The sequence below is a fragment of the Rhipicephalus microplus genome, chromosome X, assembly GCF_043290135.1.
Source record: "Rhipicephalus microplus isolate Deutch F79 chromosome X, USDA_Rmic, whole genome shotgun sequence".
NCBI lineage: Eukaryota > Metazoa > Arthropoda > Arachnida > Ixodida > Ixodidae > Rhipicephalus > Rhipicephalus microplus.
The window spans coordinates 453,289,562-453,433,740 of record NC_134710.1 but is presented as its reverse complement, the minus strand read 5'-3'; the positions used below and the strand labels follow the sequence as shown (position 1 = coordinate 453,433,740).

General features: G+C 43.3%; 1 protein-coding gene across 1 annotated transcript; it reads left to right on the top strand.

Moving 5' to 3' along the window:
• Nucleotides 1–34,754: 34,754 nt before the first annotated feature.
• LOC142775518 (high-affinity choline transporter 1-like) lies at nt 34,755–108,265 on the top strand. Its single transcript, XM_075876960.1, has 5 exons — nt 34,755–34,767; nt 39,489–39,596; nt 55,610–55,765; nt 105,896–106,044; nt 108,182–108,265. The coding sequence occupies exons 1-5, from the start codon at nt 34,755–34,757 to the stop codon at nt 108,263–108,265; spliced, it is 510 nt and encodes a 169-aa protein (XP_075733075.1).
• Nucleotides 108,266–144,179: the final 35,914 nt, after the last annotated feature.

The window sequence follows — 144,179 nt, the reverse complement described above, 5'->3', positions numbered from 1 at the left end:
GTGACATTGATATTTCAGAAGATTTCTTCACATCAACTCGCCAGGCTTGTAAAAAGCTGACAGAGTACGGCGTTGGTTTAAAAGTGCCTTTCAAGTTGCGGTACGAAAGACTATATGCAAACAAAAAGTGCTACGTGTTTGATGATCACACCAATTCCGTTTGTGAGGCACCTTCCCCACCAGTCGCCATTGCTGCTACACCAAGGGCGACACGATCAGGCTGCCCTTATTCTGCCACTAGCTAGGACAGTGCGAGGGGTGGTGGCTCACCATCAGTGCTCTCAACACTTTATGGCAATGTGCGCAGAAAGAGACAGCCCAAGTGCTATAAATAATGACACGGATGCGGATATAACTCTGTTGACTGAAACCTGGCTATCCGACAAAATGGCATCGTGTGAGTCTTTTCAGGGCCAGAAAACATTTACCATACATCGTTATGATCGCTCTGAGAGAACAGGTGGCGGTGTGCTCATTGCCGTGAACGAATGTTTTCAATGTTCACTCTTGAAAATTTTATGCAACTTAGAAATAGTGTGGTGCTGCGTAACCATTTGTGTACGGAAGATGGTTTTTTGGCATTTGCTACCACCCGCCTAATTACATCCGCTCTTTCTGCGACGAAATTGATGATTGCCTAAGCTATATCTCGGCACTGTTTACCGGTATTACAGTTTTCCTCCTAGGTGATTTTAATTTTTTTCAATCCAGTGGTTTCATCCATGCCCGTTTGCGGAGCCTGCTTCAGCTGAAACTAGTTGCTTTCTAACCACGTGCTTGGATTTCAATCTATCACAACTAGTCAGTCTTCCTACGCGTGTTACTTCCACTACATCATCCTTACTAGACTTGATACTGACGTCATCACCTGATATTACATATAAAATAACTCATTTGCCCGGACTCAGTGACCAGATGTACTGCATTTTTCAATCTTTGTACCGACGACTAAAGAGAGCAAGTGCTTTAAACCTATAAATATCTATAATAAGGCTATATTCGACACTATAAACAATGAGCTTTCTACATTCCTCGACAGCTTTTGTCCTTCGTACACTGACGCTTCAGTTGCAGATTTATGGGTGTGTTTTAAAAACAAAGTGTTGCATCTAATAAAAATACATATCCCTCGGTCATCTTACGTATCAGTCATCTAACGCGCCGTGGTACACAAGACACCTGAATCGGCTATCTAACAAAAAAGGTAGGCTCTTTCGTGCTGCGAAGAAATCGGCATATGCTGATAAGCAGTCCGCTTATGCCGCTGCAGCAAAAGCGTACTGCAGTGGTTTGAGAGAAATGAAGTTTAATTTCTATAACACCACACTTTCATCACTACTCAAAACCAACCCAACACAACTTAGGAATGTTGCAAAAACCCGCGATGATCGAACTATAACACTTACTGATGAATCAGGTGAGGCAATCCCAAGCAGCCAGTGTGATTCTGTACTTAACAACCCTTTTTTCTATTCATTTTGCCCCACTCAGTCTGGAATCTCCGCCCTTCACTGCACCTAGCTACCTACCAAAGGAACCCATTTTACTCGACTCTTCTGGTATCAGCTCAATTATTAAAACTTAAAACAATCATCCCCGTGCGGCATCGATTGTGTCATGTCGAAATTTCTACAGGCGAATGCCGAATATAGTTCCAATATACTGCACCTAATTTTCACGAAATCTCTCAACAACAGCTCCTTACCCAGAGACTGAAAGATAGGCAAAGTGGTTCCACTTCACAGGACCGGTGACACTCACAACCCTCATAACTATAGACCTATTTCCTTAACATCAATACCCTGTAAAATCTTTAAACACGTCATTTTTTCACATCTAGTGAATTTTTAGAATAAAAAAAGTTCTTTCATAGCAGTCAACATGGGTTCCGCATGTCCTCACGCGAAACGCAATTACTAACATTTTGCAATGATCTTCACGCATTTTTAGACGCCGGCTTTAGGTAGACTTTACATTTTTAGATTTTGCAAAGGCTTTTGACAAAGTTAACCACCACTTACTCTTACTAAAGCTCGGCCAACTAAATTTCTTGGTTTGTAATTGAATTCAAAACTTTCTTTCTAACTGAACGCAATATGTGAGCACTAACGATACTGACTCTCTTGAAGTACCGGTGAGTTCAGGCGTACCCCAAGGCTTTGTTTTAGCACCCCTACTTTTTTTAATTTACATCAATGACCTTCCTAACCGAATTGCAAGTACTATTTGTCTGTTCACCGATGATTGCGTCATATATTGCGTAATTGTAAGCTCTAACGATAGGTTAACACTCCAACATGATCTAAATAACACTTCAACATGGTGTAAGCTCTGGCTAATGGAACTTAACACGTCTAAATGCAAAGCTATGAGAATTTCACGTAATCAGTTGGCCTGCAATACTTATTTACTTAACAACACTCCCCTTCATAAATTACTGTGCTATAAATACCTCGGTGACCATATTACTAACAATCTTTCTTGGAAAAAACACTTCGAACACATAACGTCAAAAGCTAACCACATGCTTGGTTATCCGAAACGAAATTTTTCTGTAACTCCACCGAAACTAAAACAACTTTACATCTCCTATGTTAGATGTAACTTTGAATATGCCTGTTCGACATGGGACTCTGGCCATGCTTCTCTGAAAAACTTAACCCAAAATGTGCAAAATCGAGCAGCCCGTTTCATCCTTAACAATTACCATAAGTCTGTTAGCGTCACTAATATTAAACTAATAATTGGCCTTCCTCTCCATTCTTCTCGTAAAAAGTTAGCTCGTCTTTACCTCTTTCACATGATCTACTCTCATAACCATGAGCTCAAGTCCCGATACATTACTTCAGCATCTCATATCTCCCCACGTGTAATCATCCTTGCAAAGTTCATGTGCCTTCACAGCGCACAGCCTCTTACTCATATTCATCCTCGCCAAAAACATGTCACAAGTAGAATCGCCTGCCTGCGTCGCTTGTCGCCATCAGAGACACAGGTCGTTTCCGTAAAGCACTAACAAACGCGTTATAAGCCTTTACCAAGCTGCTCCCTTACTCATGTTGCGATTTATTCTTTGATTGCCACTTACTTTTTACACGTCTTTTTTATTGTTTTGTCGTTAGTATTTAGGTGTGTTTTGCTTTTATTTATTTACATATACTGCCAATCCCAATTAGGAATTATTGCAGGAAGGGCACATACATTGTGAAAGGGCAAGATTTATACAGAGGGCACTTACTGAATTATTATAATAACGAGTGAGACAAAGCCGACAGAAATACATTTGATGACTACATCTGTACCACTAAAATACATTCAGTAGCATAGGACATCAATTCCAACTAGTACTGAAAAAAAAGAGAAAAGTGAGCACTTCAAACAGTGGACAAGAAAAAAACAGAGTTCGTCAGTTCTGAAGACAATAAATAACACTCGAGCAGAGATGAAAAAGTTTCCTATGATTGACTGTTTGTTATACTGATTTGCAAGTTATTCCACTCGCGCATTGCTAGTGGAAAAAAAGAATATTTCAGATAGTCCGTCCGGCACTGATATTCATTCAGTGTCTGAGAAGGCTTTTGTCGTGTTGGCCTTGTTTCTTTAAATGACATGTACTTTGAACTGTCTATGTTTAGCTGTTGGTGAACTAACTGATATAGGAATTTCTGACGTGCCAGTTTAGCGCGGGTTTTTATTGTTAAGAGACCTGCTTTTTTTAAATGTTCTGTGGGTGAGTCAGTTATTCTGTACTTGTTATAGACAAATCTTATCGCTTTTCGTTGTATTCGTTCTAGGGCATTTATGAGATTGTTTGTAAAGGGAAATCACGCGACGTTTGCATATTCTAAAACAGGTCTGACGAAAGCTTTGTAGGCTAGAAGTTTCGTTTCAGGTGGCGCGGAAGTGAGACTTCTACGAAGGAAAAACAGCCGTTTTAATGCAGCTGATGTGACATGACTAACGTGGATATCCCATCTAAAATATTGCGTTAAAGTTAAACCTAGATATTTGTGTTCAGTCACTGCCGGAAGTGGAGAGTTATTAAACAAATTTAGATACTTGCTTTTTTCTTGTTATTCTCAAGAGAGCAGATTTTTTAACATTCAGGGTCATTTGCCAAAGAGCACATCACTTAGATATGAACTGCAAGGCATTGTTCAGTTTTACATGATCTTCTGGGGCGCTTATTTTCTGGTAAAGTATACAATCATCGGCAAAAAGCCTCACATTAACACAAATACCAGCAGGTAAATCAATAATGAAGATCAAAAATAAAATGGGGACCAAAACACTGCCCTGCGGTACACCTGACGTAACGTTGGCTATGGTAGAACTTTCGCGATTGACTTGCACATACTGTGTTCGGTTACTCAGATAATTGTCGATCCAGTCAGTAAGTGGGCCTGCGCCTATCGTTGCTTCTAATTTTTTTATAAGTCTTTTGTGTGGCACCCGATCAAACGCCTTTGAGAAATCTAATAGAATTAAATCAGTTTGTTTTGTACAGTCAACATTGAAGGAGATGTCGTGAATTAGTTCAACCAGTTGGGTAACTGTAGATAGTCCTCTGCGAAAACCATGTTGTAGTGGCGATAAGATGTGATTCTGGTCAAGGTACAGCGTTAGATGTTTAAGAATAATGTGTTCCAGTAGTTTGCAAGTTGTGCTGGTTAGTGAAATGGGTCTGAAATTTGAAGGGTCAGCTTCGCTACCAAATTTATGAACAGCAGCTACTTTTGCGATTTTCCATTTTTGGGGGAGGGAGCAGGTTGATAGGGACTTATTGAAAAGTATACACAAGTATTTGGCTACCCATTCAGCATATCGCCTAAGAAATTCATTTGGCAAGTTATCGGGACCGGCACCTTTCTTAGTATCTAATTTTAACAAGAACTTAAGCACTCCGGACTCTGTCACAACAAGTGGTTCAATATGTCGGGTGTCGCAAATGTCAATATCAGGCACATTTCTATCATCAATCGTGAAAACAGATTGGAAATAGTTATTTAGCGAGTTTGCTTTACCTTTGCTTTTTTCCGGGGCCGCGGGCCTAATACGGTTTTTGGGATTAAGGTAGTTCCAGAACTTCTGGGGAGACATTTTCAAAAAGTTGGGTAGCGTACTTGTAAAATAGTTTGCTTTGGACATTTTTATTTGGGATTTCATCTTAGTAATTGCTTGACTCAACTTGTTCCGAATTTGTGGAGTAGGTTTTGCCTTCAAAGTTTTTCTGAGGCGCTTTACGTATGCTTGCAATGAATAATTTCACGCGTTATCCAGGGATTATGTTTTCGTGTTTTCTTTGTTTTAGATGGCACATAGTTAAGAACGCAATTTGTTACGACTGATTTGAAGCTTGCCCATAGTATTTCCACAATTGTGTTTGAATCATTCTCAAGTAGTTCAAATGAAGTGAGTTCATGGAAAAGATGATCAAGTATACTGGTGTCATCGGCATGGTTAAAGTCAAGATAGGCAGAAAAGGAGTTGGACAGTATAGAGATGACAACTATAGAAACGGAGCCCTGAATAACTTCGTGGTCTGATATGCCCTCAAGAATTTCAACCTGTGCATTAACTGCAGGAAAATGATCGCTTAAGAACACCAAGTCGAGTATATTAGAACAGCACCCTTGAATACGGGTAGGCTGTTTTACGATTTGGGACAGATTAAATGTCAACATGATGTCAATGAGCGCATCCGTGCATGCGCTGTTGTGTTGAATTGTTCGCCAGTTTATATCAGGTAAGTTAAAGTCACCGAGCCAAATTAGCCTGGCTCCGAGAACATGCCGATGCATATACGTGTGCAATGCCTGCAAGCTATCCTTGTCTAAAGATGGGCTGCGATAAACGCAGCCAACAAATACTGGGCGAGAAGTGAAGCGAAGCTTGCGAAATAGTGCCTTGACTCCGATAAACTCAGGAAGCATTTCAAAGGAAAGCTCTTTTTTAAGTAGGATGGCCACACCTCCCCCGCGTGTCTGCCTATCTTTACGAATGATGACGTAGTTGGGGGGTGTTACCTCAAAATCCTTTATCTCATTTCTCAGCCATGTTTCTGTCAAAGCTACGAAGCCAGGTTCAGTTCCAAGAAGTAAGGATTCAAGCGGTACTAATTTTTGAAGCATGCTGCGGGTGTTTATGGTAAGAAATGTTATTTCTTTCGTTGGCTGCGGCGTTGTGGCTCGCCTGATGCTTCCGCTTCGTCGTTTTTTTCATGGTTAATGGTGTGACAGCCAGCACTTACGAGCACAATATCATTTGTATTGTCATCCCATTGGTATAGATCTTCATTCACTTTTAGCTTGTCATAGACCAGAAATACTTTGTGTCCGGCTTCTTTTTTAGTTTTTGCAATTTGCCAAAGCATTTTTCTGATGTATCTTACTCTATTTGAGAAATCCTCTCCAACACAGAAAGTGGTGCTCTTTAGTTTCGTGCAGCTTCTAAGAATGGTTACTTTGTCTCGGAAGTCAAGGAGTTTCAGCATCACTGGTCTAGATTTTTGAGCGTTTTGTTTTCCTATCCTGTGGATTCTTTCTATTAAAACGGGTTTGATCTTTAGTATGTTCTTAAGTATCTGCTCACTTATGGTTTGTTCGAGGGTTTCGGGGTGTTCGTCTGCCTCCTCCGGTACGCCATACACAAGCAAGTTTGACCTTCTAGACCGGTTTTCTAAGTCGTCTATTTTTAACTTCAAGTATTGAACGGTTTTTTGAAGATTGGTTACTTGGGAGACACAGGACGTGATCTTGTTTTCCAGTAACGTTACTTGTTCAAGTTTTGCTTCAATAGATTTCAAACGTTCTTCTTTTATTGCTTTTATGTCATCTGCAATTACTTGAAGCTGTTTCATGATTTTATTCATATCGGGTCCCGGGTTTTTTTTCAATGTCGCCACTGAGCAACAGTAATTTCTTGATACAGGTACACATGTCACTCCATAGGGCACAAATCTGCCTAGGGCACGGCAGCACTATTAGGCATAGGTAATTTGAACGAATACATTTGTCATAACGCCTGCTCACCTGCGGTAGATAAACAAACGGGTTGAGGTGTTGCATCCCGGCAGTGCCGCCGTGTCCTATGGCTTGAGTTAAGGGGTGTCCAGTCTTTATACCACTCCAGTCTGCCAGCAGCGCCGTCTTCACGTTATGGCGATCAGCGTCGGCGCATGAAGTCACCGAGGCAGGCCTGTTTCTAGGCAAATCGTCGAGCGTAGATTCCAAGTGCGCGATGCGCACATGATGCGCTTGATGGCTTGGAAATGGTGCGCCGTCGTATCCAGGTAGCAGAGCCGGTTCTTCGCCTCCTGCTTGTGCGAGCAGCAGGACGCCAAATATCTGCGGTAGATAAACAAACGGGTTGAGGTGTTCCATCCTGGCAGTGCCGCCGTGGCCTAACTTTGTTACTTGTTACTTTGTTACTTTGTGTGCATTTTTTTCATTCTAGTAATCCGGTATATTTTCGTTCCTCTTCCTGCATCACTACTTTTGTATCTATTTATGATCATAAGTACATAATTCAAATTCCTGTGTTATATTGTCAACTGCCATCTTCTTTTTATCACTGCTCTATTATGTTGGGTCATACCAGCAGATGTATAAATATACTTTTATATGTTACTATTTGTGCTCATTTACCTACACTTTTATATATATTTTTCTTCCGTTACTAAATTGTTTTTTTTGCTTTCTATTTCATTGTACTATACATATTTGTTTTCGCATTTATCGATGTACCTTAGCCCCTCCCCTCTATAATGCTTCTTCTAAGCCCTGAGGGTATCAATAAATAAATAACTAAACAAACAAATAAATACGTATATAGACAACCACAACAGGGCTGATTGCAGTGCAGTACCAATATTTTTGTTTAAAGGCATCACTCACGCCAGATATTTTTTCAAAAGCTTTTGGTGAAAAAGTTCACAAGGTAAGTGGTGGGAATGCATTCATGGCTCACAATAGAAATACTTAAGTTGCATGCTAGTAAAGGGCAGTATGTGTGAGCAGAAGCAAGTATAAATGTGAGCGGACATGAGGCTGACCCTAATGCCGAGGAAGAGTTGATAGGACCATAGGTCCGCAAAAAAAAATGAGCTCGCTCAGGCTCATGAATGAAATATATTTTGCCGAGTGGGCGCACTTGAACTCTGGTTCACCAAAATTTTCGTCAACTGGGCTGACTCAGGCTCTCGACTGTATGGTCAAATTCAGGTTTGTAAAAAATTGAACCTGAATGGTACACACGATATGTGAACACAGAAAAGCACATGTTTGTAGCAGGTACTAATGCAACAGGAAGTGATATTACAAAGTGTTGCTGAAAACCATGAAGTTAGAGCACTGTAAAATTATTCGTCAATACGCAATATTCACAAAATTGTAAATGGCAGACAGCAAGAGATCGGGAAACATTGACAAAAGAAAAAAAATTAGCAATATATATGAAGGAAGATCAATAACAAGAGAGAAGGCATAGAGGTTAACGAGACAAATGCCCGGTTTGCTACCCTATGCAAGGGAAATCGAAAGGAGGACTATAAGACTTTATATATATATATATATATATATATATATATATATATATATATATATATATATATATATCTACATGCGTTGCAATAAAAGTGGGAGTAATTACAGCGAAAGTGTGAAATTCATTCTCCACATATATATTACCAAAGCATTTTTGGAACCATGCATTTTGCGGAACTATGTTTGAGGCGATCTAGTAACACTCCACCAAATAGTCAAAAATAGTCAATACTTACATTTCACTTTAATTCAACGAAGCTTTCTTGCGTAATGCTCAGTCTTGCTTAGCAGCTGTTAAGATTTTCAGCGCATATACAAGTCAGACAACAGAAAATTCCAACACGAATACTCTCATCATCTGACAAAAACGTCTTTGACGCGTTCACTTTCCCCTTGTGTTCCGCAACTTTGTTGGGCTCCATGTCCATGCATTCACACAACATGTCATTATATAGCTGGATTACCCAATAAATAATCTGGGCATTGTGCAAGAACACAAGACAACTGCTCGGCGAAAAAACCCACCAAAAATGCCACACATTAGGAAGCCTTCGCTGCAAAGAAAGGGTTACCACATACATCGATACAGCACGACAGAGATAGCAAATATACAGTTAAACCAGCAAAAAAGCAGTGTTTGGTAGCGCCTTCTATTTTTGGCCAGCCCACCTGTTTGTTCCATTGGCCTGTACCATTGTGAAAATGAACACATCACCTTGCTCAATACCCAACACTGCTATTCAAAGCTAGCCCTATAAAATCCAGTCTGTCAGCGCGTATATAAATACAGAAGAAGTACTTAAACAGTATTTAGAACAGGTAGTGATAGAAACAATCTATTGTATACATAGTATTTCTTAGACTTCTTAAATAAAGTTCCCGACGGCATGATTTGCAAAGAATCAGGGCTAGCATCACAAACTGAGGTACAACAAACTGTACATTAATGGTCAGTGCTATGGCTACAGTGCAGCTCATGATCATGTTTTTAAGGAAAATAATTTTCGGGGACAGACATCGCGCCACGATATCGATGATTCTAGTATCTTTGAGTTATCACATACTGAACATAGTGACACCTCTGCTCGTCCACTAATCCAGAGTCAGCAGTTAACCCGTGATGTCACTGTTCTACCGCACCCTCCGCTGTAGGGTTGCGCGAGGGGCAGTGGTTGAGCGCCTAATATTGCAAATTCTGTCTCTTTTCTCTTTACAAATATTAAAAGTTTAGTACCAAAGCGTGATGAACCTGACTTTATAATCGATTCTTGTGATGCCGATGTTGTTTTGTTGAATGAAGCATGGCTTTATTCTAAGCTAACGAGTATGAAATTGTTTGATTCCAAAAAGAAGTTTGTCGTTTTGCGCTTCGACAGAGGCCGAAGATGTCACGGTGGTGTTTTGATAGCTGTTGCAGATAATTTTGTTGCGTCGCCCATTGATTCCCCAAGTAACCTGGAACTAGTCTGGGTTGAGCTTTGCGTAGCTTTAAAGAATTTGATCTTGGGCATATGTTACCGTCCCCCGTCTTCATGTCCTACTTTTATTGATGAATTGCATGACGCGCTTAACATGATCACGGTGCATTTTCCCAACACTCCAATCTTTTGACTAGGGATTTCAACCATCCCTCGATTGTGTGGAATAATGCATCGCCTTATCTTAGCCCTTTTTCGACTGAGTGTAATAAGTTTTTGATGAATTGTGTGGACTTCAACCTGTCACAACTTGTCTCTGAATCTACTCGCACTACTTCAGCCACATCCAGCATTTTAGATCTCGTTCTAACTAACTTACCGCATCTTATCTCTTCACTCGTGTATCTACCTGGCCTCAGTGATCATTCGTTACTCCATTTTGATCTTGAAACTCCTGTCTGTAACCACATCAATCAGACAAAATACATTAGAAAATATAAACGCGCTGACTAGAACGCAATAAATTGTGAGGTAGCTTTTTTCCTCGATGATAACTTGTAGGAGCTTTCACTGCGTTCTGTGGACACTAACTGGGAATTGTTTAAGGGCATTGTTGAGCACCTTATTGACGCTTTTGTGCCGCTTAAATCCTTGAGGGGTGAGAGGAAATCACCTTGGTTTATTAAGCATTTGAAAAGACTGTCCAATAAAAAGAAATGTTTGTTCCACTCTGCGAAGGTGATGAATTCCAAGGTGCGATGGGAATCCTATTTGTGGCTGCTGAGTAAAAAGCCGCATTAAGGAGCGCCAAGGACACGTTCAACAACCACACTTTGCCTGCTATGTTAATTAACCACCCTAAAGAATTTTGGAATGTAATCAACAAGAAATACACCACCACATTGTTACTTACATCTACTGATGGTGTTGAAGTCCCGCCACACGAATGTGCTTCCGCTATGAACAATGTTTTTGCCGTGGCTTTTTCTAACGATGTTTCTTGCGATAATTTTAACTACCCTGTTTTTGAAGTTCCTCCTATGGACCCAGTTATATTTGACGTATCCAGCATTCAGAAGATTATAGAAAATGTTAAAATTTCTTCTTCTTGTGGCATTGACAACATAAATTCCAAATTCTTCAATAATACAAAGTTGTATTGTTCCATAATTCCTAATAAACTGTTTGAGCAATCTCTTGAAACAAGTTGTATTCCCATTTATTGGAAAGATGGGAGGGTGATTCCTCTGCACATGTCTGGAAATAAAACTTGCCCTGACAACTTTCGTCTCATTTCTCTCGCTAATATACCTTGTAAAATCATGGAGCACGTCATATACTCTCATCTTGTCTCTTTCTTAAAATGGAATTCTTTTTCACTACAGCCCAGCACGGATTCCGTAAGTCATTTTCATGTGAAACCCAACTCCTATGTTTCACGCATGAACTTTATTGCATCCTCGATCACGGATCTCAGGCAGACTGAATATATTCAGATTTTTCGAAAGCTCTTGACAAAGTCTGACATGAACTTCTATTTCTTAAACTACGTAATCTCAACATTGACCCTAATATGCTTGCAATGTTGATCTGTTTTCTTTCAAACCGCTCACAATTCGTAACAGCAAACAACTTTGACTCACATCCTTTACCTGTCCGTACTGGTGTACCTCAGGGGTCCGTTCTCGGGCCCCCTCTGTTTCTAATCTATATAAATGACTTACCGACTAATATTTCTTCTTCAATGAATGTTTTTGGAGATGATTGCGTTATTTATCGCGAAATTAACGACAATAACGATGTCTCTTGCCTTCAATCCGACATTAACAATGTCATGGACTGGTGCAAAGCTTGGAACATGAAACTAAACATTAATAAGTGTAAGCACATGCACATTTCTCGAAATTCTAGCCCAGCTTCCACTTACCACATTAACAATGCATTTCTTGAAACTGTGCTCTCGTATAAGTACCTAAGTGTTCACATTTCTTCTAACCTGTCTTGGAAAACTGATATTCATTATATCATTCATAACGCCGACCACATGCTCGGGTATATTCTCGGGAACTTCTCTCATTCATCTAGTTCAATAAAACTATAACTTTATGAAACACTTGTTCACTCAAAATGAGAGTATTGTTAATCTGTCTCGAGCCCTGGCATTGAATCACTCATTTCCGATTTGGAAGCTGCGCAGAACCCTGCCTGCCGTTTCATACTCTCCAACTATCACCAAACAAGCAGCGTAACCACCATAAAATTAAGTTTGTCCCTCCCTCCTCTTTCTCATCGCAGTTCAGTAGCTTCATTATGTATTTTTCACAAACTTAATGAAAACAGCTATCTGAAACAGAAATTATTAACAAGGCCATCATACATATCAGCTCGCATTGATCACCGCAATAAAGTTGGAGTTCTATCATGTCACACCAAATGTTTTGATGACTCTTCATACCCAGAACTTTTGTCAGTTGGAATGATCTGCCTCATGATATCGCTTATATAAGTGATAATAATAGGTTTTGTAAAACCATCGATCTTCTTTAAATGATTGTGTATATAAATATATGTCCGTATATATGTATACTTATATGTGTATATATAAGCTGATTATGGCTTGTATACCTTTTTCCTTATTGAATTGTTGTCATTTATGCCTACTTTAATTCACTTACTTATCTGCTGTGAGTTTTTTCTTGCTGTTTTACATTGTTTCCGTTATGTATATCCCCACTCTCCTCTGTAATGCCCTCAAGCCCTGAGCGTACAATAAATAAATAAATAAATAAAATATGCGCCAAGAGAATGGCAGTTTCTCTAGTGGGATAACAGTTCAATTTCAGCAGTTTGGCTGTATCCTTACAGTTCAGGTCGTAAGAAAACAAATTACTGTGCGCGTAACATTAGACGTTTCAAACTATGCTGAATTTCCTACAGCACGTAGAAAGGTGCTTCAGGATGATGACGATGAATATGACCATATTGGCCTAAATGCATGGCTCACACTCACTCTGGGGGATCAGCCAAAAAACTAAAAGGTAAACAGAGAGGATCGTAATCTATTTGCAAATATAGTGAACCATAAAAGGGTTCGACGAAACTAAATTTTGCTGAGCGATAAACATGCGATCACAACCATTCCGTTGATTTGATTAAGCATATTTCCATAGCCGAACACATATCCCGTTTACAATGACGTAATAAGGAAGCTCTCAAGAAGACAATATTAGGAATACTGAAATCCTATTTATTTAGAATAAAAAGAGCTTTTGGAAGGTTTTTCCTCAGTAACTTGAAGCGACAACATGATCCAAATTTTTGCTCGATTGTGTGATTCTTGTTACACAATGAGGAAAGAGGGGGAGAAGCCAGACCAGCTTTATACACGTAATAATTTAGTTTTGGGACTCTAGAGCATAATTTCGTTAAAAGAACTTCCTATTTGTGGGCTGACCAGAACTTCCCACGCCAAGAGAACAAGAGGTGTCGATATTCGTTTAGGTGAGTGGTTAATATTTTACCAGAGTCTCAAATTATGGTGCGCCTTCGAAATCTCTCTCGTATTATGAGGCGCTTTATGCACCACAATTCTTCCTTCTGCTCTTGTGTGCATGAGCGCAGAGCCCACTACGTGTCCATCAAGCAATACACGAGCCAAACACTGTTTTTTGCTATGTTGGCGCGTTTTCCTATGATAACGATTTAATACTTCTAAGCACTTTGTAGTGGGTGGGCCTTTGCTACACCCTGTAGTTGCACAATACACACGTTTTCGCACCTGGCATAGTTCTGCGGTATGCCTTGATTTAGCCTTGTCATATGCCTTGATTTAGCCAAGGCATATGACACTGTTGAACATGCTATTCTTATCAATGTCCTAAAAGAGCTTACGTTCCCGCAGTACATAACAAATTGGATATACGAATTTTTAAAAGACAGAAAATTTTATTGCTTCCAACGAGGTATTTCCACGCCGAAGTATAGCCAAACGAGAGGTGTTCCTCAAGGCTCTGTTCTATCGCCTGTGCTATTTAACATTTTGTTAAGTTCAATACCACAGAATAATAAGGTACACGTATATGTATATGCAGATGATATCGCGTTCTTTGCATCTGACAACGATATTCATTCACTACATTCGACTTCACAGTGTTATTTGGCAACATTGGAAACCTGGTTTCAGAAAATTCATATGAACCTGAACGTAACTAAAAGTGCTATAATAGTTTTTCCGTTGGACGCACCAGTTACTATTTCTCTTCAGTACCATCAAAAAATAATACCCCAGGTTAATTGTATTAAATATCTGGGTGTACTGTACGATCAAAAACTGAGCTGGCGTGACCACATTGAATGTATTAAAATTAAGGCTACACGCGCTGTTGGAATGATAAGTAGGCTTGGCCGCCTCCGTTCCGGTCTTCGCAGAGATACGATGATCATGATTTATCGCATGTACGTTCGTCCGATTCTTGAATTCGGATGTGTACTATTCTCTGGTGGACCAGCATACAAAATAAACCCCCTCATTCTCTTAGAGCGGGAAGCCCTACGTAGTTGTTTAGGTGTGCTAAAATTCACAGCTAACAATGTTTTGTATCAAGAAGCTCGGATACCCACCCTTGCTTGCAGATTTCGTATTTTAACAGTAAACACCTATTTAAATTTTTCTGAATCCACTTTAAGAAGGCGACAATTTGTATTCTTTGCCGAGCCTGGTGTCTTTTTCAATGAGCATTGGTCCCGTGTATATAAACCCCGAGTGCTATTTGTTCAAACACTTCTAGATGCTTTAAATGTTAATATATTCGAGATCACACCATCTGTCAAACCAATCGGCCAAGTGCAAATAGAATTAGACGATATCTTCCCCATGAACGCTAAACACTTGCCCTCTAAATATTTGATTGGTTTATTAGAACAACACCTGTCTCAATTAGGTACTAATACAGTAATTGCAACAGATGCATCTATGAGTGGCGAGAAGGCAGGTGTGGGTATTTTTTCTTTCTCATTATTCTGGTCATTTTCATTACGCCTCCCAGATTATACACCAATATTTGAAGCGGAATTAACGGCCGTTATACTAGCTATTCGTAAACTTCCTGCGACTCATTCGACAGCTGTGATAGTGACTGACTCGTATTCCGTGTGTTCATTCTTATCATCGTCGTTGACATCAGCAGTACTAGAGACTTTTAAATCATTAATCCCAGCAAACATTCGTCTAGTACGAATGATATGGGTGCCAGGCCATCGTAGTATATTTATAAACGAGATGGCTGACAAACTTGCGCGAACATCTCTTGATCTTCCGATTGTGCCAATCATGCCTCCTACAGCTTATGTAACAGCAGCGAGGTTTAGAAAACTTTCCCTTCTTGAAGACTCATCAAAAACCATGATACCGAATCCAGATTTCTCGCACCTGCAATTCACATGGAATAATAAATGATGTCCCACGCGTAAATTATAAGTCTTGGTAACAAAATTACGTTGCCGTGTACCACCTCTTAATTTCTACTTAAACAGGTCTGGTCTGGTGCCATCCCCTCTGTGCTCAAGCTGTAACGAACCTGAACATATCGACCATTTTCTTATCACATGTCACCAATTCAAAAATCAAATAAAAAACTGCTTCGAAATTTTATTCAGAAAATTAAGAGTATCACTTAATACTCCCAATATTTTGTCTTTTGGGGCCATTTCATTGGGACATAGCGACAGGAACATCTGCGGCGCTCTCTGCGAATTCATATATAACACAAGAAGATTACCTTGCTGAGTCAGCCATCAGCTCTCGAATTCTACTAGTCACACTACCACTTATTATTTAACTGATACACTGCAATGATTCAACTTTCAGGAGAATTTCATATAATGATTCCACCACAGATACTCAACAAATTTTATTATTTCCCCCCCCCCTTTTTTCTTTCTCTTTTTTTACATTGCGCCAAATTAATTTCACAGTCAAAACACAGTAATTATATTCCCCTAGTCTAGAAAACCTAAAGGTATTGACTTGCATTAACCACTGGCTTCTTGGCCAATCCCCCTTAGTGGGTGAGAGCCACAAAAGAAAGGAACAAGCAAGCAAGCAAGTTCTGCGGTTTTGCCTCACGTTATAGCACGTGTTAAGACTCCTCCCGTTACATGTCATTCATATAGTGGTTTTTACATTAACAGCTTCAAGCAATAAGATGGCTCTTATACCGAGCCCTTTCAAGCGACGCATACTGCGTGCGTCATTTCTCTATAGAACCGGATAAATATCTTTCACTTTTGCGGTCACGGACACATTGTTTTTTCTAATACGACGTTTGCCGACCCGGACGCCAACACTCTTTTTTGCTATATTTTTGCGTTTAGATATAGTGTGTCATAAATAACTCTTCGCTCATTTCAAAATGACTGCCGCCCGATCGCGGTGGTCTAGAGGTTAAGGTACTCGAATGCTGACCCGCAGGTCGCGGGATATGATCCCGGCTGCGGCGGCTGCCTTTTCAGTGAAGGCGGAAATGTTGTATGCCCGTGTGTTTAGATTTGGGTGCACGTTAAAGAACCCTAGGTGGTCGAAATTTCCGGAGCCCCTCACTAGGGCATCTCTCATAATCATTAGTGGTTTCGGGACGTCGAACCCGACATATCAATCAATCAAAATGACTGCCTTTAGAAATATCACAGTTTTCACGAGTACCACGGCTCAACCTTCATCTGCAAAGTGTTTTCGCATAGATGTGTGCCTGCTTAAGTGTCACTTACGAAAGTGAATGTACGTGGTGTAAACAATACCACCAGCCTAGCAATTCATCGCCATTGCGTTGGGGTCAGAATAGATTTTATTGGCTGTGAAATTTGATGTCGCCCACTGTCGGGCGCATATCTTGAAGTGGAGAATTTATTCTGCAATAAAGTAAATGTAACGCTAGCATATCTAAGAACACTTCTGAGTATATATGAAGTGTTGAAATATACCTACTCGTTTCGCCCTGCAAAAAATACAAAACGACATTCTCTATATTGTTTCACTGCACTTAAAGAGACGTTATTGATTGAAGGCGCATTGAGCAGGAATAGGTTTAGCACCTACCCCGATGGAACACCGGCCATGATCATTCAGGGCTCACTAACTTATTCAGTTATTTATTTGCATTTATTTATTCGCATATTTATTTATTTGTACATACTAATACAAACCTTCAGGTCCATCGATGTGGACAGTTTGAAAGGGTGTGGTTATTACAGGAAGTGACATAAATTATTTGGGTTAGGTGGGCTATACAATCATAGGTAACAGAAAAGCTACAAGAAGAGCTATATTTCACGGCGTCTTTGCAAATAACGGGAGGGATGAATAAAAAAAGGAACTTCCTATGGATAATATATTATGTTACACGATTGTTCCAAAATAAATACATCAATAAAAATCAGACAACACATTCATTCTCACTATATGAACAGTTCAAAAAAAGTTGCGAAACCGGGAATCGTGAGACTATCCTAATTTACTGTGGAAGGAGAGATGCATGTGAATAGCAGTCGGTAGTTAGAGAATGCCTGTGAAACACGCACCCAAAAAGGAAGGCCACACTGTTGCTCAGAGAAATAGTTGAAATGGGCAGCAATGCACTTCAAGCTTACCTAAGCCACTATCTCCGTCAATTTGCAGGCGAACGATGCGAAGGAGGCTGGCCTGAACGAGGAAAGTTCTGTGCTAGTCTCTTATCGCTACTGGTGCTACAACAGCCATTAGCCAGCTGTGACAGAGGGCACCACAACTTGAAGTTCCAATGAGACCCTCGAGAAAGCTTTTGCGCTCCCTTTCAGCCAGGTTACACAACACCTGCAGTCAGATTCCATCGGATCCTGCAGCACGTTTGCCCCCATGAGCCCTAGCGTAGCATTCCGTTCATGAATACGAATTCGCTCTCTGTACTGTTGCAGTGTCTCTGCCGCTACGCAGCTTGTTTGGAATGGGGCAGATGGTTATTGTCGGAAGAAAGTCGGTGAACGCGGAACCTAGAGCTAAGTCTGGACGTACTTAATAAAGAAAGTGAACTGGCGTTCCGCTATAGCTTAGCATGCCTACTTTGTGCAGAGCAGTCCGTAACAACGCCAAACTAAAACACTCCTACACGTCACTGTTGGTTATTTGCCCGAAGAAAATACTGATAAATTAATTTAGGCTGATGGTGTGTTTGTGTGTGTCTTTTTTGTTTTTTCTGTCCTTCTCCAAGGACATCTTCTCCTGCACAGCGTCTGTGGTATGCTTGTTCATCCAAAGAGAACTTTCGAATGTCTATGAGAAAGTTTTTCCATATGGTATTCACTTGGGAATTTTCTTGTCCAATACTATTTATTGCAATTAACTTTCTCTGATTGAATATTGTTGTTTGTAACCACGCAATGGGTATGATCCATCATAGAAGAAAAGTGAAGGTATTGAATCAGAACAGATGGCTCTCAACACTTTTGCAGCGCTTTGCGTCATGATGTACTACGTCGGTATAACGTCGTTAGGCGTCTGGTCGGCCCGCAAGTTACACTCGTTTCAACGTTCCAGCCGCCGTTCCAGCCGTTTGTCTTCTCGTGCGCAGGACGAAGCAGAGAGCTTCTTGGTACGCTACTTCTTGTGCGGTCGGCACATGCCGCTTCTGCTTGGATTTACATCTATGACCGGTAAGTATTATCGACAATTCTGACCTCCGTTTTGAGCCGCGCGTGATATAAGGCAATCACAATGAGAAGTGGAGGACATGTACCCATTGTTAAAACGATGTGGTTTCGGAAACTTATACTTCAAACACACGCACATGTTGCCCTAAAATAGCGCAGTGATTTTTCTTTGAAGTAGTTGTTAGGAGGAGAGTGGGGGGCGGTGGTTGCTACATATTGGTTTTCACGAAAAATGTGTGCAGAAGGTGCACGAGGTAGCAATAGCAATAGCTTCAAGATATGTTGTTGCCCTAAATGACGATGTGACGAAATGCATGCATGCTGTTGAATGTAGCATGGACTGTCCCACTACTTTTGGGGGCCTGGTTTTAAGCCTAATTACACAAGGTTGTCTAACTAACTTCCAAAGAAAAGAACCCGCGCAAAAATTTTCAGTTAGAAACATCCGGAACGATTTGCGAAACGGCCGATTAGACAGTTTCTAGCTTTCTATTTCTACTGATGTCAGCGAAATGCAAAACCACATGAACGTGACCTCTATGCTTCTGCGTGGCAACTGAAGGGCTGCCTAACGTTCTCCACACAAACAAAACACTTCTCTCGCAGCAGTTCACGACAATAATAAGCAGACGCAGTGGTCATTGCTTGCAGGGCATAGCCAGACATTTTTTATGGCTTGTGTTAAGGTTCAACTAGATTTTCTCTACTTTCGTGCGTGCCTTTGTATGTGTGCGAGGGCGTATATACATCAGCGAAATTTGTAAATTTAGGAGTGCTTGAAGTATTTACTCGCCACTTTGACGTTCAAGTTATTATTATTTTCTGCTAACCACAATACCACACTGATTTTCTTATAATGTTAACAATAATAAACGTGTTGAAAACTTTGCATACATTATTTAGCGGTTTTACCAACTACAGCAAAAAAATCTTTGCGATTTCTGGGGTTATCGCTACGTAACATGTCACCGATAGACCTTATGGAAAATCGCTCTCATATGTCGCATGGTTGATGAAGCTACTAATTTGGTGCCATAGCGGAGAATTGTGTCCGAGTAGTATTCGCGGCTTCAAGTGAGCACTCACCCCCCCCCCCCCCCTAGCATCCGCGCCTAAAAACGGTGCTAACTAGGTCAACCTTGACACGAGATATGTCACCAGTCTTAACGAGCTTATGGTGCGAAAAAAACACAAGAGGAGAAGCGCTTGTACTTCTGTCGTGTTTTTTTTTCGCGCCATAAGCTCGCTAAAATTCAACCAACTAACCCAACAAGTCCCTCTACTAAACATATCACCAGGTTGCGCACGTTGAGAAGAGGCCACATAGCTCCTTTGTTTTCACCATGCTGCACGCGTGAGCTCGTAAAAGAAGAGAGCGACGTCCAGAAGCCATTGCAGAGCACCGCAGTGCGTGCACAGCAGTAAAAAGATAGCAACTATTATTGTTCTATTACTTCCCAAATTAGGGAGACGCTGCGTACCGGAGAAGAGCTTAAATTGGAAATTTGCGCATAGGGAAAATAAAGGGCACTGTGGTAGTTTCTTTCTAGTGATTCCGCTGACGAGGACCTATTTCTCTTCAGTGAGTGCACCAATATTTAGCGTGTGTGTGCAAAGTAATCAATATGTGGGCTTTTCTAAGCACGGAGTGTACTTTAAATTATATAAGCTAATGCTCTAGGAAATTAGTTGCGTTACGTGGGCGAGTATAATTTTCGCATAGGTTTCTTTTCTGCCCAAGTCGTAGTGCTACCTGTTCTAAAAATAGGCAGCTGTAATTCCTCCTCCCCCCGAATTTTTTTAAATTTCTATGTGTGTATATACACACACAAACGCGCTCGCGAAGCTAAAGAGTATATGTATATATATATATATATATATGTATAATATATATATATATATATATATATATATATATATATATATATATATATATATATATATATATATATATATATATATATATATATATATATATATATATATATATATATATATATTATTGGGTACTTAAGGGCTCGTTTTTTCCGTGTTTTACACATTCTTTATAGGATGTAACAGACACTGATACCAAGGAAAGTCTAGGGGAAGTTCTTACACCGAGTTGTAATGTCCCTGTGAAGAAAGAAAAGTGGGTGAAAAGATAACTTGTCATGGGCAGGAGCCGTCTGGTGGACCAGCCGAAACGTCAGAAACTATACCGTGCAAAACCGACGGGCGTCGTACTCTATTTTCTCTTATTCTACCGGGACCAGCATTACTTTCTTGCTGCACCATATATATATATATATATATATATATATATATATATATATATGTGTGTGGACGTACACGGACGGTTGCTTTCGTTCTCAGTGTTGACAGTGGGTCTTCCTCTTTTTTACTTTCTTTTTTCTTTTTCGTCTTTTTTCTTTCCCGTTTTTATTTTTCATTTCCTTTTTTAGTTCCCTCTCACTCTCGCAAACATCTTTCAAGGCGAGAGGGACGCGGCAGCAGCGAAGTTTGGAAGCTTATGTCAGTAGAACTCATCCCCTGATGAAGGGAGGACCCCTCCCGAAACTGTTGGGAAATAAATATATTTATCCTTGTTGACAACGCTCCCGTTGTGCCATATCCCATACCTTTACGAAGACTAACTGGTCCATTGATTTATTACTCCCACCATATATATATATATATATATATATATATATATATATATATATATATATATATATATATATATATATATATATATATATATATCATTACCATGTATTGCTAGCGTGTGTAGTGCACGTGATATATCTGCTCTCAACGTCAACTACTGCAACCACGAGAGGGAAGTGTTCGGAAATTGATGACCTTATTCATTAGAAACTTAATAATATGTATCGATGAGTGAAAATAATGGAGGACTACTATTGCGATCAAAACTAATATTTCATTTATTTAAAGTCACACTGGCCCAAGCATAGCTCGCCCTTAATCAAGTGAACAGCATGCATAATCAGCTTTTGACGGGACAAGGGAACTCAACAGGACGCATGCAATCGGCAGCGCGAGTAGCAGCATAGTTACGTCGGAAACTGTTAAGGGTTTGCTTGTAGCATTGTAGAAACAAAGCGCGAAAGTGCTAGCCCATTTCAGAGAGGTCCGCTACGCATGAGCATTCGTCTCCTTCAACCTCGCGATCACTAGACAGGTTCCTCAATTTGAAGCAAATCTGCAGGATGTGGTTCGCCGATGCGGTCCGATTATTGCGCGTGCAGCGCAACTACTGCCGTTGTTCCGCCTGTGAAATACTTTATACCGATGAGAATGAGGGTGTCCGTGGCCAGCAACCTTTCTGTCTGCGGCAAAGCAACGTGATCCAAGCTATAATCAAGAAGCGAAAGTGCCGCGTTGACTCTGTTAAGCGGAGCCGTCTTTGTTACTTTACCAGTGTTGCCAGCACACAGAGCGTTTTCTGCAGTTCCGAATAGCTGTTGTCCTCAATTTAAGCTGAACCCTCTTTGTAAGTCTCCAGGTTTCTGCTCCGTAGCTAGGTACCGGCAAGATACAGCTGTCATATACCTTCCTCTTGAGATAGTGGCAATCTACCTGTCATAATTTGAGAGTGCTTGCCGAATGTACTCCACCCCATTCTTATTCTTCTAGTTACTTCACTCTCGTGTTTAGGCTCTGCGGTTATTACCTGCCCTAAGTAGACATAGTCTTTTACAACTTCAAGTGCACTATTACCTATCTCGAAGCGCTGTTCCTTTCCGAGGTTGTTGTACATTACTTTCGTTTTCTGCAGATTAATTTTAAGACCCACCTTTCTGCTCTCCTTGTCTAACTCCGTAATCATGAGTTGCAATTCGTCCCCTGAGTTACTCAGCAATGCAATATCATTGGCGAAGCGCAGGTTACTAAGGTATTGTCCATTAACTCTTATCCCTAAATGTTCCCATTCTAGGTTTCTGAAAACCTCCTGTAAGCACGCGGTAAATAGCATTGGGGAGATTGTGTCCCTCTGCCTGACACCCTTCTTGATTGGTATTCTGTTGCTTTCTTTATGAAGCACTATAGTAGCAGTTGATCCCCTGTAGATTTCTTCCAGAATGTTTATATATACTTCATCTACGCCCTGATTCCGCAGTGTCTGCATGACGGCTGATATTTCTGCTGAATCAAACGCTTTCTCGTAATCTATGAAGGCTATGTATAGTGGTTGGTTATACTCTGAGCATTTCTCAATTATCTGATTGATAGTAAGAATGTGGTCAATTGTTGAGTAGCCTGTTCGAAATCCTGCTTGTTCCTTTGGTTGATTGAATTCTAATGTTTTCTTTACTCTGTTAGCAATTACCTTTGTAAATAGCTTGTATACTACAGAGAGCAAGCTGATCGGCCTGTAATTCTTCAAGTCCTTGTCATCTCCTTTCTTATGTATTAAGATGATGTTAGCGTTCTTCCAAGACTCTGGTACCCTTCCCGTCAGGAGACACCTCGTAAACAGGGTGGCTAGTTTTTCTAACACAATCTGTCCTCCATCTTTGAGCAGATCTGATGTTACCTGATTCTCACCAGCAGCTTTACCTCTTTGCATGCTCTTCAAAGCTTTTCTGACTTCTTCTATCATTACTGGTGGGGTGTCATCTGGGTTACTGCTAGTTCTTATAGTATTAAGGTCGTGGTTGTCTCGGCTATTGTACAGATCTCTGTAAAACGCCTCCGCTATTTTAACTATCCTATCCATATTGGTAGTTATTTTGCCTCCTTTGTCCCTAAGTGCATACATCCGACTTTTGCCTATCCCAAGTTTCCTCTTCACTGCTTTGACGCTTCCTCCGTTTTTCAGAGCGTGCTCAATTCTCTCCATGTTATACCTTCTTACATCGCATACTTTACGCCTATTAATCAACTTTGAAAGCTCTGCCAGTTCCATTTTGTCTGTTGTACTTGACACTTTCATGCTCTGACGCTTCCTAATTAGGTTCTTAGTTTCCTGGGAAAACTTGCCAGTCTCCTGTCTAACTACCCTGCCTCCAACTTCCACTGCACACCCCGTAATGATACTCGTTAGATTATCATTCATTGTATCTACGCTAACGTTGGTTTCCTCACTAAGAGCCGAGTACCTGTTCTGCAGCGACACTCTGAATTCCTGTACTTTCCTTCTCAGTGATAGCTCATTGATTGGCTTCTTGCGTATCAGTTTCTATCGTTCCTTCTTCAAGTCTAGGCGAATTCGAGACCGTACCATTCTATGGTCACTGCATGGTACCTTGCCAACTACTTCCACATCCTGCACGATTCCTGGGTGTGCATTCATTATAAAGTCTATTTCGTTCTTATTTTCGCCATTAGGGCTCCTCCATGTCCATTTGCGGTTTTCTCGTTTTCGGAAATTATTCAAAATCCGCAAATTATTGCGTTCTGCGAATTCTACTAGTAGCTCTCCTCTGGCGTTTCTAGTGCCGATGCTATAATCTCCTCCTGCCTGGTCTCAAGCTTGCTTCTTCCCTACCTTTGCATTAAAGTCGCCCATCACTATAGTATACTGTGTTTTTACCTTACTCATTGCCGATTCCACGTATTCATAGAAGCTTTCAACTGAAGCGTCATCATGGCTGGATGTAGGCGCGTAAGCCTGTACTACCTTCATCTTGTATCTTTTATTCAGTTTAATTACAATACCTACCACCCTTTCATTATTGCTATAGTATTCCTCTATGTTGCCAGCTATGTTTCTGTGAATTAGAAACCCCACTCCCAGTTCTCTTCTGTCTGCCAAGCCCCGATAGCAAAGGACGTGCTCGTTCTGCAGAACAGTATAGGCCTCATCTGTCCTCCTAACCTCACTGGGCCCTATTATATCCCATTTAACACCCTCTAGCTCCTCGTATAGTACAGCTAGACTTCCCTCACTAGATAAGGTTCTAGCGTTAAACGTTGCCAAGTTCAGGTTCCTAAGGCGGCCTGTAGTCCCGAGATTCTTAGCACCCTCAGCTGCGTTGCAGATCTGACCGCCGCCATGTTCAGTTGCTTCGCAGCTGCTGGGAACTGAGGGCCGTGAGTTATTTGACGTATGCATGTGCGAGGTAGTGGCCAGATACTGCGCCAGGGTGTCCAATCCTTCTATGGTGAGGGAGTGCGTTCCCGGTGGTTGTTACCGGTGAGGCCGCACCCCAGGCCTCTTAATGCAGTTCCATCAACACGCGGATTTTTTTTCCCCGGTTGGGAACTGCGCGGCACCGGGATTTGAACCACTTACCTCTTGCATGCAAAGCGGATGCTCTAACCACTACGCCATCGCCGCACCCGGATTGTTATGTTCTAAATGTAGGTTTCAGCGGTGTATCAGTCAAGTTTATGGTTATTTTTATAAAATGTTTTATTGAAATGAGATTTCTGCTGATTACCCCCTTAATTAAGGATCTAGAGAGTACGGAGTTGGGCCTCCGATTAGCCTATGGGTTGCTGTTTATTGATATATTAAGTGGACAAAATTTAAATTCGTTTGTGAGGTGATGTTACCAAATTATTCTTTTTAGTGATTAGGATTAATTTTGGTCACGAAATAGTTCCGGTACTATTACTCCTGTCCTGATGAAACCTAAGCGGCGACAAGTCTACCATTAGGGCTTTGCACTGTATGAGTTAGAAGTTTCCCGGTAGGTTATTTGCAAAGTTAAAAGCGATCGTAAGGGAAAAAAAACTTGTGGTTCAGGACTTTGATCTGACGGGCGTACCTTTCTCCCGAGCAGTGAGCCACCCTCCTCCTCTGAGCGAGGGAAGACGCGGGTGCCACACGTTTATTAGCGGTTTTCGTTATATTCTTTCTAACTCTGTATCTTCCGGTTAACTTAAGCTATCAAAATTATTTTTACACGGAAAAACCGGACTCTTGTGTTCTAAAAGATGATATTAGCTATTTTTCGGTGGCGTTTGTAGCTCCTTTTGAAAATTTGTTTTAATGAAAGGAGCTTTTTGCTCAATACCAGCTTAATTAAGAGCCTAGAGTGTACGGAATTGGGCCTTCTGGTAGCCGATGGGGTGCGGTTTATTATTATATTAAGCGGACAAAATTTAAATGGGTTTGCAAGGTGATATTACCAATTTATTCTTTTTAGTGATTAGGCTTGAAATTGATTGCGGAATAACTCTGGAACTATTAAACCTAGCCTGATCAAACTTCAGTAGCATCAGATCTACCCCAAGGACTTTCAACTTTATAAGTAAGAAGTTTCCCGGTAGAATATTAACGAAGCTACAAGCGATCGTAAAAAAAACACGTGGTCTGACTGTTGTTGTTTTCACAGATTCACACTGTTTTCCGCTCCTAAAATTTAAAATTTTCGTTTGTAATAGCAGTATTTGTAGCGGTTGAATTCCTTGTATCTTCACAAACAAATAGACACCACTCTGACCCTCCTAGAACCAAAATTGCTAAAGGTATAGGCAGATAGGTGCAGAGATCACTTACACGTGCTGCTGGCGCGGCCGTTCCCGTGGCTCCCGTTTGATATAAAAGACTATCTCACAATAAAAAGAAAGATTCACATGTAGGAGTACCTAGACGTCACCAACTGACATGTAGGTCTGTCATTGCTGATAATGCTCAGATTATAAATGTTATTTTTCTCTTTTCACTGCAGCGAATAAAGTGTTCTTAGCTATCTGGATCTCCTATACGAGTAGTGTGAAATTGTATGGAAAAGTAGTTAGCGCTGGACACGTCAAGATCCAGCGATGAAGGTAAGTGAGAAATTGCTCTCGACAAATTTAATCGCATACTTCATGAGGGGCAGCCGGCGACATCGTGTATCGTTCATCTACTTGTAAATAAAAAAAATCTTTCTTTATTAAATAATTTGCTGGTCTCGCTATCTCTGTATATCACTATGAAAGCACCAAGTTTGAAGAACGTAAATAATATACATGTAAAATGTTAACTTGAAAAGTTCTAGTTCACCCGAAGTTTCAGTTTCAGTTTATTTCAGCTATTAGTACAGAAAAAGGAACTGTATACAAAGTATATATACAGGAGGAGGTCCGAAAGCACAAGGCTGCAGGGCGCCTCCTGTTCAAAATGGGATTACAAAATTTACTCAATTAGCAGTAACAGTGGAAACAGAGAGATGAGTAAATTGATAAAACCAACACTAACTAAGAAACAAGTAAAAAGAAGAGTGGAATAAACAATATAACAAGATAAAAACATCTAGTAGTTTATCAAGTACGAACACAATTGTTTTTTAAATGTGCCAATAGTCGAGCATTGCTTGATGTGAGATGGCAATGAATTCCATAATAATAATGCTGAGAAATATGTAGTGTGGCGACCAAAATTAGTGCGGATAGTAGGTAGTAGTAAATTTCCATTTGAAGCGAATCTAGTACGGTTTAAGTTAGACAAAGCATTAGGATAAAAGACGCTTGATGGGACAAGATGGTGCAATGACTTAAACAGCATGATAATGAGGTGATATTCAAATAAACTAACAGTAGAAAGTATTTCGAAGTTACGAAGTAATGGTGATGCACTAGAACGATATGAACTGAAAGTCATTAGTCTGATGGCTTGGTTTTGAATGTGCTGAATGGGAGATAAGTGGGTGAGGTATGTAGTTCCCCAAGTGGTGACGCAATAATTAATATGGCTGTGAATGGAAGCATAACATAACTTGATTAGAGTTGAAATGTGGAAGTAGTAACGTGCTCTGATTAGAATCCTGACACCGAATGCTAGTTTTTTGCGCAAATGAATAAAATGATTAGAGTAATTTAGGTTGCTGTTGAGAACGATTCCTAAGAAAGATCATTCATTGTCAGAGTTAATGAGTGAGCCATTTAGTTTAATAGAAATTTGGGAGGGAAGAACTTTGTTAGCTGAGTGGAATATCAAAAACTTAGTTTTCTTAGGGTTAGTACTGAGGGAATTCGTGAGACACCAGCTCAAGATGTTATTTAGATCTTTTTGTAATTTTAGCGTTAAAGAGTCAATTGATTTACCAGTGGCTAGTATTGTAGTGTCATCGGCATAAAGAAAAGGGGGAAGGTCATTCATGTAAATTAAAAATAAAAGCGGGCCAAGAATGGACCCTTGAGGAACACCCTGATTAGTAGTAAGAAAATCTGATAAAGTAGAGCGAATATAGAAAGCCTGCTGTCTATTATAGTGGTAACTTTTAATGAGTGTAAGGGCAGGTCCAACAATACCAATGGCCGTGAGTTTGGTTTCCAGGATGCTGTGATTAAGTGAGTCGAAAGCTTTGGTTAGGTCAATGAACAGTGCTCCAGCTAATTCACCAGAATCAATAGCTTTTTTAATCTTATCAGTGAAAGTTAACAATGCAAGATTAGTCGAGGAAGCAGGTCGAAAACCAAACTGACTAGGAGTTAAAATGGAAAACTTAAACAAGTAATTAGTTATACGTTTCTCAATACACTTTTCTATTATTTTACTAAAAAATGATAGGATAGCTATGGGGCGACAATTAGATATGGAAGTTCTCTCGCCTTTTTTGAACACTGGTATTATTTTGGCCTGTTTTAGTTGTGATGGGAATGTACCTGTCTTGAATATTAGATTGATAATGCGGGATAGAGGGACGGCAATATAGCTGGCAATTTGCATAATGTAGGATGAGTGAATTCCGTCCAGTCCAGGAGAGGTTACTTCAAGATTATGAATAATGCTGATAATTTTGTTAGGGTCTGTTTGGAAGAGGTAGAAAGATTGTGAAGAGCGGACCTGAGATTTATTGGACAATGGGGGTGTACTAGAAGCTTGTTTAGAGTAAAATGAGTTGAATTCATTCGCAATGTCAATTGGCTGATCTAAGACATGGTCAGCAATTTGAAGCTCAGTGATAGGTAATTCGGACGTGTTCTTGTTTAGGAAGGAGCTAATAATTTTCCATTGTTCTTTAGAGTTGTTGCCAGCACGCGCTATTTTTTCTTCGTAATAAATTTTTCTAGCTGCTTTTAAGAGTCTATTGAGAGTATTAGAATAGAGGGTGTAACGATGTTTTAGATTCATATTGAAAGGACGGCATTTGACTTTGTTGTAGAGGTTTTCTTTTTTACGCATGCATGTCAATAGACTGATCGTTATCCAGGGATTATGTGGTGCTGAGTATATTCTTTTACATTTTACTACCGTGACGCTATCATGAATGCATTTGCATATGCGAGACAAAAGAAAATCAAAAGCGAAGTTGGCATCAGTGCATGTTTCAATGAAAGACCAGTCGACATCTGTTACGCGGTTCACATACTCTTCTTTGTTTAGAATAGATTTAGAAAATCTTAAATTGCGATTATGCTTGAAGTTTTTGCATGAGAAGAAAACAGGGTAATGGCCAGTAATATTTACTTTAAGAACACTACTGTCTTCAGGTGAAAGAAAGTTAGACAGAACATGGTCAATGAGTGTGCTACTGCGGCCAGGAATGCATCTAGTTGGAAGTGTGATTAAGGACTCGTAAGCAAACCTTGGTAACAATTTGCATATTCAACGCGATTGGAAGTATCTTCAAGTAAATCAATGTTTAAGTCACCCACAATAACAACATTTTTACGTTCACTTGATAATGTTTCAAGGACAGCATAGAGACTTTCAGAAATTGACGATGAAGGCGACCGATAGATAGTTCCAATGATAAGTTTACCTGTGGATGAAGGCTTGTCTAGTTCTAGCTAAACAGATTCGCAGCTATCGACGACAATATGAAGGTCAGATCTGCGTTTATAGGGCAAAGTAGGTGAAATAAAAATGGCTGCGCCACCATGGCTACTTGATGTGCGATTGCAGTATTCTGATAAGTAACCTTGTAAGCCAAACAAGTTTTGATCCTCTAGTGTAAGCCATGTTTCCGAGATGCAGACGAGGGAAAAGGAACTTTTGAAAGAATGTAAAAGAGCGTTTATTTCATCATAATTTTTTCTTAGACTACGCGCGTTAATGTGAATTCCTGATATGGCAGAGTTATTCAAGAAGAAATCTAAGTTATTGATACTAAAATAAGACGACATGATGATGCGCAGTGTTTCCTAGATAGATAAGTGACCAGATCTATCGAAAGATAGAAAGGTCAGCTTCAGTGCGAATCCGATGCACCCTACTTTCGTTTGATTGCCTCGCCTTAATATGGCAATTATCCGTCCAAAGGAACGCCTAACCCTTCTCTCTCTTGAGGGAAAGTTGGGGCTAATTAGCTAATATTGTTCTTTACGCATATGATCGTAAATATTGTGCTATGGCAATAATATTCTGCTTTCCATCCGTAGCTTTTGGGGCCGACCGGCTCCCTTATATTTCAACGCATTGCAAGACAGTTACGCATAGCCGACTGAACGCTTGCCAAAGCGCTTCAGCGCCCCGCCGCGGTGATTTAGAAGCTTACGTTCTAAGCTGCTGACCAGTACACGGAGCAGGGTCGAATCTCGGCTGCGGAAGCTGCATTTTTGATGGATGAGAAAATTCTATAGGCCTGGATGCTCAGATTTAGGTGCAATTTGAAGAACTTCAGGTGGTCGAAATTTCCGAAGCCCTCCACTACGGCGTCTCTCAGAATCATATGGTGCTTTTGGGACACAAATCCCGCAAACCATTCAATCAATCAAACCACTTGAACGCGTAACCAACGCTAGAGCATCTAACGCGTTTTTTGAAACGTGTTAGAAGCTAGATTTTTCGTAAATATTTTTCCAGTTCCTCACGAAAGTGCCTCTCGTTTCGAAACTTCCCTTAATAATTCGTAGCAAAGAATCATATTCAAAATTTTTTCCGCTAGAGTTCCCCTTTTGGGAGAACTCAATATATGCCTTTATCATGATAGAAATGCAAAAAAACACAAAAGAAGTGGTCAGGGAATGTGGGCCATTCCTTGCAACTCAGCAGTAATGGCAAATAACATGCGTGAAAAATTCATGTATTTTTCAGTAACGGTGTGCAAATAAATGTACGCGCCAACTTCGATGGCACGTTACGCACCGCATGTTTCTTCAAGTGGCTTGAAACTTAGGGTGGATATTCGTCTAAGATTCCTTGGTGAACATTTCGCGATAATTTAACTTCATTTGGCTGCGTTTGCTGCAGGGGATCGCTTCGCTGGATACACTTTATGGTTCAACATTATTTCGACGTGCCTCCTTCCAGGACCAACATCAACAGTTTTCTTTGACTTGAAAAGAATACAACAAAAAAGTGTGCATGCATTTAGGACTTATTTTTTATCCAAATATAGATTGATTGATTTGTGGGGTTTAACGTCCCGAAACCCTGATTTGATTATGAGAGACGCCGTAGTAGAGGACACTACAAATTTCGATCACCTGGTGTTCTTTAACGAGGACCCAAACTTGAGCACACGGGGTTACATCACTTTCGCCTCCATCAAAAATTCTGCTGCCGCAGCCGAGATTTGATCCTGCGAGCGGCGGGTCAGCAGCGGAGTACCTTTGCCACTAAACCACTGCGGTGGGGCTGCAAGCATAGAATCAGCCTGTTTGCCGGATAATTAGATAATTAGTTACGTGCTAATTACTTTTTACTGCAGCTTACTGAAATAAAAGCATTTCGTCATTTTCTTTCTTGAAATGTAATGCTCCGTGGTTTGGAATCATGTCATGCAAATGTCACACATCTCCAGACAATGCATCATTATTTGTGACCGAAGGGGATAGTGAAAAATCCTTGCATAAGGCATCCTACTAAACGCTAACTTGTAAAACTCCACACTATGCAGAAAGATATAGAAACAAGACACCCCAGCCCAATCGATTGATTTGCTGAGAATCAATAACGTGCAGAAACTATCTCTGTAACATGCAAGTGTTAAACCTAGGTAATGAACAAGGTTACGGCATTGTGATGTTTTGAATGCATCGGAGACTCGATGCTCCATGCGTGTAAATGGCCAGCCCGTCCAGCGAACAGCTTGCGTCGAGACGCGATGCTCGGCGCAACCTTCACCATTAGCCAGGCCACGTACGTTGCTGTGCCGAACGTCTGACCACGGAGATGCCTCACCGAGATCCGCGTGCCCTCGGCAAGCAAGAGAACAGCAGGCCAGGCTGTGCCCCGAGATGCAGTACTCGTGCCGGCAATGCCGCTCCAGCTGGTGGTTGGACGGCAGCAGCGTGGACGGCCGCGTTCTCTGGCCGCAACCTGGATCGCCTGCGTCCGACGCTTCGGCCCGCTGTCTTCCGTCTGCCACTGCTTCGGCTCGTCCCCAGCCACAAAGCTTACCGCCACGTAATGGTCACACGTGGCCCAACCGTGGCACGCCACCTCTATGGGTTACCACAGGTCATCAGCTGATTGGCTGACCTCTCGTTCACAGTTGGCTCGAAATCACACGCGTCTTGCCCCGAACTTCCGTCGTTGTCATCGTTTTCTTCACTCATCACAGGCATCAACAGCAGTGCGGGTATGCACGAGGAGCCACGATGCATTTTCGGGGCTCGTGCGAAAAGGTTGTTTTGTAATCATCAATATGGCTTTATATTTGATGCTTTCAGGTTCTTGCTTCCAATTAAGTAGCTTTGCAGTTTTCACTATTATTGATTGTTCAGCTTCTTTGTACCTATTGCACTAAATGGTTGTTCAGTTCATTTTCCTTTGTACATTGAATCAATTCAATATTGTGAAGTGTCATGTTGTTATCTATACCTTGTTAAACACCTGTGAAAACAATAGATGTCCCATTAAAGTTTCAAACTTTCGCTCTGTATGTGTGTGACGTGATTATCGTCGTTTAGTAGCGTGAATAATCTGTTTTAAACGCGAATCAATACTTTGCGTATTGCATGCACTTTTGGTATCTATCTATCTATCTATCTATCTATCTATCTATCTATCTATCTATCTATCTATCTATCTATCTATCTATCTATCTATCTATCTATCTATCTTATTATCTATCTATCCATCTATCCATTTATCTATATATCTATATATATTGCAAAGGAATTTATTAGCGACGCCAGGTAGTCGGCAGACTGCCGGTACGGACAAAAATACACGAACGGTCCAGCATGCAGAGCTCGTGCACACGCTCGCGCTTCACACTAAGAAATGGCCCCACTGGTCATTGCCTTGGGAATTCACCACTACAATACCTAAGCGATTATGAGGTGACATCCTGGTGATTCAAAATGGCGAAAGAACAGGCAGTTCGTAGCAGGGCTTGAGGCGACTGACGTGGACCATCCCACGACCAAGTCGGCGCTTGTCCGTGGACAGCTTGAGCAGTTCAACCACATAGGTGACAAAAGAGGGGTGCTGATTGACGTGGTAAGGGCCACTATACTTCGGTACAAACTTGGAGTCTGTCCAGGAGAGTGGAAAGGCAGTCAAAACCGCATGAAAGAACCGACAAGAAAAGTGCCCTGTACAAGATCACGGTCATGGCGATGTTTTGCAAGGCTTCATTATCGGCTGTGAAGAACCGTGCAAGCCTACGACAACCTTCGGCATGTTCAGCCATTGGAGGAACTGGGCTGAACTCGGAGGCATCAGTATTGTATGGCAGAATTAGGTCGGGTTTGCTGAGGATCACGACCATGTAAAATAAAAAAAATAAAAAAAGCCTGTTGTTGATTGAATCGCTGTATTGTAAGCGTATCTCACGAATGGAAGAACTACGTCCCAGCTGAAGTGGTTGGAATGAATACGCATAGTGAGCATGGCTCCCAGAGTTCTAATGAAACGTTCCTTTAGGCCATGTGTGCGAAGGTGGTAGGCTTTTGATGTTCGGTGTACCGTACGGCATGAATGTAGGAGCTGTTGCGGAGCTTCAGACAAAATACGTGACCTCTGTCTTTTATTTGCTTCCGTGGTGCACCGTGACGGACAACGAACCAAAGCAAGATGAAGGTTGCAACGTCACGAACACTAGCCGAAAGTAGCGCTGCCGTTTCGGCGTTCCTTTCCAGATCGTCGACAGCCACAATCACCCATTGATTACCAGCAACAGCGCGCGGTAGCGGTTCGTATAGGTCAATTCAAACATGATCAAATGGGCGTGCAGGACATGGTAAAGGGTCAGTTGACTGAGTGAATCAGGAAATGTCTTGCAGTGCTGACACTAGAAACATGAGCGAATGTGTTTGCGTACAAATGTCTACATACCCCGCCAAGTAACGTTAACGGATACGCTCATACGTCTTTAGCGCACCGGCGTGTGAATGTTGTGGCTCAGCATGAAAATATTTGCAGATATCAGACCGCATATGGCTGGGTATAACTAGCAGCCATTTACGACCCGTCACTTGGTAGTGGCGACGGTATAGCACACCGTCCCGTATGGTGAAATGCGTTGCTTGGCGGTGAAGAGCACGTAGGTAATCGGAAGTTGATGTGTCAGAAAGCATATTCAAGAGTGAGACAATCCAAGGGTCCTTACACTGTTAGGATGGCATGTCTGTGGCGCTGACGGCAGAGAGGAGAAATTCAACGGCTGAGATTTTTGATTCATCTTATTTCACGGGGGATCGTGAAAGCACATCTGCGTCAGAGTGCTTTCGCTCGGATAGGTAGACGACGCGATTCTCGAATTCTTAGAGGCGTAGTGCCTAACGCCCGAAATGACTAGAAAGATCTTTTAGTGAAACTAACCAACAGAGTGCGTAATGGTCAGTTACCACATCAAAAGTTTAGCCGTACAAATAGAGGCAAAACTTCTTTAACGCCCACACAATCGCGACGCAGTCTTTTTCGGTAACAGAATAGTTGGCTTCTGCTTTAGCGAGGGCGCAGCTGGCATAGGGGATCACATACTCCGTAAAACCTGGTTTGCGTTGCTCGAGTACTGCACCAAGGCCGAGGCCACTTGCATCCGTGTGTACTTCAGGTGGCACAGTATGGTCATAATTGCGCAGTATGGGTGGTGAGGTAGAGTTGGCGCAATGTTCCGAAAGATTTGTAACAGGCTGCTGTCCAATTCGAAAGACCCGCAGGGCCAGCAAAGAGCATGGGGAGCGTAGCGATGATGGAAGCGAAGTTCCGAACAAACCGACAAAAATTGAAGCACAGGCCCACAAAGCTCCGTAGCTCATGAACTGTAGTCGGCTTAGTAAATGCGGCAACAGCTCGAAGTTTGTCAGGGTCGGGAAAGATGACAGCTTTGGAGACGACATGACCAAGTATGGTGAGTTGTTAAGCCCTGAAGTGTCATTTTTTCTGGTTAAGCTGAAGCCTGGCGTTTTTAAGGCACTGTAGAATTTTACGCAGAAGAGTGAGATGCAAAGTTGAATTGGGTGAAAAGACCACAACGTCGTCAAGATAGCACAAACACATGTTCCATTTGAGTCCGCGTGTAAATGCTGTCCATCGATCACTCGAGTGTGGCGGGCGCATCACACAGTCAGAATGGCATAAGGGTAAATTCATAGAGGCAATCCGGTGCGACGAAGTTCGTTTTCGGGCGATCAGACTCAGCCATACAGACTTGCCAATAACCAGAGTGAAGCTCAAGAGAGGAAAAAAATTCTGCACCTTGGGAACAATCGACAGCGTCGTCTATGCGGGGAAGAGGGTAAACATCTTCCTCGCAATGTTGTTTAGGCGCCTGTAGTCAACGCAGAACCGAATCGAACCATCGTTTTTTTGACGATTACAACTGGTAAAGACCAAGGACTACAAGAAGGCTTGATGCCTCCACGCTGTAGCATGTCGTCTACTTGTTCTGCAATTACGCGATGCTCCACTGGCGACACAAGATAGAGGCGCGGGCGCAAAGGAGTACTCTTCCACATGTCAATTTTGTGAACAACGGTGTTCCTTCTTCCTAGCACCGCTTGGGGAAAGTCAAACAAGCTCATGAATTTGTGCAACAGGGTAAGAAGCTGCTCTAATTGAGCCGGGGCAAGACGGCTGTCAATAGAACGGTGAAATGCAATCGAAGACAGGCTGTCCGAGGCAAAGTGAGGAACCAACACGTTCAGCTTCCAATTCGGCTCGGTGTCGAAGAAATTGGCAGGAACAATAATATCTTCATCGATTGGCTGAATGTGGCCGAGCATCTCGTTGGGGCGCAAACTGAAGGGGCACGAGTTGGGATTGGAAATAAATATTCCGGTAGTGTCTTGATAAAGTGCCACAACGGCGAATGGCGGCGATGTGTGGTGATGGCTACAGAAGATATTAGATACCGTGAACAGGACTGTAGCTTCAGAAAGTGAAGCACAGTAGGTAGGGGCAAACTGGGCGCTGAAAGGTGTAAGATGATTGTCCGTCACGACGTCAAAATTGACCACACTATATAAATCCGCGTCAACTGAAGGCGCATCACGAAATGGTAACAGCTCCACTTAGGTCCGAGCGCATCCCACGACGGCTTGATGACGTGATAAGAAATCCCATCTAAGAATTCCATCATGGGAACATAAAGCCAACACGTAAAATTTAATAGTGTACAACACGTCTCGAATGATCACTTTTGCTCTACATGCCGCAACGGGCTCAATTTGTTGGATGCTTGCAGTGCTAAGCTAAACCACGGGAAAAACATCGTCAGTTTACGAAGAGAGTGGCAGAGGTTTAACTTATTACACATAACATGGCACTAGTATCGATGAGTGCAAGTGTTCGTACACCTTCAACGATTACATCATTAAGATTGGCGGGGTACAAGCGAGAACTCAAGCGATTAGACGATGACGCAGCTCGTGCCTCTAGAGCTGCGGCAGTTAGTTTTCTGTCTCAATGGAGGTGGGTCATCGACACATAAGCGACACAGACTGACGCCTTTTTGAAGGGGAAGGTGAGTAGGAAGTAGAACATGTAGAAGCGGAGGTTCGAATACCAAAAGCAGCCTGCGCGTCGCATTCGTGAACTTCAGGTAGAACGTGAGGCGCGTGGTATGGAGACCGAAACGAGTAGTCAGGGTATGTTGGTGCCTCGGGGTGCTGTGTGAAGCACCGACGACATAGACGTGCAACGTGAGCTGGAATTCCACAAAAGTGGCATATAGGCCGGATGTCAGCAGTGCGCCAGGGATTTCCGGAGTGCTGCTGTGTAGCTGAAAACATCGCGGTGGACGGTCGCACAGGTTGTTGGGTATACAATAGCAGACGACGTGGTGGCGGTGCCACGATGGCCGCAAAAGTGAGTGGCGCGGCGACAGGTGTTGGTGGAGAGGCAGACGTGGGCTATGGCAGCGCCTCAGAAAGCTGCTCCTGAATAGCCTGTGGGATGGTCGGCGTAAGGCGGTTCGTTGGTACTTCGGTGGTCGGCATATACGGGAGACACGAAAGCTGTCATGTGACCTCTTCGCGTACATATTCTTTTATCTGCACCAGCAGGGTGCTGTCACCACCGACGGCCAGGGCAGCGAGAGAGTCTTGTGCCAGAGCTTGGAGAATCTCTTCCAAGCTCTGGCACAAGGTCACAAGTTCGAACACGGTACTTGGGTCCTTCGCCAGCAACAATTGAAATGCATCATCGTCTATACCTTTCAAGATATGCCTGATCTTGTCCGGTTCGGTCAACTCAAGGTTAAAGCGCTGGCATATATCAATGACATCTTTCATATAGCTTGTGAAGTTTTCGCTCTGCCTTTACGCACGTCTGCGTAAGCACTGTTCAGCACGGAGCTTGTGTACTGCTGGGCGATCAAACACAGCTGCAAGGGTGGTCTTAAAAGCAACCCAAGTGGCAAATTCAGCACGGTGGTCTACGAACCACAGGCTGGCTATGTCTTTCAGGTAAAATAAGACATACTCTGATTTCGATGGGTCGTTGCACTTGTTGGCGGCACTCACCTTTTTAAACAGATGCAGCCAGTCTTCTACGTCTTGGTCCTCGGCGCCGCTGAAGAAGGGGGATCCCGTTGGCACAGGGTGGCAGGCACGATGACCAGTTGAGATTGGGTTGTGCTTTGCTGGGCGGCACCTTGCTTGGTCATCTGATCAGACATTGTTGATGCAGCGGGCGGTTACTGGCTTCGAAGTTTCAGATTTGCGTACCCAGCACACTTCCACCCATTTGCAAGGGAGTTTAATAGCGACGCCAGGTAGTAGGCAGACAGCTGGTACGGACAAAAATACTCGAATAGTTCAGCGTCTACAGCTCGTGCACACGCTTGCTCTTCGCACTAAGAGATGGTCCCCCTCGTCATTGCCTTGCGAATTCACGAAATTACCACTACAATATATTTATATGTCTATCCTTTTACATCTGGGTGCTCTCATAATCACCTTCTTAACATGGCTAGAACAAATTATTGATTAATTTGTGGGGTATCACGTCCCAAAACCACCATATGATTATGAGAGACGCCGTAGTGGAGGGCTCCGGAAATTTTGACCACCTGGGGTTCTTTAACGTGCACCCAAATCTGAGTGCACGGGCCTACAACATTTCCGCCTCCATCGGAAATGCAGCCGTCCCAGCCGGGATTTGATCCCGCGACCTGCGGGTCAGCAGCCGAGTACATTAGCCACTAGACCACCGTGGCAGGGCATGGCTAGAACAAAAGTTCGTATGGGAGGGTAAAATGGTTTGACGAATTTGACGCGCTAGGCAAGACGTGATCCATTCTTCATCATTAGCTCTTTTTAAAACACGCTATTCACATTTCTTCTGGATACTTTAGTATTGCACGATGCGTAATATATCTACATTTGTTCATGTTCAGGCAATGTTAATAGTGCAACGGCTACTCACCTTTGTTCACTTAATCATTTAGTCAACATTTCTCATTTTTTGTTATGTTTTAAACGCTCTAAGCAGTTTTGTTCACATACAATTCTTAAACTTTGACTGCTTCAGTCTCTACTACATTTATTATTATAACATACTCCACGTTGTTGACAGAGTTGCATTTTACTAATATGTATTTAACACACTTTCTGGCAGAAGATCCCCCTTCAGCCAAGTACTCTGGGACCTCCTCCTGTATAGTTATGTGAACCTGTGTACGTTTTAAATAAAAGTGAGTAAACTAAAACGGAAGAAAAATATGGTCACAATTCCGTCACGTACGTCGTCAAACACTTTCAACCATATAGTCGCAGTGTCAGAAGTGAGTGATAGTACTTACTCATAATCGGGGAGCACACATGGGCAATTGTAACGCGTGAACGATAAAGAAAAGCTGACATCGGCAGCGGTGACCCAACGAATGCAAAAATGAAATGACAGGTTTCCAATGGAATTGATCCCCAGCATTCTGCGTGGTAATCCAGTATTCTAACGCAAAGCCAGGTCAGGTCTAGCAACTACTTTTCAAAGAGAAGCTAATGTTCGTGAAACGTCAACTGTTGTTACAGTGCTGGCTGTTCAAATAAATATACATTACACATGTACTGCTATGATACAGCCGTCACGTCGGGTTAACGTAAATTGTAATTACGTGCCATCCGCTGCAGTTGGTATACGTATCAGTGTCCATGGTTGCCTTCCTTGCGCTTGATATCCAGTGTTTCATATCAGCATATCAATTGTCCTGCTGCTAATACTTCTGTTTCTGTTGGCATCGTTGCGCAAGTGCAAACTGGTTATATAAATATATGCTTCCCTTCAACATCTATCTGTGCGTGCAACAATTGTACAAATATTTCGCATCATTGTAGACGTTTTGCACACTACAAATTACAACACCATCATCTTCCCTCTGCATGCTACCGATAACATCTATTACCAAGGTACACGAGATCTGCCCAAATATTATTCATAGCTGTACAGGTACACAATGCAGACTAGAACGCAATGTAAGTGGTTATATGTTATGCAATCACTATATGGAACAATACGAGAGCCGTTAGGAAATTCAGATTAGGTGTATTGCTCAGGATCAGTGTTCCAAGTAAGTATAACACATGGCAGCAACAATTAAACAATCATGTTTCTTTCCCGCTTCCATCGCAGCCACGTGGGTCGGTGGTGGCTACCTCAATGGCACCGCCGAGGCAGTCTACCGGCTTGGTCTCATTCACTGCCAGGCCCCATTCGGATACGCCGTCAGCCTACTTTTAGGTATCGTAACGGCGTAAAGACATTTCGTATAGCTGAGGCAATGTTTTGCTGCAGATGTAATTTACTGGGAGAATTTCCCTCACTGTGGTTATCAGCCTCTTCAATGTTATATAACATATTTTTTTCCTGGTTATCTCTCGTTACCTTGTGCGTCGAATACGATTGATTTCTCAATTCCACCAGAGATGCCTTCCGCAAAAGCTTTTGTGGGATAGGTACACTCTTCGATTTGTCGTGGTCAATCTGGTTACTTTCGGTTACATGGCTAGATTGGGGGGATGACTCATTGGGACAAAACGTAGCGTATTACAACCATGTTGGCGAGGAGGCGCTGGGGTGAGCGCCCTCTACTCCCACGCCACTACCGATTCCTCTGACAGGTACCGTAACTGCCGGTGGTGGCAGAACGTGCAGCTGTAGCGGCTGCCGGTGGTTTTTGTCCACCACATCGAGTTGCTGCGACTGCCGTGGGGAGCACTCAGTGTCGTGTGTGTTTCTACACAGTAAAAGTTTTTACACCCAGAAGGGTGTAAATGAGCTTGTCCTGTGGACGACACCCTAAGGGTGTTAATTCAGCACCTTCCAAAAAGGGTGCTTTACCATGCACCCTTAGAATAGGGTGTACATGTAAAAAAACTGCAGGGTGTTACAAAAACACCTTTAAGGAAGAGTGCCTTCAATGTCCATCACTTTTTTAGCACCCTCTGAGGAGGGTGCGAGAAGGGTGCACAAGGGTGTTGAGTGCCCATGGCAGGGGTGGCAGTATTCTTTCAGACTGCATTAATAGATATCAGCATGCACTGATTACACACTACTTGAAGAAAGTGGTCCTGATTATCGATGGTGCGCCACCTGTCGAGCTCCATTCATTGCGTCTGGGCAAAAATATAAACGCGTACAATCGTGTATGAACTTGTGCTGGGTCTATATATACTTCACAGTATATGCATAATGCGCGTTACAGAAAATGAAGCCTTGCTGCCCTTGCATATTGCGTTTATTTATTAGGCAAATAAAACAAACTTTTCTTCTGCCACACAACTTTTTCACCAGATATACGTTCACGTATACGTACACTACACATGCAACACCTCGAATGTTTATTATATTTTTTCAGTTTCACTTTATTGACAATTCTTTGCAACATACAATTACACTGGTTTCAATTTAGTATACTGCTTCAAGTACACAGAGACTACAAATGAAATACACGCTAATATATCCCTATAATTCTTTCATGTATCTACAATCTAAGTGGTTTCCTGTGTAATACTCCTTCATGTACACAATCGGTTAATAGGAATGAAATACAGGCAATTATACACTTATGATTCTTTCAAATATATAAAATCACCATGATTTCACTATATACGCCTTCATGTACACAATTGTTTCCAAGAAGTGATGCACACAAAAATATATATGGATAGTGTTTTCAAATGTATACAATCACTGTGGTTTAAGCTTTGTATTCCTGGATGTATAACAATTGGTTATGAGAAATGATGTACATGCAAACATATACGGGTTTTCGCACATATAACTTTAGCGAATACTTAAGAAACCAATACAATGATCAGAAACACAATAAGCTAAAAACAAACACAAAACTGAGTCAGGACACACAAAAAACAAAAAAGGTAATGCATAATTATGGCTAATGACACAGCTGGGTCACTTTATGCGAAATGTCCCAGCCATTTTGGCAACCATCTCAAATGTATTCGAAAAACTCGTGCTGCATTGAAAATAGTGAACTTCTGGAATATTTAGGAGAGGAAAAATATTTAGTCACGTGGCTGCCTTCTGAACTTCCTGGAATGCTTTCTAGGTGTTGTATGTGAAAAAATTTATTTTAAAAGCACCGCTTCTTCTTTCCATACGATACTCGGTCTACGTGTTACGTAACAAGAGCTTAATTTGGGAGAGTTGGTTCATCGTGGTTGTGTGCTAGTCACAGCGCGACAATTTTAGGAAGAGACAGAAAAGACAGGAAAGAGCACCGACTGTCAACTGAATTTAATGAATGTGCTACGAGTACTTTTATACGGAGTACAAGAACCGTTTTCATGCGCGACGACACGTGTGAGCACTACAAAATAATCTTAACTGTGAAAAGAATACTCCCTCTCGGAAAGGATAAGTGAATGTGTAGTGATGCACTGATTGTTGGTTTACCTGATAAAAAATACTTCTACAAACGTTAAATTGGCATTAAGTAAACCTACTCTCGTGACGAATGGGGCAAGATTGACTATTCCTGTTGCTGTTTATTACACACACTTTTGAAAGCTTGCAAGGGGTGAAAAACAACACGCTAATATCATATCTGCTGGCTATTTTTTTAATTGTGAAACACGTGATGTGGTATAACATGCAAAGGTTTTTGTCATTGTTTTTTGTTGGTCCTGTCTTCTTTAACTTTACTTTCTGCAGGAGGGTTTTGCGAACGGGTGTGATGATTCTGTTGGGATACCCAGCATCTTTTAGTCTTTTAATCTGGTTTTTAAGCCTGACCTCACCCTTGTGCTAACATGACTTCTGAAGGGTGGCCTGAATACATGTGGTATTAATTCCTCTTTCTACTAATTTTGAATGCCCACTATCAAAAGGCAAAACATTCTTAGCACTCCTGGGCTGATAGCACCAGCCAATACCCCAACAGCATCATCACACTTGTTTGCGAAACCCTCCTGCAGATAGTAAAGTTAAAGAAAACAGGACCAAAAGAAAAAGAGAATGACCAATCACCTTTGCATGTCACACAGTACTACGTACTTAAGGTGTCTCACAATTTTAGGAAAAGAGCCAACAGATATGACATTGTTGTTTTCCACCCCTTGCAAGCTTTCAAAAGTGCATGTACTTACAGCAACAGGAATAGTCAATCTTGCACCATTCGTCACTAGAATAGGTTTACTGAATGCCAATCTAATGTGTATGAGATACCGCTAACACGTGGAAAAGTCAACATAGGAAAAACTGGGCAATGCTTCAATGATCAAGCAAGACGGCATGCTTTAAATGTTAAGAAGGGCTATAGTAGTCTCATGGCCGGACACCGTAAAGAATGTAAGTGTAGTCCTAAGTTTCATAAAACACGGTTTTTGAAAAAAAAGCAAGCAGAAAAATGCGAGATTTTAGAACTCTTTATCAGGAAGGCCAAGGATCAATGCATCAGTACACCTTCACTTATCTTTTTGGAAAAACAGTATTCTTTTCTCGGTTAAAATTATTTTGTCATGGTCACACATGTGTTGTTGCAGATGAGCCCTGGTCTTGTGCTCAGTATAAAAACGCTCATAGCACCTTCAATAAAATTCAGTTAACAGCGCTCTTTCCTGTCCTTTTTGCGATAAGATTTTTATTACGGAAAGAATTTCATTTTCTTACAGTTTAGGTATAATGATGAGTTTTCATTGTACCACAACATGGAGCAAATTGCATCTCAATACGGACAAAATCAAAATTTTGTGAAATTCGTGATATTTTCTCGTATATTTCAGCAGCTTGATAGGTATAGAGATATTTTTTCCTCAAAGTATACCTTCTGTGGAGTAAGTATTCACTGCTCAGATATTCATACGTGCAATATTGCAATACAAATGCAAACATAACACATTTTGGCTTTAATACTGGAAGCGAATGTGGCAAAAAAATTTCACTATTATTATTGAGCTTCAAATACCTTACAGAAGCACATTTACTTAACAGGTAGACAGAATTTGGTTTACAAAAAATAAGCGGTAGTTTTAAAACGAAATTTTCCACAAACAGCACACAGAAGGCATTTCTCCAGGAAGTTATAAGCCAGCCACATGAACAAAACTTTTTTCTCGCTGAAGTATTCTAGCAGTTCACTGTTTTCAACGCAGTGAGTCAATTCAGATGGTCGCCAAAGTGGCTGGGACGTTTGGCATGGAATGGTCCAGCTATATTTAAGGAAAATAACTTACACAAATAACAATATTTGTTCATCTACCATGACCACACTAGAAAAAGTATTTCAGGCATTGTGACACTAAAACTTTCAGCGTCGTACTGCCTGAACAACTTCTTTGATAAACTCCAAACTCACGCCGAGAAAAAGCCGCTCAATCACGGTGGTGGTTAAAGGCCTTGCGGCCGTAGACAATGTTGAAAATAAAAAAAATCAACTCATCAGTGCTGTCACTCCTTCTTCGTCATTACTGACACGGAAGATTTTTCGGTTATCCATGTTGAGGTTCAGGAAGTAGGCTTGCTCTAGGCTGTGGCCGGGGTAGACTACGCAGGACGTCAGCGGCACCCTCTCATCCTGTAATAAGAGCAAATATGACTTCTCATAAAAGGATGTTCGTGCTGTTCTGCCAGCACCATATATAAAGAATGTGTAGCGTGTATCCTTCAAAATAATGTGTAATTGACATTAAACTGAACTCGAAGCATACAACCCATACATTCCAATAATTTTGTACGATAAAGATAAGAGTTTTCCAGCATACAGCAAATTCCCGAATTGAGGTGAAGTGTAAGACTACAGCTCAAAAATGGCACTTACGAAAGCCTGAACTCACCTAAGAATCAAATTCCTTCTAGGGTAGTGAGCCAGTGTGAAAAACAATTCTTAAAGTACAACGTTCAGAACATGTACCATTAATCAAAATGCACAAGAAACTTACCTCTTCATGTACAAACAGTGAAGACATTTCTTCTTTCCCTTTTACATAAGAACAAATGATCTTGGGCGTGGCACTAGCGAAGAGGTCTGCAAAAAAAAGTAAAAGATTTACTGACTTTAATCACGCCTCTAACAATCTGAGGAATTATTACAAGTCACCAAAAAGTGCAATTCTGACTGCCTCTATAACGGCATCAAAAATGAACAATTTTCTCGTTCTTTCTACCCTCCCAAGACGCTCCTGCAATGGAATCTAATCCAAATTTGATGCTGTGCCTATTTGCCTGCTTTCTAGACGTAGGGTTGCGAAAATGTGTTTTGTGCACTTATACTAGCACAGAAAATCCTCATCTATAATTCAATCATCTTAAATCATTGTAATTTGATAAAAGATGTGATAGCTCGTCCAGTTTTTAAAGAGTTGCGGGCCTGCAATAGGCACTGCCTAGCACGTATGAAAGTATTTCTTTAAAGAAATGTTTTCAAAGCTTGCTTTCAGAAAAAGCGTCTGGCATATTTCGACAATCAAGCCCATCCTCTGATGGCAATCAGGGGCACGCTATTAGCGATTATTGACCACGAGATTTACAAACGTAACCCGTGCCTAAATACTCAGTTAAACACAATCAAGCAAGTAGGAGCGCTCGAACGACACCAACGCGCGCGGACGCCGTCTACGTTGCAGCAGCCATGGCTTATGCTAGAGCTACCGCACATAGCTCCCACAGTCACGTATACTCTCTCGATTCTGTTATAACGCCGAACGTTATCGCAGATGAAGGCAAAGCACGAAAACAGCAAAAAGAAACGAGGGAAAACAACGCACGGCAATGGCCACAACAACGCGTCTTTGGAAGTCTGCTAGATCTTTCCTTGTTGCTGGTGACACTTGTTTCAAATAGCCTAAATGACCGAGGCGCACGTGCTGGGAGCCTCGCGGCATATCAGCACCTCCAACTATACCGTCTTTAAGCAAAAAAAAGCCATTTCGTACAGTGTGCCTCTGTACATAATTTTTTTCTTTTTCTTTCTTTTTTACGCTTACACCTACAGAAGCACGTTGCACATTTGAGTATTAATAGAAATGTTATTACGATGTAGCCCAAAGCACATCTTAAAACAATATCAATCACTTTGTGCAGTGTAGAGACAATGTGCGATCAGCAACTAATCCCGCCCTTGTTAAGTGATCACATCACTCACTGTATGAGTGATGCAGGCAATTACACAACATCGCGCATAGCAGTGTGAACTCATTAAGTCACACGTTTAATCGGGAATCTGCAACAGGCCCGCGAACGCATGCTGTTGTAAATGGCTGGCAGCCTACTTCGGCAGAGCTGCTGCAGGCGCCCAGCTAGCGCTGTATGATTACTACCTACGAAAACAGTACGCTCACCGTAAACAGGCCCACATTGTCCGTATCCACCACTCCATGAATATTCCTTAATCCAAGCGTCACTTCGAACACGGTGTCATGCGTGACGACCATTGAATATGCGCCTGTTCGCTAGAACACACACAGCGACCAAGACCCCAGACCAACGCAACGCATTTGAAAGACGAATGAGACAGAGAGGGCAACGTTGAGAGAGAGAAGGAGGAGGCACTGGCGGCGGCGCCGCAGCTGTCGACGCAGGTGTTCGGTGACGCAACTATTCGCTTATCTACGCCGCCGTTGTTGGAGCAACGCTGGCCGGGGTGAGCGGGGGGAGGGGAGGAGCGGGAAACCCGCCAAGACGGCGCCGAAAGGCAAACGCTATGGCGCATACGGCAGACGGCCGTTCGACGCGGAATGACTCCTTGTAAATGGCAACTCTCCTTCCAGCCAGTCGCACAGCGACGCAGGTTATTTACCAGCCTCGGTTGTTTGAGTATTTTGATGGAATGCGATTGCAGTGGGCTAAAAATAGTGAAGCAAAACTTGCGGAAAACAAAGTGCACCATGGAATGGCCAGAAGCAATAATTATTTTGTTCTCGGTGGCATTAGCGGGAGAGCATCGCTACACCTTTTTCCAGAGGAATTTCCTTTCGCCTTGTCCGTGTCTGGCAATTCCGCGTATAGTGCCGCAAACACTGAATGCGTAGTCGAAGCTGGAACAAATTAATCCACAGTCGTGGATGATTAGAAGGCTTGTCACGCACCACGAAACGTGCCGAGGTTGTTATAACAAACTTTTTGCTGACCACATGATCAGCACATAATTCCATATGGTTGCCCAATGAGCTAGCTAAGCACCTGTAGCAAAGGCAGGGCACGTTCTTGTTAAACGTTGTTAATATAAACGATGGTTGTGCATAAGTGCAGTGACAGCTTTCCGTGTGAATTGGTCATAACCCACGTTTTCGAGCGTAGAAGCGCCTCAGCGGACCTAATCAGCTACCACAGCAAGTTCGTAAGCAATGATGAGGTACGAAAATGAGCAGCTGTTTTCCATATACTGAATAGTCCGTGTACAGTGCGTTGACCACCGCCATTTCTTAAGCCACCTCCCATATAGACTCCTAGTCTGAACAGGTGTGGGACCTTAAACACTAAGAAGCAGTGCCCCCCCCGCACACACACACGAAATTTGAGGGTGCACGGGCTGATACACACGCATACTTATTCACAGGCGCACACACATACACGTATACACACATACGGCAACACACGCACGCGACTGTAAACGCACGCATGCATGGGCGTACACATGTGCACAGGCACGCTTAACACAAGCACGGACTCGCACATACACGCGCACGCACACATGCACGGGTGTACACACAATCGCGCTTACACGCGAACACATGCGCAGGCTCACGCACACACACCCATACTCGGGCGAACATTATGTTGCTGTATATAATCCACAACAAACATGTAGTTTATAACCAACGCTAAGGTGAGCTTTCGTAACGTGGATTGCAGTTAATTGCCATTATAGATAAAACACGATTTGCTTCTGCTGGCATTTTTCTGTATTCGGAGAGCACCTTCACACATTCTAAGTCTAGGCCGTCATTTCACGCAAGGTCCACATATTCGTGCAGTAGATACGCTGCTCAGCCGCCAATCCGAAGGTCGTGGGTTCGATGCTGGCCGTGGCAGCCGACTTCAGATGGAGGCGAAAAAGTAGAAGCCTGTGCACTGTGCGATATCAGTGCCAATTAAAGAACACCAAATGGTCAAAATCTCTAGAGCTTTCCACTACGACGACCCTCATAATCATATCGAGGTTTTTGAGACGAAAATCCCAAATAGTATAATAATGTGTTCTTCTCATGCTGCATATTCCATCTGATGAATCGTCACCTACACCCTTCTCAGGCACAAAAGCACCCTTAGAGCCCATTTTAGGGTGCTATCGAGGCAAGCACCCAAACAAATGGGTGATTTTTTTCAATCGACCATTTATGGGTGTTAAAAGGTGTTGCAAAGGGTGCTTTCTTGTAAAAACACCCTTTTTACACCTTTTTGGATGTAAAAATTTTTACTGTGTAGGGTGGATGAGTGAGTGATTGCTTGAGTGCTTGTGGAAGTCAAAAGTGCACTAATTATCATACAGTATGATAAATATCCAACTAGCCCAACAAAAAAGTTTTACAGAAAAAAGTTGCTCGGCCACAGAAAGTTATGGTTTGAGCAAAAGCACCGATGCGAACAACGTCGGAAGGTGTATATCAAAGACGAGGTTCGGGCCGTTGAAGTGCAATGTTAATGCCGTTCACCCAGACGCGGTTGCAGTTCCATTGCTAACGATTTCGTTTGATTGATTTGTTATCCACAAAGTATGTAATGAGAGGTCCAGGGAAAAACCATTTTAGGGTGGCTTGAAGGTGTCCTTTGGCCCCATATCGGCAAATGCAACAGCAATGGCAAATGTATTTGGCAAATGTATTCTGTTTAAATAGTCCAACACAGAAAAAAAGCGTCACTATAAACACAATACTGTCAGACACTGCCACAAAACTACCAAGAAAATGAAATGCATCATTAGTTAATTTCTTACAGACAAAACTATGCGTTTACACACGTCACATCTGCTCGATACACAAGCACAACAGATAATTTAAACTTGCGCTTTGCAATAGTTAGGTTTAACGAATAGATGTGCGTGCAAGGCCCCCCTTGAAAGCGAATTCGCTGCTAGAAAGTGTAAGGGTAGTGTAGACGAAGTTGCTTATGGGCAGCTTGGTTTCTTAGTTCCTGGCACCCGCGTGTCTCTTTCGTATACCTTCTATTTATGTTGCAAGTATATGCCTAGCTACGAAATTTTCAGTAAACTTAGGCAAGTTTACTTCACGCATATTCATTAGTCCTTTTAAAATTGCAGTTTTAACGCCGAAGTTTCTGGAAAAGCATTTGCTGCTAACAAGCATTTACACTGCATTGAACATTTTATAAAAAATATTTCTCTCTGATTGATATTTTTTATTCTAAGTCAATAGAATTCAGACGTTCACAACTCAGGTAATATTCACGCATTGACCTGTGCTCATATATGTCTTGTGCTCTATATATTCTTAGTTCTAATTGCAGTGCGCAGCAGTATACGGCGTTGCCATACTGTTCGCAAATGCCAAAATAATGTTTGTATTAGTAATAGCCACGAGAGGTTTATTTCTACGGTATATCAACGATACCAATGACAGTAGTCTAAGGACGAAGCAAATACATCTTCATAATTGGACAATTTTTCTGACTTCGCAGAATAAGTAACAAGTCGAATTCACAATACTGGTTATGAGACCTAAACATTGAATTATCGTATTCACGTGTTCACGCCACTGAAGTCATTCTCTAAAATCTACATCAAACACTCTGATAGAGTTAAGTTTATCTATATCTCTACCCCTATTTCTGAGCCGTGATAAACTAGGTCACCTTGTACAACAAAACTCGTGCATCAACACACCAAAAAGCATTGCCTTTGTTTTTTGTATTGATAGTCAATCGCATATAACCTTCGTTACAGATTACTCACTATAACCAGCTTTAGATTTGTGAAAATCTTGGCATCTGGTGAATACGAAAGGAATACGCTAGTGTCGTCAGCATGCATAAAAACATTTAACGACAGATGATATAGAGACTATGTCATTTACACACAAACTAAGGATCAAGGGTCCGACAACGCTGCCTTGTGGCACTACATTGATTATCCGCTATACGACCCATGTTTCTTATACATCAATACAAGTTGACCTATATCTGAAGAAATACTTTTACATAGCATCAGGGTAGCCATAGAGGACGAGTTTTCCTGGTGAAATTACATAAGTTATCTCCGCAGGGGCGTCTGCGCGACCAGGTGTTTGCTGTGTAGCGACACCATGGACCCGAGCAAATTGGGGGCTTTTGACCCTCTCTCACGCCGAGCCATGCGTGGCTTTGCCATATCCGGCGAAAAGGGGATTCTGGGAGCTGAGCAGACGCCAGAATATTGGACCCTTAAGCCCCCCTTCTCCCCGCTGAGGCAATACCCACCTTTGGCCTCAGCTTCACGTAGACGGCACCCCTGGGCTTACCCACCCAGGAAAATCGGCAGTCGCCTTTTCCTATCTCTCTCTTTTTCTCCCTACGTATTCGTCTTCTTCCCTCTTTTATTCTTTCCTTTCTTCTACTCTTTTCATTTCCTTCTAATTTTTCTGACGGCAAGGATTAACCTTGTGTAGTTGCTGCCTTTAGGGTAGTTACATGTGGTTTAGTGGCGATCCATGGCTTGCGCCTCCAAGTGTTTGTTATTCAACCTTGTAGTATCTCCTTGTTGGGCTCCGAGTTCAGTGGCCACCATCACCGCCAAAACTTTCCGTTATCACATGTTGAAACCTCTCTACTGTCTCAATGATTGTGCTTTAAAGAGCTACAATGAGGAAAGCTTCATCTTCTCTACGCAATACAAACAGTCTTTTGCGGAATACCACACCATACACAGCGAGCATGAAACTAAGTTAGCGCGAGTGATTTCACCGTTCCTCGTAGCGAAATGCCTCAGGGATACAATTAAAATTGGTTTCAAGGTCAAAAAGCTGGGAAGTGGTGAGTTACTCCTAGAAATACGAGGCAAAAAGTAAAAGGACAAACTGGCCCATCTGGTAGCCATTGGAAATTTCCCTATCTTTGTAACTTTCCACCGTAGCATGAATACCGTCAAAGGCGTAGTAACCGACTAGGGCCTCATTTGCTTCAGCGTTAAGGAACTACTGGAAGGATGGACAGAATATAAAGTAATCCAAGTTCTGCGCATCAAGATAATGCGTGGAAACAACGAAACACCATCTAAACGTCTGATACTCACCTTTGTCTGCAACACATTACCTAAACCATAGAAACCGGCTTCATAAAATTAGCAGTAAGGCCATTCATTCCAAACCTGTGGCACTGTGTCAAGTGCCAGAGGTTTGATCACGCGTCCCAAAGCTGGCAAGGGCAGCTTACTTGTCCTAAATGTAGAACGACAGGCCCCTCTACCGTAGAATGCACTCGAGAAGAAACACACTGTGCAAACTGCGATGGTAATCACCCCGCGTACACCAGAGCCTGCCCAGCCTGGAATAAAAAAAGAAAATTATGACCATCAAGGTCAAAGAGAACGAAAAATTCCGCGAAGCATGACAGCGATTTTCATTAACATTTCCGCAAACATCTTTTGCTGAAGTGCTGCGCCAGAGACAGCACCACAACAGCTTTTCGCGGTTGCCCAGAACACGCACAGCGATCCCAGGCAACTGCCGCCTCGCCCCGTGGTGGGTGCATTGAAGGCTGCCCTGCCCACACAACAAACGGCCACACCATCCAGCACTGCAAGCCCTGGCAGCAGCCAGGGCAGTCCAGCAGCCAAAGAGGTCCCTTCTAACTCTGGCGAAGTGGAGCCAAAGGCTTTGTTCACCACCCCAGCCCACGCCAAGGCAGTGGCGGAGTTCTCCCTACTGCTCACAAAAAAAAACATTTACAGGGCCTGACAAAAATTCTGTAAAATAGACCATTTTCTGCTTATGTCACCTACTTTAAATACCTGCAAGTTTAGCAGGTCGTGGGTTTGAATCCCGGCTGCAGCGGCTGCATTTCTGATGGAGGTGGAAATGTTGTCGGCCCGTGTGCTCAGATTTGGGTGCACGTTAAAGAACCACAGGTGGTCGAAATTTCCGGAGCCCTCCACTACAGCCGGCGTCTCTCAAAATATTATGGTGATTTTGGGACGTTAAACCCCTCATATCAATCAATGAATCACTGCAAATATATATATATATATATATATATATATATATATATATATATATATATATATATATAAGGGAGAGAAGTGTTTACCTAAGGGCTCGTATTTTCGTGTTTTAACACAATATTAATGAGATGTAACAGACAGTAATGCCAAGTAATGTAGAGGGGAAGTTATTAGAACCAATGGAATGTAAATTAGAACCAATGGAGTGTAAATAAGAAGAAAGAAGAAAGGAAAGTGGATGAAAAAATTACCATCTGTGAGCAGGAATCGAACCCACGACCTTCGAATAACGCGTTCGATGCTCTAACCTCTGAGCTATCACAGCGGCCGTCCCTCCATCCACGTTTTGGGGTTTATATGTGAATTTAGAAGTAGGAGTGACAGTCAGCGCCATCTATAAGCCAAACAACGAGTATGAAAACACTCTTATTCGCATGTTTGGCGTCACGTAGCACGTGAACTTATTATGAGCGGGCAGCTGATTAATTGTCCCTCTTATACAACCTAAACACACCAAGTCTGCCAGTACGAGACCCTCGTTCAATGAAATAAGGCAGAGAAGTGTATACCTAAGGGCTCGTATTTTCGTGTTTTAACACAATATTAATGAGATGTAACGGACAGTAATGCCAAGGAATGTACAGGGGAAGTTATTAGAACCAATGGAATGTAAATAAGAAGAAAGAGAAAGGAAAGTGGATGAAAAAATTACCATCTGTGAGCAGGAATCGAACCCACGACCTTCGAATAACGCGTTCGATGCTCTAACCACTGAGCTATCACAGCGGCCGTCCCTCCATCCACGTTTTGGGGTTTATAAGTGAATTTTGAAGTAGGAGTATAATGAGATCTAACAGACAATAATAACTAGGAAGGTATAGAAGAAGTTATTAGGCCAATTGTAATGTAATTAAGAAGAAAGAAAAGTGAGTGAAAAGATAACTTGCCGTGGGCAGGATCCAAACCGGCGACCTTCGAATAACGCGTTCGATGCTCTACCACTGAGCTACCACGACAGCTATCCACCCAGCCACTTTATAGGGTATCTATGTCAATTTAAACGTGGGAGTGTCAGTCAGCGCCACTAGTAGCCATGGCGGCGAGTGTGGCACACTCTTTATGAGCTTTTACGCCGAGAAATTCAGGCCCATATACAACAACCTTACATAACGATTGCTCACAATCGCTATTTTCATCATCATTTAGACCTGTGCAACTTCAAAGAATGACATAATTCTTCTTACATCACATTATGACTGGCGCAGCATAGCCTGAGCCGCTCTTGCGCCATTAAACACCCACCAACCAACCAACATAATTTATGTAATAAAATGAGTCTATATATAAATTTGGTTCGTGGGATTTGGTTAGTTTTTCAAAAACCTGGCCAACGGGGCTTTTTTCGGCTCGAAAAAGCCCTGCTGAGTGATTTTTTTAGAAAGCTTTGCTTCAGATAATAGCCTAAACTCCCTATGCGGGACGACAGTGGGGTTCCAACTCAGTGATATATAGTCACACTATAGCGCACTTTCGATACACTGCTGTTTGATTATTATTGCAGAGCCGAATCTTCTCATGGTCACCAACGAATATTGGAATGCTTTTTTTTTCACTGGTTGGAACTAACTGCAGATGCTACGTTTTATTATTGTCAGCTATTTTTTCGTGTGTTTGTGTGTGTTTGGCCATAAGTGATCAGACTGTTCGCATCTATATACTCGTGCGCAATATACTACATTAGAAGGACCGTAGCGGCCAACCACCATTGACAAGCACCTATCTTTACGTACACTATGGTCCACTATTATTTACTTTTCTTTTTTACGGAGAGGAGGATTTCCTCCTTTCTGGGCTGTTGCACAAGAGTACGAAAGCTAATGCCACAGTCTCGGCAGTGCAATTCTAGGGGGGTACAAGCGCTAACAACTGCCCAGACAGGACTATTGCAGCGCCCAGAACGCCTTGAGTGAAAAGGTCTATAGAAAACTCGTCATCTTGTGGCCATCGGGTCGCACGGGGCTCACTGGCGACGAGATTTGTAAATGCGGCACGTGCACATAAACTCGCAAGGTCGGCGTGCACCCCGTTTCTTCTGCTACCTCTCCGCTTGTGCGCGCGAAAGCGTTCGATAGCGCTTCCATATTTTCGCAGTGCAATTCATATAGTTTTCACTCTACATGCTGCTCGTGTGGTTTTATTTAGTGCCGCAGTTGATTGCTCTCTTTCACCCTTAGGCTCACCTTGTTTTGCGCGTACTGCTCACTGCAACTCGCTGCTTTTGATAACAGGTACGGCTATTGCAGCGTGTTGCAGCGTACATTCTAAGCATGCCTTTTGAAGCATAAAATATTGACTTATTAAAAAGCGAAGACTCATTTGGCGTCAGTTGACCTACAGTGTGAAAACGGTAGGCGTGAAGGCCATTTTTGGTGGAGACAAAAACGCTGTAGTTTCAAGTGCTCAGATTTGGGTGCACATTTCAGAACCCCAGGTGGTCGAAAATTCCGGAGCCCTTGATGCCGGCGTTTCTCCTAACTATCTGGTGGTTTTTGAACGTTAAACTCCAGATAATATTATTATTGGAAGGCAAGAAGTGCCATGGCTCGCTAGCACACGCCATGTGGTTGGGCATACAAGTAGCAGACGACGCGTGGCACGCACAACCTTGATGAACCAATGCGCATGCGCCCAATTCTGAAATCTCACCGTCAACGCACTCGCATGTTTTTCCTAACAGTGTACCGTACTGTACTGAACAATACAAGTATTCACTAATTAAAAATACGATGCCTGTTCCAGCTCTTCTTTAGTAAGTCTTAATGGTGCTGGCAGGTATGCTGCTTACCTCCTACATCCCAGGCTTATCCGCTCGGTAAGACCTACAGTAGACTGTCCTAACTATCACTTTCCAGGCGTACCGATGCATGCAGATGCGTTCGGATGTGTGCCGTATTTATATGTGCGGTTTAACGTCCCAAAACCACCATATGATTATGAGAGACGCCGTAGTGGAGGGCTCCGGAAATTTCGACCACCTGGGGTTCTTTAACGTGCACCCAAATCTGAGCAGACGGGTCTACAACATTTCCGCCTCCATCGGATGTGTGCGGTATTATTGATGCTAAGAAATACCAAGAAAAGGTGACGTGTTCTGATATCTTGTGCTTCTACCTCTCCCAATGCAGCCTTGAGAATCGGGAGACAGAAAACCGGGCTCACTTAGCGTGCACACTTTTTTCATAGTGCTACGAGTCTCCGTGAAACACTCTGGGAATGCTCAAAAAAGGCATATCCACAACTGTTAGCACGTAGCTGGCATGACCACAGTCACCTAAAATAAACGCCCGCCCTCTTTTTAGGCATTGATTACCTCAGAGCTTTTTACGACTGATTTCTCACTGTTACAAAATCAAACATCGGGCTACCTAGCGTAAGCAGTCACTTTGTGTACAAAGTGGCCGTTTGTGACCATCAAGGCGTTTGGCGGGTAATTTGGTCCAGTGACTGATCATAGTCATGGGTGTGAAATAATCTTAGGGGTTGCTGCCTATATTGCATATTTCACAAACGGCGTTTCACTTTGGCCATCACATGGCCCTTTGCGCCAAGAAACACTATTTATTATCCTAATGAAAATTCATCAAGCATTTTCAACTTCATCCGTCCTTTATGGTAGGAAAGAAGCTAAATAAAAACTCACCAAAAATGCTCTCCCCATTCCTCCCTTTTATAAGCTCTCAACACCGATTTTACCATGCATTTCAAAGCGGCACCCCGCTAATAACGTTGTTACTCACTTTTCATCGCACACCCTAACATTTATTTAAGTTATCCTCTACACTAGGTTTATAAAACAACACTTAGTTTCGGTAAGAATGTTCTAAGAATTTCGCACGTTGATAAATTACACCGTCTAAAAACTAACCCTAAGTAATCACCCACTAATCGCTAGTTACCTAGCATGATGTCGATTATAATACATAGTGCATAAAAGACAGAAATGACAATGTAGAATGCTGATTTTAATACCATGTATATGCTACAGCTGGTTTGCATTATAAAGCCTATTTTTATAGTGATGTAAAGATTGAGACCATAAAAAAAACATAATTGTATTAACGTCGACTTTTCTCACCTTGTGTAGGAGGAGCATTTTTCGTCGCGAAGCTTCATGAATCGGGTTCTACCACCATGCTGGACCCCTTTCAGCGCCGCTACGGGAAATGGATCAGCCTAATGCTAATGCCACCAGCCATCTGCGGTGAAGTTTTCTGGACTGCTGCTGTGCTTTCCGCTTTGGGTGAGAACGACACGAGAGCCTTCAGACAAGTTTAGGCCTCATATTCTGTAATAGAAATTTTTTCTTGGGCGACTTCTTTACAGGGAAGCTGTGAAAAGGGTACTGACATGAAAACGTACACCATCTTCAGCTAATTAGAATCATATGTGGGGGCAAAGCTTCGGGCAGATGTCCTTTGTATGATATGCAAATTGATGATAGCGTCACCGGGGACGTTTCTGGGAAAGTATTGCACGAGTTCCTGCAGTTCGATGCGCACGTTCACAACTTGACACTTGATGCCGTATATCTCGATGCTGTACGTTATGCGTCGAATTTTCGATGGCAGCAGACGTGGCGCGTTGAGCCGTTCTGCAACCGATTCAATTCCGGTAGATGCCCAAGTTTCGCCAGGTATCGGTAGCTATTGGTCACGCTCATCACGGGAACCTTTCCCGACGTTAACTCCTTGCAAGCTCAGCACACCATTAGTTCACCGTGGTTGCCGTCGTGCCTGCTCTGAACTATTGCATCAGAACGTCAACGACTGCGTTCCAGTGTTGTTCGTTCTCGATGCTGCCGACCTTGGTCTTGCTGTTATCGAAACAAAGGTGGTCGCACACACCGCTGCTGTGGTCCAAGCACTGGTCGAGAAAGTTTCGCTTGAATCACGCGCTCGCGCCATCGATTCCGGATGGTAGCAGTTGCATCCTGCGTTTTCTTTCTTTCGTCATCGACTCTCGTTTTTTTCACCGCTTCGGCATCCGCCACTCGACGTTTTAGTTTTCATTCGGCTTCGCATTGCCGTGCCGCCTCGAGATCCTAGGGGAGAGAGAGGGAGAGCGTAGGATAGGAGAAAGGGGAGGAGACGCCCATGCGTGGTGGAGATACGGATGCCACAAGAAGAATGGGCAAAGCGCCCACCTTAAGCTGCTTCGCATCTACAAGTTTCACCCTCACGGGTGTTTTGTACATTGTGATGCTGGGTTTCGAGTAATCATAACACAGCACATCGTTGGATGCGGCGCGTGAAAGATAATTTACAGGCTCCTCATCAATTACCAGTCTAGGTTTTGGATTCACAGAGCTGTAAAAAGTACAAGCCATCGGGCGCAACTATCACCACGCAGTGTCTGAAACTCTCAACCACATCAGCACACAAACTGGGATGCATTTCGGCACCATACGCATCAAGTCCATTTGAATAGAATGCAGGACAGCAGTGCCGCAAACTTGATTTTCAAGGCATGCGTCAAGGACTTCGGCTCGTGAGCAGCCGCAGTTAGTAGTATGTTGGGGAAAACCCAATAAATTGAAAATATGGCGCTATGAAGGCATCATAATTTGTTTTACTGAGAGCAGTGTAGTGACGTATGGGCAGTAGGGGATCGCCATGAGTCACTTTTGCGGTTATTAATAACGCGAGGAGCTCGATCACGCGCGTAAACTTCCAAGTTTTGTGAATGATTTCGCAGATGCACACGCAAGTTCACGGAAACCTATCCCTCGGCTGCGAAGTGTTGTGCGAGTACCACTTTAAGCTTTTTGTCATGCCATGCAAAGCCGACAGAAATGGCAGTTCTCATTCATTAGCGCACGCTCACTTCGTCTTCTTCTTCATGTTATGCTTCTCTGCCAGAACACTTGTGCCAGTTTTTCCGTCCTGGAATGAAATATCTCTGAAGGACGAGCGAATATCAACAAAAAGATACAGAAAGAAATAAAGCGAAGAAAAAAACTGCGAAATAAATAGGCGAAAAATATACACTTGTCCCGACCTTGGCGAAACACGGGAGCCTGGCGAAGTCTGGCGACACCCTCTTTTGAATCAACCAACAATGCGATAAAGTCAAATCCAACACTCAGCGCATGGCGCTTCATTGGTTATGATAGAACCCGGTGTTGTGTGAAGGGTGGTCGGCAAAGTTGGGCGGTGTTTTCAAACCAGAGGCATCTTCTTTCATTTGTTTATTGTTTCAGTGAGTGCAAAAGTGCACTCATGCAAGAACTGTGTCAATGCTTTCGCCGAGCATGTGTTTTAAAGGCGAGAGCTATACAAAATATTTTCGTAACTTTTAATGGCTGCATGAAGTCTGCTTTATAATATTCAGCCCGGTGGCCAGTGAGATTTTATTCCGGCTGAGTGCTTCACAACATCGCGACCACAGCTAATCTTGAAGCCCCGTGCTAATCATCATGGTCAGTTTGTACAATCTAGCGAGCTGCTCGGACGGCCCTAATTTTCTTCGCCGTCATCCTCTACTAGCACCCTAAAACGAGTGGCTGGCTAATTAGTCATTTGGCTGAGCGGTAGACTTGGCTAGTTAGGTCAGGACATGCCATAACCACGGTAAGTATGCCAAGTCGTGATAAAACCGAAGTAATTACGCCACATATTAGGAACAACATGTTAAGCTAGGCGCTTAAATCTGAAACCACATACTATGGCATATTTTAGTTAGCATATTATAGCATGCTTGTTGACGCGCTAACTAAACAAAGCTGATTAATGTGACCTCAATCACGACCATGCTATGTGAAGCCTTGCTAACTAGACCTTACTAATGTAATGGCAATTAGTATCGTGCTAATATATTTACGGCAATTAGATCCATACTGATCATTCCTTTGCTAATCGCACCCGAAATAATTATTGTCGTTTCATTTGAATCTTTATCAATTGAAACAAATCTGTTTTGTTCACTGAGCCCTACCGCTGGTTGCGGGATCGAACCCCGGCTGCAGCAGCTGCAGTTTTTATGAAAACAAAAATTCTGTAGGCCCGTGTTATTAACTTGGGTGCACTTTAGAGAACCCGAGGTGGTCGAAATTTCCAGAGCTCTTCACTAACGCGTCCCTTATATTTATATGATGGTTCTAAAACGTCAAACCCCACATATTTATCTATCAATCACTAAGCCCTAGGTGAATTGTAGAATAAAAATTAGGACAGAGCTGATGCGGCCTTATCTTTGAAGCTGACCAGGAAGATGAGTATACGATCGAACTGAAAAGCTGGAAGAATTAAGGTTATCGCAATTCCTCTAACATACTGCAAGATGAGGAAATTAGTTTATATTTTCAAACGCAGATGCTTAGCGTCCACCGGATCAATTGTTTGACAGTTACACAGGCACTATGGTAGTCATGAGTTCAACTGACGCCTTTTTAGAATCAGCAATTTTGCATGCGAGTTGAGGCGTCAATCATTTTAATTGACAGACTACCGCAGCGAAGATCGGGTCTGCCGACCACTTTTGCTCTTGCCGAGGACCGGTGCTCACGCCTCAACGCCAGCGAGTGGCACTATTATTCTATCAGCTTTATCGCGCAGACTATGTACACACGCATGTGTTATGTTATGTCATCACGTGACTCCTATGTATCACATTCAATTTCACCGCGCTCACAGCTATGTTGCCGCCATGATGCGAGCACCCTTGGTGAAAATGTGTCGTTATGATCATCTGCCATATTTGATGGTAGTGAAACGAACAGTACGAGAGCTCGGCGTGTGCACCCTTGCAGCCTTCGAGAATGAAAATATCTATACTTCAGGTGAAACGAAAGAACCTGCCTGAAGGAGGACAAACCCCTACAAACACACCTGCGGGAGGCGAATGTTGAGTTGGCAAAAAGATAGCAGGACAATCAAGCTAACGGTCCTGTACTGCTGAATTGTTGACTCAATGGTGGCGCTAATGTGTACGTGCGCACGTGGTGTTTCTTCAATAACTACCGCAAATACCCAGCATGCCTTTCTGTCACCGCGCCTGTTGTTGTAGCCATTCGTATCAGCGCTGCTATCACGCGCTCCGCACTGTCTTCATGCCACGGCCGCTGCCGAGCAAGCCCTGAGAAAACGCGTCTGCCCGAGAAGCTCGGATCATCTACATAGCACCCGAAAAAACAGACAAGAGGAAAATAAGTAAATAGAGAAAAATATATAAACGAAGAGAAAATTAAATCCAAAAATATATATAAACAGAAAACTGAAAAAAGCAGGAACAATTTGATAGACGAACACAAAAATAGAAATATGCACATGCCAAAAATGAGATAGAAAAAAGTGATAGGAAGAGAAAATAAATGGAAACAAGGCGGTCTGCCGAGCTGCTCACTTCCTGCAAGCTTGTCATTACTACTGCAACGCTGCCTTGATTTATTTCTTTTGTACTGTCACACATACATTCTCCGAAAAAATACATACAAGTAACTAACACTCGCTCCGGACATCTGATCATTTTTTGAATGAAGGCGATCCTATTTGTGTTTAGTACCATAAATATTATTATTTGATAATCCCACCAATGCAGTACTTCCCAGATGAAGGGGGTGACATTAAACCGGGCTAATCACTGGACGAAGCTGTCAACTGCTCATTACGTCATGCAGAGGTGATGGTGGTGACACAACACAATATAAAGTTCTCAAAATAGCTGGCCTAAGTTATATGCCTTACACACATATGCACTAATTAGAGTGGCTATAAATGGCAACAATGCGAGTTATACAACAATGAGATGGGAACAAGCATATGGATTGTTCATGAATGAAAGGCTTCTCAGAGGTCTTCATATAAGATAGGTATGGATAATTTGTATCTCTAATCGCATGGACATAAACGATGACAGGACGACGAAAGAGCTCTCGTTTCAGCCATGAAGGTTCTCAGGCATGCATTTGTGACCCATTGTGGACAAGTGAATGGGATGACAGACTCCTTGTAGTGAGATTAATGGGAAAGGAGTTCGTAAATTAACCCACACTTCAACGTAAAATACAGAAATTTTATTTCTTATGGCAAAAACCATGTCAAACTGGCGTATGGCGTCCATTCGAGCCTAACAGCCTTTCAATACTTTAGGCTCTTTGCAGACGCATTCGCGCTGTATGTATGTTTCCCTCGCAACTCGGATACACAAGCCTAGAAAAATTATTCTCGCTTGCATATGCCATTCAAAACAGCACCAAAGCTTTAGAGCCATATCCCATAGAGAAGGTGACACATAATTCAGCTCAGCCGAATGGCGATGGTGTTAAGTGGCAAAGCACAGCAATTGGTTTTTCTAGGGCGTGAAAAAACACATTCACAAGAAATCACGTGAGAGAGAGAGCACTTCTTTTGTGTCCTTTTGGTGAATTTGATGTTCTGCGCCTTGGAAAGCAATTATAAACGCTTAACAACTCGTCCAACAAAAGCTTTTCCAATGAAGTATAACGAAAATCGACAGACGCCGATGTCGTGGGACACACTGTGCGTCCGAAAAAACCTTCTTGCTTTTTGAAATATGTGTTGCGCAAAGCCCCAATAATGGCTTTCAGGACTGCCTTTTGAGAAACGCGACTCCTGATTTTATAGTGATTTTGGCACATAACAAAGGATGACCTTTTACTGCTACTACAAATTTCTAGAAAATATTAACGGGCCACTTAGCAGCCATGTGTAACACACGCCAAATTCGCTATTATTATTAATATTATTCATATTATTATTATTATTATACCAACTCGCTCAAGTTTATTAGACAAAAAACCTGGAATCATTCGAAAAATGAATCTGGTTAGAAATCAGCGTATGAGTTCCAGCAAAAACTCTCTATTGGATGTTTCTACTTAACACACAGGATTTTGCTCACCTCATTTCATGATATCATGCCTTCCATTGAACTTGTGATGATTTCTCATAGTGAGAACAGGAATGTTGCCATTGGTGAACCTAATGCACGTAAAACTGACTGCAGCATGCTTGGTTTTTTCTCTATCATCATTTTGTTACAAAAAGTTGCAACCTACTCTTCTTTAATTCTGGTGTTTAATTCACTACTGCAACATAACACAGTCGTCAATGGCACAGGCAAAGTCTTCGACCTCTCTCAGTGAATTATTCAGCCCGTTTAAGTTTTATGCTTAAAGATATCTCTTGTTCGAGCTGACAAATGCCACCCACCACTTAAAGTAAAATATCTGTATGAGCAGAAACAATGAGCTACAGTGAGCTACAGCAGTCATTTAAACAAATCTCCAAGATGTACATTAAAGAAAGGTGACTACGCAGGCTGTTTATTGGTCATATGCCAATGACAAACCAAATTAGGTTGAGCATTTTAACGAAGCCTTATTAAGCAGCATCCGTAACTTTACTCGGCAATATACACCGAAAAAACGTAATTATTCTCTCTAGTTCTCCCCTGAGCCCTTTAGTGCACTGAAGTAGAAAGACGACACGCAAAACAGGGCTAAACAGTCTCCTTTCAGCGAGTATGAAAAAGAGTTAGGGTTACCCGAGCTCTCTCTAAATTACAATATATACGAGACCACAGTAAATAGAATATAATCAATTATTTGAAAAAAATCGACATACGCTTCGGGCAGGCACGCAGAATTTCAAAAACATGTATGCAAGCGGTGTAACCAAAGTATCTAGTCTTTCAGACTACCCGACTAAAACAGTGTTGAAGTGCATGCCGTCGCTGACTGTTCTTCCACGCATTGTGCATTTGTTTAGAGGGCATCAGACACAATAGCCCTCACCAGACAACAACGCAAGGCAGTTAGCACATCTAGTAGACGATTGGTGGATAAAAAAAACTCATCTGCTCAAGCATTAGGTGCTTCAAACCATCCTTATGGTGTGGTCTAAATGGCATCTCTTCCGCCATACTAAAGGCATATATGGTAGTATATTTGCCCCCGTGCTTATTACAAGATTTATTAACTGTCTCAACCATTCTACATTTCCTAGCATGTCAAAAACCACGCGTGTTTTTCCAGTCCTCATGTCGACCTCAAAATCTGATCTTTCTAATTATCACCCGATTTCTGCACAGTGTGCAACATCGAATATCTTTGATAGATATACATATATGTGGGGTTTGACGTCCCAAAAGCACCATGATTATGAGAGACGTCGTAGTGGAGGGCTCTGGAATTTTAGACCATCTGGGGTTCTTGAACATGCACACGAATCGGAGCGCACGGGCCTACAACATTTCCGCCTCCATCGGAAATGCAGCCGCCAAAGCCAGGAATAACTTTGAGCTAGTTCTTCACAATATATTGTAATTTAGCGTGATAGGTTCATCGATTCCTAATCAAGACGGCTTTCTCCCTGAACGCTCAACCACCACAACAAACCTTGCTCTAATATGACGCAAATATGCACAGCAATTTCTCAGAGTAAACATGTTGATGAAGTTTACTGTGACCTCAACAAAGTTTTGACGTAGTCATCTACTCACTGTTTTTCGTTAAATTTGTAAACGTTGATGTTGACTTATATTTTTAAAATCGCCTGCACAGCCATCTGCTTAATGATTTATGTTAGGTTGCCGTAAATGGCCAAACGTCTTTCTTGTATTAAGGTAATTGTGGGGTCTCTCAAGGGTCGGTAAGCCCACTGTTAATTTTATTTCACTTTAACGATGTTTCTTTTGCAATCCCTTATTCTTCTTGTCTCTTGTATGCCAACCACATCGAGATATTTAGGGAAATTCATTCAGTCAAGGACTCTCGCTTGCTGCAGACAGATTAGCGTTGTTTCTTCAAAAGGCTTCAAAACAAGAACGTTTTGATGAATACCTCAAAGACCAAATTGATGAGTATATCTCACAAAACATAAGTAGAGTTCAGTGTTTTTCGATGTTGTACAAACCAACTCTGTCTACTCGGCGTCCGAGACGCACCACTTGAGTTGGTATAGCAAAGTGGGAGAACGTAATGTGCTGCCGCTATGCACATATGAGTGATTGACCTGCTGGTCACTTGAAGAGGCATTGAGAACACTGGAGAAGTTCTAGTGTAGCTGAGAAAACGTGTATTTACAGTCTGTTAACAATTTACGTGAGTACGGACATAAAAGAAAAAAAGAGAAATTTTTAAAATGAACCATCTTCAGCAAGACGACCGTACAGGATTCGGCAGAGCCGACGATGCCTAACACATCAAGCCCGGAACAGATTGCTTGGCTGAACTTCAGGGCCTCTTCTTACTCTCTCTGTGCTCCACCCTTACCACCCTTGTTGAATCGTCGTCTCGCTGTCCTCTGATAGGACAGTCGCTTGGTCGATGAAAAACTCGCCAGAATGATGCCACCTACATATGCACGTGCAGGCTCATGCCCCCTCTTCAAATGACACAACAACAAAAGTGTAGATAAAAAAAACTAGCAAAATTCATACTGGCAACGGCCAGCCCATGGGCGCACATTATTTGGAATTCGAGCTACACGTACCAGGGTTTGAGTTCATAGGAATGGTTTCCCTTGAAACACGTCAACTTCTTGTCGACGGGGCAATAATCTGCCTGTCACTTGTGTGCTGTAAGAGGAACCACTCGCTGACCACACATGGTTCTACTTACGAGCTCACCTGCAAGGATAAACGCTGTAGCAGTCGAATACATGCCGATGCGACAATACGCACCTAGGGCGCCGCTTGCACTTGTCGCAAGCCCGCCTGCTTCCGAGAGCTACCGTACCGAACCAGTACTAAAAGTTCATGGTGATCCTGGCAGTTTCGTCACGCACGTCACCAGATGCGGCAGCGCCTTGTAAACGTGCGAACAGCATGCAGCCAGTCAAAGCCGAATCGAAGTCAAGAGACACTGCGCCGCTCTGGGTCTCATAATAGGCCCATTGATGCGCCGACTGCCAGTGCCATGAGGCAATTAGGCGGTCGTCATATGACGTTTCTAATCATACCCCTTTTGTTGCCCGCGTGGGCTTAATTTTTTTCCAAAGTCAACAGGGACACAAAACACTTCGTAGCTAATCTCAGGCGAGTATACGGCCGTGTCTGTGCGGTCTGAACTGATCCGGACGGACACGCTTCGAATCAGTGCCATCAAAGCAATGCTGCGAGCCGGAGCGAAATGCAGCACGATGGCTGACATGCCTCTCTAAGCTTACCGCACAAAGTAAATAAAGCAAATCAAAAACTGCCACGCAAACACATCTTACGGCGGTCCTAAACCCACTCTTCAAGACTGCGCAACAATTTCTTCACAGTGTTACTGAAGTAAACAACAACACGTGGACTGGGCTCAACCAGCATGTGTAAGGCAGATTAACCGCCACAGCTGAATCGCCCAGCAGGAGGATGCCCACCGCAGCGTGCGCCAATGCTATCTTGAACCGGAAACACGTAAAATGTCCCAGTTTTTTCGGTGCTCAAAAAAGAAAAGTGAAGCAACGAAGTAAACCAGACTACAGCGCCAGCTGGCATGACAAAGCTATTTAGTGAGCTACCCGCTTTCTAAATACAGCAAATCTATGAAAAACTTCATGCAGCTGTAACTAGATATCTAGCAGACCTGAACAAACATGTCAGAGCTGCTCGCTTCACACGCCTACTCGTCAAACTCTTACAATGCATGCGAAGAATTTCATCAATATATGAATACTAAAATGCATGCTGCATGCAATTCCTTGAACACAATGCCAAAGTTTTGAAGAACAAGACACACATTACTACACATGTCAAAGAATAATCGCATACTGTTACCTCTTCCAACATCATAAAACGCAAAACAAAAGTCGGCACGCAAAAGCAAATGATTACAAAACGCAGTCCCGTGAATACATTTCGTAACTATCACGCGCTGTTGTATAATGTCCGACAGTTTCATTACCGTTTGCAAGTGTTCTTGCCGAGTTCGCACCATGGATCCATCAATCCGTCACATGGCACATAACACTCGTTTTCTCATTATTGTCCGATGTAGTCGCTTCATTGACAGCACGCACTGCACTAACAGACTCACAGTTTGACCGTTTTGGCCCCCTTTTCCTTAACTTGGTCGCTCTCGAGCCACAACATGCAAAACTGCTCGCTAACGCTGTAATAATGAAAACGCGTGACTCCTGACCCAACAGCTTACATGTAATCATCCAACTCACGACATCCAAATGATCCCTGGGGCTGAATGATTTCATTTGCCCCCAGGATTGCATGTGACTATGCGAAATTTGGCTGAAATAATGTGACCGCGTGTCACAGGCGCTGGCGCGATCGTAAACCCAATGGGCAAACTTTCAGAGCGTAGATAGGCGTAAGTACTCGTGAACCTAATGTGAAGGCACAGCTGCCATCAACACCATAAGACAGTATAGTCAGTTTAACACATTCCTTGATCCTACAACTGTCATGGCGGTAATGCAGCGAGTCTTTGTATTTGGCGCACCTGCACTTTACAGGATTCGAACCCAGCTGGTCACTTCGGAATGCCTGTTTTTTGCTGTGTGAAATATCCTTCCGGTAATGCACGAGTGGCTTCTTCGCGGAGATGCCATAAAAAACTCTCTGCCAACAACTGTCACCATAGCGGAAGATTCCCGACTGCCATCGCCTGGGTGCCAATCTTCTCCGTGCCCTAATCACTTTTTCTACATCCGACGGGTTCCCACAGGATTATCTGACGGGCTCTGGCACCACGATATCCTCACTGAGTGACGCAACCGATTCAGCCACGACATTAGGACAAACGAAGGGTGTGGTTTACTGACCAGTGTGTGGCGACTGCGATGCAGGGCTTAATGCAACGATGTGGCTGTCGTCAGCTCGCCACTGCAAGGACTACTGTGTAGCGGATGGCCGAGTGGCCCTACACCCTGCAATTTTCTTCCCACGGTAGCATCCTGAGATTACTCCTCCCAGTCAGTATCACCGAGCCTTCTTTGATCGGGGGTTACTGTCAGCAGCGTCGTTATACTCCATGACCTTTGTTCCCGCTTTTCCGCCCTGTGCCTCTATTTCAAGTTTCAGCTCAGTGGCCTTTATCGTTCCCAAATTTAGCTTATTTACGCAACGTCGAAGACCACAGGCCTTAATAATGGGGAAGTGGCAAACGAGTCCATTGCTGCCATCCCCAACAATGGTAACTCTTGCTCTGCTACGAGCGTTCTGCGGAGCTCTTCTGCCACTTTGACTTTGAGCTCCTTCATCAACGCAGGCGAATCACGCGTTACTTCTGTGTTGTCCACCCTGCCCGTTATATATGGCGCAGTGGCGTGGCGGACCAATCCTGCCACCACAAGAGACATTTTCTTCGGCTCGAACACGAACAAAGCAATTAAAGAAAATGACGCCGAAGCTACTCGCTGTGTTTTGCTGCCACTTTTCGTCTCCTATGACCTGGAATCGACCATCTTCGCATCATGGTGGAGTCATGGTTTGCTGCCGGTGATGAGTCGCAGTGGGCTATCTTGTTCCAGTCACTCCTTGATGTCTTCCAGGAAGACCAGGCTACCTGCACGTCCAGCTGCAACAGCTACTTGCGGCAGTGTTTGTTGGTACGGGGACGACTTGCTATCGCTATCTTCACCCATACTTTGTTTATCGTTGTCACACTTTGTTTTCTTTCAACTTTGTCCCCCGCAAGCCGATTCTGTCGGCTACGCCAGTAGAATTCGTCTTCTTTTCGATGGTGTAGAAATCATCTCTCTGCACTTGGCACCTAGCTGACACGCACCATCCGAGGGGGTATAGCAAAGTGGGAGAACGTAATGTGCTGCCACTATGAAAATAGTTGCGATCGACTTGATGGTCACTTGAAGATACTAGAGAAGTTCTAGCAGAGCTGAAAAACTTGTATTTACAGACTGTAAAGAATCTGCTTGGGTACGGACATATAATTAGGAAAAAAATTTGCTGCTTATCTGCATGTTGCACGGCAAATGTTGTCGAAAGACGATAGTCTTGCTTCTGGAGAGAGTAAACAACACGTTTATTTGATGTTGCGTGTAAGGAAAATTGTGAATTGTATTCTGGAGGCGCTGCGCTACAGTGCCTCGAGCGTGCAGCGGAGGCGAACGAGCGCATCAAGTCAGGTCACACGTGATATATGAGTGCTATCTGGCAGTCATCTTGGAAAACAAAGCTTGGATTTACGCGCCCGTCTCGGAGGTGAAAAGATGTAGAACACAGGGCAACGGGTAGGTGCCACCACCGTGTGGTCTTATCAAAGCCTTCAAAACTCTCTCCTTTTCATGCAAGCGTTGCATGGTCAGCGCAGCGTGATAAACGCTACAGTCCTTAGAACTACTTCTGTATGCTTTTTCTAGTAAAATAGGCACATGCAGAATATTAACGAGTTCTTATTGTGCCTAAGATATGCGCAATGATTGGTTTTAATTGACGATTGCACAAGTGTGAACGCTGAATTGTGAGCATATTGGTGGGCGTTTTAGATGGGGTCGGATGTTCGGGGCATCACCTGGTGCCTTTCAGGTTACCGGTAGGGGGAAAAACACACAGATGTAGAGGCAGACAGATGAAAATATTTGCGTCAAAGGTCTCAAAAAGACTATGTTTTCTAAAAAAAGGCAAGCTTTGGAAATGAACCGTCTCCTGTAGGTTGACCCTACGGTATGAGGGAAAGCCGACGGTGCCAAACACCTCAAGCCCAGTTCAGAACGCTCGGCGCAACTTCGGGACTTCTTCCCTCGGTGCTCCGCCCTAACAAAACTCTCGGGGAATCACCACCTGCTTGTCCTCTATTAGGACTCTACACTTGGTCAATCAAACACCCGCTAAAAGGACGCGACTTTCCTGTACATGCTGGCCCAAGCCCTCTTCCCAAATAACTCAACCAAATTGTAAATAAATCAAAACGATCAAAAGTCATGGAGGCAAGGGTTAGCTCAGCGGCACACAATTAGAGCTACACGGACTGCAGACTTAGAGCTACATGTACAGACTTAGAGCTACAAGTACTGGGGTTTGCCGCTAAGGAACGGCTTCCCTGGAGACACGTCAACTTCTTGTGGACGGGGCAATAATCTGACTGTCTCTTGTGCGCCGTAAGAGAAACCGCTCACGGACCGTACGTGGGTTTACTTACGAGCTCCTTTGTCAGAATAAACATAGAAACAGTCGAAGATACGCCGATGGGACAGTACGAATCTATGGCACCGCTTGCATGTGTCGCAATCCCGCCTGCTTCCGAGCGCTACCCTATACTCTTAGAAAAGAGGTTGGTATATTCACCAAGTACCAGCTCGTTACATCTCACAGAATTCACTAACCAGCTAGTAAATGCAACTAGTCAAAGTAACCCTATTGAAAGGCACTACCTCGTTAGGCTCGTAACAAACACTAGCCCAAATTCTAACAGGCTGGGTAAAAACACTACGTCGTTTGGTAGTTAAAATTACTACCTAGTTCGTAAGTGAATAGTGCTGACTCAAGTGGTTAGTTCTCTACTATATTGTTAATAAGTCCTGCAAACTGAGGTTTGCGATGTTCGTGTGCATGGCCATATCAATATGATTCTATTACAAAAGTATAGGATTAGAAAACAAATTGACATGGTCGTCTAAAATAATAATGGCTTTTAATTACGTCAAGTAACTGTACTGGGGTAAGTGCGTATCACAGCAACATACATATAGAAATTGACGACATGATCTTATGATCAAATCCTATTCACATACGTATGATCCTATGTGAATCTCATATGCTTATATGAACTCATATGAGCATATGATTTTCATACTCACATGATAATATACTCAATAATGTACGATAACTAATATGAGTGGATCACGAGTACACATGCAGCAGTAAATTTTCAGGACTTAATATAGCAGAATTATACTGTAGCAGCAGCTAGAAGACTATATATACCCCTGCTTTGAGACCACACACCACAGACTGGTTAGCAGTCACAAAACTTATAAAATAATTGTTGTACTCTATGCATCATCTTGTCCTTTTCTATTTACTTATTTGTGTGTCACTAGGTAGCACGAACTTTCTATAACGAAGTAGTCAATAAATATACAGCTTGCCTAAATATTGCATACAATTTGATGATGATAATGATGAAGATGAGTGGTTTTTAATGGCGCAAGGGCAATTGATGGCCAAATAGCGCAATTTCGAAAGACTAGACATGTGAACAATGATATTATGCGTGGCTGTGAAGCCTTCACCTTCAAAAAGTACAAAAAGGACAGGAAACGTCTTTGTAGGTGGAGCGACTATTCATTCAGGTCCACGCACAGGCTCTCCACAGGGCTAGTTCGGAAAGCACCCGTAGAGAGGCGAATGCATAGATGGTGAACAGGGTGGAAAATTTTCAAGGCTGATGATGTTGCCGACTGATATATTATAGCACTGTTATCTAGGGGTGTGCGTACGAGGCTTTCGTGTAAATTCATTCGATGTTTCGTGTCACTACCCCACGTGGTGCGTGACAACACTTTCAAAGTGTTCATTGTTTTTCAGCACCTGTCCCTTAAATACTTGCTGTGTGAGATGAAGGTTAGTTTAGTGTCTAATATGAGACCAACAAACTTGTGCTCGTTATTCACTGGCAGAGGTTGACCATGCAGGTCAATGTCACGGTCTGGATGGAGGCCCCTCTTTCGGCTGAACAAGACGCAAGTACTCTTTTGCGCGTTGAGTATAAAACCATTCTCATTTGCTCATTGAGATACCTTGTTCAACCCTAGTTGAACTTGACGTTGGCACATTGAGATGTTGCATAATTTTTAACCAGTCTGTACATCATCGACATATATGAAGTAAAATATATTACGTGGGAGAGACAGGTGCAAGGAATTGATTTTAACTATGAAAAGTGTGCAGCTCAATACACCTCCTTGTGGCACTCCTGTTTCTTGAAGAAATATTCGAGATAAGACAGTGCCAACTCGGACCGGAATGTCCGGTTAGACAAGTAGCTTTCGATGATTGACAGCATTCTACCCCGCACACCTAAATGTGACAGGTCTTGCAATACGCCAAAGCGCCATGTAGTGTAATATGCCTTTTACATATCAAGAAAAACAGAAAAATATTGCGTATGAACAAAAGCGTCGCGAATTTGTGTCTGAATACGGACAAGGTAGTCAGTGGTGGAACGAGCATCTCGAAACCCACCATGGTATGGGTCAAGTAGGCCACTAATTTCAAGTAAGTGCATCAGGCGCCTGTTAATTATTTTTTCAAAGACCTTGCAAAGACGGCTGGTTAATGATATTGGCCTGCAGCTGGAAACTCAGGCCGGGTCCTTGCCTTGTTTTAAAATTGAGAAAGCGATAGCTTCCTTCCAGGCTGAAGGTAGCTCAATGGAAGAACATATCGCATTGTGCAGAGAGAGGAGAGCTCACTGGGTTTCAATTGGCAGGTGTTTTAACATTTCAAATGCCACACGGTCCGGGCCTGAGGTAGATTTATTGCAGCAGGTAAGTTAGGCTTGTAGTTCAGCCAAACAGAAATCTTCATTTTATGTCTCATGTGTTGTGGGTTTGCGCTCTAACCTATGTTTTTCTATTCTGGTTTTGTATCGTTGGAACGCTTCTCTATAGTGTGATGAGCTGGAGACCTGTTGGAAGTGCACCCCAAGAGCATTTGCCTGGTCTTCCAAGCTCTCCCTTTGTGTGTTCACTAGAGGAAGTGTGTGTACTTGTCCTGCTACCTAACTAACCATGTTCCAGACTCTCGCCTCATCTGTGTATGAATTAATGCCTGATAAGAATTTATGCCAACTTTCTCTTCTCGCCTGTCGGCGCACCCTCCTTCCTTGCGACTTGATCTTAAAGTTTATAAGATTCTCGGCGGTAGGCGAGTCTCTAAGCAACTATCATGCCTTATTTTGTTGTTTGCGCGCATTACGGCACTAATTATTCCACCATGGGACTCATCGTTTGCTTGACGGTCCACATGTTTAGGGAATACGTTTTGTTGCTGCATCAACCAAGAAAGCTGTAAAATAGTGCACAGCAACCTCTATGCTCAACGCCGCCATGTCCGTCCAAGGTAGTAGAGTCCTTTTTTAAAACTTTTTTCAATCTGATTTGTCGGTGAGCCATTTGTAAACTTGTGCAGAAAATGCAGTTGTTATTGATGTGCTGATAACGATAGGAAAATGGTGCCTACCGTATGAATTATTACTTACTTCCCATTTAGGTAGAGGCAGGAGTGATGGGGATGTTATTCTGAGGTCTATTGTTGAGTACGTATTGTTAGCGATGTTGTAATATGTTGGCTATTTTCAATTCAGCAGGCACGCACATGAAGAAAAAAAGAACTGTTCAATGGGGTGACCTCGAGCACCGCAGCGAGAGTCACCCTATAGATTGCTATGTGCATTGAAATCTCCAAGGAGAATATAAGGTTCTGGAAGTTCGTACATGAGGGACTCGAATTCATGCTTTTCAAGACGTTGTTGTGGAGGTATGTAGAGAGAGCACATGGTGGCGAGCTTATTCAAAAGAACTGCTCGAAAAGCCACCGCCTCAAGATATGTTTGCAGTAGTAGGTGTGTGCATGCAATCCCTTGATGGACTATAATGACAACACCACTAGATGGCACAATGGCTTCGTTCTGGTCCTTCCTAAAAGTAACGTAAAGACATAAAAAGTTGGTGTGTGTAGGTTTCAGGTGTGTCTCTTGTACGCACAGCACCTTAGGTGTGCGTTTGTGTAAAAGTTCCTGGATATCGTCGAGGTTTCCCAGCAGTCCTCTGACGTTCCACTGTAGTATTTGTGTCATTTTAATTTGGTGTGGTGCTGTGTGTACAAAAGTGTTGCGTTACGTTACAGGGCTTTTTGGGGGCCACGTGATTCGAGGTTTTTCTTTTTTGGCACGCTACAAGGAGTTGCGCCTATCCTTCGGCGTCTGAGGTGCTGGAGAAGTGAGACTTGTATTCATCACCTCTTGTAGGGTGCTGGATGGTGCCTGCTCGGCAGGCATGGTCATAGAAGTTTTGGACCTAACTGCGCTTGCAGTAGTCCGAGGTTCAACAGACACGTGGGTCCATCGACCCTGTTTGTCAGGTGCGGAGCAGTACAGGCTGCTCCAGCCAGGGGCGCTGGTGGCACGACCGTGGCCACACACTGTGTGATATTCGCGGGTGCAGAGACATGTGGCGCGTCACATCTGCGAAGGAGAGATAAGATGGGTTGGGTAGTGCGAAACGTTGGCGTGCTTCTTCAAATGAGAGATTGAATTTTACCTGAAGTTCTTCTATTTCTTTCTCTTTTTTTCATGTGGGGCATGATCGCGAGTAGGCAGCGTGATCTCCTTCACAGTTCAAACAATAGGTTGTTTCTGAGGTGAAGTCGCCAGATATCTGTTTCATGGATGCACACTTTGCGCAAGTGGTGCGCCCTCTGCAACTCTGCGATCCATGACCGAAACGTTGACACTTGAAACATTGACAAGGGTTGGGAATGTATGGACTCACACAGAGCTTACAATAGCAGGTTTTGATTGATTCTGGTAGGTCGCTTGTTCCGAAGGTAATTATTACGTGTTTTGTAGCCGTCAGTTTGTTGTTGCGCTTTATTGTTATTCTCTAAACTTTTACCACGTTCTGGTCCGGCCAACCTTCGAGCAGCTCACTTTCAGAAAGCTCAGTAAGATCATCATCGGAAATAACGCCACGGACAGTGTTCATGGACTTGTGTGGGCCCACCAAAACAGGGGTTTCCCCAAACGCTACAAGCTTAGACAGCTTCTCATACTGAGCTTTGTCACGAACCTCCAGAAGAAGATCGCCACTTCCCATCTTTGTCACTTTACAAACTGGGCCTATTGTTTCTTTGAGAGTTTTGGAAACGAGGAAAGGTGAAATGGCTCATACTGTCTTTTTTTTGTTTTGACTCTGGATAACAATGTACTTTGGGAATGTCGGCTTTGGTGTGTTAGGCATAAAAGTGTCTTCAGTGCGCCACCTTTTCAGGGAGCGATCAGGAAGAAGGGGGAAAGCTTTTGCCATAAAAATACTATAAAGTTCGGCGGCGATGGTGGCCACCCACCACTGAGCCCAACAAGGGGACGCTACAAGTTTGAAAGGAAACACTTGGAGACGCCATCCATACATCGCCACTATAACCTGTTACAACTAATTATCCTAGGTTGGATAGGTACATCAGGTTAACCCTCACCGCCAGGAAATTTTGAAGTAAACGGAAGAGACAAGATGACAGGACAGATAGAATGTGAGAGATAAAGACGAAGGTTAGGGGGAGATAGGAAAAGTCGACTGCCGATTTCCCCGGGGCGGGTAAGCCCAGGGGTGCCGTCTACGGGAAGCCGGGCCCAAAGGGGTGTGTTGCCTCTGCCGGGGGGCCTCAAAGGTCCATTTACCCGGCGTCGGCTTAACCTCCAGGATCCCCTTTTCCCCGGACATGGCAAAGCCATGCACGGCTAGGCGTGGGAGGGAGTCGAAACCCCCCCGTTAGCTCGGGTCCTTGGTGTCGCTACAAACCAAACGCCTGCTTTCACAGATGCCTCTGCGGGGTTGCATACGATGTAACAATTAAGGCAAATTTACTGAGGAACCAACGAAATATCTGGCAAGGTAGGTAGCTTTGTAGTTTCTTAGTCAAAACACTCATAAACGTTCCGTAATTAGTAACGGCTTAATTTATAAGCTGTACTAACTGGTGGTTAGTAAAAACATGCTGCGAAGGTAGTAAAAGTTTTCAAAAATTAGTGAACACATGCGTTTACCAACTGCTTACTAACTTTTTTTCTAATAGTGTACTTGACCGGGACGAAAAGTTAAAGGTGGTTCTCGCGGTTCCGTCACGCACGTCGCCTTGTAACGGCGCGATCAACATACCACTGTGTCACAACTGAACCACAGTGAGAAGTCACCTGCCACGCTGGGTCTTGGAAGAGGCCCATTAATGTGCCCACTGCCAGTACCATGAGGCAATCAGGGGGACGTCAAAATGACGTTTGTCATTCCATCTCGTTTGTTGCCCATTGGGGGAGGTATTTTTCCTGAGTTAACAGGAACTCGAAACGCTTTGTAATCTCAGCGGAGTATTACAGCCGTATCTGTGCGTTCATGGCTCATCCGGACGGATGAGCTTCAACTGAGTGCCTTGAAAGCAATGCGGTGAGCTAGAGCAAAAGGCAGCGCGATGACTGACATGCCTCCCCACGCTTACGGACCCGTAAATGAATGTAAACCATAAACTGCAGCGCAACCACATCTTACCGCAGTCCTACAACATTCATTGTTTAATTTACATACTGTGTCAATACCATAATTCATTGTAAGGTTTATGAGATCAGTGACCTTGGTGTTGTTCTAAGTAGCATGCTAAATTTTCCTTCACCACACTGAACGTGCTGTCATGCAAGGAGTTCATTGTGTCGGCTATTTGCACTATCCCTCGAGAAATCAGTTCTACAGCGTTACACAAACTGAACCCCTCAAAATGGCTACCCGAACTTGAGTGTGCATCTGTGGTCCAGAACTGCATTGCTGAATCCAGCATTAACGCAATTGAGCGTGTTACGAGAATTATTCAGAAGTATTTAGAACCATCGTTTTGCTAAAACCTCTGTAGATCTCGTTTAGTACTGCTGGAGTATTTTCACTGCCGTCACCTAACTGCCGACAAAAATTGTGCTGGCCTCTTATTGCTTTACAAAATAGTTTTTGGTTTGATATGGAGCCGAATACTTCTCTGCTGTATTATTTTCTGATTCCGCGTAAGTTATCCAGAGAATCTACCGTTTGATGTACCTGCTAACTTCTTTCAACCCCCTAATATTCACAGAATACTAGTTTATATTGTTAACTTTTTTGATGTTGAAGTTTTTCATAGTCCAAGATGATTGTTCTTATCTGAGCCTTGCACTGTATTGATATAGTTTTTCCACAATGTAGAAAGTCGTCATTTTACCTTCTATCAGGAAGCCGTTTGCAGAGATGTGCATACTTTTTTATGTGTGGGGTTTAACATACCAAAACCACGATATGGCTATGAAAGATGCTCAACATCATTCTTTTGCTGGAATTCTATTTTCTTCATCTTGTCTTTTGATTCTTCGCATTCTGCACTGATCTTTTCTTGTCTGGGCGTATTTGCTCTTTATATTTCTTTATCTGCAGACTATCTATATTGTATTGAGTTCATTGTTTATTTTTGTGTTCGCCAGCACAAGCACCTTAAGTTGTTTCTGGGCACAATAAATAAATGAATGATCAATAATTACAAAGCATTTTTATTGAATTTAGGTGACTTTCAGCATATTTATTCATCTATTTGTCTGTCTTTCTGTATATCTACCTACCTATCTATCTATCTGTCTGTCTGTATACCTACATATATATATATATATATATATATATATATATATATATATATATATATATATATATATATATATAGCCACCTTCGAATTTGAGCTTTCCTGGGCATTTTATAAGGGTATCATTGCTGTTCTATTGTGGACGAGGAAAGAGGAAAGACATGAACGCCGGGAGCAGACAAAAACGAATTCATCTTCATTGAAGGTTTCCTCTGCTTTTAAAGCGCTTTATCGTGACGACGGACTCACGTCATGGCTCTTTTGATAACCAATATCACACTCTTACCTTCTTAGTGAAACAACAACCATTTACTTCAACGGGCTCTTTTCGTGAAGTCTTTTGCAGCGTACGGCTTAGGAGGTTTTTGCACGCGTTCGCCTTGTCGCGGTATAATGCTGACGATGACTCGTTGCCTGTAGGAATTGGCTGCTCAACTGCCAGGGAGCTAGATTCGGTCATGTTAAGCCCTGCAATCCCTCTTTCTGTACCTGATGACGCGTCTAGAGGTGGTTCTGTTGGTAGGACCTGGGGAGTCTGGTTGTTCGCTGGAATCTCTTAACTCTGATGAGGTCACCCGCAGGGGCGCCTGTGCAAGTAGGCGTTTGGTGTGTAGCGACACCACGGACCCAAGCTAACGGGGGAGTTTCTACTTCCTCCCACGCCTAGCCGTGCGTGCCTTTGCCGTGTCCAAGAAAAAGGGAATCCTAGTGGTTGAGCTGACACTGGGTGATTGGACCTTTAAGGCCCCCCGGCAGAGGCAACACACCCCTTTGGCCCTGGCTTCACGTAGACGGCACCCCCGGATTGACCCGCCCGGGGGGAATCAGCAGTCGCCTTTTCCTGTCTCCCCCTCACATCTTCGTCTTTTCTCTTACGTCAAATCTTTCCTGTCCTCTACTCTTTTCCGTTGACTTCCGTGTTTCCTGGCGGCAAGGGTTAACCCTGTGTGGCTATCCTACCTTGGATACATCATATTCGGTTATAATGGTAGTGTACAGCTGGCGTCTGCAGGTCCTGTGCTTACAGACCCTGCAGCGTCCCCTTGTAGGACTCCGTGGTGGGTGGCTGGCACTGCTGCCGAAAATAAACTTTTTCTTATGGATAGTTCCTTTCCCCTACTCCCTGATCGTCCTCAGAAAAGAGGGTGCAGCGATGAAGTATTCCAGTTTTTTGGTCACCAGAGAGTATCCTTTCCCCGATTCCACGTTATCCACGCTGACACACCCGGCAAATCGGTGAGAACAATTTCACCTTTTCTCGTTTCAAAGTCTTTGACAGAAATCTTTGGCCCAGGATATAAAGCATCGAGAAGGGCAAGTGGTTACCTCCTGTTGGAGCTCCGCGACCAGAAACAGTAGGAAAAATTGTCTAATCTAGTGAAATTCGGAGATACCAAATTAATAGTAACCCCACACCGAACCATGAACACCAGCCATGGCGTTGTTTCAGATGATGACCTGTTAGGGCTTACGGAGGCTGAACTCCTGGAGGGTTTTAGCGAACAGAATATCACCAAAGTGAAGCGAATTAGGATGAGACGTGACGGCAAAGAAGCCCAGACTGAGCACCTAATACTTACGTTTAATTCAAGTGTACTGCCCGACTCCGTTGAGGCTGAGTACATCAAGCTTCGAGTGAGGCCTTATATTCGAAACCCTCTACGATGTTTCAAATGCCAGCGGTTTGGCCACAGTTCGCAGAACTGCCGAGGCCGCCTAACTTGCGCAAAATGCAGTGCTGAAGACCACACATCTGATGCCTGTGAAAACTCTCCTCACTGTGCGAACTGTAATGAGGATCATGCCGCATACTCACGGTCATGCCCATACTGGAAAAAAGAAAAGTAAGTTATCACAATTAAAGTAAAACAAAACATTTCATTTAGGGAGGCACGAAGGCAGGTGTCCTGCCTACCAGAAACTAGCTTTGCCGAAGTGGCGCGTCAGGGGGCAGCGCCACGACGGCCCCCGGCACCTGTCTGGCACTCGCGTAGTGAGCCAGCGGTGACGCCATCCGCCCCCTCGGCGGTTGCAGCAAGCGCTGCTCCACCATCCAAGAAAAACCCACAAGCCTCCGGGCTGGGGGCCGCGAAGGTCTCGACCTTTGAGGCGAGGCCCTCAAAACAAATGCAGCGCTCGCAAGAGAGCGTGTCCAGCGCCTCGCAAGAGGCAATGAACACAACACCGAGCGTGAGCGCGCAGCCAGCGCCTAAGGATCGGCGCGACTCTGTCGACCGATTCAAAAAAAAAAATCTCGTGTCACGGCCCCTGGAAAGGGTCCGTGAGGTTACTTTACATCCTTGAGCACACAACACAAAACACATCTAAAAGGGACACACAAATACTACAGTGGAATGCCAGAGGCCTAATTAATAACCTAGATGATATCAAAGACTTGCTTAATGACTATCAGCCAAAAGTGTTCAGTGTTCAAGAAACTCTTTAAAGTCGACTGATGTGAATTTCTTAAATCAATATGTGGTTTTTTGTAAAAATCGAAATGGTGGTAATTTCTCTTCTGGAGTTGTGGCCATCATTGCACAAACAAGCGTAGCATGCCAGCACATTGTGCTACAAAGCTCTCTTGAGGTTGTGGCTGTTCGCGCTATTCTATTCAACCGTCTTATATCTATCTGCTCGATCTACATAGCCCCTGACGAACCATTCAATAAAACAGAGTTCAAAAAGCTTATTGATCAGCTTCACGAACCATATGTGTTAATTGGAGATTTTAATGCTCACAGTTTGCTATGGGGTGATACCAAATGTGATGCGAGAGGTCGTGCAATGGAAAACTTTCTTCTCGCATCTGGAGCCTGTCTGCTCAATAAGGCAGAGCCAACATACTTCAGTACCACACACAATACATATTCATGCACAAATTTAGCCATTAGGTCGCCGTCACTCCTACCCTACTTAGATCGGAAAGTTATTAATAATCCATATGGAAGTGACCATTTTCCAACTCTTTTAGTAACAAAATAACGGGATGACCGGCCGCCTTATCCTAAAAAGTGGAACTTTCATGTTGCAAACTGGGTGAAATTCAGAGAGCTATGTACATTACACCTCGAAGAGGTAGACAATTTGGAAGTAGAAGAGATGGCCAACTATATTTCTGAATATGTTCTTACTTGTGCAAAAAAGTGCATACCTCAGTCCAGGAATAATAAGGTTAACACAAAGCCATGGTGGAATCGGGAGTGTGAAATTGCTAAAAAACGGCAAAACAAAACATGGAGGACTTTTTTTTGCTACCCAACAGCAGAAAACTTGATAACCTTTAAACGTTGCAAAGCGAATGGCAGGCGTGTTTGCCGTATAGCCAAACGGGAAAGCTGGACACGCTATATATCCTCAATAAACTCCTACACAGACGCCAGCAAGGTTTATAATAGGGTGCATAAACTTAAAGGACAAGGCCCAAATCCCTTTCCTTTGGTGAATGACTGCGGTGATACAATAGAAGAACAGGCAAACGCTCTTGGGGAACACTTCAAAAAATGTCAAGCTCAGAAAACTATACCACTAAGTTCTTACGCCACAAAAGCATAGCTGAAAGTGTACCTCTGTGCCGGAACAAGCCTGTATCAGACGGATACAATAAACCACTAACACTATATCAACTGAAGCTCGCCCTTGGTTCCTGTGGAAGTTCTGCTCCTGGTTCTGATACAATTACTTATGAAATGATCAAAACTCTCCCTGATGAAACCCTGAACTGCCTTTTAGCACTTTACAACAAGATTTTCAATACCGTCAAAATACCCTCTGTTTGGAAAGAGGCAATAGTACTACCAATCCTTAAACAGTGCAAAGATCCCTCTTCGGTAAATAGTTACAGGCCTATCGCCCTCACAAGCTGCCTACTCAAAGTGTTTGAAAAATGATTAACTGCCGCTTGGTCTATTACTTGGAGAACAACAGCATATTGGACCCGTGCCAGTCTGGTTTCCGTACAACTAGATCCACAACCGACAATTTTGTCCTCGAGTCGTATATACGTGACGCGTTTGTACACAATCAATACTGTCTGTCTGTTTTCTTCGATCTTGAGAAGGCATATGATACTGCCTGGCGATATGAAATCTTGCAAGATCTACTGTCTTTCGGAATATGTGGCAGGTTGATTACCATCCTAAAAGATTACCTGTCTGAAAGGAAGTTTCGTGTAAGAATAGGTACTGTGTTATCACGCACATTTCTTCAAGAAAATGGAGTGCCGCAGGGAGGAGTATTAAGCTGCACACTATTTATAGTAAAATGAACTCTCTTCGCTCTGTTATTCTACCTGCGATATTGTACTCTGTATACGTGGACGACATTCAAATTAGTTTCACATCGTGTAACTTGACTGTATGCGAACGCCAGATACAGTTAGGTGTTAACCGACTTGCAAAATGGGCTGACGATAATGGTTTTAAGTTTAACACTGACAATACTACTATTGTGCTATTCTATAGACGACGAGGTGTGCATCCTGACCCCTGCATACTAATAAATGGACAAAACATAGTCATCGCGAAAGAACAAAACTTCCTCGGTGTAATTTTTTATTCCAAACTCACCTTCATCCAGCACATAAAACAGCTGAAGATAAAATGTCTCATGACCATGAACCTTTTAAAGATTTTATCGCATCAGTCATGGGGGACAGACAGGCACTGTCTCATGTCTCTGTTTCAAAGCCTGGTTCTGTTACGCATAGACTATGGATGCATAGTATATCAGTCAGCTTCAAGGACAGCACTGAAAATGTTTGACCCTGTATACCACCTAGGTATCCGGCTGGCACTTGGTGCCTTCCGTACCAGCCCTATTCAAAGCCTTTATGCAGAGTCAGATCAGTGGCCACTAGACTATCAGAGCACGTATCTAGGAGTCAACTATGCAGTTAAGATCATGTCTCTGAAGCAGCACCCATGTAAAACACTTATGAACGATGTGTCTACTACCCAGTTATACCTAAACCGTCCTTCTATCGCCCCACCGTTTCCATTGGCAATACGACCTGCAGTAAAACAACTTGCAATTTTTTTCAACGACTTAGAGGAAAGTGACCATGTTGAACACATCCCTCCCTCGCAGCAGTGTCCAGTCACTTGTGACTGGTCTTTCAAAGACATCATAAAGGAAAATTGTCCAAGTGCACTCATCGAGCAACATTTCTTGGCCCTTGAACACAAATATCGTTCAACCGCGTTCTTCTGTGATGACTGAAAGTCTCAAACATATGTATCTTGTGCAGCCTATGGACAAAAGTTCTCGGAAACCAGAACCATGCATACACATACCAGCATTTTCACAGCGGAAACCTATGGCATCCTGCTTATTATACAACATATTATACAACACAAGATACAAAAGTCTATAGTGTACACAGATTCTTTAAGTTTTGTCAGGGCCCTGTCTTGTGGCAAGTACAGCAAGAACCCTACTTTCAACAAGCTCCTTAACGAAATCTATGCAGCCTACAACCTAAAACTTTCTACTGTTATTTGCTGGGTTCCAGGTCATTTTAGAATTGCGGGCAATGAAATAGTGGACAAGAATGCATGAGAAGCCGCTGGTCGGCAAACCATAGATATAACCTCTGTTACGGGTGTAGATCTAAAACCTGTTGTACGTAGAGGTCCACGCAACCGCTGGCAAGCTGATTGGGACAGAGAAGTCGACAACAAACTCCACCTTGTAAAACCCCAGCTGAAAAAAGTTATCCCCCAAAAACTCAACAGGTTCGCCGAAGTCACTCTAACACGGCTCAGAATAGGCCACACTTATGCCACACATAAACACCTTTTGACAGGCACTGATCCACCTTCATGTATACACTGTGGAGAGAGTCTAACCGTTGTGCATGTCCTCATACAATGTCCTGTGCTTCACCAAGCACGACTGACCCATTTCCGGGAGCTCTATCGATATCATATCCCACTTCATCCAGCGCTGTTTTTATCACTGGATGCAGTGGTTGACCTTAAGAGACTTCTTCATTATCTTGGGAAAGTGAAATTTTTAACAATGATATCATTCCATCCTAGGCACCAGGCTGCGCCTCAAGTGTGAGGTACCGCCTGGTGCATAAAAAGTATGTCTAGCTTCGCAGTTCTTGCTCAGGCAAGGACTTCAGCTGCGAGGTTCTTGGGCCTTGCAGACTTATTTATCAGCACAGACTACAGCGAACAAAATAAATTTTTTTAACAAAGTGACATTATTTCTAAATGCCCTGTATTTTAAATGGTTCGTAGATATTTGTTTTAATTTTTAATTATGTTTTATTCATTTGTTTTAATTTTTAAACTAATAACCGAAATAAAACAACGCTTGTACTGGCACTCTTTGGCCTTAGATGCCCTTGCGCCAATAAAACTTAACGTAATAACTCTGATGAGGTTGCCTGAGTTGGATCTTGTCTTCTTGGCCAAGGTTCGCTTGACACGTTGCCTTTTGAAAATACCTCTCGAGAAGACGAATTCTGCAAAAGGCTTCCTGGCACTTTTGATCCTCTTGGGCAAATTCCTCCATCATTTTGCGTACCAGTTGTGGATGCCGCATTACTAGGCACTTCGGTTCATACGCTAGTTTTCTTTTGTCGCAAGTGATCCACTTGAGTGAACTGTAGTCACCCTTGAACCCTAATCATCTACGTGACATGGCTGACAACATGCTCGACAGTCCCTTCCTGCCATGATACCAGCTCACCACGTGTGGTCTTTACGTACACTCTGTCTCCCACGGACAAAAATTCATCGGGTCCTCTGTGGCAATTACGTAGCTCCATTTCTTGTTTCAGGTGTTCCGTCATGTCTCCTGCAAAGCTTGGTTTAAGAATAGACAATGTAATTCGGGGCAGGCGCTTAAGGAAAACTTAAGCAGGCGTCCGAGAAGTCATCGAGTGTGGGGTGTTCCTATAAGAAAAAAGAAATTTGTTGAGACGTTCTTGTACTGTATTCTTCACTCAAGCGTGTTGATCGCTCAGAACCTGCATCAACAGAGCTTCCTTGGTCGTTCTTACCAGTCTTTCTGCTGCTCCATCAGAAGCGGCATGACAAGGAGAGGTCCTAGTATGGTTGATACCCTTCTGCCTCAATAACATTCTAAAGTCATTCAAAGTTAACTGTGGACCGTTGTCGGTAACAATTTTTTCAGGGTAGGCGCACGCAACGAATAACGTGTCCAGTTTTTTCAAGGTTCTCGTGGTTGTAGTCGATGGCATGACAAACACTTCAACCCACTTAGAGTACACATCCACAAGAACGAGTCAATGTACACCGTCTTTGACAGTGTAGTCGGCGTGAATCCTCTAGCAGACTTTTTTTGGGTACCGCCAGGGTTGTAGAGGACCTGTCGACTTTGCTGGACGAGTGATTTGGCAGACTTGAAAATTCCGGACGGTTTCTTCTACGTCTTCGACGTCTTTGCCACCACACGCACGACCGTGCAAGCATCTTCATACGACTCATTCCTGGGTGTCCCTCGTGCAGCATTCAGAGAACATAAGCATGCAAAGTCTCTGGCACGATCACCCGATTGCTCCCAGTCAAGCACCCCTGCTCTGCAGACAGGTGATCTTTGTGTATGAAAAATGGTCGCTGTTCTTCAGAGTAATGCTGTGGCCATCCTGAAAGAACGCAGCCTAAAACACGTGTTAGAACAGTATCTCGTTTTGTTTCTCGAGCAACGTCTTTTGCTGTCATCGGGGTTGCGTCAAAATCAGCTAATCACTCCGGTTCGTCGTTCCCAAAACTTGTAGACAGTGAGCCGTGATAGCGCCTCAGCAACTTCCCTTTTTTGCCGTTCCGGAACTTGAGATCGTACTGATATGCTGTCATCGTCCGTGCCCATCTCTGCATTCGCGCAGCGGCTAATGATGGCAGTGGCTTATCGCGCCGAAGAAGCCCAAGAAGCAGCTGATGCTCGGTGTATAGTCTGAACTTTCGGCCATACAAGTAGCGACGGAATCGTCGCAACCCAAATATGAGTGCAAGGGCTTCTTTTTCCCCTTGAGCATAGTTGCGTTCACTACTGGTTAATGTGCGCAAAGCGAATGCGATCGGTCGTTCGGTTTCGTCAGGCATTTCGTGGAAAATCACAGCTCCCAAGCCGTAAGCGGAAGAATCGCAACCAAGTCCGATTGGTTTTGTGACGTCGTAGAAGTAGTACTTCACTGTTCAGAATCATTTCCTTGGTTTCTTTGAATGCCTTCTTGCACTGAGGCGCCAATTCCCACTTGCGATCTTTTGAAGAAGCTCATAAATTGGTGCTACTACAGTTGCCGAATTCCGCAAGAATTTGCCATAGAAGTTTAGAAGACCCAAGTAGGCCCTCGATTCGGTGATGTTACTTGGCTCTGGTGCATTTCGCACTGCTTTTATCTTTTCAGCGGTGGGGTAGATGCTCTCCTCCGAGACCTTGTGCCCGAAGTACACCACAGAATCACAAAAAAATTTGCATTTTTCTTCCTTCAGCGTGATGTTGTGGTCGCTGAGTGCTTTCAGGACTTTTGTGGCAGTTGTGTAGCAGTCTTTGAAATGGAAGTCTTTGGAGTTCGTATAAGCCTTGATGCGTGTTTATCGTGAGCAGTGGCTTCGACTCTTCACTGAGAGGCACTTGCTGGTACGCCGAGGATAAGTTCAGCATGCAAAATAATTTGCCCCCAGCTAGCAATGAATATAAATCCTCATGAAGTGGTAGTGGATAGCAATCAGTGCTGAGTACTCGATTGATTGTTACATTGTAATCTCCGCGAATTCTGATTCCGCCTCCACGCTTCGGAACCGGTACGGTGGAAGTCGCCCACTTGCTCGTAATTACTTTCTTTGAGATTACTTGCCTCTTTAGTAGCAAAAGGCATAGACCTGGCTTGGCAGAACATAGGCGTAGCATTTGAGTCTATAGCTATTTTGGCTTCGAAGTTGCGAACTATATCCGGTGTCGTACGGAAGACCTCTGCAATGTTTTCCCGCAGAGAAGTGACATCCGTGCTTTGTGGGACAACACTGAGGGTATTCCAGTCAAGTTGAAACTTTTCGAGCCAATCTCGCCCTAAAAGCGTAAGCATAGCCTTGCCCTGGTCCTCTACTATATGTAGCGAAAGCTCTGTTCTGCAGCCGTTATGCTCGACGGTTACGGTCGCCTGTTCTTTCAGCTTGACAGGCTGTCCTGTATAAGTTTTCAACACTGATTTTGTTAGTTTGCATGCAGTTTGCGAAAACCATTGCTTGAACGTATTTTCAGGCATGAATGTGACAGCTTTGTCCGTATCCAAAAGCATAGAAATAGATAGGCTTCCCTTCCATCAGCAAAGACACTTTGTAGTCTCGTTTCCCATCTCTAGCACACATCATGACGTGATACGTTTAGGAATCGTCCGATACCTCGTCTGTCGCTTCAGCGTAGTTCACCGGACAGTTTTTTCCTTTCTCGACACATCGTTTGCAGATGCCTGTTTTAGCACACGCCCGGCACTTTGCGTTGCGATACCAGCACTTCTCTGCATCGTGACCTTTCCCACAGTGATAACAAGTGGTCTTCATTTGACCCCTTTTGTTCTTATGTGCCGACGGCCTGGTGTTTGCTTGTGTTTTCCTACTCACCGCATTAATATCGGTCGAGCATTCTGCTTTAGAATGTAGCGCTGTGGTTTGCCTGGCAGCAAGTTCTTTTCCAAGTGCAATTTTGCACGCTTTTTCGAAGGTCATGTTTTCTGTTGCGAACAATATTCTTTTTGTCTCTCGGTCGCGCAGTCCTGCAACGAATCGATACCTTAACGCATCATTTATAAACGCCTTGAGCTCACAATAACGCGCAAGATGTTTCAATTCCCCCATGAAGACTTTGAAGCATTCTCCTTCCTTCTGCATGCGTTTGTTGAACGTGCAACGCTCGGCGATTACAGAATACTCAGGACTGTAGTGTTGTTCTAGAACCTTCTGTATTTCTGTGAAGGCTTTGTCAGTAGGTCTGTCACGAACTAAAATTTTCTGGAGCTCCCCGTACACTGTCCTTACTACTACGTTCAAGACCAGACTCAGCTTCTTTGTCTCCGGAAGCTCATTAAGCGCCACAATGTTTTCAAACCTCTCGAAATACGACTTGATGTCGTCGCTGCTCGGGTTGAACTCTGACATGCTTCCAAAACGTTGCAAGCTAGTAGAATCACCATTTTGAAACGCTTGCCTTCTGTGCTTGGGCCAGTCATTCGTTCCGCTTCAACCGCTGTGCTGGTGCTCGCTTCAGGATCGTACTATCATCCCGTTCATCGTCGCCAGTTGTTCTATTGTGGCCGAGGAAAGACACGGACGCCGGGACCAGACAAGAACGAATGCATCTTTATTGAAGGAATGTTCGGCTTTTAAAGTGCTTTATCGTAACAATGGTCTTACATCATGACTCGTTTGGTAACCGATATCACAAATACCCAAATTGGTATGGCATAACTTGACTGTATGACAAGCAAAAGTGCTTACAGGTTTTTTCGCTCACTTTATTTTAAGTACCAGCCTAAATATTTCACACACCAATGAAATAATCTGAGCGCCAAGCTATTTAATCTATGTGACAAACATTTTGTCGAAGCGCCAACATACGACGATAGCATATGCCCCATGGTGCTTTCTCGGCAGGGCTGCAACAACGGTGGTAGCTTTACAGTGAACACGTTTTGCTATCGGCCACAAAAACGATAACTTCTGAGACCACCTACCACTGTCATGTACCAGTGTGAGGGACGCGTGTCCTTCGTACGTGGAACGTTGGGCAGCATTAGGTACCAACCACTGGCACGCGTACGCACGCGTCAAAGGCGTCTAGTTGCGCCTGTGGAGGAAAAGGGCGCGCAACCACTGGCACGCGTCAACCGCGTTGAAGCCCACGCGTCTAAGGCCAATGCACAGTGTTGCTTGATTTTTTGGCGTAAAACTGTCCTAGTTCACCACAGAATGGCACGTTCTAAGCTGGAGCGGGTTTGTATGACGCCGAAGATATTATGGCATGTTAAAATATTGATAGCCCTCCACCCACTACAGTTTCGACTTTTTTAGAAGTAGTTGACATCGCAGCGAGCAAAGTAACTGCAGCGCTATGCACCAGAAATCAAAAGCGGTGTGTGCGCCACATCAGTGAACGAAAATTCACGTCTAGGATGTTGTGCGTCTATCATAGGCGTGCGCAGGGTTCTTTCTCCTTAAGAAGGGGAGGGAGGAATGTTCGCCACAGCACCCCTTCCCTAATATGTCAATGTAGGGGCTTCCTTATCGCCCACATCCCTAATTTATTAATTGATAGAGCTGAAATTGCGACCCCTCACCCTCTCTTCGGTGACTAAGAAGCGGTTGCCCCCTTAATATGTTTATAAATCAGGTTTATTAGAAACCAAGGTGTATTAATCAGCAGGTTGCTATATCTACACTTCCAAATTTATTGTTCTTCTGAATATCCTGGTACAGTCAGTACATTTACACTTCATAGCTGACAGCTCTCATAAACCTAATAATTCCTCTCAAAACTTCATGGTGTGTCAGATTTAGGTTATAAGACTACAATAAAGCCCCACGTAAAGGGTTTTCGTATGTTGTCTGCGATAGAAATGTCTTCTATTGCATCAAGCCACACCTGGCTCCTAACGATGTAACATATATTGGTAATGAGACATGAACTGCATAGAATGCTTGTGTGCATTTTTGTAGGTGAAATACACTTTGACACAACTAACTGTGCCTGAGACTTCTTGAAGTGACAGATATTGGTTATAATACTTTACTAACTGAATCATGTATGGAAGACTTTTGAAGGCTGTCTGTAGTGAAAATATTCTCTTAATTGACAAACCGCATCAAATACTTCATGATGTCACAGGTGTTGCTGTAAAGACTGCAGCTGAATCTTGTATGAAAGACTTCTGGATGTTGTCTGTAGTCAATATATTCTCTAAACACACAAATCACACACAGCACTTTATGAAGTCATATCGATCATAAGATTGCAACTAAACCCTGTTCAGAAGGCTTTTGAACGTTGTCTGAAGCCAAAATGTTCTCCGATGCAATAAATCACACTCGACATTTCGTGATGCCACAAATTTAGGCCAAAGACTGCGATTGAGCCCTATATAGAAGCATTTTGATTATGTGTGTTTTAGAAATATCCTCTAATGCACGAAAGCACACGTGGCTCCTAATGGTGCAACAGATATGAGTCATAAGATAGGAACCAAGCACTGCATAGAATGCTTTTGGGCATAGTCTGTAGCCGAAATACGCTCTAACGCAAATAACGCTGCCTGACACTTCGTCATCATGTGACAGATATTGCTAAAAAGACTGCAACTGAATCCTGTGTGAAAGACTTCTGGATGTTCTCAGTAGTCAAGATATTTTCAAAAGCGACATACCACATCCGACACTTCGTGATGTCAGAGATATCGATCATAAGAATGCGACTGAACCCTGTGCAGAAGGCTTTTAAACGTTGTCTGCAGCTAAAATGTTCTTAAGTGCAATAAAGCACACCCGACACCTCATGACGCAACAGATATCAGTCATGAGATTGGAACCGAACACTGCGTGGAACCCTGTCGGATGATATATTTATTTATTTTCAAATACTCAAGCCGTGTGCACGGCTACTGCAGGAGTTATGCACATATATAGAAAATGAAAGCATTGAAACAGTAGTATCATGGTAAATGTGCTAACGTAACAAAAAACAAATATCACTACGTCCTAAGTGAAGCCCGGTAAAAAATGAGGGGAATAGAAAATGAGAGAAATAGAACAAATGCCTACAAACAGTGAGACACACTGGTATCACGAACCAAACCAAGTAGATCTTCCAATGTTTCATAACTTCTTTGAACGTGTTGGAAGGCACTACAAATGGCTTCCAAGCTGGATTGTGATTGAAGATCAGTGCTGTGTTGAAGGCTTCTGCACTTTGCTGGTAGTTGAAATATTCTCTAACATCTACAAATGTATATTCCACTTCTTAATGAGACAGATATTGGTTTTATGATTGCAGCTAAGCACTGGGTAGAAGGCTTTTACGTGGCATCAATAGTCCAAATACCCTATAACGCAATAAAGCATGACCAAAATTTTTTATGGTACAGATACCGGTCATATTATTTTATTTATTTTTATTTAATACATACTGCAGACCATGGTTAGGTCCAAGCAGGGGGGCACAAGAAGATAAAATGTAGAAATACAAACAATACAAGCAAACAAGGCACTTATACAGGGGGTAATTCATTCCACTTTTGTATCGTACGCGGAAAAAAAGAGTACTTGAAGGTGTCAGTAGCAGCAAAATATGGGGCGAAAGCATTCGGGTTGTGGTGCCTAGTAGGTCTTGTTTGTAACGGTGACAAGAACGGAGATGGGTCAATGGACAGTGCACCTTTACTTAGTGAAGAAAGGAAATCAAGACGGAAGCACTTTCTCCTAGATTCAAGGCTGGGGATTTTGTTAGCAAGCATTATTTGTGAGGGAGAATCAGTACGTGAGTATTTAGAGTAAATAAACCTTACAGCTTTTCTCTGAATTCTTTCTATTTTACGGATGTTGTGATTAGTGTAGGGGTCCCAGACTATACAGGCATATTCGAGCTGAGGTCTAATAAAAGTAAAGTAGCTGAGGAGCTTGACGTTAGAAGGGGAATTTCTGAGTTTGTGTTTTAAGAAGCATAGCTTACGAAAGGCAGATGAGCAAATATCGTCAATGTGTAAATTCCACGAGAGATTGCTGGTTAATGTGACACCGAAGTATTTATGACTGGTGACTTGTTTCAATGGCGATGTTCCTTGTGTGTATTGATAGTCGTACGGAACTTTCTTTCGTGTTATGCGAAGATACAGTGTTTTGTCGGCGTTCAGCACAATTCCCCAGTTCTCGCACCATTCAAGTATATTAGTAAGATTGGTATTAAGTTCACACTGATCAGCACAGCACGAAACATCCCGAAACAAGACTGCATCATCCGCGAACAGCCGAATTTGCACACCAGTTGTAATTTCATTAACAATATAATTTATATACGGTATGAAAAGCAATGAACCCAGCACACTTCCCTGAGGAACTTCCGAAGTGACATCAAGATAGCCGGACCCTATTCCATCTATTATGACCAGTTGTTTGCGTTTTGTCAAGTAATTTGCAGCCCATGTGACCAGAATTTCGGGGAGGCCAATATTTCGCATCTTAAGAATTAATTTGTCATGTGGTACCTTATTGAATGCTTTACTGAAGTCTAGAAATATTGCATCTATTTGACCGGTGTTGTCTAAGGTGTGTGCAAACGAATAAAATACTGTAACTAACTGTGTGACGGTGGAGTACCCTTTCCTGAACCCGTGCTTGAAACCTGTTAGAATATTATGGTCGTTTTAGTATTCAAGAATGCGAGTGGCGACAATGTGTTCCATTAGTTTGCAACAAGAAGATGTTAGTGATATTGGACGGTAATTTTGAAAACATAGGCGGTAGCCCTTTTTAAAGATAGGTACAACCAGAGCTATCTTCCAGTCTTCGGGGAGCTCGCCATACATTAAAGAAGTACGAAATAAAACAAAAAGAAATTTAGCCAGTGACTCAGCATAGCGACGAAAAAATATGTTTGAAATGCTGTCGGGACCACATGATTTTTTTGTATTAAGGTTCAAAAGCATAGATAACACACCAGAGTAAGAAATAAAGCCAACATCACTAGGACGATACACTGCGGTATGCGCCAACATACATGCGCAAGAATCAGAGAATACACTTTGAAAGTACTGGTTAAAATGCTGAGCAATTGCCTGCGGGTCTGAAATAACAGAACGACCCACTACAATTTTCTTCATCGGCTTCTTTTTTTCAGAAATATAATTCCAAAAGTTACTGGGGTCATTTTTAATAAAATTAGGCAACAATGTTTTAAAATAATAGTCTTTGGAGCCACGAACCTCACGTGCCAAAGTATTCTTTATCTTTTCTACAACGGGCGATTGTACATGTCTTTTTTTAAGCGTTTAATTCTTCTCTTAAGGTGAATTATCTTCCGGGTTACCCAAGGCGTGTGTTTATAGACTCGTTTGCGCTTGTTTGGCACAAAATTTTGTACGCAGTGTTGGCACATTTCTTTAAATTTATTCTAAAGGGCGCATACGTCTTCCCCATCAAAATCATCAAGGGAAGATTCCAAATGCTCAATTATACATTCATCGTTAGCTTGTGAATAATCCTTGAAAGAGCGTGATGAAAATTTATCAGTACTGACAGACCGACCCAATGGCAGAGAGGTACAAACAAGATGATGATTTGACAAGCCCTTTCCACTGTTACTGTACTCTCTCTAAAGTCACGGTGAACGAATACAAGATCTAGTACAGAACTGGATGTAGCGTTGACACGAGTGGGTTCTTCAACTAATTGGATCAAGTCGCGAGTAAGCGTTATATCAAACAAAATATGTATTTGTTTGTTGAATTCATAGTCTGTGTGGAACCGCTCCCAGTTGACTCCTGGGAAGTTGAAGTCACCAATCAGTATTATTTTGCTATTTTGGAACTGGAGCATGTGATCCCGTAATTTGGCAACATAATCGATTCCGGCATCCGGCGGTCTATAAAGAGCATAAAGAATGAAACTGAAGCCCCAACAAGACAATCTAAGACATGAGCACTCAAGCCCAAAAGGATTATCAACAAAGACGGCTTCTATTGATCTCTTGATCAAAACGGCAACCCCGCCCTCCTAGATTGCCTATCTTTCCGGTATATATTGTAACCAGGGGGGAAAGCGTGGTCGCCACTTACATCACTGCGCAACCAGGTTTCAGTGACTACCGCAATGTGAGGGTCATGTTGAAGTAACAGAATTTCGAACTGTTCTGTTTTGTTATTGACACTTTGTGCATTTAAATTGATGATTCGCAGCTGTCGTTCCTTGCAAATGTTTATGTTATTTTGTGCGCCGTGTTTGTTAAAGGGTATGGAATGGTTTGTTTGGTGTTTACTCTTGCCTAGTGTGATGACCCTATTGCCAACGCATGAAGCCGTGTCATTGGGCGGCTCCTGTTCATGGCGTCGTTTTTTTGTAGTGGTACTCGTTCATTTTTATCGCTGTCCCAGACATAGGCTTTGTCGTTTATGTACAATTCGGTAAATGCTAATGCAACTTTCTCCTTTTTATCGCGATTTGGTTTGGCACCTTCCCATAGTTTCTTACGTACATTTCGTACTTTTTTGAAAAATCCTCCCCAATTGAAAAATTAGTATTTTTCAGTTTATGACCGTTCTTTAGTATACTGCTCTTATCTCTCATGTCAAGCAGTTTGAAGATTACAGGTCGTGTCTTGTTTGGATCCGGCCTTCATAAACGATGAATCCGTTCAATTGCAACCGGATTCAGTTCCAGAGTGCCCTCAATGATTTCACTGTTCAACTACGTGCTCTAGCCTTTCGTTGGTCTCTCTTTCAACCTCACGTATGCCGTAAACAATCAAATTTTATCTCCTGCTGTAGTTTTCTAATTCATCAATTCTATTCTCTAGAACCAGGATTTGAGCACTCATAGAGGCCATTTGTTCCTGGTACGCCTCGACCTTTTGTTCCAGTCGCGTGAGGGTATTCATTTTGCTTTCTATGTTCACCAATCGGGTCTCTTTTATTTCCTTAATATCGCTAGCAATTGCTTCTAGCTGCTTACAGATTTGCGTCAATTTCGGGCCAGGATTTGTTTCAATATCTCCACCGAGTAGTGACAACCATTTCTTTAGTACAGACGTGGTGGTACACATCATGACACACAATTGTGGGCATGGCAGCACAAGCAAAAAAGGGTCACTAGTACGGATACACTTCTCGTTTGGTAATTTCACCTGCGTAAAGATCAGCGGATTGTAAGACCACCGCATATTGCCAGTGCCGCCGTGTTCACTGAGCTTGAGGAACGGAGGTAGCTTATATGTAGTCCAGATGCACGATGGCGCCGCCTGCAGGCTGACATCCTCCGCTGTAAGCAACGACGTAGACGATCCGTGAGATAGTCCATCCAACGACGTTGGTAGCGGCCGGCAAGACACGTGCTGTCTTGAATGGTGGTCATGCGCAGATAGGCCTCCGACAAACGATCCCGGGTGACTGGCATTCGCACGTCCGAGCAAGCCGAGAAGCTGCGTAAAGAAGATCAGCGGATTGTAAGACCACCGCATACTGCCAGTGCCGCCGTGCCCACTGAGCTTGATGAACGGAGGTAGCTTATATGTAGTCCAGATGCACGATGGCGCCGCCTGCAGGCTGACATCCTCCGCTGTAAGCAACGACGTAGACGATCCGTGAGATAGTCCATCCAACAACGTTGGTAGCGGCAGGCAAGACACGTGCTGTCTTGAATGGTGGTCATGCGCAAATAGGCCTCCGACAAACGATCCCGGGTGACTGGAATTCGCACGCCCGAACAAGCCGAGAAGCGGCGTAAAGAAGATCAGCGGATTGTAGGACCACCGCATACTGCCAGTGCCGCCGTGCCAATTGTGCCGCCAGTGCCACCGTGCCAGCACCGCCGTGCCAAACCAATTTGTATGGAGATGATTGCACCAGAACACCGTAAAGAAGATTGGAAGCTTGGGCTAGTTCGTGCGTAGTAATATTTGCAGGGTGTTTCAGTGCGCGAACAAAGGAAAAAGCACAGGGTAGACAGAAAGAGCGTTGACTTCCAACTAACATTATTTCACAGAGTGGCAAGAATATATACTGCTAAAAAGAATGATAACAGAGCATGAAGGTAAAATGCAAGCCGAATCTACACATCAGTAACGAAACACGTGTGACGGGTCCTCTATTGCCTCGAAGCCCAGCCTGGTAATCACGTTCAGCCTCTGATAATGCAATCAATGATGTTCTTACACATCAAAATCATCTAATACGATTGTCACGGGGTCGTGACGTGGCCGAAGACAGGAGACTCTGTGTTGCAATTTAACTATTTATTTGGGCGAACCTGTGCCCGGTAAATGAAAAATTCGATTACAGTAGCAGTTGGACTGATAGTGGCAAACGGAGCGTCGGCCGTCGATCAACTACTCACAAGCGGTGAAGTGCGTCGGCATTTATACTCTTGCCATCGAATCATCTAGCGTTATCGCTGGTGGTGGCGTAGGTTCCAGAATAATCTGCACAGTTCACAGAGTGAGTGTGATCTTATTGAAGTGATCTACTAGAGTCCGGAAGATTCTCGAAAACTGCATGTGCGGTTTGCGCTGAGAATTGTGTAGTGTTTCGGGGCGATAACAAAACTTGAGAAATAGAACGTGGCATTGCCCCCCTCTGAAAAAGGCATCGTCCCGATGCTTTAACTAAGATGAAGGTACAACAATATTGCAAAAAAGTACAATGAATAAACTACGATACATTAATAATACAAAAAACACTGTTTCAGTTTGTTAACGCGCATTAAACGGCTTGAGGCGCGCGACATGGACGACTTCAGGTCGCGATCGGCGTCGTTGAGAGTTCATGATGCCGTCGGGAACAACCTCGTAATCAAGTGCGCCGAGATGTCGAACCACCCTGTACGGTACGAAGTACCGTCGCAGAAGCTTTTCGCTTAGTCCACGTCGGCGTATCGGCGTCCACACCCAAACACGTTCACCGGGCTGGTATTCCACGAAGCGTCGTCGAAGATTGTAACGGCGGCTGTAGGTGATCTGTTGATTCTTGATACGGAGACGCGCGAGTTGTCGGGCTTCTTCGGCGCGTTAAAGGTACTCACTCACATCGAGGTTTCCTTCGTCGTTGGCGTTGGGTAACATGGCATCGAGCTTCGTTGCCGGGCTCCTTCCGTAAACCAATTTGTATGGAGATATCTGCGTCGTCTCCTGCACCACCGTGTTGTATGCGAAGGTCACGTACAGAAAAATGGAGTACCACGTCTTGTGTTCGACATCGACGTACATTGACAGCATGTCGGCGATCGTCTTGTTAAGCCGCTCGGTGAGGCCGTTGGTTGGTGGGTGGTATGCTGTCGTCCAGCGGTGGTTTGTCTGACTGTATGCCAAGATCGCTTGAGTTAAGTCGGCAGTAAATGCCGTTCCTCTGTCGGTGATAAGGACCTCCGGGGCACCGTGACGTAGGACGACATTTTCGACGAAGAACTTGGCTACCTCGGATGCACTGCCTCTGTGAAGGGCTTTTGTCTCGGCGTAGCGGGTGAGGTAGTCGGTAGCTACCATGATCCACTTGTTTCCGAAAGCCGACGTCGGGAACAGCCCCAGTAGGTTCATACCAATCTGCTTGAATGTTCGGCAAGGTAGTTCAATTGGCTACAGAGTGTCCCGCTGGCCTTGTCGGCGGTGTCTTGCGTCGCTGACAGTCCCGGCATGTCCTCACATAACGAGTGACGTCGGTGGTAAGACGTGGCCAGTAGTACCTTTCTTGTATCCTCACGAGCGTGCGAGAAACATTGAGGTGCCCTGCCGTGGTCGTCGTGCAGGGCCTGCAGGAGTTCTGGTCGCAGAGCTGAAGGCACCACAAGAAGGTACTTAGCTCGAAGCGGGGAACATTTTTTTCTTTTGTAGAAGACCGTTTCGCAGGAAGAACAACGCAAGTGCGCGCTTGAATACCTTCGGGACTTCGGCGGTCCTGCCTTCGAGGTATTTCATTTGGGCCTTAAGTTCCGGGTCGGCCCGCTGTCGTTCAGCGAAGTCATCGGTAGTTATCGTTCCTAAAAAGTAGTTGTCATCCGGGTCGTCGGGTGGTGGTTGGTCGACAGGCGCACGAGAGAGACAGTCGGCGTCGAAGTGTTTTTGCCGGACTTGTAAACGACAATAATGTCATATTATTGAAGTCTCAGGCTCCATCGTGCGAAGTGACCTAAAGTGTCCTTCAAGGTGGCTAGCCAACACAAGGCATGGTGGTCGCTCACAACTTCGAAGGGCCTGCCATAGAGGTAGGGGCGAAATTTCGACGTAGCCCAGATGATGACGAGGCACTCCTTTTGTGCTGTGGAATAATTGGCTTCTCCTTTGGATAGCGATCGGCTGGCGTAACTAATAACCCTTTCCAGTCCGTCAGCCCTCTGCACAAGAACGGCGCCAAGACCTACAGTGCTTGCGTGAGTGTGTATTCCTGTCTCGGCGAATTCGTCGAAATGAGCCAGTAACGGAGGCGTCTGGAGGCGATGTTTAAGCTCCTCGAAAGCGTGTTCCTACGGGGTTTCCCACTTAAACTCCACGTCGGCCTTGGTAAGGTTAGATCGGCGATAAGGGTGAAGTTTTTTACGAACCGCCTATAACAGGCGCACAGGCCCAGAAATCGGCGCACCGCCTTCTCGTCAGTGGGGGCGGGAAGTCGGCGATGGCGGCTGTTTTCCGTGTATCGGGACGAACTCCAGACTTGGTAATAATGTGCCCCAGAAACAAGAGCTCCTCGTACGCAAATCTGCACTTTTCTGGCTTCAGTGTTAGTGGGGACGTCTTGATGGCTTTAAGTACAGCTTCAAGGCACCGAAGATGCTCGTCGAAACTCGAGGAAAACAAGACGACGTCGTCCAACTACACAAGGCAACACTGCCATTTCAATCCTGCCAGTACTGTATAAATAACGCGTGGAAAAGTTGCGGGCACTGAGCAAAGACCGAATGGCATTACCTTAAACTCGAAGAGGCCGTCCGGTGTTATAAACGCCGTCTTCTCTCGGTCTCTTTCATCAACTTCAATTTGCCAATAGCCAGTCTTGAGGTACATTGATGAAAATTTTTTGGCGTTACGGAGCCGATCAAGTGCGTCGTCTATTCGTGGGAGAGGAAACACGTCCTTTCTTGTGATTTTGTTCCGGCGGCTATAATCGACGCAGAAACGTAGGGTCCCATTCTTTTTCTTCACTAACACCACGGGGGACGCCCATGGACTCTTGGACGGCTGGATGATGTCATCCAGCAGCCTTTTATCAACTTGTATTTTTATGGCCTCACGTTCTCTCGTCAAAACCCTGTACGGACTCGGACGGAGTTGTCTGGCATTTTCTTCGGTTATGATGCGATGTTTCGTAATTGGGGTCTGCCGAATTTTTGATGACGATAAAAAGCAATCTTCGTATTGCAGAAGCAGGGCCTTGAGATGTTCTTGCTTATGGTTCGGAAGTCTGGGATTGACGTCGAATGCTGTGGGAGGGGCTTGGTTCCTCTGAGCAGGTTCCGCAGAATCGGTGAGGGCGAAAGTACTGGTAGCGTCTACAATTTCTTCGATGTATGCGACCGTTGTTCCTTTGTTCCCATGTTTGTACTCATAGCTGAAATTTGTGAGCATAACCGTTGCTTTGAATCTCGCAGCTCTGCAACTCCTCTTGTGACGCAAATATTTTGGGTGACCAACAGATGCTGACTGCCTTAAACGACGCCTTCCAAGCCAGGTAATTTAGGAGCGCCGACTGAAATAATGACGCTGGAGCGAGGTGGAATGGTGACTTGTCCTTCCAGCAGATTCAAGGCGTGGATTCTTAACGGCGTGCGCGGTGGTAGTGATTTTCTTTGGATAACGTTATCGACTTTGTTCTCAGGTTGATGACAGCCCCATGGAGGCATAAGAAGTCCATACCAAGGATGACATCTCTCGATCAACGCTGTAGGACTATGAAGCCTGTAGGATAAATACGGCCATTATTAGTGACTCTCGCTGATCGGATTCCTGTAGGCGTTACGAGATGACCTCCGGCTGTGCGGATTTTAAGGCCTTCCCAAGCTGTCCTAACTTTAACTTCGTGGCGAACGAAACACTGATGACGGAGTATTCGGCTCCAGTATCTACGAGAGCGGTCATACTGTGGCCGTCAATAAGAACGTCGAGGTCGCTAGTTCGCCGTCTCGCATTACAGTTAGGGCGTGGTGTCGGGTGACGGCTGCGTCGGCTTGTTCCGCTGCTTCCATGTTGCGTCGTGAGGCCACCTTCGGTAAGTGAGCTTTCTCTGTCAGTGCTTTGCCAGGTTGGCGTTGTGTTCGGAAAGCTCCGTCGCGTCGTCGTCGTCGGATGAGGATCTTCGGTAGTTCGTCGCACAGCAACCGCACCGCCATCGGTTGCTTCTATTAGTTTCACGGATACGGGCAAGGAGACCGGCCCCGCGTTGGGCCAGAGTACTGCCAGTGGTGCGGCCACATGTGGCGGCTGGGCGACGGCGAACGGGAAGGACTTCGTGATGTCCATTGAGTTCCTGTCAGGTAGTCGGCGATGTCACGTGGCCGTTTTCAAGGCTGTGGACGGCGAAGCCACGCAGTCCTATCTGTCGGTACTGGAAACGGCGGTATGTGTGTCCGGCCTCGCCGCAGTGGTAGCAGAGCGGGTGGTAGTCAGGGGTGTGCCAAACGTCAGTCTTCTTCGGCGCACTGCCCTGGGCCGCTGGCGAACGGTAGGACGTTGGTGGGGATGGTGGCGGCGTTGGCGTCTGGCGACGGAAGTGCGATGGGGCAGCGTTTCGGCGTGCGCATGGAGGAGGGGCGTGGCGGTGGGCTGCAGCAGCATAGCTCATGGCTTGCAGCTGAGGCTCTTGAGACTGAGGAACGCCCAGCAATTGCTGGATCTCCTGGCGTACGACCTCCGCGATCGATTCCACGTGAGGCTGCGCTGAAGGAAGTAATTTTCGCAGCTCTTCTTGCATGAATGCTCGGATCGTCTCACGCAAGTCAGTGGTTCTAAGCCCTGGAATGCCGGCGTAGCTTGTAGACGAGAAACTACGGTTACATTGCCACGTGCGCCTCTCGAGCGTCTTCTCTACCGTAGATGCTTCTGAAATGAATTCGGCGACCGTCTTTGGCGGGTTTCTGATCAGCCTGACGAAGATTTCCTGCTTTACTCCTCGCATGAGCAGACGAACCTTCTTCTCGGACATGTCAGAGTCAGCGTAGCGGAAAAGTTTTATCATGTCTTCCGTGAATAGCGCCACGATTTCGTTTGGCATCTGCATGCGGGTTTCGAGAAGAGCTGCGGCCTTCTCCTTGCGCACCACACTTGCGAAAGTGGTGAGGTACCTGGCGCGAAAGACGTCATACGTAGTAAGGCTTCGCTCTTAATTCTCGAACCAGGTCCGAGCAGAATCTTCTAAGACGAAACACACATGCCGGAGCTTGTCATCGTCTGTCCAGTCATTGAAGGCGGCGACGCGGTCGAACTTTTCGATCCAGCTTTCCGGGTCTTCCAGTGGCGAACCGCGAAAGTTGGCGGCTCTTTGGGTTGTCGGAGCAGGAGTGGTGCTGGCTGCACGGGGGTGGTCATGGTTGCAGTAGTTGATGTCGGGATCCGGGTCTGCCTGCCTGCTTCAGGAAGTGGTCCCTACTCTGGTTATAGTCCCCTCTGCCGGCGGCTTGTTTGCTGTTCAGGGTTAGCGTCCGTGTCTTCTTTGCTGCTTGGGCTTGGGTCACGGCTTGAAGGGGGCGTCCGGAACATTGAAGAAGCAGCACCTCCACCAGATGTGACGGGGTCGTGACGTGGCCGAAGGCAGGAGACTCTGTGCTGGAATTTAACTGTTTATTTTGGCGAACTTGTGCCCGGTAAACAGAAAATCCGATTACAGTAGCAGTCTTGGACTGATAGCGGCGAACGGAGCGTCGGCCGTCGATCAACTACTCACAAGCGGCGAAGTGCGTCGGCATTTACACTCTTGCCATCGAATGTTCTAGTGCTATCGCTGGTGGTGGCGTAGGTTGCATAATATTCTGTACAGTTCACAGAGTGGGCGTGATCTTATCGAAATGATCTACGAAGGTCCAGAACCTTCTCGAAAACTGCAAGCGCAGTTTGCGCTGAAAATTGTGTAGTGTTTTGGGGCGGTAACAAAACTTGAGAAATAGAGCTTAGCAATATCTTCAGCTCACTACAGTCTGGAGGAAAAGATAAATACATGCACAGTTCTGAACGGTCTGACATGTCACAGGAGGCACTTTTTGCATTTCTTCTAAATAAAATGCAGTGCAGTACTAGTGCACCTTCATTCATTCGCAGCATACATTTGGTGACCTTCTCTTCTTACCATCGTGTCATCATGCAGCTGATTTCAAGTGAGGTGCTTCTCACAAGGTTTTAGTCATCTGTCCAGCTGTAAACAAAACGCGTGTTGTATTATAGTAAACTGTAAAATGACGCAGAAGCGCGATTGTATGCATATAGATATGAGCACCAGAATGAAACAAAATTTAAGAATGTGTGTGTTAAAATGCTTCCAAACAACGTATGTGCTACTGAGCGTGGCAGACAAACAAAAGAAGCGAGAAGAGAAATCGCAGGCAATACCAGCAGCACCTAATCATGCAACTTTCTCTCTAGATTACTACAGCAATACACGTTCCAGTTTCTATCTTGCACGTGAATGAAAATGAGACTTCTGACTGCTGAATGTGTCAGCGTCGGTGGTACCCCACACCCAGTCACATCACACTGCTACCAACCAGCGCACGCTTGTTATTAGCTTGGCAACACACGAAAACTATTTGCACTGACGCCAACGAATGTTTGAGCGTCATACAATCCGCGAATACACTTATATAGGTAGTACGTTTTCACATCACCGAAAAGTGTTGGCCAGTGTGAGGTTCGCTTTCAGCGATGATGAATACCGATGATGAAAACGAACACAGTGCAGATAAAAACTCTGTATGCACTACGCGATGTTTCGGGCATCGTATATAGAGTCTATGTTGCAACAGAAACTACCGTCCACTTTTTTCAGCCGATGTTCCTCGCATGACCTGGTAAATAGGAACTCGATGGTAGGGGCCTATGCTAGATGCAGATGACACCGCTCTGAATATCCTCTGCGGTAGCCGAGGGATCACGTTCAAAGCTTCGAGCCTCCGAAGTCTGTTTACACCCATTTTTAGCACGGAATACCACGGATCAAAGCACAAAAACGCCTACATGCTCCAGTAGTCTGTGCGATGTTTTCGCTCGGCCGACGATTGCACTCGGGATCGGCGCAAGCACCGCCGGCCTGCATTCGCTGGATTTGTCAGCGTCCCTCGAACTCGGCACGAAACCACGTCACGCTGGTAGCACTCGCAGTCGTTTGTCATGTCGTTGTCGTTCTAGATTACGAAGCGGTCATTCAGGAACGTTTGGAATAGTCCGTGCTTGCTTCCAGCACTCGGCCGGGCCTTCAAAGCGGTGGCTATTAGGGACAACATTCGGAGGCATTGCGGCCTCAGGTTGTTTGGCACGTTGCTCCTTGGTTGATCGGCACCGCTGTACGCATGGTGACGTGGTGTACGCGTGGCAATAACATCAAGCCCGGCTTGATCCCTCAAGCCTCCTCGCTTATGCCCTTCCGACGCCGACGCCGAGAGGCGCATTTGATGCTTTTGACGCGTAGACGAGAGCATACACGTGCCTTTGGTTGGTACTTCAGAAGCATCGTGCACACCAACGCGCAAGCGAGTTTTTCACGAGGTATTTTTTCGTATTTCGCGGGCATTATTTATTAGCACAAAAACATTTATACCTCACACGTTTAAAGTTCCAAACTATTTTTGTGGACGTTTTGCAAACCGATGTACAACTTTCTCATTGAAATTTTGATCCATCTTTGTTCCTTTGAAAGTTAGTTATTAAACTGGTCTATTAAACAATATTTGAGAACACACAAATATTCTAACTCCAGGCAACGGTGAGCAACATGCATTTCATCGCGTCGTAATCGCGTGTACCAGCATACTTTTAAACTCGAGTTAAAGTTACGAGGTACACCCTGTATATTGTAGTAATTGCCTTTCAATTGTATTGCCGCTCTGACGCCTTCTGTTGTAGTTTTTGTGCATGCAATAAACGGACTGGTCCCAGAAATAAAATCCTTGGCATTTGGAATAAACATAGTGGCTCTTGGACTGAATTCACTGGCACGCAGCCTAATTGAGTTGGCGCTTGGATTAAACGTCTGGCATAAAGAATAAATAGTTTGGTGCTCAAAATATTTCAATGGCATGTAGATTGTTTAATCTGGCACTCAAATTAAGGTGAACGGAAAAACCTGTGGTCAAAACTTGAAATTTATATGTATGTCATAAATACAAGATTCTCATTTCTTGGCTTTGCTGCTCTTGGATGGTTTCGTTCACGGGACATATTGCTAAACTGGTATGATTTGACATGACTGCATGGTGCGGATAAATGACAGACCCTAACGTGGAAGTCATGACAAGCATGTCATGCAAGTCATGACTACGCGGCACGCTCATGGTGCGCTCACTGTCGTTTCGCTAACTTCTCATATACCAAATTTGGTATTACAAGGCTTGAATGACTGACTAACTTATATGACTGGTGCAAACGTGATAGGCGTGATATGCGTGTCATGTAAAAACATGACTACATGCCACGCTCATGGTGCGCTCATGGCGGTTTCGCTACTGTCACATATAGCGAATTTCGTGTTACGGGACCTGAATGGATGACAAATGTATATGACTGGTGCAAACATGATAATCATGATATCATATGCCATATTCGGTATTAAGGGACGCGAACAGATGGCGAAGGTATATGATTATTCCAAACATGATAATCATAACATCCGCAGGTCGCGGGATCAAATCCCGGCTGCGGCGGCTGCATTTCCGATGGAGGCGGAAATGTTGTAGGCCCGTGTGCTCAGATTTGGGCGCACGTTAAAGAACCCCAGGTGGTCAGAATTTCCGGAGCCCTCCACTACGGCGTCTCTCATAATCATATGGTGGTTTTGGGACGTTAAACCCCACATATCAATCAATCAATGATAAACATAAGATGCGTGTCATGTAAGAACATGACTACATGTCACGCTGATGATACGCTCGCGGACGTTTCGCAAGCGTCACATACACCAAATTTCATAATACACGACGTGAACGTACAAAAAAAGGACATATCATCATGAAATCATCAAATCAAATTTTATTTTCGCTTCAGACAATACAGCGCATTGTCACTGCGAAAATCGGGGACCAGAGAAAAAAGCTGCGCTTGCACAGCTTGACTAAGCTCTGGTCACCCGTACAGCAGTAGTGACAGGGCAAAACATCTAACAAGTATATAGAGCCACAGTATATACAATGTGATTACCAAAAGTAGTTATGTAGACTACGGTGTTCTAATGAAAAGAAATTTCAATGTATGTTTTAAGTTACAATCACTTTAGTAAAACCAGCTACTGTAAATAGATAAACATGAGTAGTTCTAATACATTTACATAAACATATCTAGTAAGGTGTTGTTAGTAAAGTTAAGAACGTCAACATTTCTTTGTTCTAGTTCAATTAGTGTGGTTGCGAGTACATAATCAAGTTTTTCTTTCCCATAATGGGTGCGCGAGAAAGGAACGTGGTATGGTGGGTGATACCTGAAAGGATAGGAAATTGTATTTGCTCGAAGATTTGCAATTTCTTCGAATAGCTGTGTTCTTGCTAATGTGGCACTTTTGTATGTTCTCAGTAGTTCATGCTTGTATATGCTGTGAATCTTCATAATTTTATTTTTGTGGAATAAAAGTTCTGTGTGTTCTAGAAACGAGACGTTTTCTATTGAATGAAGTGCTTTTTTCTGGATCAAGAATATTTGCTGTAAGTTTGATATTGTTGTGTTTCCCCAGATTAGCGTGCAATAATATAAGTAAGAGTTGAAGAGCGCGAAATATAACATTCTTTTAATGCTAACAGGAAAAGTGTGACGGTTTCGGCTTAATACACCGGCTGCTCTGCCTAATTTTGGCAATAAGGTTCTCACATGTTCATTCCAGGACATATATTCTGAAAAAGTTACACCAAGAATCTTAATATGTTTCTCGATTTTGATTTGAAATAGCCCAAGAGTTATATAATTGTCGATGCTTCTTAAATTGCCCAGGGCACGGAACAACACACATTTAGTTTTCGATTCGTTTAAAGTAAGCCTATTGAACTTGCATCAGATCTCTAAGTTATGACAGAATGTATCACCCTTTCGTGTTATGGTCTCCAAGTCTCTTCCCTCAAGAAGTACCGAGCAATCGTCGGCATATATTATATTTACAGTCCTCATAGATTCTTACAATATCAATAATATATAAAAGGAAGAGAATCCGTCTAAGTATGCTACCCTGAAGAACCCCATATTCAATATTCCTAAGGTGTGATTTACATTTATTTAGTTCAACGAATTGGTAGCGCGTTTTCAAATAAGATTTAAGGCGTTGTAACACTGTCCCACGTAACCCATAATGTTCTAACTTTTCAAATAAAATTGAGTGGTTTACCCAATCGAAAGCTTTACTAAAATCTAGAAATATACCCTGTGTCATGACCTTATTTTCAAAGTTGTGTAATATTTCCTCTTTTTGAACAAGAAGTGCTGTCTCATTGCAACGTTCCTTTCTGAAGCCAAATTGGTTATCTGTTAATAGGTTGTATTTTGTAATACATTTCTCAATATTACAATTTATTACTTTCTCGAGTCCTATTGAAAAGGTAGGCAATATTGACACAGGACGATAGTTACTTAAGCTATTTTTGTATCCATTCTTGTAAATCACTGAAACTCTAGCCACCTGCATGCTGTCTGGAAAACGCCCAGTAGAGATAGCGACGTTATATATGTGTGTAAGCACTGGTGCAATTAAGTCTATAACGTATTTGATTGGTTTTATTTCTAAATCATCCACATTGCGGCTACGACTATTCCTAAGCTTCTGATACAGCATTGTCACTTCAGGGACAGATGTTGGCTGCAAGTACATTGTGTGGGATAGTCTCGGGATACAATTAGCAGCTTCGTGACAGTAGGTGCTACTTTCAATTTCAACTAAGAAATTGTTGAAAAGGTTGGCGAGGTCGATACCGCCAATCGTTTTGTCATTTATGACATGGTTGTCGATCGTATAATCCTTGGTATTCTGGTTTAGTACCTCGTTTATACTTTTTCACACTTTGTTACCACTACGCTAGCAATCGTTGTCAAATACACGCTTATAATATTCGTTTTTTATTTTTTATTGTCTTTACTCAACTTATTTCGAAATTTCTTAAACTCTTTTAATTCTTCCGTGTTACGAGGCTTAAGAAAGTTGGCAAAAAGCTTATTCTTATGTTTAATACGCTTGATGTATTCATGTGTGATCCACGGTTTGTGCACCCTTTTTTGTTTTACGGTATGTCCGTGATGGGAAATACTCTAAATAATGCTTTTTGAAAATTTTTATAGATGAGTCATAACACCTATTGCTGTCTTCAAGAAGAAATACTTCCCTCCAATCTGTTTTAGAAATCTTATCCCGAAACACCTCTAGCGCTTGAGACGATATATTCTTGTACACGAGCTGAGGCCAATCCCTTTGTTGCAATAAACTGTTACGGTTAAGCATGCAAAATGTAGGTAGGTGATCACTGACGTCACTGTTGATAACGCCAGAGAGAACGCCATCAGTGTTTCGGTTAGTAATGAACAAATCTAGCACAGATGCTGATGAAAGAGTAACGCGTGTAGGTGTTGATATAAGATTTTGAAAACCGTTGCTTTATAATACAAGCAAAAACTCATTCGCCGCACTCAAGCCGCACTCTACTGAAATGACACTTTCAAACGTTATAATCCTGAAATGCATGTCATGTAGTTCATGAGTACGTGCTACGCTCATAGCGTGCTCGTGGCTGTTTTGCTACTTTTACATATAACTAATTTGGTGTTACGTGACATCATTGGATGACGAAGGTATATGAGTGGTGCAAGCATGATAATAATGGCATGCGTGTCATATAAAACATGACTTTAGGCTACGCTCATAGCGTGCTCGCCTCCATTTCACTAACTTCACATATATACCAAGTTTGGTATCTCGTGACGTGAATAGACGACGAAGAGAAATGACACGCCCAAACATGACAATCATAACACTCCTTCATGTACGGCATAATTTACGTCCGCCTAGTAACGTAGGGCTGAATTTAACTTGACATAAGTTTCCTCATTTGTGCTTCGCATATCAATTACTCCTACTCTACGTGGTATCTGCCAATTATTATTATTATTGTTATTATTAATATTATTATTGTTGTTGTTGTTGTTACATTGTATTAATAATATTACTTTTATTATAATAATATCTCTCGCATTCCTTAACACGCGCAGGCTCTACAGTGCAGGTGATCGTTCAACTTGACGCGCGAATGGCCATCATTATTTCGGCAGTGGTCACCTTCTTCTACACAGCTCTTGGTGGCCTCTACTCGGTGACGCACACAGACACGTTTCAGGCTGTCTGCATCTGTCTTGGCCTGGTGAGCAGCGTGTGCATTCCGATTTTTGCAAAGAAATGAAATCATAGCAGTAAAAGGGCATCGACGATGAGATAATAATAGTCATTTTGATTATGTAGAAAAAAACATGGAGTTTGTTTCATCGGGCTGAACCAGAACAAAAGACAGAAAGATGTAATGAAGACGAAATTCTTGTTAGCCGGATGGTAGCCCTTTTCGAGGAATTCTCAAATCTGTTCTCTATTCTCTCTCCAAAAGACTGCTTTGGCAAATGATTCAGAAATATTTAGTACCGAACAACCTCGCTGACGACATAAATTGTGAGTGCTGCGGACTGTATTTTTTTTTCAAATGGAGTAAACTATGCGAGAACAAATGATTGCCAAATTTATAAGTGCGGCAAACACTAGTTTTACCAGCGACGTGCAGAAAGCATATGGTTCTAGAACTTTTTCATTGAATCAAGAGAGGTACCTTAGTGGGCTTGTCGCCGTTAGTATTCAATGACTAGCATTCGAGTTTCAGCCTGTGAATGAGTAGCAATAGTTTAACTGGGCATGCCAGCTTCTGAACACCAAGATTTTAAACAAAGGCGAGTGTTCCATGAACAAAACCAACTATATAATATTCTCAGTTTACTGTACTACTTCCTGGCCATTTTCAGTTATATTTTACTGGTTAATCACAACAAATTTTCTTCCTAGATAATCGCTCACCTCTTTATTAAACTGGGATGCTTTAATTGGCCGAGATACCTAAAATATATTAGGGACATTTACCACCCGCCATGGCGCGTCAGCAGCCTAAGTTCTCGGCGGCTGCCCGAAGGTCGTGGGTTTGATCCCGGCCGTAGTGGTCATAATTTAATGGAGGAGAAATGGTAGAGACTTGTGCTCTGCGCGATGTTAGTACACGTTGAAAAACACCAGGCGGTCAAATTGTCCGGAACCCTTCACTGTGGTGCCCCTCATTATTTCATCGTGGTTTGTGGATGCCAGTGTAACCGTGGTAGACATCCGCAACGAAAATTTGTGTTGAAGTACCATATAAATACTTTCCTTCCCGCGTGCTAAAGCAGCATCCTCAAATGCGTTTATTTGAATTAACCTCGAAACGCACACCACCGCACACAGCGTTCTGTGTCTTAGAAGTTTGAAGTGAAGTTTTAATCAATATCAAGTAAATCTATTGAATAGTTTATTTTAAGACAACCCAGCGAGCGATGAAAAGGAAAATGATATCTGTAACCTGAAAGACGAAAAGAGAGCAAAATGAATCAGAAAACAAACCAGGCCTATGGATATCATAGTTGAAATAAAAAAAAGGAAATGGACATGGGCCTTGCATGTAGCGCGTAGGCAGAGTAGCCGCTGGTATTAGGGGAAACTGACTGTATTCCCAGAGAAGACAAGCGGGTTAGAGGGAGGCAGAAAGTTAGGTGGGCAGATGAGATTATGATGTTCGCGGGTATAAAGTGGCAGCAGCAAGCGCATGACCTAGTTGACTAGCCGAACATGGGAGAGGCTTTTGTCCTGCAGTGGACGTAGTCAGTCTGATGGTGATGACGATGACGAAATGGAATAGACTCATTTTAGAAAAAAACGTCAAATATTGCCAATAATAAAGATAAACCTTCTTATAGAGGTAAAAAACACCAGTACTACCAGACACCAAAAAAATACAACAAAATAATCAGAGTACACATTTTAATAATGGTATGGGAGAAGTGGAGACTTTATCAATCGAAATTTCAGAAGACTCTTTTCACTTGACTGTACCCCACTCTCACCATTGTTGTTTGACAGCAGACTGTTGCCAAAATTGACGCGTGGATTGCGTTATTCGGACCACGACCTGTCTTAGACTTATGCGACGCCTTCATTCGGTTAAGGCTTAGCTGTTCACTTGTGGTTTTAGGGTGGGTTGGGGTAAAATGAGACATGGCCGGCCATCTCATTTTATATATCTATTTCCGTAAGAATCTTATGGAATTATATGGAAATTATATAGGAAACATATGTATTCTTGCGGAAACATAAAAAATTACAGCACATCGCATACGAATCGTTTCAATTCAGAGGGGGTAAAACACGATACTTTGACTTTGATGGCCTCTGTAGCTGATACAAATATAATTTTCTTTATTCCTCTTTTCCAGCAAAAAGTGCTGGGCCTAGTCTACCTGTACATGTGTAAGCTTGATGACTACCCTTGTGAAAAAGTTCGTATGCACGGAGGGTGAGGATCCGTGCATATGGAATTGCGATAATACGGATCTGCATGGAACGGATCCACATGATGCGGCATCCGCACGATTCGTATATACGGCTCCGCATAAACACGTCCACATATATGGCATCTATATATACGGAAATGTGGTATTAAAGACGCCGTATTATGTGGCTGGTCATGCGGAATGGTAGTCAAATATTTGTTGAGGTTTATTGTCCGAAAACCACAATATAAGTACGAAAAAAGCCATAGTGGAGGATTTCCAAAATTTCGATCATCTGAGTTCTTTAACGTGCTCCCAAGCTTAAGTGCTGAAGCTTAAAATATTTTTGCCTCCATCGAAAATATGACCACTGGAGCCAGTATTTAATCCCACCACCTGAAAAACTGTCGTAAAGTACAAGCTGCATGATAAAATTTCGATATATACGGCTTCCACATCAGATCCGTTAAGATATTGTACCGTTCATTTGTGGAGAATAAAATTTATATTCTGCACGCAGAGCTAAGACATTTTACAGTTGTTTCTCCTATATAGTAGAGCAAAAAATATTTATTTCACAGGTATAAAATAACTGTAGTGCCAGAGACAGCACAATAATGTCCCAGCACACATTTACGCGTAAAGAATAAGTATAAACAGTGTAGTGTGAAAGACGACACAGCCAAGTTACGGAATGAACCATCATAGAGCATTGTCCTCTCCTTCCACCACTTTAATTGACATCCAGCTTGTCCACAAAATATCAGCTAATGCTCCTGTCACCACTCTGGCATTGAAGAACTCCTTTTGCAGCATCTCCAAGTGAAATTCGAAAGCATCTGAAATACGCCAAAATGAATGCTATGATTGAAAGCAGAAAGAATAAAATCAATTACCAACTAAAGTTAGGTAAATATGCTACAGTAAAACCTCGTTACTTGAAAGTAGGTTATTTCGGTATCCCACTTATTTCGAAGTATTTGTGCGGTCCCATATTTGCAATGTAAGTTGGAGTGGATAATTACAGCATATGTCCTCTAATTCGAAAAATTTGGGTGCAGTGTGCCAATTAATGCTTGATTCTAATTTCACCGCAAATGCGCGGAAGCGATGGCCCTTCAGAGCCGCTAAGAAATGTACTTTAGCGATACTTATCAGTGGTAGCTAGAGCACCCCTGCCTCACTACTTTCAGCACGGAAAAAAACGGTCTTAGGATCAATTGAAATAGGCACTTGTGGAAAACAAGAAGTGCTTAACTGCAATACACCAATGACCTGCGGACTGCTTGTTGCTCGCTTCTCGCAACGTCAGCACGTCCCAATTTATTCATTCTTTTTGAGAATAGGAAGAAATTAATTAAGGTCAGCCTGGAGAAATCAGCGATTTGTGCCAACTTCCGAGTGTTGGTTGTTCAACAATTGGTGCACTTGCACTGATGACGGAGTTCTTGCCCGCAATGCCAAATTCCAAAACCTGAGGCGAAAGGTTCAATGATGATCTTTTCCAACCAATACAAATCGGGAGTTTCGTTACACTGTCCGTTTATAACATTTTATTTACCAAAAAAGGCGAATAGTCGCATCTTGACGTGCTGATGCTGCAAAAAGTAGCTGACATGCTTCCTGCTTGTCACTACAGTGCTGCAGCAAAGATGTCTTATTTATTGCAGGCACGCAATTCAGTTGATCACGCTTTTTTTTCAGTGACAGGGGTTAAGCCGAGAATTTCCCCTTGTTTGCAGCAAAATCATGAACAGGTATTGGTGAATAACATACTCCTTTGAGCTACAAGCTACCCGGCACAGCAAATGACCAGCTCTTAATATTTGATCAATTTCAAGTTCCTTGCAATCCACTTTTTGTATGTTCTGTTCATTCGAAAACCCGCCTAATTTGAAAGTTTCTTATGGACCCAGTGACTCAAAATTATTCAGGTTTTACTGTAACTGCAAAAGTGTTAAAGCTCTGGCGCATATTAGGTGCACAGCCCATTTAACTGCTGGGTTATTGCACGTAAGATCGAACAAAGCGTGGCTGGTCGACCTCTTAAATTTTTTTCTAGTTTTTGTATATCGTTGCTTGATTGCTTATTTTGGTCAAATTTGATACCTTTTATTAAAAAATCTACGCTACGCAAACAATGAAAATGTTTTGGACGTAAGCGTCATTGCGCCTACGTTTATTCAAACAAAATTTTAGGCGGGTAGCTTTAATTAATTTTTGTAACTCCTTGGTAAATACAAAAAGCCAGCAGAGCCGGTGAGTGTTGCATTCCAACTCTTCATCATTATTGATTTACTGTGCGTCGAAAAAAGTTTACAGCAAAACCGATTGCAGATCTCTTCTTTCTACGGATCAGGCAACAATATATACAATTAATAAAGAAATTTAGGAGGTCGACCAGCCATGCTTTGTTCGATCTTACGTGGAATCACCCTAGTAATAGTTAAAATAACTGCCCAATTTTCAATGTAAAAAGTGCAGTAGAAATGAATAACTCTTTATGAAGTGTCACGTAATAACCGCACTTGTTCACAGATAAATGGCCTCAGACTTCGCAGTATGTTAATGCCTGATATTATCTTCAAAAGAACAGTAGAATTGCGAATCGCAATTTTACAAAAAGCTACCTTAATTATAACTACAACCAAGTGATCAGGCTTAGCATGGTCACCCATGTTTTACTGCTTCGAAATTCGGAAGCAAATTGTAGCAGTGCGTTTGTACTGTTCCTCAAAAAAAAAACACTGTGGATACACGATACCGTGGCTGCGTGAAGAGGTGTGTGAACGAGCTTTAGTCATCGTCAGTGCTTTCACCTGCTCAATCTTTCTGTTTCCTTATGCAGTGCATAGCTGATGCAGAGCTTTGCTATCGCTAATGTGCCTATGTGAAAGGGGACTGTGCAACGCATTCAACTTGTTTTAATTAGTATGCTATACAGTTATGGTCGTCAACTTCCCCAAAATAATGTCAGTTCTCTGCTGTTAGAGTGACAAAGTTATCCATTATAGGAACAGTGCATCAGCAAAGCCTTTCTACCAGGCAACCATTTCATTTATTGCAATACAGTCGAATCTCAATAATTTGAACACGCCTAATTAGAACTTCCGGTTACGTCAAACTCACGCTGCGCATCGTGAAAACAATGTGTATTTCAATGGGCAAAAACGCCCTGTAATTCGAACGACACGCACTTGCGACGGTTAATTCAAACATGCTGCGCTCCGAAAATGCACTCAGAACCACGTCCGATGTCGCGGCGGAACCTGGACACCTCAAAAGCTGCGCGCAAAGGAGAAACAGAAGAAAAGCAAAGAAAAGGCCGTGGCACAAGGTCGCATCACTAAAATGCCAATCTGCCACGCCCCTGTGCCACGCTTCTCCCTTTCAACGCCGTGCGAAAAGAGAGAAAGGAAAAAAAAGCTGTCACTGAAAGTTGAGCCTTTTTCTAATACCGATCTGTGACACGCCGATACCATGCTACCGCTTTCTCGTCCCTGCCACGCCACGCCTCAAGAAAGAAAACAATGCTACAAAAAGCCTAAATTGTAGTGTTGTGGGCTGCCGCGGTGTGTTGGTTCTCTCTCAAATGCCGATCTGCTTCTCTCCGCGTGGGGCTCTCCTCCTTTCTCGTCATTCAGTTCAGTTCGAACTGGCATGGTGGATGGACGTGTTCTTCGAGCACTCCCGATCGACTGCGCAGATAAGTGGTTTCGCATGTTTCAAGCTTGCTTTTAAAACTATTAAGGCACCAGTTAAGACCATTGTAGCACCCAATACATTGTACGGCTTTTTCGGGGGTCAGTCACCAGGTATTTATTAGTTTGTGTGTTTGTGTTTGTGTCTGTTTGTGGTTTTTTTCGTTTGCCAACCTGTTGAGGAGGTGCACGTACACTGAACATGCAAATTTCTGTAGTACAGCTTACACTTTCTTTTTTTTCGTAGGGCAGGGTTCGTGGTACGCCATGGTTTGTAATTATCGAGAGGGATAATTCATAAGGACAATCGGTGTCACAAAGACACGATTCAAAACACTGAGAAATGTTCAGGATGTGGGGTGGGTTCGAAAAAGGAGGCAAGTGCAGACGTGAGTGGAGAGGAGGCTGACGTCAAGTGTAGGCAATGTGAGGTCGAAGAAAAAATTGAGAAAATGATGGTTGGCCAGAGTGGACTCCTGATGAAAATCCTCGAGCTGGAGACTGCGTTGACGACGGAGCAAGAAAAAACAAGGGCTATTTGAGAAAGGCTCAACTCCGCCGAGGAGGCACTAGCAAAGCCGAACAATGGAGTGGCCGAAGGAGAGAACGGTAGGGCACCGGCAACCAGAACAGCAGAGAAGAAAGAGCAAGCAAGTTCGAAAAAAAACAGATATATCCAGTTCCACGGTCGCAAGACCCCCATTCAGCGAAGGAGTGGTGGGGCTGTGAGGAGACAAAGTAGCCGGAGTCACAGATGCAAGTAACCCCCAGGTGCACTACGCTCCAGCTGAAAAGTTACAACACGTAATAACGCCGGGAACTCAAATTTAAATGGATGCGCAGAAGGAATCAAAGAGAGGGTAATGGGTGACAAGAGGGTTGCAGTAGGGACGTTTCCCGGACACTAGATGGAAGCAGTCATGCGGCAGGCGAGCACAAAACTCAAAACTACGGCTGATGAAGGAGACCTCGTGATAATTGCCGGCGATTTAAACGGTGTCCTAAATGAAGATACGGCAAGACTAGTGACCACACCGACGAAAGGGGTCGATGACATGCGCGCCATTTTTCCTCGGGTACCGGTAGTGATATACGCGATACCAGAGGTACCGGCTTGTGACCGAAACCTGCAAAGAGCGGTTGTCAACGCAAACCAAGAGATATGGCGGATGAGTCGAGAGAAAGGCTTTGATATGGTGGAAATAAACAGAGAGGTGCATAGGTTGTGTGGTTTTCGACGAGACAGAATTCACTTCGATAGGAGGCTAGGTCAGGAAGTGGGTTGGCGGATTACAGGACGCGCAGTAGCTTTTTGAGGGGCACGTGGGCCCTTCGGGGTACAGGATAGCTAGTAACGAGAAAACAATGAAGGGAACACTTTGATAGGTGGTATAGACAGATACAATTTCAAAGTGGCACCAATATCTAAGACGCGTGGAGTCCAAGGCAGAAGTCGGCGTAGCCACGAGGGCCGAGCCGATTCAGACGTAGGGTATACTAACAAGCAAGGTAGCAGGAATAGGCTGAAGTAGGAATAGATAGAAGAACAGCCAAGGGAGGAGAAGCCGATGGTATATGGTTTTGTAGAAACACATTAAGGGACATGAAACAACCTCCTAAAAATCCAGACTACGCGTGGGAATAGTGTAATAAAACAGAAAGCAGAAGAAAGGGGAGTGGTATCGGGGCATTCATTCATAAAAGTACAGACTAGTAAAGGCTCAAGCAGGAGTGCAAGGAATACTTATGGCTAAAAGGTAAAGTGGCAGGGCAAATGACGCTCCTGGGTTTTTGTATATTTGTGAACAGATGCAAAAGCCAGAGAGGAAAGTCAACAAATTGCGAAGTGCATGGGAAATGACATTGACGAACTAGAAGAGTGCGAGGTAAGTATATTGGGAGATGTGAATGCGCACATAAAAGATAGGGATGTATAAACTGACCCAACCGGCAGAATGCTAATGGATATGTGTGAAAGGCATCATTTATTCATTCGCAACAGCACCGATAAGTGCGAAAGGAAGATAACATAGGAGGTGGGAAGGCTGCAGTCGGCGATATATTACGCTATATTGTCACATAAGACGTATGATCTGCTAAGGGTGATGAACATAGATGAATATGGGTCCAGAAGCTTAGGTAGTCATCACAAACGTATCAAGCTGAGTTTTGGAAAAAAAAAGAATTTGGAAAGGCAGCTATTACAAGCAGCCCCACGGTAATATTTAATAAGAAAGGCAAATAGAAATAGCAACTAAAGAGATTGACGATATAATCGCCAAGTGTACTAAAACAGAAAGAACGTACACGAACCTAACGCGATTGTTTGAGTTGAAGCATGCTAAGGTAAAAGTCAAGTCAACTGGGAAAAGCGGACACAAACCCAAGAGCTGGTGAGATGAGGAAGTTAAGGGAGCCATAGTAAGACGCCAGGAAGTCTCTAGGGAACAAAAGTATGCTAAACAGGGGGTGAACCGGAAGATTATGTCGAAAGATAATAGAATGACTTTTTGAGCTGCTGAAGGGAAGCGTCCAAATTTATCAGTGAAAATATTACAAAAAGGGGGGCCAATGGATGGCGGAAGTGAACAAAAAGAATAGAAAGGCAGCTGCAAAGTTCAGGAACCGTCTCCATTCTCTGAGCACTAAGACAAGCATGAAACAGGGGTTTATAACTACTGTTCAAGGCGTCAGACTAGAAGGGGTTGACGCAATGAAATATATATTAACAATGAGGACCGATAAAATAAACAGCAAAAAAGCCCTGCATGCACCATACCAGATGAGAATGGATTATTTTGCAGTGGAGCTCAGTGGCTCCACAGGGAAAATGAGAGTATGAAAGAGAAGAGAAAAGAGTTTCTAATAGCCTATCAACAGGCCTTGACGGCAGCCCAATCATGCTAACAAAGAAACTAAGGCCAAACTCTAAACAAATATTAAGAAAGGCAGCGAAGAAAGCAACATTGAATGGTTAAGCTCCCAACGGGTGGAAACTAAGCAGGATAAGCATCATCTATAAAGGTATAAGGAACAAAGCCGATATAAACAACTACCGTGATATAACAGTTACAAGAGTAGTTTACAGGCTGGTGATGCAGATAGTAATGGAAAGACTACAGACATGGGCGGGGAATAGGTGTTTGCTGGGAGAACTACAATATGGGTTCAATTAACGGAGGTGGTTGGAGGATAGTCTGTTTTCATTGATGCTTTGTATTGAAATAGCGGAAAAAGAACACAGGCCCCTGTGGCTGGCAATTCCAGATATAAAAGGAGCTTACGATAGTGTGACTCAAGAAAAATTGTGGGGAATACTGGACACGCTAAGATGGAATAACTTATGTTCTAAAGGATATCTATAAGAGTAACCAGATAGTTATCAAATCACAGAACAGGTATCCGAACCTATATTGAAGCAACGTGGGCTTCGACAGAGATGTCTCTTGTCACTTTTGTGATTTATGCTGTATCTCCAGGTACTAGAAGCCAAATTAGAGGAAAGTCAACTCGGATTCAGCCTCTTCTTTTGCCAATGAAAGAAAACACATTGAACGATCAGCATTGATGTATGCAGATGGTATAGTATTATTAGCCGGCAACAAGAAAGATCTGCAGAGATTGATAGACAGCTGTGGTTATGAGGGAGCCAGGTTAAATTTAAGTTCAGCAGGGAAAAATCAGAAATCATGATTTTTATTAATAAAAAAGGAGTGAGCATAAGATACAGGAAGTCACGCTAAAAAAGTGGATTAATCACATGGTGGTTTTGGAACGTTAAACCCCACATATCAATTAGAAACAGTGGATAAATACGAATACTTGGGCGTTTGGACAAATAGTGGGGCTGAGTATCTCAGGCAGCACGAAAAATACGTAATCACTAAGGTCACCAGGAATGCAGCTCTAATGAAAATTAGGGCACTGTGGAACTAAAGTATGTATGACGTTGTGATAGGGATTTGGAAAGATGTCATGGTCCCGGGTTGGATATTCGGCAATGAGGTCTTGTGCATGAAATCAGAAGTTTAGGCAAGATTGGAAATTAAACAATATGAAATAGGTAGACTTGCTTTGCGAGCACGTGGGAATACCCCAAATCATTTGGTACAGGGAGACATGGGATGGACACCGTTTGAATGCAAGGAAGCATCGTTTGAGTGCAGGGAGAGTGCTGAAGCCGAAGTAGAAATGCTTTGCAAATTGCGTGTGAAATTAGTTGACTCGTAGCAAGGCAAATATGTGCAGACGCACAGCACCAATTAGTTCAAATAATGATGGATGTCCTGTGATTTGTGAATAAATGTAAGCCTTTTGAAACTTCCTCTCGAGTGTTAGCTGAATGCACATGCTCCATTGCATAGTGAGCGCTGCGTTCATTAGCTTCTATTATTCAAACTTCTTTTAATTAGAATAAATTTTTGGGCCCCTTCGACTATCAATATTTCACTGTAGTTGCCACCAGAAAGTCATGACGGCACTAGATTTACTCAAGAAATATTACACTACAGCTGCTCGAAAAAGTATTCGTGCTGCTTGGGCATGAGAACAAGGCACGTTGCAGTTTTGTTTCAAGCATAAGCTTTGATTAAAATGCTGCACTACTAAGTATTTTCCCAATTCACGGCTGCCTGTTGGTCATCGCTTAGAGACCTACAGCCTTCAAAAGATGTCATTTTGTTTACAGTGTGGTACCGCATATAGCGCAGGTATTTGTGCTTCCAGCAGCTTCAATTATAAGCGGTATACACTTCATTGGTTTTTGCTGTGAAAATGTGTATATGCTTTTCTTGTAAATATAGCTATGTATTTATATAGAGATTATATATTTATCAGAATTTTTAGCTATCTTGTGAATGAGCCAGTATGCCACTGCACCTGGTCCAAGGGTGATCAATGGATTGTGTAGCATCCATAAATATAGTTACGGGCCCCAAATTATTCCCTATACTACCTCTCTAAAATAGTTATGCGGACCCAAGCAAAATATATATGATAACAAGCCCAAGCCTGCATGTAAGGCTTACTGGCAGTAAAAGTGCAGCATTTTATCTCCGATCACCTCGTTTACACTCTCAAGTATGAAGAAAACTCAAGTATACTGCAAAATGCTGAAAGCTCTAGAAGAAAGTATAACAGAGAATTTTCCGGGACACATATGCCCATTTACCCAGGTGACAAAGCTACATTAGTTGTCGTGACAGCCACGACCAATTTGTAACTACTGAACAGCGGCACCTTAAGAGGCCGAGCCACTAACACCACTGGTGAAAAATTCGAGACTACCAAATTAGAGAAATCTCCCCGCTGACCCCCCTCTCCTAATCGTTTCAGCAACCATGGTTGAATCTAACCCAGTATTTCAGCGTGTATGATAGGGCATTTATAAACCATTCAGGTACTCACGCTGCAGAGCGTGAAGTCCCTCTGGGGATGGTGCCCTTTCATATAATTGATAAAACACCAGCAAAGTGCACCGGTAATGCACTCTTGGCGCACGTTTTTATCTCCCAACAGAGATCGGTGGTTCTTGGTCTGTACAGGATACCACTTGAGCTCTTGACTTTCTGCTTAAGGTCGACCTGCACAAGGTCGTAGATAAGGCTTTTAAAATTGCAAATCCTGATATCTGTATTCGTTTAGCAAAAGAAAACACTTCTATTTTTAGAGACACATCAAGGCATCCTGTTTTTTTTTTTTTGAAGTTATGGCTCTGAATTCGCAACCTCTATATTAGTTCTTTTTTTATTAGTCTGCACTTGACATTGACAGTCGTAGCTCACTATGCAATTGTACGTAAAAACAGCGCATCCACCACATCTCAAAATACACAGGGACGCAACATTAGCTGGATCCTTCAGACAGCTTCTTTATTGACATGGCTTATATTGACCGGGATGGCGCTACTATGCTAAAAAATATGCAAAGAATAATAACTATTGAAGGGATTGACACCTAGCCACAACGTTCTATTACACCCTGATGAAAATAAGACCGCGAGTTGTAGTGCGTGTTTTTCAAAATTTAGGTAGGGTTATATTTTCGAATGGATTTTAAAGCTCTCAATAAACAGCAAGTCGTGAAGCCTAGCAGAATAGGCTTGCTGCCGTAGTATTGAGTCATTTTGTTTTCTGTACACGGTTTTATTGTTTTTCCAGTGTGCCCCATAATTAGCGCTCAAGACCGCTCAATAATATGTTATTACCTAACCCCCTCGAGTTTATGCTGACTACAATACAAAGGCGTTTATGCTGAGAACAAACTTGCCTTCGTGTGTAGTGCAACATATCAAGCCGCAACACATCCTTGCTGAATGCATGCGCGTGCCTTAATGCAAGCATGTGCACTGAACGGGAGTGCCCAAACATGCACTGCTGTCGTGCTCACTGCCTACTCTTTGCAGTCTGTTGTGTGTGGGGAGCTTTAGAGTGGCCACAGATTGCGAAATTCTGAAGTTGTTTCACGGTGAATTCAGTGTTCCCTTCCATGACTTGACACTAATTCGTTGACTTTCCATTGATATAAAGAAAACACGTACGACGAAAATGTTGTCAGTGCCTTTGTTTTATGCTTTGAATCATGTATATATAATAAATGAGTTCTGCTATATGAACTCTTCTTTTTAAATCAAACAAAGAGTCTTCAAAGGCACAAAGTGGTCTGCATGATCTGTCACACTGAAGACCAATGCTGAAAAACACACACACAGCTCGAAAAAATGTTTTAAGTGAACTTGGTTTTGTTTCAACCGTACTTGACGATTTTTCCTTTTTAGTCTTGCTTGATTGCATGTTTATCACTCTACTAAGAGCTTAGAAACAATCCCTTCTTCTGTGTAGGACGTGGCAGTATCCAGCTTTTTACTTTTCACCGTTATGTCCACATTTTAACCTGCTCATTACCCAAAAACCTGTTATTTGTCTTATAGCTCTACCTTTTCGCACGGTGAGGAGGCGCGCTTGGTTAGGACGTGAGACAAGCTAATGAACCAAGTATAGATGGAAAGAGCAAAACCAGTGAAGCCTCTTTTGTATTGTCAAACGCATAAAAAGTCTGACCGTTACGTATGCTCGCCACTGCACTGACACACCACAACTGAATATCGACCTCTGGGTGGTTTCGGGGCTGCCTAAAGTGGCAAGCTTGAGACAGTTGCATTTGATTACTACATGTTATGTCACGAGGAAATGCGACGTATTATTCCCGTTTCAAATGTACAACAAATGCGTTCATTGTACATAAAACCACCGAGAACTATCGTTGCGAAGCAGCACGGCTCAGCGCATGCAGCCTTGACTGCCCACTTTAAACCGAGGTCATGCTTACTACTGAACCACTATTACCACAACCAAAAATAAAGGGTGAAGTCAGTTATAGCCATGAGCCACATTACGCTCGGAACAAAGCATGATATGTGTTTTGTCTATATTCAGATAATTTGTTTTTAGCTACATTTATTAGGCCTCGTTTCAAAGAATTTGTACATATATTATGAAAACAATGCAACTTAGTCACAAATACATTCCTGCTTAAGAATCACAATACAAATATAAAGCAAATTGAACTTAAATTTTAACAATTACAGGCCACGCAGTGCACGAAAATGTAATCAAATTTATGTGGAAAGGACGCGCTTCAAGTGTTGCTGCCATGTTTTTGTTTTTTCTGCATTGCAACCAGCTTGCTTTACTCACCGAACACGACTGCAGAGACGCAATGAATCAACCGAGCAGCTGATGAGGCGTACATGAATGCATCTTCAGGGCTTTCCACCCGTCCTACTGGCAAAGCAGCACTGCAGCCCCCACACTGCTGCAACTAATAGGAGAGATGAGCATAGTTCACCTAATGTTTAGGAATCACTGACATACATGCCAATGCAGAAGCAATTTATAGGGAGCATGCATCAACAGTGGTGGCACAGTAGACGCCATGTTCGTTGCCCCTGCCAGTTGAGCGGACAATCGTGAAGTGCGTGTCGGAGTGGGCTGTAATAGTTGCACGGAAAATAAGGCAAAGTTACAGTCGCGACAAGATGCTGATGAATGACGCCCGCAACCACACAGTTTAGTAGCTATTTATGCTCCCTGAAGGAGAAGGGATGGTACACAGTTGCTTGACCCTGCAGTGCGCTGTTGTAATAGAAGCAAGAGCTTCTGCCGCACGCCCGGTCGTGGTGGCCAAGTGATTAAGGTACTCGGCTGCTGACCCGAAGGTCGCGGGATTGAATCCCGGCTACGGCGGCTGCATTTTCGATAGAGGCGAAAATGTTGTAGGCCCTTGTGATCAGATTTGTGTGCACGTCATAGAACCCCAGGTGTTTCAAATTTCCGGAGCCCTCCACTACGGCGTCTCTCATAATCATATGGTGGTTTTAGGACGTTGAACACCACATATTAATCAATGAATCTGCCACGCACACTTTCTATATTGCCCTTTCGACTGACTATGACCGCAACATGGCTACTTGCACCACCGTCGTGAGAGCGGGCTCCTTTGAGGCACCCTGATATTCAAAACAAATAAAACTCAAACAATGGTGCATGTCCGTCTCAATTGGATGTGTTACGGCAAGTGTGGTGAAGAATTGAAGAGTATTTTAAACCCACTCAAACAGGTGGAAAGCGCGTGCAGCAACCTTTTGTTAGGGTTAAATTCCATAGCCTAGTGTGCTTTGCTGAAAAACATGTTAATACATCATTTATTTCTATATGTACTATCAGCATCAAATGAAACTCCAACAACGGCAAACATTGACAATGATATAGTGCGTACCATCCACAAAGCACCGTGGAGAGGCGTTAATATGCTCAGAGCTACCAAAAGCGCGCACCTTTCAAAGGTGGTGACTTGGCGTTGCGCACTATCCCATAGCAAATGTTTGTTGCTATTCGGGTTCCATTTGACACAGATAGTACATGTACGACATTCTTTCAATACTGAAAAAGCAAACACAAACGAGACGCGAACACGAAGACATAGGTGGTCATGTCTTGTTCACGTCTCTTGCGTCTGTGTTGCTTACTAGCGGCAGAATATCATGCGCTAAGCAATGCCAACTAGGTCATGAAGAATTGTATCGTGAAGTACATTACAAATAGTACAGTTATGAACAATACGAGAGCTAACACCAAATACAAGTTTAACCTATGGTTACTTTTATGTATCGATATAATTGTGAAAAAGTGAACATCAAGAATTACTTATTCGTTTGAGCATTTAGTGCTATGAACACTACAATGCCTGCCAATTGCATAGAGTCCGAATAGTCTGAAGTGAGCCAGTATGTATGTATGAAAATAAAGAAAACCAGAATGAAGAATGGTGGCAAGAATGACAGGGGAGAGAGGGACACCACTAAAAAAAGTCATTAGCTTTAAAGTGGGCTGGAAAGTCACTTCTGCGGAAGAAACCAAGTCTATCCCGAAACGTCGGGCAGTATTTTTTTTATTTTAACATTACGAACTGTTGCCTAAAGGTTGCTGGAGAGTTTATTTTGTTTGCATAGTAATAAACAGCACACTGTAAGAACAAGAGACAAAACAAAGAATAATGTTAGCCGAGCGAGGACTGTTAACTTCAAGATATTTTGCGCGAAATCTTGACGCAAATTTATCATTAGCCGCACGCCTGGAATGAATCAGGGTACGGTTTAAAAAAAGAAGTGCCATAATTAACACAGCTGTTGATTTTACCAGACCCTCCTGTGTACAAGGTATGTAGCTAATGTTATTCAGGCAAGGTTTTGTGCAATAAATTTTTCAGATAGCAGTCTCTGCGTGTTCCGCATTGTTCTTATGTCTTCTAATCTTATTTCATACTGGTATTACAATACTTTAGCCACTATTACTTTTCAAAGCTTATTTCAGTGTTTTCACTTGTATTGCCGACGGCTGTAAATTTGGACAAAAAAAGCATGTTGCTATAAGTACGCTGATATGTGTGTTGTAGTGCAACCAAGACGGGAGCAGAAGAATGATGGAAAATGCGCGCTGAGCCGTTCAATACATGTCTTCCTTACGTCCTTGTCTTGTCTGTGCTAAAACACTCACATGCATGATTAGCTAGTCAGATTAAAAGAAAACTCCTGAATTATACCTATTCTTGCATCAGCAACAACAAAGCACTGTGATATGCACACCACTGCCACAAAACAGCGCAATACATTCTACGACGTGCTGGCACCATAATAATTTGTAAAAATGCGAACCTCTAGCATACTGTGAAGTCTCACATGGTGCATGCAAGTCAACAGACAGACGTCCAAAATGAATGGAGGCTGGTACAACATTTTTTGCAAGCGAACACGATGCGTGTGTATACACACGACTGCATGAATACCTTTCCCAACAAATGAAAGCACATAATTACGTTTAACTAGAACACGAGAGTGTTCCAGGGCGCAATAACCACTAAACAATTCACCGTGATTGTAGGTTTTTTATAACCCCTTAGGTGGTTCACTTGGTAAGTAGTGTCAAGTTAAAAATTACATCCTCCCTGAATGCGAGCGAAATGCTTCCCAGTCGCAAATGGCACTGCATGCTCTGTTTTATGAACAACGAAGCAAGTGCCACGAGTGTCTTGTGTACTACAATGTGCATTAAAACTCTATTATTACACACACGCATGTTCTCAATTTTCGGAAATTCGCCTCCATAAGACCTAGCCGATGAGCAATGACTCCGCAAGTATCAGCGTAGTTACAGCGAATTGGTAACGCGCACGATGTCCGCGACTCGCAAGAGAGCGTAAGCCTGCCCTTTTACGATGCCTCGTCCGAGTGCCGATACACAAGTTTTGCGCCGAATTTTCTACTTTACATAAATACGTGTCCCACAATGCCATGAAGTATGTCGCCACGGGCGTCAGCCATCATCGGAGTCCCAGAGCAGCACACATTTCGTTGATTCCTTAAACGACTCGCACTTCATCGACACTTCGAAAAACACAAGAATTGCGTGCGATTTTGCACGTCCCACAAACGAGGAACGAAGCTTTCTTGCACAAATTTATTGCTTTTAGCTTGAATCTTCTACAGGACGTAACGACTACGCACCACAAGCACTTTTAACAAAGAGAAGTAACAAGTGACTTTGGCTGTGGATGGTGTTGCCTTGATTTGTTGGTTGCAAAAAATATTTCTGTGAAGCTGAAAAACAGTGTATAGTATTCGGTGAAATAGTTTAAGATAAACTTATATATGACAACCTAGAACACTTTTTACATTTTTTTGTTCTAGCAGATGACAGGCTTTTACTGCTTCTACCATGAACGTAGTATTGCGGCTTTACATTAGATACTTGCCACCTACAGTTGTTGTATCTGGGTTATCACTGAATCAAAGGATGTCTATAAAGTAGTAATGTTTCTACGTAGTGCAGTACGTTACCTTTGAAAGCAACCTACTTCGATGCATTGTAGCAAAGGGCAGCTGCCGTGATCAGCTGACTTCGCCGGTACACTCGGCACCACCGCCACCGCCAGCACCGCCACGTGCATTAGCGTCGTTCCCCACGTTGCTTTCGTGATCGAGCGAGACAGCAATTGAGTGGAACACAGTTAGATGCTGGCGTTAACCGCGTGTCACTCTAACCACGCGAGATAGCCGACTAAGTTGCAAGAGAGCCTCGATAAGCAAGCTTCGGTTGCTCAAGCTTGTGTGTAAGCATGGAAATTCCTGTTTAAAGACGTGTTTTATCGGTAATTAATAGCAAAATTGTGCCAGAAAAGTGTGCGGCGTAGGTTCACAGGTCCCGTTAATGAGGGAGGCGATCGCCGGGCTTATTCTAAGGACCGAAGTATCGGCCCCCCGAACCGCACCACGAAAGCGTGGACAATTTAGAAGTGGTCCTATTTTGCGCGCCAGCGGACGCCGGCTGTGGCCCGAAGAACAAGTCAGCCCCGAGAGTTGTTAAACAAAACAAAATTATATTCCTAATTATGGCAGATCAAATCGATCCAAAAACATGCACACTCGACAATAGTTGAATACGATATGTCACCAATCAAACAACGTACTACACAGTACAATCAGCCACACTCGAAACAACGGACGCAAACAACAATACGCACTACAATGCAGTCGCATGCATCGAACAACCAAGGCACTTAAATACTAAAGAGTTTGAAAACTTATTCAGTCTAAAGTCCTTGGAACAAAAGTCTGAATGATACCCTTCCGGGAATCACTCACTCAAAGTCCAGCACTGTTGTCGTTCCTCTGCCACTCAAATTTCTCTTCCAGGAAACCTCGCGTCTTCAATTGGCTGCTCTCCAAGCACCAAACTTCTTCGCCGGTAAAACGTTGGCTTCCCACGCGCAGCTGTTGCCATGCGTCTTCGCTCGCTGGCGGTAGACACACACTCCTGCCTGTAGCACGAGTCTTCACCCAGCAGGTAGAAATCCTCTTCTTCTGCTCCTTTGTCACTGAGGACAAAAGGCTTCGCCCACAAGGCGGAAAGACCCTATGCACACTTGCGCAAAACATTCATCTGCCTACGCACAAGGGCACGAACTTTCTTCTTCTCCTCCTTTGTCACTGGGTTCCAAAGGCTTCGCCGACGACACGGTGGAAACCTTCTACGCATAGTGGCGTGAAATTCTTTCTTCTCCTGATCTCCCTTCTCCGCTGCTTGCTAAATACTTTCTGTGCCAGATTCCAGAAAATTCTCATCGTTTCATCGGCGCGAAACACCGTCTTGGTTGGAGAAAGAGCGAGACATTTCGAGGGCCGTCCGCGACACATGACGCAACTCGGCATCACCACGCCCCTTTCCCCCGAGAACCTTCCAGGGCTTGCTCGGCCGCCAATGTGAGGAGGTTAGTCGGTGAACTACGCTTCCGAGGACAGTAGAAACGCCGCGCCCAGGGAGTCTTGTTTTCTTCTTTGGGAGTTGACCTTGAGGCGTCTCTAGTGCTTGGTCGCGAGAATTTGGAGGCGCACCCTTTTTTGAACACTCGTTTGTGACACGTAGATGCCGTCCCAAAATATATGTCTGCCATGAGAGGTACAATCGCATATCGCACCTCGGTAACACTCTAAGGTAGCTGTATATTCTTTTCAATAAAGGCTACTTACCACAGATGTGCGCATGGTTTAGCAAGTTGATGCAGCAGAGTCGCGCTGTACAGGTCTCGGCATTTGATCGCGGGCTGAAATTTTGATTTATTTATTGCATTTCTTTTTTTCTACACTCGCTTTTTTATTGTGTTGGGTGCTGAAACTACACAAAAACGAAAATTCAGTCGCATACGTTTGTGGCACCTTGCTTGCTTACACAGCGGTTACTTTTCTCTTTTTTGGCAATGGTCCGTTCATATTATTGCAAAAATACCGACTGGAGCGAATGATTGAGCTGACAAAAGCAATGTTAGGGCACTAAGTCAAGGAATAAAAAATCACAATGTTCATTGTTTCAAAATTCACATTTTGCGAAAAGACGAGCAATGGCATGGCAGCACGATAGAACTGCGCATTTAGTAGAAATTCTAGGATCGTTTGAAAAAGCCGATATTACGCACACAGATGTTCGTTTTCTCGCAGCATGGTTGAGGTATCCGCCGAGATCGCAAACCGGTTAGCAATTAGGCAAATGATACACACAGGGCCTGCTAACGCTATTGGGCACTACTATTGAAGGTGAAGCTCAGCCGTTCTCCCTTTATAGCACACTACTATATGTGTTGCTATTGTGTGTCCATGCAGGCATGATCTAAATTCTGAGGCCCCTGTTGCATCTTTAATCTTCCCATCAAAGCAGGCCCTTAAATATCATCGTATAGCATTGCATTGCAATCATGATATATGCATGGTGATCTGAAAACATTTTATTGCAATTTTTCAAAAAAAAACGTCCCCCATGCTGTAGGTTGGCAATCTGTTCAACCTGGTTAACCTCCTTGATTTTTTATTACCTTTTGCTCTCTTTTTCTTTTCTTTCAATTTATGTAGCTGTCTAGTTGAGAAACGTATTAAACATGTGGATCAATACTACCGACTGTCTATAAAATTTAGAGCACAGAACTGAATTCGCTTCATCCATCTGTACTTAAAATTGGTAACTTGATAACTTTCTTGCTCGGTAACATGATAAATAATCATCAAGCACCTTGACATAACGTTAGATATCTTAAACATGAAGCTTCTCTGTAATGATGCATAAGGATTATTGGTCACAGAATGGTCATCCCTTCACGAGGAATTCTTTTTCTAACCTCTCCCTCTCCTGTACTGTTCAAATGAACATCGAAGCAAGCATATTTTGTCGTGCCACGTAAGGTTTACAGTCATGCGATAGAGGACACGTTGTTTTATTCACTTGAAAACGTTCAGAGTTTGGGCTGTCCGCATAGCAGTTAAGGTGTAAATAGTAGCAAGTCAACAAAACACCCAGATTGACCTGGTATAAAAAACTGGCATTTCTTAAGTTGGTTGTAGCAGGGAGGCGAAAAGTGAATGCCCGAAGATTCCTTGTATTGATGGTCTGGCTCAGACCAGTCACTAGTTATGCTCTCTTGCATAAGAGCGTGTGCAGGGTTACCCTTCAGGGGGGACGATGGTTCATCACGGCACCTCCTTCCCTACTATGACTGTATAGGAGAGACTCTGCTTTCCCCTTGTTGCTGCTCCCCTACCCTCCTTGGGGGCACCCCCATGCACTCTCGTATGAGTGATCTCAATGAAGAGCTCACATCTCTTAGCCAGTTGTAAACTTTCACGTCAATGGGGGCCTTATTAGACAGCAGCTTTTTCATCAGTATCATCAAGGTCGTTGCGTGCAAATTCAGTGTCCAGAAATCTATTGCAATATAATTTAGTGTCCTGTCTTATCCATAAAATCGAACAATTGTCTAATAATGTCACGTGATTGCATAAGAAAGACGATCGCAGTTGTGCACGTGCCACGAAGGTTAATGTAATGTATCAAAAAGAACTCGCTTGCGTATTCTAATTAAAAGATCGACCTGCTCATGGTGTCTCAATCTCTTCGGCAAGACCTCTGTGTTGACGTCGTGACAATATTGTTGCTTCCTCGAGCAAGAGTAAATCACTAGTAACACAAATTTTGTGTCAGATTATCAAAAGCCAACTTTAGGAGGTCAAGAATTTGTTGCAATACGGGAAGTAATCCAATTCATGTCGGGTCAAACACCATGTAAGTTGGTGTGAGTAGGCATGAATGAGTGTGGGCGAGTGTCAAGTGGTGTTTGTAGACGTCGTTATGAACACAATACTGTACAGGCAACTTGAAATGGAAATTCTCACTTCGTTCTTGAGTTATATTTTTGTGCTGTTTTTTGCTTAAGCACAAAGCATTTCTTATCTTCAACAACACTGAGCGTTTCTCTAGACACCTATGACTTCGTGTTCTCCTGTCCATTTCGGTAATGAGATTTATACCAAAATTCGTATGGCAGAGCATGACTGAACGACAATCATATTTTCTCATAGAATGAAAATTATGACATGCATATCATGAATGGCATGATTTACATGTCATGGTCTTGGTGAACTTGCACTAATTTTTTTACATTGATATACTGCAGAATCGGTATTGCTTGACATGAGTGTACGACTAACATATGTGGCAGCTCGTAATATGCAGTTCTTGACACACATGTCATGTACAGCGTGATTTACAAGCTGCGTTCTCAGGGAGCTCTTGGTCATTTAATCAATTGAAAATATACCAAGACTTGCTACACATGACATTCCTGTATGACGAAAATATGAAGAGGCGTTAACGAAACATTCATGACATGCACGTCATGTACGACACGAATTGCATGCCTTTCGTATGGTGCGCTCGCAGCCATTATGTTGGCTTGACAAACACCGAATTCGCTATTGCGTGGCGTGGAAAACGCAAATGACAGGTGGTTGCATGAAAATCATGACATTCACGCCAGAACTAACGTGATTTATAAACATGTCATGCTCATGCTGCACTCATAACAGTTGCACTAGCTTGGCATATACCTAATTTGATATTACTTATGATGTACCATTACTTTATAAGGAACCTAAAATAGGCTCTAACATAGTAGTCATGATATGCATGTCTCGTTCAGTAGGAATAACATCTCTGTCTTGGCGCATTTCCAGCAGTTTTGTTTATATGACTTCACATGAGTGCCTGATGAACGTAAATGATGGATCATGCGTTTTTCATATCATAATATAAGCTTCATTAGCCGAGTGTATACCAGCTTGGTTGTATGTGCACACGTATGTGACGAACATATGCAATAGATAAAACAAACTAGATGTCATAACATGAAGGACCAAATCTATTTGCCTCGAAGACAAAGAAGGTGTTGTAGGTGTGTAGCTGGCTGCTTTGAATTACATCATATCCAACAGTGCATTATATCTACAAAATTGTAGTAATTTTGTATAGTATTGTTACTCCTGCACCTCTGTAACCTGTCTGTTTACTAGCCAAAATGTTCTTTAAGATTGTAGCACTCAGAAATGAATGAATATAAATTACTCATATTTCCTGGACAAGCTTGTGAACTAAATTTTTTCATTTTGCTGCCGAAATGTTTTCTGCAAACGATGCATACTCATGGGTTGCATTCATTCCACCCTTGTGTCTTCTTTTCGTTGAGCACCACGCTTTATTATAGCACATGGGTATTTCTATACAACAGCTCCAAAGTTTGTTATTTCCTTATGTCAAACGAATAATCCATACAATTATATGAATCATATGTATCTGCCTTCCGTATGATGCGCACAATCCGCATGATTCGTAGCATAGTTTCCGTATCAACGTAGGGTCTGTTCATTTTCTGTTTTTCACACTTCCTTCCAATATGCCATGTCTTAATATACGTTCTTACAAAATTCGTTTATTTTATGCGGAAAATATATTGGAATTCGTATTTCTTCCGCATGCCGGCATATGTTTTTAGTAGGGTGTTCAGAGCATACGCACATGAAAAATTACGCGGCTCGTGTTGGTGTGTTTCTGACCCGTCGAAAAGGGGCGAAATTCTGCTCGGCGAAATTTTCGAATCCGTGCATGAAGCTACTCCTGCGTCTGTACAGCAACGTAAATATATAATTTGTTACAACACTACAGCTACATTAAACCAAACCTTTAGTTCGTATGGTTCCCTGGGACAAAGCAGATATTTTTTTATTCTGGCATATGGGAGCGGCCAAACGCAACAAAAAAAGGCATCAAATCACCTTAGAGCTTTTCTTATAAATTGTTCCATTAACTTAAACTCGATATGTATAATTTGCTTTGTTTAGGAAGGTTCTGATACAAGAGAATATTTAATATGTAGAGCTTTGTGAAATGAAAACTATAGGAAAAAACTTCGATTGCCATTCAGGACATGACTCCCTCCATTCGTTCTGCATCGAGTAGTTTTTTCGGATTCTCAAGGATGCTCTCTAAATTCGCATAAAAAATGGCGGATCCTCCAAGTGAAGTAGTTCACGAACAGGTTTTTATCCTAAGATAAAGTTTTATCCTAAGATAGAAAGTTTTAATGACGTTTCTTCAAGACCCTAATTAAAAAAGAGCGCTGGATAATCTTAATCTAGCCCAATTTTAAGTTAGTTTCCTAACAAAGCCCATCAACAAAGTGAAAAGCCATGAAATGCGTGAGAAGTTCTGCATCATTATGGCAAAAAGAAATAAAGAAGATACGTTACAACTTATTTAGCCTCAAATCGCTGAATATTCTTATGAGGTGACAGCATTCATTGAGAGACAACATTATCACAAATAGAGGCTGGTGGTGTTTGATCTGCAAGGAGTTTCAGAGTAGCAAAACACCGCGTTCTATCTGTATTCAATACGTAGAGTTTCAGGACTCGGCTTCTTGAGACTGGGCAAGGGCCCACAGAGGGAATGTTAGGCCTGTTTACTGCAAAAACTGAAATAATAAATTTTTGTGACACTGTCTAGTTTTGCCTCATGCAGCTTCTCAATTTGCCCCGCAGGTTGGGGCACAATAAGATAACTGGAGCGTTTTATATTTATTTTTAAAGTATAGTTTTTATTGGTGGCAATATCCCAATATTTATACAGTGCCCAAGGTAAAGTTTCTGAATTCGTGTTTAGTTGTAAAGAGTTAACCAAAAACAAGTTTTCACTGTTCAGAAATCTTTGTCACATTTTACCCCACTGCACTTCTACTTGTTTCTTTTGTGCTTCCTTTCTGCTCTTAGAGCTATCACGCAGTGGGTCTGACTGAAAGTATTGCAAAAGAGATGCGCATCGCGGTTTACTCACGTGCTGTTTCCGTTTTCAGTAGTCATCCTTCTTCAAGATGACTTCATAGGGCACATATGGACAATAAGCGTAGGAGCGTCAGTCAACTGAGGTCAGTCAGTGAAAGTCGCTGGTTGGGCTTCTGCCTGTGGCAAGTTATCTCTTCGATCACTTTCCTTTCGAAATATTTACAATACAATTACTTATAATACATCCCCTGTACTACTTCTGGTTTGATTGTCTCCTAAATCTCAATATTAGTGTATCTTACAAAAATCCAACCTTTGATGTCACACTTATTTACGCATGTGAATAGTGTAGACGAGTTGCTTAAACACCAGGATTACTAAAAAAACACCTAAATGTTGAAGCAACACTGCGCTCAGCCGACACTGGGCATAAACACGGAAATAAGGACACACGGCACCGCGGTGTTCATACTATGTGGGAAAAGTAGGAACGTGAGACAGACGTCTACTTTTCATGTGAGATCTTTCAGTGATGAAGGTGGTATGCATGTCCACAAAGCGCGTGGAACTGTTGATTCACAATGGTGGCCATTGGCTGCTTTCTACAAATATGTATAAATTGCGCTGCAACAAAGCCTTTTTGCATCTCGTCTAATATGCAAGCGCTTAAAATTAATCTCTTGTTCACCAAATTCTACTTTGGTCGGTAGGCGTGCCCATAGAAGCTTCTACAACATAAAGTCGTGCAATATACCATAAGAGTTAACGCACCCTAATATGCTCACCCACTTGAGCCAATAGAGCAACAATAACATATTTTTACAGCAAACAGTGGTATCCAATTCACACGTGATCCGATTAGAGAAATTGCATGGTCACTGCATAGTAAAAATTCCTAGTACCAGCACTGTGAGTTGCGATCACCTCACTAGTTCACACAAAATAGCACGAGTACTTCCACTCATGCAGTCCAAGTTCTATGACGCCAAGAGCTAATGGCCTCACTCACGTTAAAAACACCATGTGCTCTGAGGCATATTTATCTTCTTGCAAGGTGAGTTGTAACTTGATCATGCAATCACTTTGTAGGACATTCGGTTTTAAGTGGGAGGGAAGAATATAACCATCCTGTAGCAGGTCACATGCTTTTGCTCAGTCGAGTGTAGCTTGCAAAAATGTGTAATATTTCTTTTTGCAGTGGGCATGCGTTCCGTTTTGTCTTCGGAGCAGTGCAGTGGGAAAAGTCCCGGCCCCGGATGGTGACTGGACAGGCCAGATTGAGTTCGGCAACACTGGGAGGCTATTGGATGAATTCGCCACCACGGCACTTGGGGGTATTCCCTGGCAGGTAACAGTTTCCGTGAGATGGAAGCTAGTCACAGTAATCTTTTAAAGTGTGTGATTTCACACTTTAGTTTAGACTTAGGTGCGCATATCATGTACCTATGTCATGTGAAAATATATTTAGAGACAACGTTCAAGCCTCCAAAACTCTTCTTTGTTCGCACTTGAGCCAAAGCCCCTCTGCCTAGACCGAAGTGGTGATGATGAGTATTTACAGGTGAGCAGGCGAAAATATCAATATTGCTCACACTAATTGCCCCGCGTGACGAAGCTGCCAACCTAGCCGCGACTTAGACTTGCGAGATACGACGCCCAAAAGGCTTTAGACGGGAAACATGGATTATCTCCTAACCACGGTAGCGACGATCGGGAGAAACGTCAACGGGAGAGATACGATAGTTCACAGGGGATGTTTGTTCGTTAATTATGTAGGGACCAAGGAAACGCGGCTGCCGCTTTTCACACTATCCTGGAACACGAGTAGGTGTCTTCAGGAGAACTTCGTCGCCAGGAAGGAAACAGGTGTGACGATGAGACATATCGTACCACTGCTTGCGATCGTATTGACTGGCTCCGGTCCTAAACCGAGCAAGTTGCCGACAGTCTTGAGTCTCAAAACACGCTGGTCAGCTGTAGCCGAAGTGGCGATTGGTGTGCAGAAGAAAGAAGCGTCGATCGCGAATGTCACCGAACTACCGTAAACAAGAAAAATGGGTGAGACCCAGTAGTGCGTTAGATGGTGGTGTTATGAGCGAACACCAAAAATGGTAAAATTGTGTCCCAATGGTCATGAGCTGGGCCAATATACATGGTTATTATTTCAATTAGTGGGCTGCGGAAGCGCGCTGTGATACCGCTCATCTGAGGATGGTATGCTGACGTGGTCTTGTCAACTGTGCCGCCATTTTTAGCATCTCTTAACAACTGTGGATTGGAGAGTCTTGCCGTGATCGCTTAAGAGGACATGCGGTGCACCGTGATGTAAGACAATGGCTTCAAGAAAGAAGACTGCTACGTCAGACGCTGAGCTGGAGAGTAGAAGAGCAGCCCCCGGGTACTTCGTGAGGTGGTCGACGGCTGTCACAATTCATCAATATTCTGGTGCTGTTACTGGAAAAGATCTGACCAGGTATATCATAACAACATCAATAGGTTTCTCTGGGAATGGCATTGGTTGCAACAAGCCAGAAGGAAGAAGTTGATCGGTTGTGCTGTTGGCATAGTGCGCAAGAAGAGATATACCTTGCCACAGAGGTGGAGAGGCCAGGCCAGAAGAAGCGGATTTTAATGCGGCTGTACGTTTTGCCAAATCCGAAGTGGCCATCTGTTGGGTCGTCGTGAAAGGCTTCAAGGACCTGCGCATGAAGTGAACGTGAAAGAACGGGGAGCGAACGTTGCCCATAATCACTAAAAATGTTTTGTGTAAGACGTAGCTTTTAATCTTGAATAGCATAAACTCTTGGTGCAGCCTGGGAATAAGGAGTGTAGACTTGCCGCAGAAGGTTTCAACAATGCGCTTGCAGTAGGAATCTCGCTGTTGACAGGAGGCCAACAGAGTGTATAGAGTGGAAGACAGTGGCCCAGCAAGGGTGAGTACCGATAACGTTAGTTGACGTGATGCCTCATCATGGTGTAACGAGGCATGAAGAGACTTACTCGGAGTATATGGTAGTGGGAGAGGGCTACGAGAAAGAATGTCGGTGTCTTGGTATTTTTTCCTGATTTGTAAACGACGTCAAATGTATTTTCTTGTAGCGGAACGATCCAGCGACCAAGGTGTCGGAAACAGTTTTTTGAAAATGACAACCAGCACAGCGCGTGGCGGTCCATTGTTACGGTAAAATGGCATCCGTAAAGATATGGACGAAATTTCCGTACGGCCCGAACTACAGCCACACATTCCTCTTTCATGATCGAGTAGTTTCGTTCGGGATCCGTGAGTGCACGGCTGGCGTATGCGATTACTCTTTCGTTGTGTGACGCTGTACAAGGATGGCACCGATGCAATGGCCGCTAGTGTCGGTGTGCAGACAGGTAGGGGCATGCTTGTCGTAGTGACAGAGGATGGGGTCAGGTGTCAGCGCTGCCTTGAGGGTGTTAAAAGCGATGTTACAATCGGTTGTCCACCAGAAGGCTGTTTCCGACGTCAAAAGGTTGTGTAGTGGCAATGCAATGGAGGCGAAGTCACAAATGAAGCGGCGGAAATGAGAGGCAAGACCCAGAAAACTTCGTAGTTTATCTGAATAGTCGGGCAGGGGGAAATGCCTCACAGGCTGCACATAGTCAGGATCTGGTCGAACGCCATCTTTACTAGTTAGGTGACCTAACACTATAGTGTTTTTGCGGGCGAAATGACCTTTGTTTGTATTAGGTTGTAGCCCAGGGTTAGAAAGACACGTCAGAACCTCGTCTAGCCACTGAAGATGCTGCAAAAAGTGGAAGAAAAAATGACGATATCATTCACAAACCATAAACAGGTTTTTCACTTAACGCAACAAAGAGCGGTGTTTATGATACGCTCAAACGTTGCCGCAACGTTGCATACACCAAAGGTCATTACGTTGAGCTCATAGAGGCCATCAGGTGTTTCAAATGCTGTCTTGTCCTTGTCCGCTTCATGCATAGGTATTTGCCAATGCCCTCAGCAGAGATCAAGGCTTGAGAATTATTCAGTGGCCTAGAGGGAGCCAAGCGCAACGTTCATTCGTGGCATCAGATATACTTTTTGCGCGTGATAATATTTAGTGATCGATACTCAACGCGAAATCGTACCGAGCTGTCCTTCTCCAAGACCAGCACAATGGGCGACGACCAAGAACTTGACGATGGCTAAATTATGTCATGTTTCGGCATGTGAGTGACGTTGTCCTAAATGATTTTGCGCTCCATGGCAGACACGCAGTATGGTCGGCAGCGCAAATGGAATTATATTCTGTTTTAATATGGTGCTTTGCGATGGACGTGCACCCGATAATGTTGGTCTGGAAGTCTAAAGAAGCACTGTGTTCTCCAAGTAGCACCAAAAAATCCTCTTTTTGCACTGATGAGAGATCAGGAGTTATGGTAGCAATTAAAAAAGTGGTCGTCGCATGGTCTTTGTTTGCAATAGCCGACACTTGTAAATCGTTATAAATGGACATTAGGGCAAAAGGTTCCGTGTCGGGAAATCAGGCCAACCGGGTACCTTTAGGCAAAAGAAGTGGCAAAGATATAGGGTTACGGGCAGTGATCAACGCTCCGCTGTCACTAAACCTGACGGAGCTAGGTGCAATAACGATCCCGTCATATATCAAATAATCACATGGAGCGGGAAACACATCCCCATTATTTATCGCAACGAACGTTAACGTCAAGACATTCTCGTTGTCAGGTTGAATTGTGCAATCGGTCATCCTGATGAAGTGCATTTGGCGAGTATCGTCATGAGATGGAAATTCCGTACACATCACATGGAGTACTCGCTCATGTCGAGATATAACGGCCGACTCTGAAGGAAGGAAGCCGCATCGTAATATCAGTGCGTGTGAATATTACGACTGCACTAGAAACGGAATATGATGCCATCAATAAAAACGCTCGCTGTGCACACACTGACGGGCTGAACAAGTACTGCATTGACACATCGAAGAAAAGGTCCAGTATACGGTGTCTTTACTTTACACAACCAATAACACATTTCAGTTCTAACGACGGAAAGCGCCGAACCAGTGGTGTCTACCCATTTGCCTCAGTTCATACATCTCGAGCACATACTAACAGGGCATTGGAGGGCCGCTGTGGAGGAGTTTCGCTTGTCCCAAAACATGCAGCTTTCCTTCCCAAAGCTGCGCTTCTTAGTTTTCTGGGCGGTGACCCGGAGTCGCTAGCTGGTCGTAGAGGTGAAGAAGAGCGGCGCATCGGTGACGGAGAGTGGCGACGCAGGAAACGAGAAGGATCGGCGCTTTCGAAGCTCTTCGTGGAAGGTGAGCGGTGTTCGTACATCGGTAGAGTTGACTGTTGCGTGGTAAAGGAACAGGCAGCTCGTCTCTTTCACAGTAGTCGTAATCGTGCCTTTCGTCCTGTTGGCGGCGTCGGCAAAAGCGGCAATCATGACCACGGATCCCACAATAGTAGCATACAGGTCGAGGTTGCCGCCAGGAGTTGGGAGGCGAAAGCGATGGTCGTGGTGAGAGAGCAGTCATCGACACCTGAATTGGAGACGCATAGGGTGATGCCTGAGAAGAAGGTGCTAGCGCCATAACCTGTGCATAAGTTGAATGGGGTTTTGGCTGAGAAGAAGGTGCCAGCGCCGCAACCTGCACATAAGTTGGCGTCGGTACAGGGTCATGCCTGGAAACTACGGTAGACCTCATGACAACAAGTTCTTCACTTATAAAGTCTCGGAGGCTGCTGCCACGTGACGGCGTGCAGAGCTCAAGAGGCGAAGGCATAGCTTGTGCCTCGAGTTCCTCTCGTATGATGGTGCGGATCAATGCACGTAGCTCGCTGTTAGAGGATGCGGTCAGAATAAACGTGTCAGATTGCAAACGTAGCAGATAGAGATCATCAAGGCGATGACATGTTGCGACAACTTGGGAGACAGTAGCGGGGTTCTGTACTGCAAGTGCGTTGAACGCCGCAGCACCAATGCCTTTGAGAAGATGGCGCACCTTGTCCGTCTCCGTTATTGAATTGTTCACTCGACGACATAGGGCGAGGACATCTTCAATACAAGACGTGTACCACTCGACGTTCGTCTGGACACCCTCCGCTAGCTTCTTTGTCGCAATGTCTTAGTGACTGGAAGCGTTCGCGAAAATCTGTATAGCTGGTGTTTAAATCAGGCCTAATCCAGAATGTCCAGCTCGTGATTAATGAACCAAGTTTTTGCGACACTGTTGAGGTAAAAACAGACACGCGTGAGCTTTACATATTGATCGCAGTGGTTCAGGGAACTCGCTCGGTCATACTCCTGACCAGTTGTCGACGTCGTCAGCCCGGAGGCTGAAGAGTACCGGGGGATCCTTATCTGCGACGTGACAATCAAGCAGAAAGGAGGTGCTGTCGGGGCAGACGTCTTGGGTGCTCCTCTTGTGACATTGCCGAGGTCTGTTGGGGCAAACAGCGACCGAAACGGAGCTCCCGGGGTGTGTTGGAGTGAAAGGCAAAAGGACAATGGTAGAGTGAAAACACTAGGTGACCGAACAGCACAATCCAGCACTTTAAAAACAACGTTCAAGCCTCCGAAAATGTTCTTTATTCGTATTTGAGCAAAAGCCCTTCAGCCTAGACCTATGTGGTGATTATGAGTATTTACAGGTGAGAGGGCGAATAATATGAATAGTGTTCACAATATTTCAAATATGTTGTAACTGAATCTTGCTCCTTTTTTACCAAGCCCGTAAAAAGAGGTTGTGTCGAGCCGAGGTATTTTCAAGCGGAATTCTCCTCCTCATGGCTAGAGCTGAGCTGATTTTTTAGCGCAAACATTTCTACGTTTCCTATCCTGACCACCTTTCTAACAAAGGAGGGGAAGAGGCAGCATTGAATACGTGGGTGTGAGAGGGCGGGGGAGGATGGTGATGTGATGAATTGTATGAGTGAACAAGAAACAACTATCTTCTGAATAGAGAGGAAATAATAAAGCAATCGGAAGATGAGAATGTACACTTGCCGCTGAGTCCCGGTTGTCGAATCAGTTGTCACAAGTAAACCATGGCAGGTTTAAAATGCAAAACTCTCAATGCTTATGTTCGTGTAGGTAACATAGCGAATGAATTCAAAAGCCCCTTGAGAAACGTGTATATATACTGGCAGAGTGCATCCAACTTGTGAATGAGGTACGACTTGGTATATTTTAAGACTCTTGCGGGCTGAACGTTTCACTGCAATATGCACCGTTTGAGACTTCCGAAGTTGTGTCCGGTCAAGTTAAAATGCTGTTTCACTGCTTTCAATAATATATTTGCTGTGTCCACGTGATGAGGTTTAATCTCATACTACCAAGCTATCTTGTTTCCGCTTTGTAGTGTTTAGGACCATATGAACATTCGATCATGTAGATCATGCTATCAGTAGTGCAGGTAAAACTAGATTGTAAATGATGAACACAATCTCTCCCACTACTTTAGCCATTAGGTCATCTTGAAGGTGTTCGAAAATCTTTTATATTAGATGAGAGCAAGGTAATATTTAGGCAGTAGATTGGGAGTTTACTTTTAAATTCACTAACATATTGTTGAAGTTCCTATTGCAGCGATACACAACCTTCCGTACTTCGGAAAACAATTTTCTAAGGCGCTCGTTTTCTGTCAGTGTTGCGTAATACTTACCAAGAATATTATTTATGTTTGGGAGTGCGTTTGAGTAAATGATTTAATTGCTTCTGGCTGGTTGGATTGTGCTATGGCGGTTCCTTTAGCTAGTGTTCTTTGCCTCTTTAGCTTACATGCTTCATGTAGACCTTGCTTGAGGTGTCTTGTGGACAGTTTCTTTCAGTTTCTGTCTCCCTTAGGTTACTTAAGTGGTGAACGTATTCAGCACCAACACTAAAGATCCTTGTTATGCGCCTCGTTTGTGTGCTAAAAAACTCCTTGTTTGCAATGTCGCGGGTGGTGACTTGAGTAACCTAGGTAATATTCGCTATCTGGCGGCTTTCTGTAAAGCGTCGTCTTAATTTTCCTGCTTAATACATACTGTCATATCTAGAAAGCAATTTCTCTAGAAGAGTGGTAGATGGGATACGTACCACTAGAGGGAAACATGTTACAGTGATTATTGAATGCGTTAAGTGCGCTTATGCCATTTTGCCATATAATGAATACATCATTCATGTAGCAAGGATAGGTATAAGGCTTTGCCTTTGGTGGTTTTAACACTTCTGCTTCTATGCGTCCGATGAAAATGCTGGCGTAAGCTGGCATAACACAGTGCACATGCTAGTGCCAAGGCATTGTAGATAGTAGGAAGAAATAAATTTAGAATAAATAAGTGTCAATACTTATTCAAGTAATGAGAGCTGAACTTCAGCATTATGTGTCTGCTTGCTTTTCATGAGTGGCTTTGAGATCGTTTCAATGCCTTTAATCATATGTATATTTGTATATAAAAAGCATGCCTCCAATGTTACTAAAACGACGTGATCCGAATGTATTTGCGTGTGATTATTGTTATCAATTATTCTCAGAAGGTGAGGTCTATTGTGAACAAAAAATGGTAGTTTGGATGATATGTTAGATAGAGGATTATTTCTAAAAGTTGATAGTGACTCATTAGGTGTATTCTTGTTTGACAATCTAAGTCTGCATTGAATTTACGCGGTAAGTAGTTTGTGTGGAAATCTTGTGAATCTTTGGAAGAAGGTAAACGTGACCTTTTTGCTTCTTTTAGGCACGACTAACCAGTGCTCTAAGGATTTGGTCAATTCCTCTCTAGAAAGTCTGTTATGATGTGTTGTATGCAATTACTGTATCCTTGAGGCGAATTCAAGGCTACTTTTCTATAGTGGGGGTTGTTGCTGAGTTTTCTGATGGTTTTCATATTTTGTAAAAGGCCAGATCACAACTAACACTCTTGACCGCTAACATCATCGCGATGTCTTTTTTGTTAAAAGCTGTTTCAAGACATGGTGTTCTGCATACGTAAGATTCTTTGGCTTTCCACTATGTTTGCAAAGCCCTTCATAAACTTTCATACATTCTACCAGGAGAGTATTTAACTTGTGAAAAAGGTACGACGCTTTAGAAAAAACCAAGAAACACTCGACAATACGCAGATCACACTAGTCACCAACCGCGACACTGCAAAGAAGAGATTTCGATCGGACAAGCTAGGCGTATGAGAAAAATTTGCAGTAATGATGGTGAGACGTGATGATGGTAAATATCTAAAGGAAATATTAGTTGAAAGAAATTGCCCACAAGACAACTTAAAGAAGGCCTGCAACGGAGCATAAAAACTAGCTAGGAAAACAACAATAGCTAAAAGAACCCCCATAGCACAACTCCACCAGCCACCAGCATCTATATCCAAATACTCAAATGCACTCCCAAATAGAATTGATATAAGTCGTATGTGTTATCCAGTACTAGCAAGGAACGGGCGCTTTAAAAAGCGCTACCCAAAGAACAAAAGGTCGTGTGTTCCCGCAATAGGAGTTTTATAGGCAAGTTTGGCCATGCAAAAGTGAACTCTCCTTCTACTGCCTAAATAACACCTTGCTCCCGTCGAAGATGCAAGATTTGCAAACACCTTCAAGATCACGTCATAGGTAAAAGCACAGGGAGTGATTAAGTCTGTCATATATTTATAGTTTTACATGCACTAGTGAAAACGTTACCTACAGGATCTAATGTTCATATTGTCATCAACGGTGCAGTGGAGAAATAGGACAGCCTATTAATGTTAGATCAAACGGTCGTCACACGGACACTGTCGAGAAACTACCCAAACTAGTCGCACAGCAATTTAACCTAGCAGGTCACAACTTTGACAATCTCAAATTCTACATACTCAAGTCAAACTTCTGGTCCGCAAAAGCCAGGAATTATACAGAGCCACACCTCATTCAGAAGACCAATACACTACAGCCAGTAGGTACAAAAGGTTCTAAAGGGGCTCTAATTCATTCGGTATGGTGCATACACGAAGAAAACCACTGCCACTTACGAATTCAAAAACTACCATTGTTAACTTCTGACAACCATTTAGACAACCAAGACTCAGCCACAAAAGAACATTCTCATGTCCTCAACTCTTCCTTGTTGCCTCTCTACTAACGGAATACTTGTTCCTTTTAGATGCGCAGCATCTTATACTCGCGCCTTGTAGTGCGCCGTCCGCGTCGTCCGCGCCGTCCACACCGCTTCTCGAACATTCGACAGCTGACGCGCGCGCATGCGCCGTCGCGCCGTCGCCCACTCTTCCACCATCTGTGCATCCCTTCCTCCTCTACACACCGCGCGCGCTTCACTCCTCCACCATCTGTGCACCCTTCCTCCTCTACACACCGCGTTCGAAATCTACAATTCTCCTGATTCTACAGTGGACGCGCATGTGGCGTCGCGCTTCGAGAACATTCAACAGCTGACAGTGCATGCGCCGTCGTGCTGTATATATATATACTCAAGGTCGGCGCTCGCTCGCTCAGTTGCCGCTCGTCGGTTGGTTTGTACGGCGCGTCGACGTCCAAGGTCGCGGTGAAATGAATTCCAACGAATCCACAAACACAATGATCGACGTCCCTTCGACCAGCGCCGCCCTTTCGCATACGTGTGTACGTGTTCACTCATTTAACACCCCCTCCTACAACCACGTTAACCAATTTAGCCATCGACCCAAGTAAGTCGCAATTTAACACCCCATTTCACAACCACGTTAACCAATTTAGCCATCGACCCAAGTAAGTCGCACTTTAACACCCCGTTAACCAATTATATGGTCTGCATCCTCCTCAGTGTTCCCCCGAGGGAAGCTGCGGGCAATTTTTTTTTCACCCATACAATTGTTCAAATATAAATATCCAGTGTTGCCTCTTGCTCTCTTTTGTTAGGGTGGAGGTGAGGCTAGGAAGTCTAAACAGGTTAGCGCTAAGGAAATCAGTTCTGTTCTAGCCTTAAAACAGAACTGACATCAAATTTACCCATGCCAACATTTTTGCGTCAGCAAGTTGCTATAGACCCCGTAGCAACGATTCGCGACCTAAAACGCAACTGAAGGATCAATAGCCATCTCTTTATTGATTTCTGATACTGAGATCTAGCACTATTTAAAAACGGCCGGTAATCCCAAAATTTTTTGCGCTGGGAGCACCAGCAGTTGCGCTATCTCGCGGTCACCTCCACATCACTCCACAGCTGACCACTTCTCCACAGAAAAGAGTGACGTCTGGCTCAGCTGCCCCACAAACATTTCGTCTGCTAGGCGCACACATTCAGTCATGCCTTGTCACCTGCATTGCTGTCGTCGCCATACAAAGTGTACACTCAGGTTCAATACGATAGTCTGGAGCTTAGAATTCCCGCGATTCGCGACGCCGCGAATTATTTTCGCTTCGATCAACCTTTTGCAGAACAGTGACTTCGAAACGAATGACGTTCCAAGCGGCACTGCAAAGTTGCCTGAGGATGCACGCTTCAGTCATGTTCACTCGTGTGTCTCAGTTAGCTATTTTGGTGTGTTTTGGCATGCAAAGAATTCAGGTATACGCAGAGAGGTCGATGCATTATAGCTATCGCGAATGAGCATCAGCGAAAAAATAGAATACGTTTCCTGCTTGTCAGGTTCTTTTTCGCGCCTCCAGATGGTCCCACCTATCCAGCCTCTCCCGGTTAACACGAAATTGCCACTTTTACGTTTACGCATAGTCTACAGATGAAGGGAAATTCAACAATACCTGCAAGGTACTTGTTCGATGATATCTGACTACACGCTCTTCCACTTTTGATAGCTTGTGGTCGTGTTGATGTGTAAAACATACGTGATATGAAAAGACACCATCATTACGCTTTTTCCGTGCTTTGAACTAGACGACTGCAACTCACCTGCCACTCACAACGATTCCCCGACATGCTGATCGACAAGCACATGTTTAATCTTGCTGTTTTCTTTCTCCATTTTTCTAAAGGTGGCTTTTATGCTGATAATTCCAAGACATCATTAAAACCGGTGTGACAAAGATCAGACACGACGAGCGAGTGCGTTTCTGCGCTTCGGCACCAGTCAGCGTCACGATAAGAACACTCGGATCATACAGGTCATCGCTACTAGGGCATCGTCACTCAGGATGATATATGTGGAATGTATCACACCGAACACGCAGCACTAGTGTCAATGTCGCAGGGCAGTTTATTTTCTGTTTTTCCTCCTTAGCTTTTCTACGCTGTTTGACATCGAACTAAAATTACTTCCGCGCGATGAATGCCGCTCAAATTTGGCCAAGAAGACCTATGCATAGCAATTGATCAAATAATGGGCACATCTCAATCTTGAAATTTGATGTCAGAGCTCCTTTAAGGAAGACAAGTCTTCTTGTTGAAACGTCGGCTAGACACAACCCTTGTTTACGGATTGTTTTCGCAAGCTTCAATCTCTTCGTACCGCTTTCTGGGTTTCATTTTTAACAGTGATATTCACAGGTGAGCCTACTAATGTTTTGTTGTAAAAAAAGAAAACATAGCTTAAGAAAGCAATTTGTATAATTGCTGGTGCCTAAGTATATAACGAGGTGAACACCTAGTGGTGGCGCATTTAATTTGGCTCGTTTTACTTCAGTAAGCTATGAAACCAAATTTTTCATGTAACTGTGTGATAAGTGTGTCTATCCTGGTGCTTTCACAAATCGACTGGCTAAATTGTAGCACCCTTAGTCTATCGCATGATTTATATTTAGATAATTTTATAAATGTGTCAGCGGTCTGAGAGTCGGTCAACGTTGGCGCATTCGGGACTCATGAAGTAACAAGAAGCTTCTTGTGAAAGCGTCTGCAATCCGCCGAAGTAGATTGCTTCTAGATGAGCTATGCGTGAATACGAGGTAATTTAACTCTGTTCAATTCGGCACTGAAACTGCACGGTTTGCAGCGACCTAAATTTCGACAGACGCCGACGGTTCCGCTCTTTCCTGCAAACGGCGTCACACGCGCCAAGGTGCAATGGCGGTCGCCGGTGAAGTGGGTTTACATAACAGCGTGTGATTTCTAGGGCTTGTTTTGCTTGAAATGTTTTTCTACGGGACAGCTATCATATCTGTTCGGGTATAAGAGACCGTGAACTTCAATTCTCCGCTGAAAACCACAAATGTTTGGCTGGCCACGTCATGGTCCCTTTCAGCGAGTTAGAAACCTTGAGCTAAACATAAGTCAACGAAACACTTCCAGTGTTGAGTGGTATTTGCTTTGCTTTTCAAACTAGCTTGAGGTAAGTGCTGGCAATCTATGTTGTCACGTGGATGTGACAGTGAAAAGACGACAGCAACACGGGTAAATAAGCAACTCATATTGAGCGAGCTTGTGCACAGAAAAGAGGAAACCGAAACTACAAGCAGTCCTTGCTGTTCAGCGAGGACCGACGTCGGTCTTCCATCTCACTGAGATCGGTAGCTATGATTTTTTCCTATTGCTGGTAAAAGTAGAAGTACAGACACCTAATACAAAAGTAAACACAGACTTGTCTAAAGGGAGCGTGATCTAGTGTTTCTGACTGAAGGATCATTACTAGGTACTTCACTGCACACAACCCCGTTCTATTAGGAATTGAAGATTAATTTACATCTTCATAGTTGTGCTATTTATCGTCACATCAACAAAACCCTGAATCTGTTTAGATGCAATACTAACTATTGCAGACGTCTTAATAACGCATGTGTGAGGTTTACAAGTGCTTTAGCAAAATTAACTGCGCAACTTGGGCAGAAAACGAAAACGTGCCCCCTAAAAACAAGGCTTCATGTTCAAGTTTTAGTTTTTCACAGTGAACGCGATATCAGCATTGTCTCCAATTTCATTCATGCTTATGGCCCATGCGCTTAATTTTACTTTATGAACCTTCTAGTGAAGTGCTGTTCTAACTGTGGACAAATTACCGGAATGTATAGTGCAACGTCGTTTTGTTCCAATAGAGGTAACTTACAAGTGTCTTTCTTTTTATGTGCAGGGTTTTCAAAAAGTGCTTTTGTTGCCTCCACGCAAATGAGGGAAAACAGTCGGCAGAG

Bases quoted from the DNA above. Each gene is read 5' to 3' on its own strand.
- LOC142775518 (XM_075876960.1), top strand. The intron at 55,766-105,895 runs GTGAGAACGACA...TAACACGCGCAG, and splicing joins TGCTGTGCTTTCCGCTTTGG to GCTCTACAGTGCAGGTGATC. The intron at 106,045-108,181 runs GTGAGCAGCGTG...CCTCTTTTCCAG, and splicing joins TCTGCATCTGTCTTGGCCTG to CAAAAAGTGCTGGGCCTAGT.